Raw genomic sequence first — 136,117 nt, forward strand, 5'->3', positions numbered from 1 at the left:
GAATTAAAAACATTTATTCCTATAAAATATAATGACTTTTGTGAAGCATAAGTCAAGATATGTGGTGTTCTTGTTTCAACCGCGTTTATAGTATTATATCTATGAAAGTCACTTCTTTTTTCAATTCGATTACACAAATATCGAAGCAGCAAATTGGTAACTACTTTAAAAATGAACACCATAGTCAATGATACAATTCTTTGCTTCACCGACAACCATTGTAAGGCGTTTAGCATCAAAGTTGAGGAAGTGAATCTAATGCATCTTAAAATCAAACGCATTATTTTACTCGCACTGTAATCTCAATATTTGCGTTGCATTGACCAAAAATAAAATGGAAGGGAAAAAGTCCAGATGAGGAGAGATGATTGATTTGTATAGCTGTATTTTACTGGCAATAGTTAAATCGTTTTTCAATCGACATAGAATACCATACTTCTTGGCAATTTTCTTGATGACATTGTCAATGTGAGAGTTGAACTTAAATTTGTCATCAATAATCACGCCAAGATATTTAATCTTCCCAAAGCGATCAATAGTATCATCATCAATTACAACAAAGATGTTCTCATTTACTCGATTCCGCGAAATTACCATAAATTTAGTTTTACTTATATATAATCTCAATTGCTTATACTTCAACCATCTACATAAATAATGCATATCATCATTCAAGTGTGAAACGGCATCATCTAAATCCTTAGTTGCAATGAATAACACAGTATCATATGCAAAAAGATTAATGTCGCAAAATCGTAAAACACGTAGCAAATCATTAATATACATAAAAATTAAAAGGGGCCCTAATACGCTTCCCTGGGGTACTCCAAGGTTATTCCCCACGGGACTGGAAATGGAATCATCAAAAATAATCGTTTTAGTTCAATCACACAAATAGCTTTCGATCCATTCACATGCAGTACTTGTATCTAAAACGCGGTTTTACAAGAATGACCTTCCCGATATCCCGATTTTTCTGGTTTCAATATATTACTATTTAAATACTCCAAGAGTTGGCCTTAAACAACAAGTTCTAAAATTTTCCAGCAACTTATTGAATAGGAACCACTAAGGATTCCTTCCACATTTGTGGCACGTGTCCAGTTTGCAATGATTCATTAATAAGGTCCAGCAAGATGTGACCAATGACATGAAAGCAGTCTTGAATAACTCTAGAATTAACATTATCTACTCGAGCCGATTTTCCTAATGAAAAACAAATAACTCTAAGTTCATCTAATGTAATTGGGTGAAAAACAAATCTACAATTACTATTAACTGGCTGTTTTATTTCGTCAGATTTTGATTAATGATCAATGAATCGATTAAGCAATGCATATAAGTTTACATTATATATCATGTAAAGTTCTGAGACATTTCATGCGATGTAGCAAATATTGTATACAAAAGCCCATTGTTGTAAACAACATTGTTTACAAGTTGCTCGGTTGCGTGAAATGAAATACAAGGTTACGTGAATGAATGTTTACATCACTATTAAAATTGAGAATTTTTAGCTGTGAAGTTATGAACCGCGGTCTACAATTACTAGGTTCTAATACAGATTTCAATAATTTTCATAAGACTTTTCTGTTGTTTTGATGCTGATCAATCGTCCTCTGGACATATTTACAACGAGTTTTCTTTATCGCTTGTGAATTCTTATTACGCGCGATTGTGTACCTATTCTATTATTTTTTCTTTATTTGTTTTCCGTTCTGAGCACCAATGCTACCGACGCCAGGGAGGCAGCTAGCACACCTGGACCCTACCTATCGACCCATCAACTCATGAACCGGGGACCAACGGGTTTACTTCCCTTCTGAAGGAAGGCGTGATCAGAGATGTTATGCCTTAGAACATACCGGCGGCGCCGACTTGGATCGAACCCAGGCCTGCTGGGGTGAGAGGTAATCACGATTACCACTTCACCACCCATAGATGCCTGTTGATGTAGATTTCCAGCATCACCTTGTTCTAGACGACTAGTACCTTCTTCCCCCCATGGCCTCTAGGAAACGCGGAATAAAACCGGAACCACTCTGTTCCATTTTTCAGTAGACAATAAATTCGAACATTTTTCTACTGCCAGTGAAAAGCTCAGCCAATTTTATGGTGAAACAAAAAAGTTATACCCATGCAAACTTTGCTATTCGTAGTTTGTTCGTCAAAATAAAAATCGTACAAAGCGCGTAGAGGCTGTTCATTAATTACGTAGACTGGTAAAGGGGGGGGGGGGGGTTGGAAATTATCCACGGCCCATACAAAATTTAAAAAAAATATGTATGAACAATTGTCTACCCATGGGGAGGGGGGGGGGGGCTACGTAGTTAGTGAACAGCTCCTAGACCCTCACCAACAGTAAGGCAGCTGGTGTTCATTTGAAACGCTAATAACTTTTCGGGGTTAACTTGAATTCACATCTGGTCTTGAGCCAAGATGTTCCCAATACTCCAAAGGTTCTTCATTTTGTACACGATGAAAATCGACCAACTGCAACGCCACCTACAGCCGCGAATGTGAAAGTGGATAGTTCCCCCATACATTTGGTCGATTTTTCCCACACAAACTTTATGCTCTTTAAGCGAGGGGTTCCCGTGAACCAAATGACTTAACAATTTGGTAGGGAGTTTCTGACCAGGGGGACTACCAGAAGCGTTTGAAATCCCAGGATTGACCTATTTTGAAACACTGTAGTGTGCACCCAAGTGCAAGAAAATTGTTGAGTCTTGTGGCGGACAAGTAATTACGATTCATCGTAGGCTACTATTGCAGAAAATCGTAACTGATAGATCTTAAGAGGAATGGATCAATCTTACAGCACCGTAAATCGATCATAGTTTTACCGGTGTGCTACGTTTGTGTTGTACGATTTCGGAGGGTTGTTGACAAAAGTTTATTATTGTTTCTGAAGCTATTATTCTAAACAGTGTGACTACAGTGGAAGTTCGGATTGTTACGTATATTCTGCTGATAAGTTTGCGATCAATCGGTTTTAGAGGGTAGAGGAGCGAACTTTTTCGGATTGCTATTTATAATGTATTGTGATTCAAAAAGTTCGCTGGAGGTTTTATGATGGTGGCATTTGCATAAGGGAGTGTGCCATGTTCCCTATTTTGTGCTTTTATGTGGTTGTGTGTAGTTTTCCTTTTCTTTTACAAAATTTGTTTAAGGTTGTGTTGATGCTGACATGGTAATTGTATATGATGAGCTTGTTCCAGTTAAAAACAATCCGTTTGTTTCCTGGCAGGATGATCTCGATCGCGCGTGATCTGTTTACGGTTTAAGATAGAACATAAGATAAGCGAAACTGTCGGTTAGGTATGCATCCGAGTGCAAGAACAAAGATGAGTCTTGTGGGGGAAAATACATTATGATTTATCCCTAGCCACTATTGTAGACAATTGTACCTGTTAGATCTTGGGCAGAACGCTTCGGAATGTTTAGGGAAAAAAAAACAGAGTGCATACGTGATCCATTTTGGGATATATTATTGACTGCTTTCGAGAACCTAATTTCACTTTAAAATCTTGTTTAATCATCACCTTAACAATCGTTACGTTGGCCTGTTATGATTTTTTCCTTGATTTGTTTTCTGTCGATCTTGTTTTCCGTGCTGAGCACCAATGCCACCGACACACCTGGACCCTACCTATCGACCCATCAACTCATGAACCGGGGACCAACGGATTTACGTCCCTTCCGAAGGAAGGCGTGATAAGAGATGTTATGCCTCAGCACATTCCGGCGGCGCCGACTGGGATTGAACCAAGGCCTGTTGAAGTGGGAGGCAATAACGCTTACCACTACACCACCGGTGCTGCTATAGCCTGTTATGATGTAATAGACACGATAGCCTGAACAATGCGTGAAGAGCAAATCTAAACATTGAACTTCGAGTGAAAGTGGAATTTAATGAAGGCCGAAGTGCTTTTTCGTAGCTTTTAGTTTTCTGATTTGAAAGATCGTCGTTTGCAGTGTCTTGCTTACTGAGCAGAAAAACGCGGTGCCAGGTCCTTTCATTTTGAAGATATTTAGTTGATCGATTGTTTATCGTTTATTTTGCGAAACTTGTCGTCGCCGGTGCCGGGTTTGAATGGTTACAACAACTCGAGTAAAGGGGCTTGGTGACCTTAAAGCGATCGTTTTTGCTTACTGAGCAGAACATCATGAGTCTAATCTCGGGCCCATCAACATTCAAGATTCGTCAATCGCTTTATTTGTTAACATGACTACATGGTAATAACAACAATTCGACGATTAAAAAGCTAGTGCTAGTGCCACCAGGCAAAATTTTTTGCTTACTGGATTCAATCCCAAGCTCCTTTGCGTTATATGATCGGTAGGACATCAATTCAGCTTATCGTTAACCAAAACGAACCCTGCTGCAATCCCAACCCACTTACCCAATATCCCAGTGATTCTTCGTTCTCGGTTTCCATCAAAGCCAGTGTCACGTCAACACATTCCTACCAATTCCTTGCTTGACATGCGGTCGGATGCGGCTGGCACAGGTATTGCCTAGTTTGAAATCATTAGTTTTTACACATTGAGACCCAATCATCGTCTATTGGTTCTCTTTGTAATTACAGCTGATCGGGCAATAACAGAGTAGCAACGTGGGTGGTCAATCATGCTCATGCTCTGAGATGGATCCTTCCCTGCCTATAGCATTACCATCGAATGACACGCTTAATAGGGACCTCGCAAAAGGGTCTTAGCATATGGGGTTTGGGTAAATTGGTTTACTGTATAGAAAGGTACTGGCTTGTGAAAAGTTGTTCAGTAAGTCAAGGTCTTTTGATTGTTAGACGTAAGTTCAGGAAATTCATATGCATACTAGCTTCATGTAGTTAGAGAATTTTTAAACTAATCTGTCCACCATTTAGAAGGCCCAGCTCATTTGAACAACTTCTCTTAAGACGGAAACTTCCTGAACGGTCAAGATTACAAGATATAATATTCAGGAGCCCTTTTTCGAAGAGATTTAACGTAAGAAATTCGAATAAGCTTTAACAGTCAACAATCCTTATATTTTAGTGATAACTGGTTTTCCAAAAACTCTCTATAGTTAAAGAAATTAAACATAGCTCCAATATTGCGACATCTGCGTCAAAATTGTTCACAAAAAATTTCATATAAAGTTAGTTTGTTAATCATTGATAGCTTTAAAATTATCATCCCCTTCAATATTTGTTGCTTAAAATACATTTTTTAGCTTAGAAAACTGCCGTTGAAACCAGTTATTCTTCTGCGTCCTATCATCAATTAGAGCAGGAGCTTCTGTGATTTCCTTCACCTGCAAATAAAAATCGATGAAGAGGTATGTGTTATTTACTTTATTGTTATAACTATTCGATGCGGATTATTGAATAGAGTGGAATGGAGCATGATTATATATATATATAAGACTGCCAGCGAAAATGGTAATTTTTAATTTCGCTAACAAACCATATACAAAATGTTTATTGCCTCGAAAAATGACCTTATGCTAAATTTGAGCTCAATCGGACATGATTTAGGGGTGGCGCAAACGCGTCAAAGTTTGACTTTTTTCACTCTCGAAAATCTCCCAAGGGGGAGGTACATGAAATTTCGGAAATCAAAAAATTTTGTTTGATGCCAAATGTCTGAAAAATGCATTGATCGTCGAGATTTGGTGTTATCTCGAAAAAAAATTTTTTTTTTCAAAAATCGACTTTCTGGGACTTACAATTTTTTCATGAGTTCTATATGGAAGATTGGTGAGTCGGCTTCTAAAACTGTTCACAATTGTCTCCAACCTGCTTATATGTCGAATTAAACCACCATTTAGGATCTAATACGAAATAATTCACTAGGGTGGTCCAATTATTCTTCATTAGGGTGGTCCAAAAATCAAAATAGGTATATAAAAACCATTACTTTTTACCAAACGCATGTATCTGAAAATATCATCATGTTGTGTTTTGGAATTTTTAAGAATCCAAACTTCAAAACATTTGTTACTTTTTAGTATCTGAGACCACGTAAAATAGAAGCATAGACAGACATAAATCGTAGAATAATTCCGAAAATTGTGCAGGACAACCGTTAGTGCTGTTTAGTTTACAGTACAATCTGACGAAAGTACAATGACTTTTTAAGATATCCACCTAATACGGGACAACCCTTTATATGTGTTTCATTTAAATTTCTACCCTATAGAGGTGCCAAAAAAGTACCCGCATAAAGCATATTGTTTATCTGGCTTCTTTTTGGGTATTAATTGAAAAACACACACTAACAGTGTTCTCCTACAGGCAAGCAACGGTCTCAAGTACTTATTTCTACGTAAACTTTTCTACCTTAGCTTTTTCTACCTATGCTTTAGTTTAAAAAAGGATGCGATCTGAGAATGTATGATCAATCAGTAGTGCGTTTGAAGAAGACAAAAAGCAGAGAACTGATAGAGAACAGTACGACAGTTTGTTAAAAATGGTTGACATTTGGCTATTTGGAGAATATCTGCCGTCGTTCGGCCATTCTGTTAACTTGCCGACGTGAAGTTTTTCGTAAATATATGTTTCATTTGCGTGCTGAAAAAAAAGTTGTAAGCTTAGTGCCTTCCTAACAATAAAGGAATTAAAGGATACTTGGAAGAAAAAAAAACTCAACACATTTGGTAAATGACATAAGCATAAAGAAAAATTTGTTGCTATTTTTCAATACCTGGAAAGCCTTATTAAAATGCAAACTTAGAATGGCTAAGAAAGACGTCGAAAAAAGGAACACATTTCATGGATGATTGCGGAGTTTGTTTGATATCGGGAAGAATTTTAAGGCAAAAACCCGTGAAGAAAAGCAGGCGATGCAATATTTGCAAAAACAACGGGAACAAGCTCATCTTGAAGAAGAAACTGAGGTTCTCCCTACCAATGAAACCATTTCGTGTAGCGATTTTGAGGAAGAAGGGTCAAGCCAAAGACCGGATCAAATTTGTAGTGCAACCTCAATTGAAACATCATCACAAAACGACAGCCAGGCTGGGTCAGTGTACTCGCCTAGTACATCCGAAAGAGCTTCTCCAAAAACAGGTACGTTGTGATGTTTTACTAATGTTTTTTTTTTCTTTTAGATTATACACCTATTACCATCCATATTAATATATTTTGAACGTTCTAGGTTCTCTAAAACCAGCTTTGACACATAAATCGCAACTGATACGATTTGTTACAGTTGAGGTAGCTGCTGCATTGGACCGCTGTAAAGTGAGTGATCGAAATGCTGTGTTTCTAATATCATCGATCGCTAAAGCTTTAGGGCACGATGTTTCATCATTATTGTTGAACAAGGAATCTGTCAGAATCGCCAGAGCAGGAATTCGCTTACAAATGCAATATGATTTAAAAGCGTCGTTTAAGCCAGATATAAATTTAACAGTACATTGGGATTCTAAGCTGCTACCTAACATATTACCATCCAAAGCTCTACCAAAAACCGAGCGCTTGGCCATAGTTGTATCAGGCGAAGGCATTAGCAAATTATTGGCTGTTCCACCCATCGAAAACTCTACGGGGGCACAACAAGCAGAAGCGGTGTACAATGCAGTCGTCGAATGGGGGCTTGCGGACAGGTATGATCTTAAATCTTGTATGAATTCTGACTATTTTATCGTTTGTTTACAGAATTATGTTTACATCTTTTGATGCTACTGCATCAAACACCGGTAGAAAAAAAGGTGCGTGTCAGTACCTGGACAAATTATTAAAGAGGCAGCTTATAGGCCTCCCTTGTAGACACCACATACATGAACTGCTACTTGGCAAAGCTTTTAAAATTCTGAAATTTGAAACGTCAAAGTCTCCAAATGTTGAGATTTTTAAGGAATTCCAATCAAAATGGCACATTTTGGAAAAGACTTCATACCACTCAGGTATGGATGATGATTTTTTTAAAATAGCTATTTCGGAAATAAAAAGATTGGCGTTATTGGAGTTTTATGAACAACAAATTAGAGAGCAACACCACCGTGGTGATTACCGAGTGGTTCTACAACTTGCCATTTTATATTTGGGTGGAAAAATTACAAATAAGAGCTTCTGGTGCGTTCCACAATGCAAGGTGGATGGCCAAAATCATTTATTCTTTGAAAATGTTTATTCTTCGGCATGAATTTGCTTTTCCAGATAAAACTAAAAATCAACTAGCTCAATTTTTTGTGTTCATTGTAAAAATTTATTTGAACAGTTGATTTCTTTCTCCGTGTGCTGCGATGGCACCCAACAACGATCTGAACCTATTAAAAATATTGAAGGAATATGAAACTGTTGATGAAGACGTTGCGAAAGCAGTACATAAAGGAATTTTAACTCATTTGCAATATTTGGACAACAGCCTTATCGGACTATGTCTGTTCGACCAAAATGTAGACCTCCCGGTTAAGAAAAAGGTCATCGAAGCCTTACTTATATCAGGTAAATGCTTTAATTGATACATTTGCATTTAATTTTCTAATGATTTTTTTTACAGATACTCATAAAAACATTACAGCCAGATCCATTGTTGAATGCAACGATATTTAAACGATTGAACTACACTCGTTTGTACAAGGCAGCAGTGGTATTGAAAACTTATTCAATGCTCTCCAAATTTCGAAGTCGTTGCTGAATGTCGATATGGAGCGGTGGAGTAGTTCCATCGAGTTTAAAAATGCCAAAAGACGGGTTCAATGTTTGGAAGTAGTTAATGATAATGCAGAGCGTGGTATATGCCATCCTGAGCATTTTACGAATTTATGGAGCATTCAAAAATTAAACAAAAACTAATATGTGGTGGTAAACTTTAACGAACCAAGTTTGGTGCACAGGTAAACAAATGAGGCACGCGACGCCTCAACCCCTATTAAGTTGTACATTGGTCTAATTTTTATTTAATTTTAGTAAAATTAGAATCCAATTTCATGCAACCATTTCCATCACAGTCGTAAATATATAATTGATAAATCGATTTAGGTTAGCGACTGAAAGTCAATTTTTATTTGTTATATGCGACAGTTAGAAGATACTGAGAGGTTAGCACATATCATCGGCAAGAGACGTGCGTGTGAGAAAATTTGCGAAAAAATCCAAGGGCACCGGTGGGATTCGAACCCACAATTCCCATTCAGTACACTGTCGCATATAACAAATAAAAATTGACTTTCAGTCGCTAACCTAAATCGAAAATTAATTTGATGATATATCATCACTATGGCCCGGTGGTCGGAGGTGAGGCCAGCAGCTCATTGCTCTATTCATACTGCATTGGACATCCCGTATCCAACATGTGTGATGTAGAACAGAGACGAGTTGTGTTTTGTTCACATCGACCGATACTGAGTGGTTGCGGTACAAGCACATATCGTCGGTAATAGACGATTGTTGTGTATTGAGAACGCTTGCGCAAAAAGACAAAGGGAGGGAAACGGATTCGAAACTCATATGTCATTAGCCAAATACATCCGTAGACCATAGGTCCACCGTTGTATAATTGGCAATGCACCCGTGTACTGAATGGGAATTGTGGGTTCGAATCCCACCGGTGCCCTTGGATTTTTTCGCAAATTTTCTCACACGCACGTCTCTTGCCGATGATATGTGCTAACCTCTCAGTATCTTCTAACTGTCGCATATAATTGATAAATATATTCACATGCTTACAATTATTTTCCTTGCTAAAATGTAAATGTTGTCAGAAAAAAAAGCATTTTTTTTTTTGATTTTTTGGCCCTATCTTTTGAATTTTACTAAAAATTCCAGGGTTTGTCCGCAAAAATCTATAGATTTTTTTTTTTGTAATTTGTTATAACCCATTAAATGCTTCCAAGTCTCAGACTATGATTCTGTCTTATAACTTATCATCTAGATAGTATTTGACCTAGTGACCTTGATCTCTGTTACTCATAAAATTCTAGGGCTTTGAAATCATAAGATGTATCGAGCTAAAAACAGTGATAGAAATTGATTTTTCAAAGTATCTTGAAAGATCAATGATTTGTTTTGAATACATTATGTGACTCATAGAGTTGAATTTCCCAAGTAACCAACAAGCTCGCTAATTCGGCTTTTTGCAATATAAGGCTGATGCACGGCTAACACAGGGCATGCTAAGCTTTATATTAGCCGCATATTAGCCTTATATTGCAAAAAGGCGAATTAGCGGGCATGTTGGTTACTTGGGATACACTTTCAGCTTTAAAAAACATTTTCTCTAATTTTACTTCTATTTTTCCCACAAATAACTCCCAAAAATTTACGTTGGTCGCCTTTTTAAAACTGTGTCCAAATTCGTTTTTTGTTTAATATTAACAACCGGAAATTTTTTAAGATTTGAACCGGGAAAACCAGGAATTTAAAATGATAATTCATTGGCCACTTTGAACTAGCAACTTGCAAGAAATGCATATAATAATCTGATTTTTTTCATTATATGTCTCATGTATTTACACGACTTAAATTGTAAATTTGTATGATATATGACGCTCATTTATGAGCATCATAGTAACATAAATTTACGATACTTTTTCGAACTGTGTATGATTTCAAAGGCGAGGCCTCCCTTAGCTCAGTCGGTAAAGGCGCAGCTACAAAGCAAGACCATGCTGGAGGTGGCTGGGTTCAATTCCCGGTCCGGTCTAGGAATTTTTCGGGTTGGAAAATTTCTCGACTTCCCTGGGCATGTATGATTGGACTTGCCACACAATTATACAAATGCCAAAATGGTACCGGCATCGAAAGCTCTCAATTAATAACTGTGGAAGTGCACCTAGAACACTAAGTTGAGAGCACGCAATAAGCAAATATGCGATATGCAATAAGCTTGAAATGCGAAGAAGAAGAAGAAGATGATTTCAAAGGGATAATCATTTTTTTTTCCATCGCTGGCCAAATTTATACAGAAAATGTGTAAAAAAGGGCAAATTACATTTTTTTTTAAGTCCGAGTGACGCTTATCATTATGGCTGACTAAGTACCAAGTATCGTAAGTGGGGGTGACAATGGGAAATCAAATTTTAATAAATCGTTCCCTACCTCCCAACATTCACATTTTAGCAAGAAAAACAATTGAAACCGTGTTTTTGCTACTATTTAAAATCCTTAACTTTACAGCACTATTTATGTAAAACAACTGGTTAATGTTATCTACACATTACTCCAAGAGTTCAAGGAACATATTCCAGTTATCATTTTCTGTATATTCAAGATATTTGCATTAACATTTTTCAATATTGGCTCAATGTCACCCCTAAGCCCAAAGTCACCCCGTCTTACGGTACGTACGATCTCTTATTGACTTACATGAGCTGGCATATCATTATTCTGGCCCAGCACAGCAACATAATGCTTATCCGGATTTCGATATGATTGTTCAGGAGGTAACTGTTTTTCGTACCTCTGTCCTCCCATGTTATGTTCACCTCCAATGTATCGTTGCTGGAGATCTTCATATTGCTGCATATGATGGGATATTTGCAACTCAGAATTTTCCAGAATGATGTCATCGTATTCATTAAACACTGCAATATATCGCGTAAATCTTTTGCTCTATGGGATTATATCATACAGATTTTTACCTTGACTTGTATCCTCTACGACAAAGTGGCTACCATTCGGGTGATCTATAACTTGCAGCTCCTGATTTATATCGGAAAGCTCAGAGTGCTCTACCTTTTATATAATATAAACAGATAAACAAAAAAAATATAATCAGAGATATAAAGAAAGTTGCTTTGTTTTGTAAACCTATATTACCTGTGATTGTGCGGTGACTTGTGGTTCCTTAAATATATCATCAGGGAAAGGAGCCAACGGTGCTGTGTAATATGGATTTGGTGATTTAATGGTCGTCGTTGTAAACAGAGCTAAAGAAGCAGTTCCGAATGGATTCTGATAGCCTCGAATTGGTTTGACAGTTGATGAAATAGGTGAAGGAGTAGAAGACGGTTCAATGGAAGTTGTTGGAACAACCAGTTCAGACTCTACATATTCTTCAGAAATATAATCATCAGTTTTGCTTGGTTGATCTCCACGAGATTCTTTATGATCTTTTCCATCTTGTATAGTCTCATATGATAGCTTTACATGGTCAATGTTACTAGTCATACCCATAAAATGTGTTTCTTCGCTTTTATTATCGGGAATCTGTTTCATTTGTCTGTTTAATTCAGCTCGAACTTTATGGTATATGTCTGTATAGTTGTAGGATGTCTTCTTGTTAGGTAACATCGACATAATGCTACTTTCTGTAGTTGGTAGATCTGTTGTAATGATGTTAGTCTGAAATGGTTCGCTAGTTGTTGATGAAATTTTAACTTTGGCTTTATTTCGAACGAGTGACATTACGTTAACCTTAGATGGCCTCGCAGTGGACGATACGCTTTCCACGAATCGCAAATCATATATCGGTTGCTGATCGTAGGTACTGCGATAAAATTCATCTTCTGTGGTTTCCAGTGGCTTGTAAGTCGATATGTCTACTCCCTTATTAAAATGTTGTTCAGATAATCTTGGCGTTTCCACTGATACTGGTGTGTTAATTTCAATGTTTGTAACTTCTTGGCTGAATTTGTTTAACATTTCGTTATTGAATCTAACAGACGAAAGACGTTGCATGTTTGCATTGCTGATCATAGCACCTGCCAGCTCTTCATGAGGAGGCACTTCTGGAGCGGCCACTGTAGTTACATATTGATATTCTCCTGTTTTTTGGTTGTACACCAGAACCTGATCTTTACCCTCGGTTTCTTGATGATGGGTAGATTCGGCAAATATTTGATGCTGTTGTTGTTGCTGAGCGTTAATAGTATCAAATTGATGCTGTTGATAAGTATCTCCAAAGCTATTGGCAACTTGCTCGTCGTTGGTTTCGAACTCATTTTGTACTTGATGAACTCTATTCAATTCACTTGCTGCTTGGGCTACAAAAAAATTCGGATTCATCAGATCCTGAGGCGATACTCGACCTTTTTCTAGATCCTGGATTAATTGTCGAGACATTTGCTCGGTTTGGTCATGAACGTATTGCTGTTGTTTCCCAAAGTAATTTTTCCACATAACTTCATCGGGGACATGGTATAGTTCATAAGCAACTGAAAATTGAAACTTTAATGGGGCCAAAGAAACCTATATTATTCAAACTATACCTGGCATGAACGGATTTATCAATGAATGATGGTGCATTTGCATCATTCTATTGTACTGATTTATCATTTGATTATATTTCTGACGGAACATTTCGGCAAATGCATTCACTTCATTTTGATGTTGCTGTGACCAAAGAATAGGTTTATGTTGTACTGGAACTGGAGCAACCTGAAGCCTCCCATTTTCCGGGAAACTGCAATATGTTTTATTAGCTTCGAAAATGCCTAAGAGCAAAGGCCCACTTACCTTGCAATTTTATCATGTGATGAACTTGTATGAAATTCTTGAAATTCGTATCTTTGCTGTTTCAGTTGATCGGGATGTGCCAAACAAATCGTTGCTATCAGAATAATTATAAAAATTTGTTCCTTCATTTTGAGTTTCTGAAAATAATTTGAAATCCCTTAATGAACTAATCCAACTGCGACGATCTTGTACACTGTGGCTGCATTCACACTTTAATGATGTGATGTTTGTGCTCGTATAAATGAGAGTAAATAATATAGGTCATAGAGGCTATCTATTCCACGAGGCTTCACCATTGATAGTGATTTATTTGATGGTGAGTTGTATGCATCGTCATTTGCTTTTAAAGTTTAGACAAAGACGTAAAACGTTTATATTGACCGATTTTTTTTTTCATATTAAGATATGGAGTGTTAGTGGAATGTTCATATGAGCAATTCATTTTCATTTTATTTTATTGGAACATAAGTGGTTACAAATTACCATGGATATGGAGATTGACCTTACTGAAGTAAAGGGTTATTTTTAGTCTCTTAATATTTGCAACTATGATGATTTTCCATAGTGAAACATATCACCTTCATAAATCTTCAGTATGCCACAAACGATTAATTCTTGGTTGTTAATCAAACTTCTGTGATGAAATCGGCTGCTTCATGCTGACTGTGCAGTTCTGATCATAGTATCAGATTTGTTCTGTAAACAGAGCCCTTCATTATTAGAAACATCTCAGCAATAAAATAATGATTTTCTAGTAAATTTTGCATAACATTTTGTTATAAATTTATTTTATTTAAATATATTATGTTTGTAACAAAAGGCAAACGATACAAGAGATTCGCGTATTTTGTTTTGTTTTCATTTATTATCTTTCAGTTTATTTTACTTGTTAAGTTGTTGTTTTTTTTTATCTGATGGATTTCCCAGATTGGTAAGATGTTTCTAAGCTAACGCATGTCCACTAGGGTGGCCCAAAATAACACTTTGTCTGGAAACCTACACTGATAAAATTTCAAAGATTGTTTTTATGTGTCCCACACATGATTTTTTTGCAATGTAATCAACAAATGAAATTTATGTGTTGGACACATACTTAATATGTGTACACATAAAAGCCATGTGTAACCACACATACTATTCATTTGACTCATAAATTTCATGTGTGCTTCTGGGTGGATTCTGTTTATGTGTGGTCACATGCAAATCATGTGGAATTTAACATGGAAATTCGTCAATAAAATGTGTGGAATTTTATTAGTGTAGGGCTCACCCTCCAAACATTAAATAATTAAACTTGTATGGAAGCTCTGAAAAACGCGATTTAGCCCCCTATGAGAATTAAAAAAAAAATCGATTATTCATAGTCATAGCTGAACAAATATTTCTAAAGCATCAAAATTTAGTTCAACCCAACCTTTTTATATTGTTTACACATTCCTTGGGATCCCTACTAAAAGAGTAAAATTTGTCACAGCCTGCTAGATTAGATGCTCAATTTTTCATGACATTTTTTCAATTAATCATTTTGCTCGACCATTTTCCACAGAGATGGTGCTGTTCCGCTAGTAGGAAGTGATAAAAATTCTCATATAGAAATTAAAAGAAGTGCGAATAATTCGCTTCTGGTTCATGTTCAGGTCAAACAAAGTGAACGACAACCTAAAGAAATTAGTTAGGGGCTTTGTCGTTCAGTTTTCCCGGAAATTAATGCTAAACAAGCTACAATTAAATAAAAATGATTTTTCCCCATACAATTTTACCTGCTTTACTACCAGTCCCCAGAGAGCCAAAAAAAATCAAATTTGAGAGAGAAATTCTCTCTCACGAGCTCAATCTCTCAACATGCCATGTATTTTGTTGACACTCGATTTGTGATTTCCCTTTCACAGATTACAAAATAGAGTACCTGACACTACAAAACATGTCTGGTACCTCTATATATGCATTTGCTTTAAGATTTGAAGTCCTTCCTTTTTTACACATTTTTCGCAAAAGATACTTTATGCCCCGCCCCATACATAAAATTTGGCGGGAAATTCTGTGAGGGGTAAGCTATTTTGTGTGCAGAATGTGTAAAAAGGAGGGACTTCGAATAATAATCTAAATGCATATATAGAGGTACCAGACATGTTTTGTACTGCAGTGAACAATTATAGGAAAACAGATTGTGTGTAGTTTCCGATAGATGTCACCGCAAACAACAGCTGTGACATCTGATGGAACATGAATGCAGAAGCTTGACAAAATGATCAATTCTCAGAAATCACGGTTATATATCAAAAGTGGTTATTAAAGTAAGACCTGTAGTTGATTTAATACAACTGGATTAGAAAGTTTATGGCAAGCAACTTTGCCGAAGAGAGTGTATGCCTATTGTTGATCATTATTTAGTTATTCATGAAAGGAAAGTCATATTTTACATACTTTTATTAAAATCTTTGCAATGGAATAGAGTACGGTGGGGCTAAAGTTCAACTTTAGTTGAACAAATTAAAATTTCTCAATACTCGAAGCATTTGGAATTACACTAACGCCATTCAAAGATGAGATCTTTCTCTTACAGATTGTTTATGAGTTTTCAGTCCATGTGTAGCTAGAACGTTTTTTTTTAGTAGTTTTCAAAACGAACTTTTGCCCCAACGGTTTTGAAATTTATTTCAAAGTATGTATACATTTTTCTTCAAATTGAATGTATGATTTGTTTGGTATAAAAGTGGCTACACAATTAGAAATACCTAATCTCACACGTGACGGAATCCATCTTTGACATAAAGGATGATACGTAAACAAATATGTCATGTAAAATTAAGTGCTCCGAGGCTGAAAAGTTCGAACGTACGTTTGATTGAGCTGAATTTCGTGTCTATTATGACTCAAGTTTATGTCAAAATAGACGCTCGTATATGTCAGTCTCAGAGCACCTTAATTTACATCAATTTTTCTAAGTGTGTATAAATAAATTGATTCAGAATGCATTTTTTTTATATGGTCGGTTTCTTGCAATACTATCACAAGTAGAAACTTTTAATTTTTGGGATTTTGATGGAAAATGACAGCAAATAGTGTGAAGTAGCATACCACAAAAACCCATCTTGATCTTCCTAAAAAATCGAAGGTTATAAGTAGATATGCCTTTGCTATTTTTTCAAAAATCCAAAAATAAAGTAGCATTGATGGCACATTTTGAGCTGTGCATGTGTTGCCCATATAAGTATGCAATTTTGTTGTTAGCATGTTGTTTGTTTTCATGCAATATGGTCACAGCTCAAAAAGATAAACCAATGTTTGCATGACAAAAGCGCACACCTTAAATAAAAAGGAGTAAAAATCGATGGACTTTTATGTTTACTTTTGATCAAATATTTGATAGAATAACTGAAACACATTCGATTTAGCCCAATAGAAATAAAAACGTTAAACTAAAACGTAAAACTAAAACGTAAAACTAAAACGTAACACAGAAATGCAGAAGGTTTTTTGTACCTAAATTTTCAAACGTTGATTAAGTAAATTCACAGATTTTAAGTTGTGTCAGTATAGCACGAAACCGACGATATGCAATCTTTCTCGAAAGAAAAGAGGACATCGAATAATTAATTTAATCAAAACTATAACTACAACTCACACACTAGGAGGGCGGTTGCATTGATTGGAAAATAATTACTAACATTTGGGATACATAATAAATCAATATCCAGGACTATTATTCTGAATTTTCATAGTTGTCTTATTTTAAAATTACAATGCTATTCATGACCAACAGAATGAACAAATAAATAACACCGGTATGAGAAATTACTTTTATCTCTCCACAGTAGGCTTTTGACTAAATAGTTCGTCTTTATTATCTTTAAGAGATCGAGAATTCCAATATTTTAATTTAATGATTTAAAATCCATTGCTGAATTTCAAAGTCATGACAATATGGTTCTCAAATTTTACTCCAGTTTGAATAGCATCAAACGTTGAGTTAGATTTAAGCATATCAGTAATCATTTCAATTAATGATTTCTGTAAAAATTTCATTTTAGGAGCAGTAATGCTTCCTAAGCCAAAATTTTCAAAATTAGTATTAGTATTTTGAATTGTACCCGTTGCAATAGCAGCATAGGTAGCTCGATTTACTCGCTGAACATTGTTAGCAGCGAAGGGAGTAGGTATAGATGAAGAATTTGAAGCAGCGGTGATATTTGTACCTACGGGTACGAATGTAGAATTTGTACCTCGCTGACCGTTGTTTACAGCAGAGTAATCATTCCGTATCCGAGCGCTGAGCCAGTTAACAGCGTCCTGGTTTCTTCATACTACACTCGTTTTTTTACCGCGTTTCCATCGCTCTCGTTGTTAAAAAAAAGTGTTCAGGTGAATCGCGCACGGTTTTCGGAAGCAGCTATCGTAAGCTGAGTCTTACGTATAGACTGTCCATCTTTAACCCAGTGATCGATCATCATCATCGCACCATCTCCGTCAATAGCAGCAGCTAACGGAATACCTTGACTGATAGGTTGTTTACACAACCGGCATAAGTATTAGACAATATATTTTGCAAGTCCATTGCTTCCCTATTGTAGTTTTGTTTTGCCTCGTGGTGCGTGGCTCTGTCTCTCACCCCTGGTAAGGGAGTATGGTTCATAGTGAGACAACTTGTTGAAACTAGATATAAGTTTTTTTTTCTTGATTTTTTTTTCTCTTTAATTTGCTTGTACGCCGTGCAAAAAATTTAATGAATAGTAACTAAAATTAATCAATTGGAGAAGGTTTTTATTTTTTTCCTTGTGCACCACTTTTGCGAAACACTTATGGCATCTTCTGATGCCAACGTTGTGCAAACCAGGTAAACCACTTTCGAAAGGACCATGGGTTGTCTTTTTTCGGCCTAAAAATAAACCTTTGAAAACTCTCGACATTTCGAGAGACTTGCTGCGTAAGTATCCGGGAATCTTGGTACATAAGGAGAGATTCAACAAACTGCGCGTAGAAGCACCGAATTATGATGTTGCAAAAAAAATTGCTGATCACGAGTTTTTTAGTGTTGAGTACAACATCTACATCCCTTCTCGAGATGTGGAGATAGAAGGCGTGGTCTCCGACGCGAGTCTGTCTTTCGAGGACTTGAAACGTGCCTCGGGTTGTTTCAAAAACAGAAAAGTCACAAGCGAGCTTGTAAAGATACTGGATGGTAGGCAACTGCATTCAGTGTCTTTACAAGATGGCAAGAGAGTATATCAGCATTCAGACTCGTTTCGGGTGACTTCCGCTGGTTCAGTTCTCCCAAACTTTGTCAAAGTTGATGGTGCTTTTTTCCGGTGTGGTTGTTTGTACAGAGGGTTTATAATTGTACTAACTGCAAAAGGCTGGGACACTCGGCCAGCCATTGCGGCAACAAAACTCGTTGTGGCAAATGTGGTGAAAACCACAAAGAGGATTCTTGCCACAAAGAATCATTAAAATGCGCTTACTGTGGCGAGAATCCTCACCCCTTGCAAGAGTGCCCGATTTATAAGCAGCACTCCGATAAAGTGCAGCGTTCAATCTCAGGACGCTGCAAGTAGACATATGCTCAAATGGTGAAGGCTGCATCAGCCGTCCAAGATGCAAACCAATTTTCGATTTTGTCAGCTGAAGAATCGGACTCTGACTCATCCGATGAAGGTGATTCTACGGTGGTACACGCATCTTCAAAAATGGATGGATCCACAAAAAGAAAATGCCCCTCCCCGAAAGTGCGCCGTAAAAAAACTAAAGTCACCTCCAGAAGATTGGCAAATTCCCAGGGTAATGGGGATGAAAAGTGGGCTTCGTGGTCGTGCGGTTAGCGGCGTCACCTGTCGTTCAGGCGTATTGTGAGTGCCACGAAGTGAAGGTTCGATTCCCGCTCCAGCCGGTGGAACTTTTCGCAACCCGGAAATTTCCCTGCTGGTCTACTGGGTGTTGTGTGTTGTCCATTGTCTAGTGTTAAGTATTCAGTCTGTACAACCTCTGGTTGAAGACGGTGTCAATTGTCTTTTGTCTTTAAAAAAACGAAACCGAAGGCTCCAGCTTAACCAATCCCTGGATGCAGCAGAAATTTTCCACCATTGCCCAACAAAGACAAGAAAAATAATAAAGCTGCTCCTCAAACTTCTCAAAAGAAATCCAAGTCCGAACGAGGTTTGCTAGCTTTTTCTGACATTGTGGAATTTATATTAAATATGTTCAACATACAAGACCCTCTTAGAAGCTTAGTTTCTGCCTTGCTTCCAACAATATAATCATATCTTAAGCAATTGACTGTTTTTTGGCCCCTCCTTGCATCAATCATATATTTCGATGGATAATTCGTCGAACGAGGTTGAAGATATGATCACGGTGCTACAGTGGAACTGCCGTAGTCTAGTGCCTAAACTAGACTCGTTCAATTTTTTACTTCACAATTCTGATTGTGATATATTTGCTCTCTTTGAAACATGGCTTTATTCCAATAAAGAACTCAACTTCCATGATTTTAACATTATACGCCTGAATAGAGACGATTCTTATGGAGGAATACTTTTAGGGATCAAGAAGTGCTACCCTTTCTACAAAATTTCCCTTCCTGCTCTATCAGGCGTCGAAATCGTCGCTTGCGAAATAAATGTGAAGAACAAAGACTTTTGCATAGCTTCAGTTTATGTTCCACCAAGAACCTCCATTAGCCGTAGTCAACTCTGGAATCTAGTTTCGATTCTTCCATCCCCAGTATTAATTCTGGGTGATATGAACTCCCATGGTACTGGGTGGGGCAATAGAGGGGCTATTTTTTACGATTTATGCGACGTTTTCAACGTGACTATTTTGAACACTGGTGAAGCGATACGTATAGTAAAACCTCCGGCACGAGAAAACTGACTCGACGTATCTTTGTGTTCAAGATCGCCATCATTGGAGTGTCTGTGGAAGGTTATCAATGATCCCCATGGTAGCGATCATTTGCCAATCATCATTTCAATTAAGTGTGCCCCTCACTCTGCAGAACCATCTCGAGTTCCATTTGATCTTGCAAGGAACATAGATTGGCAGAAATATGCAACGGCGGTGACAATCGGTACCGAATCAATAGATACGCTTCCACCATTGGAAGAATATCGATTCCTCGCCGATTTGATATACAAAAGCTCACTGGAAGCACAAAAAAGAAAAGTTCCAAGTGCGCCCTTCAAAAGGAGACCAGCCACACCTGGATGGGACGAAGAATGCACAAAATTGTATGTAGAAAAATCTGATGCTTTCAAAGTTTTTCGTAGACACAAAACTTCCACATATTTCGAGGAATATTGAAAGCTTGAGACAAAGCTAAAACAATTAGTCAAAGAAATCAAACGCGGTTATTGGCGCAATTTCGTCGAGGGACTCTCACGAGAAACCTCAATGAACACTTTGTGGAGGGTGGCTCGCAACATGCGTAACCGCTCATCTTCTAATGAGAGTGAAGAATACTCCAACCGATGGATATTCGATTTCGCAAAAAAGGTCTGTCCGGACTCTCTGGATAGACCATTCACAATGCTGGAATTTTCTATGGCTCTTCTTTCATCGAACAACTCCTCACCGGGAAGCGATATAATTAAATTCAATCTTCTGAAAAATCTCCCAGATATCGCTAAAAGACGCTTGCTAGACTTATTCAATTCCTTACTAGAAAACAACATTGTACCGCCTGAATGGAGACAGGTCAAAGTAATAGCCATTCGAAAACTTGGCAAACCAGCATCTGACCATAACTCATACCGTCCGATTGCTATGCTTTCGTGCATTAGGAAATTGTTGGAGAATATGATCCTTCGGAGACTCGATCAGTGGGTCGATGCAAATAACTTGCTATCAAATACACAGTTTGGGTTCCGCAAGAGCAAAGGAACAAACGATTGTCTAGCGCTGCTTTCCACAGATATTCAACTGGCCTTTGCGCACAAGGAGCAATTGGCATCAGTATTCTTGGACATTAAGGGGGCTTTTGATTCAGTTTCCATTGAAATTCTGTCAGACAATCTGCACAGATGTAGACTTTCCGGAATTTTAAATAATTTCTTGTACAATTTATTGTCAGAAAAGCAAATGAACTTTTCCCTCGGACAACTGACAACTTCCAGAATAAGCTACATGGGCCTGCCCCAAGGCTCATGTCTCAGCCCTCTTCTTTATAACTTTTATGTCAAAGATATCGACAACTGTTTGGCAGAACAATGCACGCTAAGACAACTTGCAGATGACGGTATGGTTTCCGTAAGAGGTCCACATGCCGTGGACTTGCAAGGACCATCGCAAAGTTCCTTAGATAACTTGTCTTCTTGGGCTAGGAAAACTGAACTGGTATTATTTACTCGAAAGCGGTACCCAGCCCAAATGCAGCTTAATCTTTTGGGCAGAAACATTACTCAATCATTGTCTTTCAAGTACCTTGGGGTCTAGTTTGATTCAAAGTGCACTTGGAATACCCATATTACGTATTTGAAGCAAAAATGTCAGCAGAGGATCAACTTTCTCCGTTCAATTTGCGGTACATGGTGGGGTGCTCATCCGGGAGACCTCATAACGCTTTATAAAACAACAATTCTCTCTGTTCTAGAGTACGACTCTTTCTGCTTTCTCTCGGCAAGAAAATGTCACCTAATAAAATAGGAACGAATTCAATATCGTTGCCTGCGTATTGCTCTCGACTGTATGCGACAAACTCACTTATAATTGAAAATTTTGAAAAAAATTAGGATCTACCACCACTACATATTGTCAGATATGTGTCTTTCTTGTTACACTCCAGACCGTGCTCACTTCACCAATCGCAGTTCCTCAATTGAATATGATCTGACCATGAAACAAGCAACTCATGCGATTCTCGATCAACTTCGACCTATTATTATCCCGCGTATTTTTACTGAAAAGTACCAACACGTCAATTGCGTAAACAGATATTTAACAGACGGGTCTCGTCTCAGTGGATCCACTGACTTCGGTGTCTTCAATGAAAACTCTAGCGCCTTCCGCAAACTCCAGGAACCTTATTCCGTTTTCAATCAACTTCGCATTGGGGATGATTTCCAACATGCCCGCAGACCATTACTTCATCTTCTCGGATAGTCTCAGTTCGATTGAGGCTATTCGGTCGATGAAACAAGGTAGGCACTCATCTTATTTCCTTTCAAAGGTAAGGGAGCAGATGAGTGTGCTGGTCGATAGATCATATATGATAACCTTTGTATGGGTCCCCTCACATTGCTCAATCTAAGGCAATGAGAAGGCGGACTCTCTCGCAAAGGTGGGTGCACAGGAAGGCAAATTTTATGACAGGTAAATTTCACACGATGAATTTTACCATTTAGTGCGTCAGAGTACCCTTTCGAGTTGTCAAACCGATTGGGATAATGGAAATCTTGGACGGTGGTTACATTCAATTATTCCTAATGTTTCTTCGAGAGCGTGGTTTAAAGGCTTGGACTAAAGTCGTGACTTCATTGGCGTGATGAGTAGATTTATGTCCAACCACTACTCGCTAGATGCGCATATCAATAGAATAAACCTCGTAGACAGCAACGTCTGTTTTTGAAACGGCTACGATGACATCGATCACGCAGCTTGGCAATGTACGGATAACTACGCTGCCAGAGAGCGACTTTTGAATACCCTTGAGGCCCAAGGAAGACAACCCTATGTTCCTATCAGAGACGTGTTGGGAACTCGCGATATCTGCTATATGCAGTCGGTTTATGTGTTTCTTCAAATGTCTAGTATAAGAATCAATGGCACCGGTGGTGTAGTGGTAAGCGCGATTACCTCTCACCCCAGCAGGCCTGGGTTCAATCCCAGTCGGTGCCGCCGGGATGTTCTGAGGCATAACATCTCTGATCACGCCTTCCTTCGGATGGGAAGTAAAGCCGTTGGTCCCCGGTTTATGAGTTGATGGGTAGGGTCCAGTTGTGGGAGCTGCCTTCCTGGCACGTCGGTAGCATTGGTGCTCAGCACGGAAAACAAGATCGACGGAAAAAACAAACCAAAGGAAAAAAAAAAGTATAAGAATTTAATTCCTTTGTCTTTTGTATCTCTTTATTCTTATCCCCCCGTCTCAATGAGTCTCATCGTCGCCCACTGGTCACCATAGCCGGTCGAACTCCAGACGAAACTAGAACCGCACTACCGTTAATACTGGTGACATCGCTCTGGTGAGACAAAGAAACCTTACCCCCAAGCTCCTCCCCTGATCCTATCCTTCGACAATGTACCTCTCTAACCTCGAGTAAGCCGCGAGTATTCGGCCCAAATCCTACTAAATTAAGTGAATTTTGTTACAAGCAAAGAACAATGAACTATCGGCTCCGTAAAGCTAACGCGATTGAGCCTTCCAAATAAACGAACTAGTTAAAAAAAACAACAGAGTAATTTGTACCTGGTCGGAAACGTTAAGCATTTCCTACCTGTCGCAGGCCTGGATTCAATCCCAGTCGGCGCCGCCGGGATGTTCTGAGGCATAACATCTCTGATCACGCCTTCCTTCGGAAGGGAAGTAAAGCCGTTGGTCCCCGGTTCATGAGTTGATGGGTCGATAGGTAGGGTCCAGGTGTGGGAGCTGCCTTCCTGGCGTCGGTAGCATTGGTGCTCAGCACGGAAAACAAGATCGACGGAAAACAAATCCAAGGAAAACAAAAAATACCTGTCGCTTAGAACGAGATTGTAGGATCGCTTTGCGAGTCTTACATTCACATTTTTTTTTTTCGACGTAGGACTACGTCTTTGATTGCTATATGGGGGTACACTTTGTGAAAACCGTAAATGGAACATGTAACAAATTGAGAAAGATTTTGAACGTTAATAACTCAGCTGCCACTGATCCTATTTCAATAATTTTATTACCTATCGATCAGAAATATGGCTACGCATCGATAACATCGAATGTTGATTTTCAACGAGAAACTATTGAAAAACTGGTAAATGTCCAGCATTGTCCAAAAACGTGGAATTAACTAACAAATCCACCAATTACCTACATGCATATGCTGCTTCCCCAGCACAGTCGTCAGAGAGTAGTAAGTAGACGAAACAAGTCGAAGTGGAATTCGCCTCCGATCCTCGGGCGCGTGCGAATAGGGAGGATGGAATTGCGTAATATTTTGCACACTTATCGCCATACTCAGAACCACACTCTCCCAAGGTCCACACCACTGTGTGGTGGTGTTCGGTCGTCGAAATTAGTAGCAGCAGTAGCAGTGATTTCGGCGTGTGGCGTTGAAAATTGTTCTCCAGTAACAACGAAAGGCTGCCTGCAAGCAGCGAGCTGCAGAACCCACATAAGCAACCATCAAAGGAGGAAGAAGCTGCTCCGCTATGCTATGGATCGGAATCAGTAGCTCTTCGTGAGTCGCTGCGGATCGGTCATCTTTTCCAAGCGTGTCACCCTCGCTCCAAACGACATACAGCTCGACAGCCTCATCCGTGTTGAATACCCAGCTCAGAATTACTCAACCATCACTACAAAACGGTCCTTTTCAGGGCCACCAAAAATTTGTTAAAGAGTATTATTTGGACATTGGTCAAGGTCATCCGTTCCCGCAAGCAGCTAGCTTTCAAGGCTCAACGTGTCTATAGAAGGTGTGGAATTGTAGGCCTGAATATATTGATGCAATTAGTTTTTCCTCGGCTTTCATTCCGCACGATTCGTTTCTTTCGGTTGATCAATCACCCTTGTAGTGACGTCGAAAAGATTGTTTCAATCGGCGCTTACATATGAAATTTAATTTGGATTATAGAATTGTATGTTACCAAAATTTATAAATGGTTTGCCACTTAATGTTGAGATAATTTATTGATTATTGAATTATCACACTGTATACCATGAAAAAGCAGCCTGTTTGTGAGTTTTTGCCTGTTCTCAAGTAAGGAGTTATCATAAAAAAAAAACACAAATCGCCAGCTGGTATTCCCGGCGAATTTACAAATAAATAAAATAAAAAAAAATCATCATGCAGAACTAGCTAGGATCTGTTTTACTTCATATTTCACAAAATTGCTTTCGAGTGTTAAGACTTCGCCTCCTGCAAAGTTTACATTTTTCCCTTTACCAAAACATACATCAGGGCTAGATAGATCTCCACAGGATCTATATATTCCACGCAATTTCAAAAAAACAAAATGCACAGCATTACGTAAAGAGGTCAGGTTTCGACCAATAGCAGATAGATTTTAATTCTGCAGAGCTGCAGAGCTCATATGAGCAACCATAGAGAAAGAGGAAGAAGTCCCACCGCTAGGCTAGGGTCGGAATCAGTTGCTCGTCGTGCTCAGCTCAGCATTACTCAACCATCACTACAAAACGGTCCTTTTCAGGACCACCATAAATTTGTTAAGAGTATTATCTGGACATTTGTCAAGGTCATCAGCTCCCACAAGAAGCTAGCTATCAAGGCTCAACCTGGTCTCTATAGAAGGTGTGGAATTGTAGGCCCGAATGTATTGGTGAGATTTAATCATCGTCCTACCATTTTCCAGAACATGCTGTTAGGAAGTGTAAAAAATCCATATAGAATTTGAGAGAAGTGGGAATAATTCGCTTTGGGTGTATATTCAGTCCCCAGAAAATCAATAAAATTAAATTTGTGAGAAAATAAGGTCTCACGAGTTCAATTTCTCGAAGTCCCTCCTTTTTTACACATTCTGCACAAACGATACTTTTCGCCGCGCCCCATTCATATAATTAGGAAGGAAATCCTGTGAGGGGTGAATTGAATGCACTTTAATACCAATATGCACAAAACTTAAAAATTCATATATAACAAAAAATTCAAAATACACCTTTTAAAGTCGGGTAGATGAATCGAAAATACTCGAGTTGGATTCTCTTCATCAACTTTCTCTTTGAAATAAATACTACACATTTGTTACGCTTACAAATAAAAAAACGGAAAGAGTTAAGATAATTGATGTTTGATCAATTAAAAGAACTAAATGTTCACATTTGTTCCGTCCACTAGCGGTCCTACGTCAAGCTTCCGTTCGTGCCCCTAGGCACAGACCCTTCTACTTTTTTTAACTCTTTATTTGTTCCAAATTCAAAATAAACTACATTTCATTTTAACCTAGGTGCTCCAGTTACTTGTAACGTGTCAGTGCGGTGTTATTCCCAGCACTGATGAGACCCCCGTCTCCAAGCCTCAAAGTCGGCACACGCTCGTGATTATTCCGCGAACCAAGAAAACACTCAAAGTTCACTTAAGACAAACTCCCACTTTATTCGTTTTGACAACACTCACTTCACGGACGGTCTCCCACTTCCATAGATGTCTACTCCTACCTTGTGCTAGCACTACTCTTCTTTTGTCTTCGGGGCCCCTTCACCTGCCACTGCCGTCGTCGTCGTTCCTCTCCTTCCTCTGGTACCGCATCACCTTCTTGGGCCAGGGGTGGACGCCTCTACCTGTCCCGTACGCCCCTCGAGTATGGTGACGGACTCGAGGTTTCAACGAACCACAAGGGTAAGTTGACTTGCCTGGATTGGTGGCGCACACTGTAACTGAGGGATCAGATTCTCGAACTGCGATTCGGACACACTGGCGTGGTCGACTCCGGAAAAATACGTTGTATTCACAAATGTAATGGTAAAACCGCGAGGTCCTGGCTGTCCAATGGTATGTGGCAACTTCCTCTACAACTTCTTCAAACTTCCAACTTAGCTCACTTTAGCACTTTAGCTTTAGTTTTCACCTTCAAACTATTAATTTTTAGCTTTGACTTTCGCTATGTGACCGTAGTCTATAATGATCACCAGGCTTATGACTGTGCCTCTTGGTGGACGATGACCCCGAACCGTGACCGTTAAACCGTCGTACGTGCCACGAATTCTCCACGCAATGGCCCGATTACGCCACCCCTATGGACGTCCATTCATGACTGCACACAGCGTGCTCTGGTTGTGGCTAGTGGCATTGTTCTACAGTTTATAGGGAAGTGTCTCCTACTGGCTGCGTTCGTGAGGATTCTGGGACGTTTTACCTTTTACGAACATTTAAACTTTTTCTTGGAATTTAATAACTAAATATACGAAAACTATACGCGATTAATCTCACCAATCTTGGACGCAACGCTTACACTTGTTACATACTACAGTAACTTACCAGCCTTAATTGTTATGATATATATCTAAGTGTTTTTACATTATTCCTGCCTTGGCAATTCAGTATTTTAAACAGGTTTTTTAAACCTGCATGTCAGTATAACAATTGAAATCTTAAAACCAAAAACTTAAACTAAATCTTATCTAAGTATAAAGGGAAGTAATCGTTGCAATTGAGGATTGCAACGATTTTTGCCTGAAATTATTAATTATTTTGTTGGACATTTGTTCTAAAGTCTCTACATTCGAAATTCTATGTACTTCGGTAGTACTGTACCAGGGAGGCAACTTCAAAATCATCTTCCGAACTTTGTTCTGAATCCTTTGAAGTGCTATTTTCCTGGTAGTGCAACAACAAGACCATATTGGCACAGCGTAAAGCATGGCCGGTCTAAAAACTTGTTTAAATATTAGAAGTTTATTCATCAGGCAAAGTTTGGATTTCCTGTTTATAAGAGGATACAAACATTGTATAAATGTGTTACATTTAGCTTGAATGCCCTCAATGTGATCTTTAAAATTTAATTTTTGGTCAAGTATTAATCCAAGATAATTCACTTGGTTTGACCAGGAAATTGGAACTCCGTTCATAGCGACTATGTGACTAATACTAGGTTTCAAAAAGGAAGCTCTAGGCTTGTGTGGAAACATTATAAGTTGAGTTTTGGAAGCGTTGGGAAAAATCTTCCATTTTTGTAAATAAGAAGAGAAAATATCTAAACTTTCCGGCAGTCTGCTGCAAATAACACGAAGACTTCTTCCTTTAACGGAACTGCCTGTGTCATCAGCGAACAAAGATTTGTGGCAACCCTGAGGCAAATCAGGGAGGTACGAAGTGAAAATGTTATACAATATCGGCCCAAGAATGCTATACTGAGGAACTCATGCTCTAACAGGTAGTCGTTCAGATTTGGAATTTTGATAATTTACCTGCAGAGTTCTGTCAGTTAAATAATTTTGAACTAATTTCATAATGTAAAGTGGAAAATTAAACTTTTTCAATTTAGCAATCAAACCTTCATGCCAAACACTGTCGAATGCTTTTTCTATGTTTAGAAGAGCAACTCCAGTTGAGTGGCCTTCAGATTTGTTTGAACGAATTAAATTGGTAACTCTTAAGAGTTGATGAGTAGTTGAATGCCCATGGCGAAATCCAAACTGCTCATCTGCAAAAATTGAGTTTGTATTGATGTGAAGCATCATTCTATTTAAAATAACTTTTTCAAAAAGTTTACTTATTGAAGAAAGCTAACTAATTGGACGGTAGCTAGAAGCTTCAGCTGGATTTTTATCCGGCTTCAAAATTGGAACAACTTTTGCATTTTTTCATTTATCAGGAAAGTATGCCAAATGGAAACATCGGTTAAATAATTTTACCAAGAAAGACAAGGTACTCTCTGGGAGTTTTTTGATGAGGATATAGAAAATTCCATAATCACCTGGAGCTTTCGTATTTTCAAACTTTTTAGATATAGTTTAGTTTTAGTTTAATTTCATCCAAATCAGTCCCCCAGGAATCATCAAAAATATTTTCCTGAGAGAAAATATTCAGAAAATCCCGAGCAACCTGATTCTCAATAGAACTAGTAAGACCCAAACTGAAATTATGGGAACTCTCGAATTGCTTAGCAAGTTTCTGAGCTTTTTCCAAATTTGTGATCAAAATTTTACCACCTTCTGCTGGAATAGGCTTTTGAGGGTTTTTTTTTTTTTCAAAATTTTTGTGAGTTTCCAAAAGGGTTTGGAACTCGGGTCTAATTTAGAAACATTATTTTCAAAAGTTTTGTTCCTCAGGCAAATAATCGCTTTTTAATTTGTTTTTGCAAATCCCGCCAGATAACTTTCATGGCAGGATCGCGTGTTCTTTGATATTATCTCCTACGGACATTTTTAAGACGGATCAAGAGCTGAAGATCGTCGTCTATTATAATTGAATCGAATTTAACCTCGCATTTTGATACTGAGGCAGCTCTTGATTCAACTATAAAAGTAGTCAGAGATTCAAGAGCATAATTAATTTCATCTTTGGTTTGCAAAGGAATGTTTGGATCGAAGTTATATTCCTTAAATGTTTGATATTGCTCCTGTAGCATACCGAATTATCATTAAAACAAACATGTTAACTTATTAAAATAAACCCGTAAAAAAAACCAATCAAGTTCTAATTTCACAGTTGACAAATCCAAATCGTGAGACAGGATACAAATTAACTTTCCCATGCAGTACAAGTTTTAATTAAACTGAGACCATAGAAAATGCACTTAATTGCGAAACCCTAGTTTGTTCACATACCACAAGTGTTTGAACACTTGAATGCATTCCATTCATACCGACTCATCATTTCCCACAGCTTAATTAAACTTCCAATCCAAACTAGTGATTTCCCTCAGGTCATTAACATTTATCGATGTAAACAAACTAAACTCACAAACTCACAAAAAACCCAAAGCAGTAAAAACAAAGATTCAAATTACATCGCCGGACAACAACCGCGCGACCTATATTTTGATTGTCATTCGCTTACGCTATGTACTTACCGACCTACGACAATATGTTTCTCTCTGTTCTACGCGCATACGCGATGCACGAGAACAGCGCATTACGATTGGTTGCAACAATGTATTTGACTACTGAAGCTCCTCCTAAGTTTAAGTAGATGTAAGTGTGAAAAGTTTATTCAGTAAATAATCAAGTTATGTAAAATTAGACTTAAGCTTTCGTGTTTGAATATCGAAAAATAAATATTATTCTATCTTAAAACTTCAAACTGTTAACGTGTTTTACTCCCAAACAGCTCTATGGTAATTAAAAGTAGAGCTGTTGGGATTACAAATTATTTCTTGGGATATTTCAAAGGTTCCTGGAAGGTGATCAGAACCGAAGTCAGCATGAGTAACCAATTGGCTACAAAGTCGACATGAATCAGTTAAGACCAAATCAATAGTGGAGGGATTTATTGCAGAAGAAAAGCATGTTGGGCTGTTTGGATATTGAATAGTGTAATAACCTGCAGAACAATCATCAAGCAGAATATTACCATTGGAATTGCTTTGAGCATTATTCCATGAGCGGTGTTTTGCATTAAAATAACCAATAATAAAGAATTTAGACCTATTATGGGTAAGTTTCTGAAGGTCACCCTTGAGAAAATTCTTTTGCTGGCCTACGCATTGGAATGGCAAATAGGCAGCTATAAACTTTTTGTTTCAACAGAAACTCCCAAAGTTTCAAAAACTTTGGTTTCAAATGAAGAAATAATTTTATGTTATGATATCTATGAACAATAATGGCAACACAACAGGTTCCATCAAGACGATCATTTCTATAAATTAAATAATTTTAGTCCTTCGTACCTTATGGTCAGGTTTAAGGAAAGTTTCAGTTATAACGACAATATGCACGTTATGAAGTCTCAATAAGTTAAATAGCACGTCTGCATTATCTTTAAGAGATCGAGCATTCCAATTTATAATATTTAATGCTTTAAAATCGATTACTGAATTCTAAAGTCATGACAATATGGTTTGCAAATTTTACTCCAGTTTGAATAGCATCAAACAGGCATATCAGAAATCATGTCAATTAATGATTTCTGTAAAAATTCCATATTAGGGGCAGTAATTCTTCCTAAGTTAAAATTTTCAAAATTTCCGTTAGAATTATGTTGGTTAATATTTTGATTTCTTACCCGTTGCAATATCAGCATAGGTAGCTCCATTTACTTGCTGAACAGTGTTAGCAGCGAGGGGAGTAGGTATAGATGAACAATTTGAAGCAGGGGTGCTATTTGTACCTACGGGTACAAATGTAGAATTTGTTCCTCGCTGACCGTTGTTTGTACCTGACCGAAAACGTGGAGCGTTTCCTACCTGTCGATTGGAACGAGATTGTAGGATCGCTTTGCGAGTCTTACATTCCCAAAAATTGAATTTGTGGTTTTCACCACAATTTGAACATTTAAATTTCTTAGGATCTTCCTTCACAATACAGTCGTCCTTTGCGTGTGAGGAATCACCACAATTCATGCATTTAGCTGGAATGTAGCAATTTTTAGTTCCGTGACCCCATCTCTGGCACTTACGGCACTGGGTGAGGTTTTGGAGATTTCCTCCAGTCTTCCTGAAGTGTTCCCATTTCACTCGGACATGCAGCATAAGGCTAGCTTTTTCTAAGACCTTAAGGTTGTTTAGTTCAATAGACTTAAAGTGAACTAAATAAAAATCATTAGAAATCCCGTTGCGCGAATCACCAGGACGGGATTTCATTTTCATTTTGATTACTTGGAGTGGCACAAGTAATTTTGCCAGTTCATCTTTGATCTGATCCAGGGATTCACCACTGGGCAGTCCTTTCATGACAACCTTGAACACATGTTCAGTTTTGGTGTCGTAATTATGCTGCTTCTCAGTAATATGCTTGAAAAGTCCGTCCGAGAATTCCGTGTATTGGCATTCACCCCGAAGTCCAATTTGTAGTGAAAACTTAAATTTCACGAAGTTCAAAAGTTCCATGCGAAGAGCATGGAAATCGGAAGTGGTTAGCACAATAGGGGGAATCTTTTTCTTCTTGGCAATAAGCCAGGAAAGTTTATTAGAATTTTTCCTGGATGATGGATCATTCTCAGCGTCTGTGAGGAGATCAAATTGATTGCTCGAATTAATTTCATCAGAAGAGGGATCAAGGATTGCGCTTTTCTTTTGCGCTTAGGCACCATGGCGGCAGTAATTTTTTTTATCCAAAACGACTTCCATGCAGATTACTATAAGAATCTGAAGGATCGAAGAGAAATTTTCCAAATCGATATCTAAGAAGGATTACCTCGGGTCTAGGCGAGTAAGAGAGGTGACAAAGTCGGAAGAAGTGTTAGTTTGTTTACTAAAATGAACCGCCCATTTTTCTATGGCAAGTTTTGCTATAAGAAATACTCCTCGTGTTTATTAGAGAAATTCACATCAAAGATTGATTAATTGCGCTGGAAATCAGTTTGGAACGGCATTTGTGACCAGCATACACCTTCCGGTCGTATGAAACAGGTCAAAAACTGTCCAAATCCACAGATAAAAATTTTTGTTTTAAATTTCTGTATGGCAAAATAGTGAACTTTTCGAGAAACATTAACGGCAAAGAACTCACCAACACTGGGAGACCGTGAGTTCCTCCCCACCTGTCTTAAAAACATCTCGCACCAGAATCTATATGGATAGATGTAAAGGTGGTCAAGAACTCACGGTCTGCTAGTGTTGGTGAGTTAATTACCGTTTATGTTCATGAAAAGTTCACTATTTTGCCATAAACAGTGTCAAAAAAATAAAATACAGTTGGATTTAGACAGATGTGGACCTGTCTCATACGACCGGAAGGTGTATGCTGGTCACAAATGGCTTCCCAAATTGATGTCCTATGCAAGTGATCAATCTTTGATGTGAATTTCGCTAATAAACACGAGGAGCATTTCTTATAGCGAAACTTGCCATAACAAAATGTGCGGTTCATTTTAGTAAACAAACTAACACTTCTTCCGACTGTGTCACCTCTCTTACTCGCCTAGCCCCAGAACCACCCACACGTAGGCGAGTAAGAGAGGTGACACAGTCAGAAGAAGTGTTAGTTTGTTTACTAAAATGAATCACCCATTTTGTTATGGCAAGTTTTGCTATAAGAAATGCTCCTCGTGTTTATTAGCGAAATTCACATCAAAGATTGATTAATTGCGTTGGAAATCAGTTTGGCACGGCATTTGTGACCAGCATACACCTTACGGTCGTATGAAACAGGTCAAAAACTGTCCAAATCCGCAGATAAAAATTTTTGTTTTGAATTTCTGTATGGCAAAATAGTGAACTTTTCGTGAACATTAATTGCAAAGAAATCACCAACACTGGGAGACCGTGAGTTCCTGCCCACCTGTCTTAAAAACATCTCCCACCCACACAGCCTGTTATTCACACAGTAACCACAGTGTGTTATTCTACTCTTGCGTACATGTGTTCGGAATCACATGTTCGCAGAGTGCAACCTGTGAATATGGTGAGTGGAAAGAAAATGCTCTCCCGTTTGTTTTGACCGGAAAGCGCATGTCCTTTCGGAGAGAATAAATCCTTGCTGGATCCGTTTTTGTCGCTCCAATTTGTATCAGTCTTCTTTGAGATCTCAATCGCTGTGGATGTGTAAATTGCTATCGTGGCACTTTGTTCAATTGGCCAGCAAGTGTTTTTCTTCTGAAACCTGCCTTTATTGGCAAAGGTGTGGGAAGATGGGATTTTCACCCAGCAAGTGGCTGTTTGAGAGCATTCGGAAAGGAATTTGATTTGTGATAGGCGTTGTTGGTAACTTGCAGTAAGGGAAATTTGTAGTGTAACGGCGGAAATTCGTTTCGAAAGCGCACCTAGTGAAAGATGCTATTTTTATTTCATTCATTGAAGTATCCTAACAGTGCAGTGAACAAGACGTAAACTATTTCAACACGGACGGGGCTCGCCGCTGCAGTGACACAAGTAAGATTACTTTACTATGTGCAAGTATTTGAGTGAAAACATGCGTACAAATGCGAAGATGTGTGTGAGTCGTGCTGTTTTCCCGGTGGTTACATAAAACCTTCTCAATTTGAGCTCCTCCAAAAGTATCATTGTACCCGAAAGCGGTAAATGATTCTGTGATACAAATTTTTAAGTTCTCATAGTGAAATGTTTTTTTTCTGTTTTCCATCAGGAAGATCGATGATATTTAGAACAAACTCTAGGTAGGTTAATGGTTATTGAGTGCACGTTGCCACTTATGCTGGAGATTTTAATCGATATGGTTTTATGTTGTTTTTTTTTCCTTTTAAGCCATTCTCGTATTTTCATGTATGATAGAGCAAGGGCATTAAAGTACGCCGCATCCTCGTTACAGGCACTTGTACATGTCCGTTGTTAAAAAATTTCCTAGCATGCCAGGTACTTTTCATGGAATATAATTTTCATCCGTTACATAGTACCCTTCTACTGCAGTGGTGCCAGCAATGCAATAGATCTTACTATTGCTTATAATAATGTGAAAAATAAAAAAGTGTTTGGGAAAAAAAACTCAGCTTAGGTTTCTTTGAGCACTTCCCTTTAAGATTTATCGTACACTGAGTCAACAGCACGTAAGAACTCCATAAGAAACACTTATGAATGTTAGCAACAAGAAATCGGTATAAATATATCGGTAGCCACAAGAAATTGGTGACTAAACATCAACAGGCGTTATTGGCCCCAATGATGTAACATAAACTAAACATGAAAAGTACAAAAACTAAACATCAATAAGTACGTAGATTAGATAGTCATCTCGTAAAAAAAGGAACATTACTGATCTAGAGAAAACGAATTAAACATCCAGCGAAGCAGCTGGCGAGTCAGGTCAAAGTCAAACAGTGTTGAGACTCTATTGAAGAGTCTCTGTAAACCACCGATTGCGCTGAACATGCTATGATTAGTTCGCTGTATGGGAAGGCACAGCATTGAATTATTCCGTAGGGCTCAGGGTTGAAAATTGATATCAACTTGCTCAAGGAAAACAGGGAAAACGGTACGTCCTGGCAAAATATCCGCAATTAGCAATGCCCTTGCTGTATCTCTTCGGACTGACAGGGGCTCCAGATGGATCAGTCGCAAACGAATTTCGTAGCTAGGCAATCGGAAGGGATCCGTCCACGGCAGTTTACGTACGGCATATCTCAGGAACCGTCGCTGAACAGACTCAACTCTTTCGATACCGTTGTTGTAGTGAGAAGTCCAGACAACCGAGCAATATTCTAATATGGAGCGAGACAAAGAGCAGTACAACGATTTAAGGCAGTAGATGGTGTAGTAAAAGTTTATTGAAACTAAATATTAAAAAATGTAATCTTATAACGTACAGTAGAAAACTAAACAAATAAAATCTTTGTATTACATTAGGTAATGAAAACGTTCAAAACTGTGAAAATGTAAGAGATTTAGGTGCTATTCTAGATTCTAAATTGACATTTGTGGACCAATAATACATAGAGCAGGCAATATGCTTAATTTTATAAAACGTTTTGGTATCCACTTTAAAGATCCTTATACAATTAAATCAATTTGCGTTGCTTATGTGAGGTCAATTTTAGAATATTGTAGCGTTGTTGAAAAAGCATGAAGAAAGAATAGAGTCAATCCAAAAGCAATTTTTATTATATGTACTACGTAAGTTAGGTTGGACGGCTTTTCCTCTCCCGTCATATGAAGCACGTTGCTTGCTGATCAGCATTCAAACATTGAAAGAACGTCGGGATTACGCAAAGATTTCTTTATTAAACAATATCATTTCGCAACGCATTGACTCAGCTGATCTATTGTCAAGGCTAAATTTGTATGCACCTTCCCGACAATTACGCAATCGACAGTTGTTCGCAGTAGATCGCCATCGGACCAATTACGCTAAATTTGGACCTGTAAATCAGATGATGACTGTTTACAATCATCATTGTGAAATGATTGACCTAAATATAAACAGAATTAAAAATATATTTCAGAACTCTGCGAAGTCATAGAACATAAGTCCTAATGTTAATATGTAGTCAACGATTTGATTGATTGACGAATACATAAATAAATAAATATCCGTTGGCAATCCTGAAGATAAACCATAGTATTCTTGAAGATTTGTTGACGGCATCCGAGATGTGCTGTTTGAAAGAAAGTTGTGTATCCAGAATTATACCTAGGTTCTTAATTTGGCTGACGCACTCAATTTCAGTGCATATCAAAACATACTTGAACATAATAGCCTCTTTCTAGCGCGAAAAAGAAATAACCGAGCATTTGGACGGGTGAACCCCCATTTGATTAGAATACACCAATCAGCAAAAGCATTCAGCTACGTTCAAGGAAGCAACAGTCTTCAATTGAGTGAATTCGAAGGAAGAGTTTAAGGTCATCTGCGTAAGATAATCGTGGTCCCTCAATTACCAGATTCACGTCGTTAAAGTAAATCAGAAAAATCAGCGGTCCCAGGTGACTATCCTAGGGTATGCCGGACGTGGCAGCGAGTAACGGGACTGGTGATCAATGACAGTAAGATAGCGATCAGTGAGGTACGACTGAAATCATTGCAAAAGACAGACGTGGATACCAAGCTTGTCCAGTTTTGCGATTGATATGCGGTGGTTCAACTTATCGAAGGCAGCAGATAAGTCAGTATACATGACATCCATCTGAGCACGATCCGATATACTGTTAGAGTAAGAGAAGGCACTGCAAGTTATTGGCAGTGGAGCGACCAGCCATGAAACCATGTTGGTCGATACTAATATACGGCTTACAGTAAGCGAGTAACGGTTCCATAACAACGAGTTCGAACAATTTAGCAACAGCGCTAAGTGATGCCACGGTAGTTGCCAACGTCCTATTTGTTGCCCTTCTTGTGTACTGGAAACATGTGCGCTAGCTTTCAACAGGATGGGAAAACGATGAAAAACGTGCAGCAGTGGAGACAACAAACTCCAAGTGCGTTTTGGAGAACGTCGATGGAATTCCGTCAAGCTTATGAAATTCATATGTGTTGTTCATAAGTCGAGCCTTATGAAATTCTTAAGTCTATTTGCCTCAGTGTACGCTTTGCTTGTTTCATTAATAACGCTACTTTCACCCATTAACGAGTAAAATGTGTCCCATTTTCAATAAAAGTGGCTTAACTCGTTAATGGGTAAAAATTATACCCATTTAATGAGTATTTATCAATAAATTATCAATACTATGTAACAGTTACTCATGAATTGGTAAAACAATTAACATTAATGAGTTAAGTAAGTTTTGAAGTAAAGTCGGTGAAATTTAACTCAATGGTTAATTTCAAGTTGGCGTGTATACCATTTATATAGACTCATACCACGTTCACACTACAGCGTATAAAATGTGTAATAGACTACCTTCAAACGTCATTGATATTATTACTAGTTAAAATTGATTTATCACACAGAGAAAGTATTTTAAATTCAACAACAATATTGTTGACTAACGACGTACATATATGTCCTTTGTTCGGGTCATAATCACTGCAACTAATACATTGATCTTTTGTGATATGTCCGTGTCCTTTAGTGCATGTCGTAGTACCTCATTACTATGAAAAAGTAATGAGGTATTCGTTTTCGATACAGTTAAATCATACATACTTGCTCTTCTCACAAGAAGCATCATTCAATTGTGATGTTCCGCATCATTCGAAGCGTTCTGGAACTTTTCCGATGACGTGTCCAGTCTAAGCAACCAAAATAGGTCTTACGTGAATATTCATTCAATTGTGATGTTCCGTATCATTTGAACAGTTCTGGTATCTATCCAAAGACGCGCCCTCTCATCTATCAACATAGGTCTTACATGTATGTTCATTCAATTGTGATGTTCAGTATAATTTGAAAAATTCTGGAACCTCTCCAAATACGCGCCTTCTCTACAAACAAAATAGGCCTTCTTAGCGACACAAACAAGCATGATACTGATAGTTGACCATGCAGCAGAACCATGACCCGATCTTTTTCTTGTTTTAAATCTCGAATCCGAGGCTCATAGTCGTCAACTAGATTTAGTTTAGGGCCAGATTTTGATGTGGTAGATCTTATAATAGCAACGTACCACGAAAAGGTGATCTACCACCTTCGATACCTACAATAAATATAGTTGAATCATGAAAAGTGTAGTAAAATCACGTAGACTCAACAAACGTTTTGTTGATGGAAGTATATTTATTGTGTATAGCATTATTCAACATTTTTGATACAATATTAAGTATAGGCTGCAGTGTTAACGGGGTATTTTACAACACTTTCTCAACTACTATAGGGTGGTCTAAAATTATAAACACGGTTTGATGTTGAAATAAACCCCGTAACGTGGGTAGATCACCTTTTCGTGGCACGTTATGGGATGTTAGATCTACCACCGATTCCTAGTCTTGACTACTTCAAACTAGGGGAACAGGATTTTTCAGTAATCAAAGGAACACATCTTAGTCCTTGTTACTTTTTATGCCTTGATTCCTAATCTTCTATTCATTCTTCCCTAGTTTGAAGTGGTTAAGACTAGGGTTCTGATGCATGGTCATTATCGGTGTCATAGCTTGTTTTTGTTGCTAAGGAATCCAAATTTGACTGACAAAGGGGCGCACCTTTGGAGGGTGTTCCAACTCCGAAGGGTATAAACAGCGTGACCTTTCAATTATAATCGATTCCTTGCGATGAAGGCAAGAATGACAACTGTTTAAAACCGAATACTTCATCATTTCTTAATAGTGATGGAATAATACGACATGCACTAAACTAATACTAAACTAATACACATACTAATACACTAAAAACTAATACACATGGTTTGTTCAATTAATGAATCTAAATAACGACCAAGTTACCATCAAGCCTGTTAAGGGGTTACGCCTACCTGCAAACTTTAAAAAAATCTATTTTTTTTTACTGACCTAATCGAAAGTATATAAAGTCAAGAATATTTCCTCAAAAGATCAAGTTGATCCGATGAAAATTGTGAAAGTTATGCGACGTACAAAAATATTCACTTATAGTGGACTAAACCCAACTTGAAACTTTAAACGCGATTATCTCAGAATCATATTTTCAAAACCGGTGCCAAAAATTTCTCGAAATGTATACATTTCAATATGTTGCGTCGTTTTCGAAAAAAAAAAATAAAACTTTCGCTTTTTTTTTGGTCTTGCAGGTAGGCGTAACCCCTTAATGCAAAAAATTCAATGGAATGCTGATATAAAGCAAATTCAAAAACTGAAAGCCGTATATCAGTCTTATATTGCAAAAAGGGCCATTATCGGGCTATTCGGACCTCCCTGGCGTCGGTACCATTAGTGCTCAGCACGTAAAACAAGATCGATGGAAAACATATCAAAAAACAAAAATTAATGTTAACTGTTCAAAAGATAGTTGTAACGTTTGAAATGCATTGTCTCTTAAATTCTGTTAGTGTTGTTTCACGTTTACCAAGTCTAGGCATCGAATTGAAAACATTTATTCCTTTAAAATACAATGATTTCTGTGAAGCACAAGTCAAGAAATATGGTGTTCATATTTCATTTAGTATTAATCTATGAGAATCACTTCCTCTTTCAATTCCATCACACACATATTGAGGCTGCAAACCGTTAACTACTTTAAAAATTAAAAATATACAAAGACCGACAACCTACGTACCATTAAATCTATTACATCTCAAAATCAAACGCATTATTTTACTCGCGCTGTAATCTCAATATTTGGCCAGAAATAAAATGGAATGGCAAAAGTCTAGATGAGGAGAGATGATTGATTTGTATAGCTGTATTTTACAGACAATAGTTAAATCGTTTTTCAGTTGACATAGAATTCTATACTTCTTGGCAATTTTCTTGATTAAATTGTCAATGTGAGAGTTGAACTTAAGGTTGTCATCAATAATCACGCCAAGATATTTAATCTCCCGAACGCGATCAATAGTCTCATCATCAATTACAACAGAGACGTTCTCATTTAATCGATTCCGCGAAATTACCATAAATTTAGTTTTCCTTGTGTTCAATTTCATCTGCTTATACTTCAACCAGAGAACGCAAATCTTCATTCAAGTGTAAAACGGCACCATCTAAATCCATAGCTGCAATGAATAACACAGTATCATCAGCAAAAAGATTAATGTTGCAAAATCGTGGAACAAGCCGCAAGTCGTTAATATGCTTAATAAATAAAAGAGGCCCTTATACACTTCCTTTGGTCACTCCAAGGATATTTTCCACGGGACTGTAAATATAATCATTAAAAAAAAGTCCGTTGAGTTTTGTCAGATAAATAGCTTTCAAACCATTTATATGCATTACTCGCAATACCAAAGGGCTTGATCGTACTTAACAATAAGGGGCTAGAAATTGTTTCAAAAGCGCGTTTCAGATTTAAAAAAAACAGCAACAGCATTACTATTTAAATACTACAACAGCTGGACTTCAACAACAAGTTCTAATTTTTTCCAATGTGTGCAACATGTTGGAACGAAATTCTTCGGCTTTAATCGTTCTATCAACTTTTTGAATAGGAACCACTAAGGATTCCTTCTAAATTTGTGGCACATGTCCAGTTTGCAATGATTCATTAATAAGGTCCAGCAAGATGTGGTCAATTTCATGAAAGCAATCTTGAATAACTCCAGCAGATTTTCCTTATTGAAAAATAATTCTAAGATCATCTAATGTAATTGGGAGAAACCTTCAAATCTGCAACTACTATTAACTGGCTGCAGTATTTCGTCAGGTTCATCGACCAATTCAATGGGTTGATTAATAAACGAAACACTGTCGATAAAATAATCATTAAATTTAGATGCAATTACTTGCTTTGACTGTTCTAATGTGACATTCAAAGTAGTGCACTGCGGTTTGCAATTACTAGGTTTTAAGAAGATTTCAAAATTTTCCATAACTTTTTGTTATTGTTTTAATGCTGATTAAACTTCCTCTGGAAATATTCACAACGAGTTTTTTTTTATCGATTGTGCATATTTATTAAGCGCGATTAAGTCATCGTTATTATTGTTCTATCTAAAATATTAATCACTCATGATGAGGATTGGTTATTTTCAAATCAGTATCCGTATTTGAACAAATAAAATTAATATTGGAATAAACGTGATTAATCAACGCCTGTGCTTGGAAATACGCGTATATTCATCTACCGTTTGTTTTAAGTTGAAAAAAAAACGCTAACCGCGTCAAATGATTCGAATTATAGTTTTCACGCCAATTTATATTGAAATCACCAGCTAATATATTTAATTTACTAGAATCAAGGAATGTCTCGAGCCAGTTCCCTAAAACTTCAATAAAACTCTGGTCACTAGAACTAGGAGAATGATACAAAACATCAAAATTACAAAGGTTGAACTGAATTGATTCTTTGTCATAAATAGCAACACCGCCCTTGTGTCTAGAATGTGATAAACAAACAGTAACAAATATATCTTGGAAAACTATATTGATCAAAAGCTTCAGCTAATAAAAATAAAAGTGGACGTTTTACCTCAACAATCTACGCTACGCTCTATGCTACAAAAAATCGAATTGATTTACATTCCTGGAACTTGACTGCAATTTCATAAAACGCAAGCTGCTTTTCTTCTGTTCAAAAATTCTTTAATAGAGCAAACATTCTGAGCTATAAGCGGCATATTTGACGTCCAAGTTCATTTTAAATTCTTTATTCATTTTAAAACAATTAACACATTTCAATACAGTTGACGTACACTCTGACGACGACTTGTATGTTGTTGGCTGCACCTAGAACATCTATCAAATTTTTATAATCGATACTCTAGGGTCCAAATTCTCCACATTTGAAGCATCTCAACACATTAATCCCGGGAACTCTCGAGCACCGATCAAACCCAACATTTACTTTTTCCGCACATATTAAACATTTATACGTGGGGGCGACCCCGGCGTAGTGGTTAACATCCATTCCTCTCACGCCAAAGTCACGAGTTCAAATCTCACCCCCGGACAAGTCACGAATGACCCAAGAGTGTTAAAGTGACTATAAAAAAAAAAAAAAAAAACATTTATACGTATCGACATTGGCTTCAATCACAACACAAAACTTGTTGAAAGTGAAGCATGAATTTTCAATTATCTGTTTGATAATCAAAGATTTCACAGTCACTGCCCGCATAATTAAATACCATTTCGATAACCGGTACGACTTTATCCCAACGGTTCGAATTGAGGTTACCATATTGATTATGGTTTCTGTATACTTGATTCATTACAGTAATAATGTAATTCAACTGTACAAGATAAAGTTACCATATACAAAACCTTTATTAAATTGTTGCGTATACTCCTTAACCATAAGAAACTTTAACATTCCTGTTTTTTCAATGTGAACATTAAATGGAACTGTATGATAATGTTTTTCTATGGTTATAGACGAAATTGACCTGTTTCAGTGTAGTCCAATTTGGGTAAAGTAAACCTACATTTGAGTTATTTGTTCTTAGTGTGCAGCACTGCTTCCGCAGTTTTGATTCAGAATCAGAAAAGTTAGCCATTTTTGCGCAGTATTCAATTTGAAAAAAAAAACCATGTCGCCGAAGAAGAAAGCTGCTCGCGAGCATTATAAATCACGCAGCATTAAGCGTAGGTATTTTAAACTATTAACAATACATTTTTAATAATGAAATGTACATATTTTCCCACAGAACCAAGAAATGCACCCACGCTGGTCAATCGAAAATTAAACCTGCTGGAGGAGCGTGCAAATTCTCAAAATGGAGGGGAAATTAACGACGAAGTAAGTTTAAATAATTATAAGATAATTATGTCAAGTGTAACACCTTAATATGCTCGTTCTAGCTGCAGAAACTGCTAGCTGCGCATAATAAGCAAATCAGCAGTACCGGATACGTCTTCGTTGCAGTGAAGCAGACGGAGACTCAGGGCCCCCCACAGAGGGTTGACGATCCATTAGAACCAAATCCGAAAACCATGTTCCCTGATGCTCAAACGGTGGACGAAGATCATAGTTCTCCCTGCTCGGCAACTTGCAAAGGGTTGATACGAAAATGGACTCATCAGAGGAAGATTTCTCAAGCTCGACACAAACATCAGGTAAGCTTAGAATTGTTTACTAAAAATATAGGTAAAAGATCGGATCCTCGCATGCAATGTGCGACACCGCAATGCCAGAAAGAAATACGTGTTTCGACCAAAGTGATTCTAATTTTCAACCTTTTTCTGTATTCACAGTGGTTAACGTGCCAACTCATCGATCCGAACCAATTCAACAAGTCAGGAATAATGAACTAGTAAATGCAGTTAATCTCTCAATCAATGCTGTGCCAAATGTAACACGTCCAGAATTACACGATCAGCATGACATGACTCTGGTTCAGATGTCATCAGAAGAAATACAACATTTACAAAACAGAATTCTGCTTCAGGAAATCCCGGTTACAAGACAGGCTACTAGTAACACCTGTTCACAGATAGTATTCAACATTCCAATGGTGCAGATCCCATCACAGCAAACCGAAGAAAATCCAACTTTCCCAAACCATTATCGCCCCAGCAGTTCGATACACCGCTGGCCACCGAGCTGGCCACAACAACCAATGGCGAGAAAGAAGAAACATCTCCCAGGGATATTGATAACGATTTGGAATGTCCTAAATGTTACTATTTCCGCAGTCTCAATGCTCGGAGAACAGCTGAATTGAAAAAACTGAGAAACAAAATTGCAGACTTGGAAAGGGAGAAAGCGCAAACCGCGGACCACAGTCTTTCACTCTCCCGCGAATTGCAAGATTTGAAGGACAACCGAAAGATACCGTCGGTAAGCTTATTTGAATTACTATTTGTCAGTTGAAACTCTTCAGCGAATTTTATTCTGTACTGCCGGAAACATTGTGGATGTTGTTTAATGTAGGATATCTTCATTTTATTTTTATAGGTTAACTTTACCACAGATGACTCAATAGACATATCTCTAGAGGAAATCAAGAGAATTGATTATGAGTCGCAGTCAGACAGTCTTTTTGTCTGCAATCTTGCTATTCATTTCTTTGGGACGGAGAGATTAATGAATATGAGCGTTACCGGAAAGCAAACACCAAGATTTAAAAATCTTCAGCGAGAAGATGGGACCCCCTTATATCCAGCACGAGAACAGATCACTCCAAGCATTTTCCAATTTATTTGCGGTAAGTTCATGAGTTAAATCTTACCGTGTTCTCTTCTGATGCATTTTTTATTTACAGAAAAGCTTGTAGAACGTGTGGCCATGAAGCTGGGCCCATCCAAAGTAAAGGAAATAATGTATTTCGCCAACGAGAAGAATGTGCGCAAATACCTTGCGCAAAAAATAAGCAACCTAAATAAGGCGGCTGCTCGACGCACCTAGAAAAAGGCCTTTACAGGATACAGCTGGTGCCTACTAAATATAAAGACGAATATTTTGTTATTTTTTTTTATTTGAAACGATTTTCTCCATTCATAATGTTTTTATGCTCAATCCAACCATTTGCTTGGTACAATAAATAAAACTCATTTAATCCATTAAAAAGGTATTTAATTTGTTATGACAATATTATAGATCACATTGTATATGGTACGTATAGAGTGGGAATGCATTAAAATTTCAGCAGTAATGGTTAAATTACACTACGAAAGCCATAAAGCGGGGATATTATTTATGGTTATAACGAACGATTTTACAATACCACGACTGTTGTGAATAATGTTTTCTACATATTGGAGAACCATAAACGATGAAGTTTCAATACACTTGTTGTGTTGAAAGTACATGAGGATTTGTGATTTTTCGTACGGTAAACGTTCTTAACAGCCCATTGATGTTATGGTCAGGTCTGTAAAAACATTAACCAATATGGTCAAAACAATAACCAGCTATGGTTCGATTATGTTCAATGGAACCATATCCATTATGGTCTCGGAAGGAAGATAAACCATTATTGTTAAGGTCATAATGTGGTTAACGTTTATGCGGGTGGGCATTTCATAATCATGTATTGACAGAGAATATTCGATTGCTGTGTCAATAAAAAGCTTATGTAACAATTTTGCTGATTTTTCACATGATTTATTTGATGAAGTCCTAAATTTCAAATTTGGTCAAACATGAAATGCAGTGTTTCATTTTCCCTAATGACAGGAGTAAGATGTTTTCATTGTCCATGTCTGAAATGAAGTCAAATATATATGTACTTTAACTTCAGGGGTTAAGCTTGACATAATTTCTTCGGCTATAGTAAAGAACTTATCATATATGTCTTTGTGGGCATTGTTTGACGGAAAGTACACTTAAACAAAGATATGTGCTTCACCTGCAACTTGCACTTTCGCTTACACATGCTCAAATTGTACGAATTTTGTGATCATGATGATTTTAGAATTGAGTCGCGTTGAAACAGCAACTAGAACTCCACAGCCTACCTTTTTGTCAGACCATTGATAATTCTATAAACATTGTAATTGCTTGCAAAACCTCTTCACTTGTTACACCTTCACCCCAGCTAGGTTCATTGGCTAGAATTATGGTATTAGAACAACTGACTCGCGTTAGTCATAGCAGCGCTTCTCATTCGATTAAAGTCTTGAAAATATACCGAGATTTCATTCGTCGTATGAGGGTTAAATGAAGAGCTTGAGGGACTTTTACTAACGTAACATTAGAGTTATTTCTATTAAAAATATTTCCCATTCCTGTATACTGTCTGGCATTCGTAAAACGTTTCGTGATCCTCGAGCTCAGTTTTGTCGTCATATTCTTCCTCTAAGAAGTGCGTCCATTTAACTGAAAACTAATGTTGAGCATAGCATAGTTTCATGTGGGACATCCACATAGAAACAAATCTTAATTTTACTGGTCATGTAAACATCCATGCGCGTAAACTTTCTTTTCACGTAAACCAGCAACTTGCAAGAAATGCAGCTTACAAAGATTGACGGTTGCATACAATATATGACGCATTTCGCGCCAAATCGTATTCGGAGCTGGCAGCACCCTCTCAGATTTCAATGAAACTTTCTGGATGTGTGGACCTTGACTAAATATGCCACTGCGTACTTAGTTGTTCCAAAATTTATCTAGACTAACATTTGAGAAGGGCCAAACTTTTTCTGCCGATTTTTTTCAAAAAAATATTATGGAAAAATGACAACTCCTACAAAAATGTGTTGAATGGATGACTTTTAGGAAATTGTCCAAGTTATCGAAACAAAAAATTCTGTAAAAAATTTCATTTGAGACCTACACTGAAAAAAATCGATTTTAAAAATTTAAAGTCGATTTAAAAAAATGGCCATGTTTGATTTTGATGAAACTTTGCCTCAAGATAGGTAATTATGTTTACTACCAACCGTCCATACATCGCGAGATGGGCACTTTTAAGGGAAAAAAGTTTTCTTACAAAAACTTTTTCATGTCTGAACTGATTTTTTTTATGTGCCATTTTCACACAAAACTAAACCAGTGAAGCTCAAAATCATCTCAGAATCCAATGAAGCTCAATTTGCGATTCAATTTTGTCTAATCATTTTCATTTTTCGAATATCTGTGAAAATTTACAGGAAATCTGTAAAAAATCACCGAACTGTTTACCGAACGTTCAGCTGTTGAGATTTCTGTAAAAATTCACAGATTTCGGTAAAATAATCTAAGTGTGTACGGACCACTAATTCCGAGTAATTAATGGACCAGCGATTCACAGCTGACGATGGCAATGCAAGAAAATTTGTTTTCGTGGAAGGAAGTATCACAACACAGGTGATTGATATTAGATATATTTGCAGACAATGACAGATGGTGGACATAAAAATCCAGTGGAGGTGCTGGGGAAAGGTGTTATATCCTAGACAAATGGTAAGTTCCTACACAGATAAAAGTTCTGAATTTTAATAGTGATGTAAACATTCATTCACGTAAACTTGTATTTCATTTCACGCAACCGAGCAACTTGTAAACAATGTTGTTTACAAAAATGGGCTTTTGTATACAATATATGCTACATTGCATGAAATGTCTCAGAACTTTACATGATATATAATGTAAACTTACTCCATTTATGAGCATCATACTAAACAGAAATTTACACTACTTTTTTGAACTGTGTAGTTCCATGTTCGGAAAACCAAACCAAGGCGAAAAATAGATCGTTGTTCCCAAGTAACCAAAGGCACGTTATTTCGCCTTTTTGGCTATGTATAGCTGACCAACGGCTATACCAGTGTTTGCAAGTTCTGATGAGGCCCGTATACACTGAAACCTCCGTTTACGAAGTCTTTTTTTACGCAGTATTCAATGTACGTCCCTCTTTTTACGAAGTAAATCCCAAAGAACGAGGTTTTTTTTTACGAAGTAAATCCCAAATAAGGAGTTTTCTTTTTACGAAGTAAATTCCAAATAACTAGTTTTTTTTTTTGTGATTTTGGGAAACTGGGATATACTGGGATATACTGTGAAATACCCCACAATATGGGTATTGTTGGAATCGGAGTGACGTGTAGGGACCGGAAATCGATGTCTATCGCCACTTTGAAATCCAAGATGGCGGCTTCCGGTTACATAAAAACTTGGACATTCTGCCAAATACCCCACAATATGAGTATTTTTGGAATCGGAGTGACGTGTAGGGACCGGAAATCAATGTCTGACACCATTTGAATAGCCAAAAAGCCAAAATAACGTGCCTATGGTAACTTAGGTTGTCATCGACGTAGTCACCGTTGGCAGTACCATTTGTATGTTTAAAATTAACCATCAACCGCAGAAAATGTATGCTGTTCATTACATACCAAGCGGAAACTTAATCATATTTTGTCGTGAAGTGTTGTGGTTTAGAGATGATCGATTACCCTGGAGGGATCGTTTTTGCTTACTGAGCAGAAAATCAAGGGTAGTATTTTATTTTTATATTCTACATATTTTCATATTAACTGATTGAAGCGATTTGGATGGCGTGAGTGGAATTAACATTTCGTGAATTGAAGGTGAGCTCTTCTCCCCACTCATTTGGCATGCCCTTGTATTGGCTTGTTCTGTATCGGGTTGGATCATTTTTATCATTCGAAGGAGATTCTTCTTGCCCCCGTGGATCACGCGTCAGTGTCTCTGCTTACGGATCCACCCTTCGTTTTTGGCCTTTCATACAATGGTGAATTGAATACAACCAGGTATCGTACTTGATCAAGTCATACGACGAGGACAGTCCACTGTATAATGGCTGTGCCCTGCAACAATGAGTGGTATCATACATACATACACACTTAGAAATTTTTAATTTTACACGTGACGGAATCCATCTTTGACATAAAAGATGAGACGTAAACAAACATGTCATGCAATATTAAGTTCTCCGAGACTGAAAAGTTCGTTGCTCGACGAAAAGTACGTTTGATTGAGCTATTTTTCGCGTCTGTTATGACTCAAATTTATGTCAAAATTGACGCTCGTATATGTCACTCTCAGAGCACCTAAATTTACATGAATTTTTCTAAGTGTGTACATATATGTTCCATTCAACCTAATGGCATTCGGCCCCATGTATGTTTTTTTTTTTAAATTTGATTATAGAGATATAGAGAGTCTCATGGCCCTACGCCCTAATTATTAAATTTTTACTCACGTGTAACACAACAATTGCGCATCAACTGTACCAAACGGCAACACTGGCTACCTTCCATTGCATGACAAAAAGTACCAGGATAGTTCCATTGTGAAAAGTAGGAGATACCATTTCCATGTGTGTCGAGAATCCATTTTTGGGTGCTTTCGCTCTCGCACTTGTCTGTGCATTTCTCCTGCTTCTTAAGATCTTCATAATTCAGGCGTAACATTTTAAACCGGCGCAAAAACTTTTGTAAACAAAAGTTCTAAGACCCTTTAAGCGCGAACCGTAGTACGCCCACACAAACGAACAACATCATCGGTTATATGAAATTCTCCCCTTTCCAACAGTAGTATTGTTTTTAAAAGCTTTTGTACCGTTTTCAAATGTTACGCCTGAATTGTCCTCTACAGAGCATACCGTGGTATACCTAATAACGGCGTCGGCGATGATTGTTTTGAACCTTGTTCCACCGTTGCACCACGTCATCGTGGTTGTGTGGTTCATGCATTTTCTTTTCCGAATCATCCATTGTTGTCCTGTGAATACTGCTGACTGTAGTAGATCGCTGCAAACTGCTGGTGATGGGGTGGACTGACTGGCTGGCGCTTGGCCATATCTTTTTTTTTATTGTATGGGTGAGTGTCAGGGATAGATAGGTAGTTTCATGAATTATTTGCTCTCTTTAAAACTGTGCTCTTTCCTAGCCCGGCTGGTTCGTCCGGCCGTTTTCATGCAACCTTTACACTTAGACTTGAGGGGATCTGTGCAGGCGAGCAAGTTCAATGCTGTGGAAAACAGTTCGGCGTAGGTTTTGATGATGATGATGATGGTGGTGCTGGTGGGTGGGTTATTGTCGTAGGATAGGTAGCACTATTACGAGCAATGCTGGCTCTCCTCGTTTGTCGAGGGCACTTGACGCTAAGCTTCACGCCGGGTAAAGAAATCAAAGTGGCAAAGTGAGTGGCCACGACTGAAAGGACGTGGGCGAATAGCGGCATGGTCGGAAAGCAACGAATCATCAAATTTTCGTACGATAGTGTGTATGAAATCGTTGTTTACTTATGACCTCCCTTTGCTTGCTGCTGGTGATGATGGTGGTGAGAGTGATGGTTTGCATAAATGTCTCGCGTTGAAATAAGGTTAGTTAGCTACCCTTAAGTAACCCATTTGATGTTAATTTTCCGCTGTTTTTTCTCTTGGTTATCGCTGTCACCGTTTTGTTCCACATTGCTATACATCGTGAATTCTAGTCGAGTTATTTTCTGCGGAGTACCGATGGGGTTTATAAAAATATTTTTTTCAATTACTGGCATACTTCACTGAGACATTTTTTTTAACTCTTTATTTGTTCCAAATTCAAAATAAATTACATTTCATTTTGACCTAGGTGTTCCAGTTACTACAGTAACTTACCAGTCTTAATTGTTATGATATATATCTATGTGTTTTTACATTGTTCCTGCCTTGGCAATTCAGTATTTTAAACAAGTTTTTTAAAGCTGCATGCCACTATAACAATTGAAATATTAAACTAAAAACTAAAACTAAATCTTACCTAAGGGAATTAATCGTTGCAATTGAGGATTGCAACGATATTTGCCTGAAATTATTAATTATCTTGTTGTAATTTTTTTTCTAAATTCTCATCATTAGAAATTCTATGTACTTCGGTAGTACTGTACCAAGAAGGCAACTTCAAAATCATCTTTAGAACTTTGTTCTGAATCCTTTGAAGTGCTTTTTTACTGGTAGTGCAACAACTAGACCATATTGGTACAGCGTAAAGCATGCCCGGTCTAAAAACTTGTTTAAATATTAGTAGTTTATTCGTCAGGCAAAGGTTGGATTTCCTGTTTATAAGAGGATACAAACATTTTATAAATTTGTTACATTTGGCTTGAATGCCCTCAATGTGATCCTTTAAATTTAATATTTGGTCAAGTATTAATCCAAGTTATTTTACTTGGTTTGACCAGGAAATTGGAACCCCGTTCATACTACTTTGTGGAAAAATTGTAATTTGAGTTTTGAAAGCGTTGGGAGAAATCTTCCATTTTTGTAAATAAGAAGAGAAAATATCCAAACTTTTCTGCAGTCTGCTGCAAGCAACACGAAGACTTCTTCCTTTAGCGGAAATGCCTGTGTCATCAGTGAACAAAGATTTGTGGCAACCCTGAGGCAAATCAGGGAGGTCCGAAGCGAGAATGTTATACAATATAGGGCCAAGAATGATACACTGAGTCGATTAGATTTGGAATTTTAATAATTTACTTGCAGAGTTCTGTCAGTTAAATAATTTTGAACTAATTTCATAATATAAAGTGGAAAATTAAACTTTTTCAATTTAGCAATCAAACCTGAATGCCAAACACTGTCGAATGCTTATTCTATGTCTAGAAGAGCAACTCCAGTTGAGTGGCCTTCAAATTTGATTGAACGAATTAAATTGGTAACTCTTAAGAGTTGACGAGTAGTTGAATGCCCATGGCGAAATCCAAACTGCTCATCTGCAAAAATTGAGTTCATATTGATGTGAAGCATCATTCTATTTAAAATTATCTTTTCAAAAAGTTTACTTATTGACGAAAGCTAACTTATTGGACGGTAGCTAGATGCTTCAGCTGGATTTTTATCCGGCTTCAAAATTGGAACAACTTTTGCATTTTTCCATTTATCATGAAAGTATGCCAAATGGAAACATCAAATAATTTTACCAAGAAAGACAAAGTACTCTCTGGGAGTTTTTTGATGACGATATAGAAAATTCCATCATCACCTGGAGAAAGGGTCCATCAAGACGATCATTTCTATAAATGAAATAATTTGCGTCCTTCTTAACCTTATGGTCAGGTTTAAGGAACGTTTCAGTTATAACGGCAATATGCACGTTATGAACTCTCAAAAAGTTAAATAGCTCGTCTTCATTATCTCTAAGAGATCGAGCATTCCAATTTAAAATATTTAATGCTTTAAAATTCATTAGTGAATTTTAAAGTCATGACAATATTGTTTGCAAATTTTACTTCAGTTTGAATAGTATCAAACATGGAGTTAGATTTAAGCATATCAGAAATCATGTCAATTAATGATTTCTGTAAAAATTCCATTTTAGAGGCAGTAGGGTAGAGAACTACTTCGACCTAATCGCTCATTTTGGGCCTATCGAGCAGAAAACTTCAAATAAATCCATGATTTCAGAGTTAACAAGTCAATTATGCGTTTGGCACGATACTTTAGTTAATAAGCTACCGAACGAAATCAATGAGAACGCGTGATATGAAGGTTTGCACCCATAATTCCCAAAAACAAAAGAAGCGCTCCGACCGAATCAATTGTTCAATTCATCCGATAGGCCAAAGAGAATTCATTGGCGTTTCAATGGCGTTTCAATGCGTTAGGCCGAGTTTAGAATCCGTAGGCCGAGTTTGGCGTCAAGAAGCAATATTAGATCTTTGACAATATCTCAATGATTGGTTCCTCTTTATGAAATCTTACGGTAGGTACGGAAAGGTACATAAAATTGGAAGCCATCAGTAATAATAATATTCCGTTTGGTGCTAAGCTGCGCTAGATTAAGGAACACTAAGTGCGGTTTGTGCTTAATAGGCTGGAAATAGGGTATTTAACCCTAATGCTGGAGCGTTTCCTACCTGTCGATTGGAACGAGATTGTAGGATCGCTTTGCGAGTCTTACATTCCCAAAAATTGGATTTGTGGTTTTCACCACAATTTAAACATTTAAATTTCTTTCTTCCTTCACAGGACAGTCGTCCTTTGCGTGAGAGGAATCACCACAATTCATGCATTTAGCTGGCATGTGGCAATTTTTAGTTCCGTGACCCCATCCCTGGCACTTACGGCACTGGGTGAGGTTTTGGAAATTTCCTCCAGTATTCCTGAAGTGTTCCCACTTCACTCGGACATGGAGCATAAGACTAGCTTTTTCTAAGGCCTTAAGGTTGTTTAGTTCACTAGACTTGAAGTGAACTAAATAAAAATCATTATAAATTCCGTTGCGCGAATCACCAGGACGGGATTTAATTTTTATTTTGATTACTTGGAGTGGCACAAGTAATTTTGCCAGTTCATCTTTGATCTGATCCAGGGATTCACCACTGGGCAGTCCTTTCATGACAACCTTGAACACATGTTCAGTTTTGGTGTCGTAAGTAAACAAATTGTGCTACTTCTCAGTAAAATACTTGAGAAGACATTTAAATCCGTCCAAGGTTTCAGCCAATACACGGCATTCACCCCGACGTCCAGTTTGTAGTGAAAACTTAACTTTCTCGAAGTTCAAAAGTTTCATGCGAAGAGCATGGAAATCGGAAGTGGTTATCACAATAGGGGGAATCTTTTCCTTTTTGGAATTAAGCCGGGAAAGATCGATCATTCTCATCATCCGTGAGCAAATCAAATTGATTATTCAAACTTATTTCATCAGGAGGGGGATCAAGAGTTTGCCCCTTTATTTTGCGTTTAGGCGCCATGACGGCAGTAAATTTTTATCCAAATCGACTTCCAAGCAGATTACTATAAGAATCTGAAGGATCGAAGAGGACTTTTTCAAATCGATATCCAAGAAGGATTACCTCGGGTAGGGTCCAAACAAGGATCGAAGAGGAATAAGAGTTGGACAAGGTAGAAATTTTACAGGTTGAGCACTGAAAAGTGCTGTTTAAATTTGTTGTAGCTTTAGGTAGCTTTGTAATACTTCCTTCAGCAAAAAGCAAATTGATCCGCACGGCAAGAGAGCACGATGCGGACTGACTGAGAAAGTTTTTTTTCTTCATATTCGCTCTTTGGTTTAGTTGTTAATTCCTTTGGTACATCAAATTTACTGTATTTAATGCATCGGTGAACTGATAAGACGTTCTAAATAGTCGTAAGTGAATAGCGGAGTTGTTTTAAAGCACTCATTTCGGGGCAGCAGATTAGTGTCGCAGTCTAGTTAGGGATTTTCCGGGCCTATAGTGGGCTTGATTTGAATAAAGAATTATATTGATTTGCACACAGTATGCATGTTAAAGGACCCGTCAAATGCATAAATTCTAGTAGAAACATAATGAAAACTTAAAAAAAAAACAATGCATCAGATCGGTCTGAACGTTTCATTGTTTCCAGACTAAGTTCCTCGGAAACTCTCAAAACCGAGGCCCATATTTGTCAAAAAGAGCTTAGGGCTAGAGTTCCATGTGGTGGATCTCAAACCCAGTAGCGCATCACGAATAGGTGTTCTATACCGCGAAACGGGTACACATAACGGTTACTTCTTTATACAAAACTGAAACATACATTCTCCAGTTAGGTGTTGGGATAACCAAAATTGTTGACGGCAAATGCTCCGAATACCTGGTTTCTTTCGTGGAACGAAGCATGACGCAGGTTGATGACCCGTGATACAGGAAAAGATCCGGCATGACTGCGAAATCGCTGGATGCTCACGAAACTACTACCGCGCCCATGAAAACATACCTCACACCTCTTTATAGGGTAAAATTTTCCTAAACTGATAGGATACCTTTTTAGTTTAACTTTAGGAATCCTTATATTGTCTCTCACAGTATTGTTTAACGTGCATATTCTAATATTCATTAATTAAATGCTGTGATTATAAGTTTTATATTTTACTCCATACATAGTTGCTGCTTACAGCGGCGCCGGTGGTGTAGTGGTTAGCGTGATTAGTCCTGAAGTCCTGGGTTTAATCTCAGTCGGCGCCGCCGGGATGTTCTAAGGCATAAGTAAAGCCGTTGGTCGCCGGTTCATGATTTGTTGCGTCGATAGCTAGGGTCCAGGTGTGGGAGCTACCTCCCTGGCGTCGGTAGCATTGGTGCTCAGCACGGGAAACAAGATCGACAAAAAACAAAGCAAAGTAAAAAAATGTGCTGCATTGCTTTTGAACTCCCTTACGGGGCCTAGTGCTTTTAAAACAACTCTATAACGTCACGATAACACCCCGCTCAATCATTTACTCATGTTTATTTATTCCTCTCGTTTCATACAAGCAACTTGATCGAGAACATTTGCCCCGCGGTAAAAGAATAGCTTACCGCCTCGAGTCACCCAAGTAAGCTTGAGATTCCTTAAGGAAACGGGAAAGAGTATAAAATACGAGAAGTTACATCGCACTAACAATGAACAGCACGGCAAGTGTAGTAATGTTTCCATTTTTACTTTAAGTCATGCTTCGTTCCACGAAAGAAACCAGGTATTCGGAGCATTTTCCTACAGCACAAGTCATCCTGTATACGTTCGTTCTATAAATAAATGTTTGAGCTACGAGATTGAACTGAATATCCTGCCAATCGATTGTTAACGATGCTCGTTTGCCTTCTGGTAGACAAAGACATTATCCCTAACGAGCTCCAAATAAGGAGGTGAACTTTGCATCCACGACATCCTTTTCTTGGTGAACGGTTTTTCGAGACCCTCTCTTTTTTTTCCTGGGCTCATAGAGCCTATCAACATACTTCGATGCGCCCGCCGGGGGGCGTTCGGAAATCTTTTTCCGTGTTTCGATAGATCGTTACCGAATATAATACCAATTATCGTGATGGTGCGCACAAATGTGGTAATAACCACTGATGATAGGAATTTTTCGTTTGCGGTTCTAATGTATGGATGCGGTGGCAAAATGCGATTAAAACTCATTTGATGTTGAAGAAATAAGAGACCTTCATATAATTAGATTATATCCGTAAAGGAAATGAGAATTGTTGCCGTTTGCAGTTAGATAGCTGTTCTGGATAAGAACGGTTGTAAATTGTAGGAATCACATAAGTGGATTAAAGGGATTTTACAAAGCGATTAATTGGACCATTGAAGTACATAACAAAGGTGGAACTCACGACTCGAAAGTTGAAAACATTTTATGATTTTTTATGGCATAGCTCCGTGAACATCTATATTTCAAAAAGATTATTTCAGATTCAACGTATCTGGATCGGGGTTTGGGTTTTGTTTTCTAAATTTCTTCGTCATGTTGATTCATGAACATTTACTTATTGAATAAAAGCGGTATCATAAAAAAAATCGCATTTCTGTGAGCCTTGATAAAAAATAACAATTGCAGACTCGGTTTAATACCCAAGCCTGATCGTAGACGTGCCAAACTAAAAGTCACATGAAAAATTGAAAATTTGTGACGTTTTTATTTTTGTATGTTCAAAGGCTGTCTTCATTTGGTGAATTATCTCTTGAATTTGACAGATGAAAAAATTAGCTTGAGCATTGACGACCATACATTTCGTAGTTGCTACTCCATCGCTACAGATCCAGCGGAATTGGCAAAAAGAACCACACAGCAAAAAATTAATGTTGACATCACATTAAAGTGGATGCACTTCAATAGTGTCAAAAATATGGTGTAATGTTACTTGCCAGAAAGGACAACATTATCATTAATACAGTGCATCAACAAACATTACGCTGTTTTTACTGCATTTGTTTATTTTTGTGGCAATACAAATTACATGAGATTTTTGACATGATTGAAGTGATGGAATATTAAAATTTATTTTTGCTTTTCATGTGAGGATGGGCTTAGGATAATCATTCCGTTGTCAGTGTGCAAAATCCGGTGAATCGATATTTTCAAGGTCAAAAACGGTGCTGGCCACGTCCTTACGGTCATTTGCGAGGTAAAACATTACTAGAGACCGAGTAGGGTAACTGATGATGGTTGGACCTATTTAGGCCGGTTTCACACGACGTCAACATTCATGTCGTATTTTTTTTTATGAATTCAACATATAATTATAAAAATAGCGTGATTAGGGGAAAGATCTACCTTTCTTGTTTCTAATAATAGCATAAAAAGTTAAATATTATGAAAAAATGATTTTATAAAACGTTTTTATTCAGCAAAGAATTATGATGATGGACCTATACTGATCTTGGTTGGACCTAAAAAATGATGATGGTTGGACCTATTTTTGCAAATGCTAGTTTAGCCCATATTTGTTCAAAAACTTTGTTGAGAGCTTATTGGTATCATAAAAAAACCCTTTTTATACAGTTTTTATGAATTAACTATTAAAAAAAAATATCAAGAAATTTGAGTTTAACTTCGTTTTTAAAAAAGTTCACTTTCCACGCATTGGCTATTCATCATGGCTCATTTTCTCGGAAATCATTGACCCGATTTGGAAATTTTTTAACGTCAAACTATAGGTATTGTGGTCCTATTGAAAGCTATTGAATATTTTTGGAATCGGTCAACTGGTTCTGGAGATATGGCCGGAACAAGTTCCAGGGTATATAGAACATGGACCTAATTTTGACATGGCAGGAATAAAACCTATCATGCGACACTTCACATTACTTCCAAATTCGATAACAATATCAATAACAAAATTGAGTGCCTTGGACCACACTGGCCACTTCCGGGCATGTTCTGGGTGCCCTCGGGGAATTTAGGGGCTTAAAATGACCGAATATCAGAACTTAATTCCGGTTTTATAGTTCTTTTTCTCCTAGGAGTTTTTTTTTTCGTAAATAAGTTGCAGTTAACAATTTTTAGTTTGTTAACATTTTATTTCAAGTTAATTCACACACAGAAGGTGTATGAGAAGTGCTTAATGTAAATTCATATTAACAGATTCTTTCGGCGCTTTCGTGGTAGTTCGGAAATCGGTGGTTACCCTTTCAGCCAACCTGACGATGGAATTCCTCCTTTAAATTTACGCCCAACTAGTGACGCAAGGTCTTTAGCAGCTTCCAAGATCTTTTTGGTCGTCTTGGGACTGCCAGAAGCAGCGCACATACAAACCCAGTCCCCTAGCTGGTTCTCCAAATCAACACTCAACACTATTTCCCTTCCATATTTCTTGCCGTGGCTTCCCTTAATTTTTGCGTGAAGTGTCGTTTTCGGAATATTGTACCTTTTCTGTGCCTGGTACGCGGTAAGTGATTTATTTCTTACTTAAAGAACAGCCTCTTGAAGATTTTCGACCGTATAACTCTTTTCTTCAGCCATTTTTTCAATCGAAGAAACTGATCACTCGGCCAAAACGAAATCGAATTTCAAATCAGCTGCGCGTGAAGGATGTAGACAAACCGAAGCGCACCTAGCGGCCGTCTTAGGAAACACATAGGTCCAACCATTATCATGCGTAGGTCCAACCATTATCATGCGTAGGTCCAACCATGATCATATTTATCTATTCGAATTTTGTCACGGAGACGAGCCAGCCAACGGCTGAAAGTCTCCTTAATAAAGATATAAAAAAAAAAAAAAAAGAATTTCGTCAATTATTCAAACATTTTAGTGAAACCAATAGATGAATGGCGTACTAACGTGTTGTTTACACCTTAAAGCAGTATTTTACTGCATGAAAATAAAAATAAATGTAAAAAATATTCCTTTTTTGTATGTTTGAAAGTAAGGCATGATGACGAGCTAATGCGTGGAAAGCGAACTGTTTTGAAAACACATTGAAACTCAATTGTTTTGAAGTTTTTTTTTTTTTTTCAATAAAACACCCATGCAAATTTAAGAAAATGAGTTTTTTATGATAGTAAAGTGATCTTTTTAAAAAAAAAAGCGAAGATTGACTAAACTAGCGATTGAAAAAATAGGTCCAACCATCATCAGTTTTTGGATAGGTCCAACCAGAATCAATTACCCTATACCTCTGCATATCCACGATTGTCACGAGAAGGACGTTTTTGTTAGTATGAAGGGTAAATTAGGCTTTACTTTGGAAAGCAGACTTGTCAAAAAACCGCACGGTGTCGCGCGTCATGCTAAAATATTGCTCCCCGTTCTAAGCGAACACGCACTTGGTTTCGGTACCTTTTCCCGGCTCGCCACCGATACGAAGAAGAAACCGTACCGAAGATCCATTCTGTTTTGTTTGGTACCGTGCTAAAGTTGTGTGGTGGTCTCCGTGCGGCACCGTGCCAGGGTACCGTGCCTCTATCAATTGGCGTTGATAAGTGTGATGATTTTGTTTACGATTTTACGTGAGAAGTGAAGGAGGGAAGTATTTTTCCTTTTTTTCACACACTCGTAAATGAGAAACACCGTTGGAGTAAATATAGTGTCCAGACTCAGAGAAAGTTGTCAACACCAATAGACGCTGTATGACGGATGTTTCTCTCTAACTTATGACTTCCAAGCATTGGTGAGAAATATACTTTCATCTTATAGGGGTCATCCACAGGTTATGTGAAACGTCTCCGTCTCGGGAGAGGCGGAGTTTAGATATCTGTGATAAGTAATGAATTTGATAAAAGAACAATAAGGCAAAATATGGCGCATGGTTTTCCTGCTATTTTACGAGACGTAATGCACGTTTACGTTACTTAATGGATGCTTCTCTTGGGGTGCACGACGTATGCCTAACGTCCGTACGCCTAACGTCCGTACGCCTAACGTATTTATGCCTAATGGGGTACACTCCTTCTCTTGTGCTGTTTGCCTGTTGCTACTTTCTGTCGAGTTGAAGGCTTATCGCTGAAATTTAAGCATATTAAATTGGTGGTGTGGTGATTTGGAAGATTATTCACAACATTACATATGTCATAAAAGTTAAAGTGGAAGCAAACGTCATTTTCAACTGCTTGAATGGAAACGTTGATGGATCATATCATATCTTTTCGAACTTTTCATGGAACAATATTTTTCATTTTTTTCTTCTAGAGCTTCGAGTAAATAGGATTTATTTATGATAGGCTCAAAAAGTTCGAAATCTATTGCCTCATTTTCTTAAAAATCAGTGGTAGACGAACCCACAAAACTGCTCGACAATATAATCAATTTAGTAGAGCTTACAATAATGTAAAACTGTTTTTAATTTTTTATTCTTTGGTGACACCGAGCGGATAATCACAGGTGAGCTGGAACTCACAGTCCGCTAGTGTTCGTGAGTTATTTGCCGTTAATGTTCAAGAAAAGTTCACTATATTGCCATAAACAGTGCCAAAACAGAAAAGTTTATGGCCAGATTTGGACTTGTTTCATGCAACCGGAAGGTGTATGCTGGTCACAGATGCCTTGCCAAACTGATTTCCTAAGCAAGTGATGTAAATTTCGCGAATAAACGAAGAGTGTTGATTTTAGCAAAACTTGGCATACACAATCGTCTTAGTAAATTTTTTTAGTAAAGAAACTAACACTTCTTCCATCTCTGGCAGCTTTGATTATCCGCCTTGGACACCGATCCAGTAGCAATGATCCATATACAGCAAAACTTATCGTAGTCAGTGAAATCCTTTAAATTTCATTGGATGTGATTATGTGTCAATGATTTTCATATGACCAATGTTTAAGACACATATAAAAACAGTAGTAGCTAGGAATAAAGATACGTTTTTTTGGATTTTCCAATAGCGCAATTTTATATAAAAAAGGTTTTTACGAGTCATTTTCGTTCCGTGTATACGCACAACTGCCCATATCATATGCAATCCTTAAGCACCGTAGGACTCTTATGCATATAACAGCAGTACAATTTTTACAAATATTTAACCCGCCCAAAATTTGTTTTAATTGTGATTTTTCCTGATAAGTGATTCTGTTGTAAAATAGGATGGGGAACACATGATGGTGCTGTCAGAATGGAAATCTAAATATACTCATTCTAAGAAAACACCGTTTCAAGTTTTTAAACGCAAACATAAAATATTTGGCGACGCTGTAAAAAATAATAAATGCATACACTGGAGTCGCTTTTTACGCGGGGGATACGTGGCGCGTAAAAACAAACTTCCGAGATTTTGATTTTTCACATGCTTAAGTATTTTTTTTGAATCGGATTTTGATGCCATTCGTTATTATAGCATGCTATGGTCCATATAGACATATTTTAAAAATTTCTGTATTTACATCAAAAATTGTGTTTTTTCTAAAAGTATGCCATTCAATTACCTATACTTTGAAACGGATAATGTGATTGGAATCAACTCGATAGGTCGTATCGTTGTCGAGAAATCGTTAAAAACGTACCGCGTAAATTGCGACTCAGCGGCACTAACCGCGTAAAAAAAACCGTGTAAAAAAAACCGCGTAAAAAAAAACCGCGTAAAAAAAACTTCGTAAAAAGCGGCTCCAGTGTATTTATATTCCTTATCTAATTTTCTCATGAAAACATTCTGCAATGTTAATTGTTGCTTTATTTGTTTCGAAGATATTGATAAAAGTAAGTAGTGCTTTCTTGAAAATCATGAAAAATAAAAAATGCTCCCCTGGACCGAGGGGTGCTTCGATCGGCACAATAATTTGGATTCATAAAATATAGACCAAAATAAACAGCTCCTCCAAATTTGGTTCGAATCTGAAGAGGTCAATTTCACTTTTGTATTTTTCTCGGTCACTTGGCGCAGAAAGCCCCATATACAAAATATGCTAAGAATGCAATTAAATTCCTGGTTATTTATCAGTTTTCTGGTTGTTCTCATTTCCTAGATAATTCCCGGATCTCGCAATTTTCACGGTTCAGTGGCCACTAGGGTAGGTCATCCTAACAACTGATTTGGATTTGCGGTAGACCTTTAATGTATGGGGGGTGGAATGTATCGGAAACGGAGTGAAACTATTAATTTGCTTGTCATGAATTTAAACATCACACAATGTTTCACAAACCCTGGGACTTAGACTGGGAAAATGTTTTTTTTCCTTTATTTTAACGTCGGTCTCTGTTCCGCAATCTAGTGCCAATCACCGACGGACATCGATTGTCATCCATTGACGGCAATGGAATGTGCAGGCAGGCAGCTTCCACACCTGCGTAGGTTAGCGCAACCATTCAAACACACATGGGCCGGAACCAACGGCTTTACTTCCCTTCCGAAGGAAGACGTGACCAGAGATTTTATGCCTCAGAAAAATCCCACCGACCTCGGCTGGGATTGAACCCAGACCCATCGGGGTGTTAGAAAGCAGTCACGCTTACCACTACACCACCGGCGCCGGCGTGACTGGGAAAATGTGCAAAACAACTTTGTAGCGGATCGCAAATTGAATGGACTTCTATGCAAATACAGTCAGGAATCCTTATTGCCAGGAACGTGAATAAGGAACCGCGGCTTATGGGATTTCCACTAATGGGGGATGTGGTGGGTTATCTCATTTATTTCAATATATAAAGCTTTTCTGTCTTGGACAAAGTTGTTGTGCTGGGATAGACCTGTGCCTGTGTCATTGGATTCAGGTTTAATTGGGAACTACGCTGCTAGAGGAACTTCACTTTTATGTTACTTATGACGGGCGCTATAATATATGGATCTTAGGTCCAACATAGAATATTTTATGATCCCATATAGAAAGTTGCTGTCTTCAGCAAAGTTGTTCAGAAGACCATGACCTTTCGGATGGTGGTCATATTATTTCAGAACTCTCTCACTACGCGGCGCTAGTTTGCACATGAACTTCCTTAATATGTTATGTGTGGACAGCTTATGCACATAAGATGTTGCTGTGCAATTTGAGGACTGGAACCGGAAAAAGGATATGTGTAGGGGTCAGAAATCGATTTCGGACGCCATTTTAAAATCCAAGATGGCGACCATCGGTTCAAGAAAAACCGTCAAATACCCTACAATATGGGTATTTACGGAAAGGGGACGACGTGTAGAGGCCGGAAATTTGCCAGATGCCATTTTGGAAAACCAAGATGGTCGTCATGAGTTCAACAAAAACGCCACAATATGGGTATTTCCGGAAAGGAGACGACATGTAGAGGCGGAAAATCGATTCCAGGCGTCATTTTGAAATCCAAGATGGCGGGTATCGGTTCAAGAAAAACTGTCAAATACCCTACAATATGGGTATTTTCAGAAAGGGGATGACGTGTACAGGCCGGAAATCGATGCTAGACGTCATTTTGGAATCCAAGATGTTGGCCATTGGTTCAAGAAAAACTGTCAAATACCCTTCAATATGGGTATTTCCGGAAAAGGGACAACGTGTAGAGGCCGGAAATCAATGCCAGGCGCCATTTTGGACTCCGGTTAAAAAAACTGTCGAATGGTATACAATATAGGCAATTTCGGAAAAGGGATGACGTGTAGAGGCCGGAAATCGATTCCAGACATCATTTTGAAACCAAAGATGGCGGCCATCTGTTAAAGAAAAACTGTCAAATACCCTACAGTAGGGTATTTTTTGGAAAGGGGACGACGTGTAGAGGCTGGAAATCGATGCCAGACGTCATTTTGGAACCCAAGATGGCGGCCATCGGTTCAAGAAAGACTAAAATATATACGTACCCTAATTAACAAAGCACAAGCAATAAAAAATCTCAAATTGGCCACTAAATACTACAGGGGTGCACCAATAAACAAAAAACAAGTTGCAATAGAAATGAAGAAAAAGGCAATAAACAAATAAAAAGCGTCTTTTAATAATTTGAATGTGAGCGGTAAAAATGGCAAAAAGGGCAATAGTAAATAAAATACGCTCAATTATATAAGGATGAATCTCCACTAAATTTGGAAATTTGAGCATTAAATAACTCACTTTCGTCACCTGCAGTTGAACATATTATCCCATAAAAGTGGCAAAATGAGCAATGTCATATTGAATAACCGCAATAAATAAATCTAAAATGTCCCACACAAAGCGCACAGTTATCTCTGTTTAAATCCAATTATGCTGTAAAATCGTGATTATTTCCCCAAGAAAAAATGAAAATATCTTTTAAAAACTGAAAAAGTTCCAGGAACCAGAAGATAAATGTATGCTTGAACTTGAGGATGAGCCATCGTAAAATATGAATCGTTCTTAAAGAAAAGAAAATAATTCATGCAGGAAAGTAAAAATGAGCAATTAAAAACGAACACTGCGCAATATAAAATAAAACAAAATTCCAATGATATTCAGGAAGTATTCCTTTAAATTGAAAGTTTATGAGCCAATAACCCAGATCAATTTCCATATGGTATTTTCAAGACAGCGATAAGTAGTGATACTGTGTCTTGGCTAACAAAGTCGATGTCGATAAAGAAGATTAACGAATGTGGGTCTCATTGAAAAAGGTACCATTAAACAAAATCAAAAGAGCACTAAAAACAGCTGTTTGAGCAATACATACGTCACAAAAGAGCACTAGAAAATGCCATTTGAACAATATAAAGGTAAAAAAAGACACAAAAAGCACAATGAATGTCCCAGGGAAAATTTCAAAAACGCTCAACAAAAAATAAGAAATGAGCAAGAAACGTATTAAATTAGCACTCTGAAAAATAAATTGAGCATTTTATTGGCCATGAAGGTCACTAAGAACGAAAACAATATCTTTTGAAAACCTGCAAATCTTCATCGAACCATAGACAAACAGACATAACACTCGCATCTTGTACATCTTGTACATGTGTAAACGTCAAACGCAAGGAAATTAACTATGGGCGCTACCGGCGGAGGTGTTATCAACTAACACATATTTAAATTGACCGTTAAATGCGTGTTCGAACACGGGGCGAACACGAAATTATTGCGAGACCGAAAGTGTCATGCCAACTTTTTTATAATGTTTAGAATCAAACCAAAATTTTAGAGTAGTTTTATACATATATTTACTTCAAAAATCAAAAGAAAAGTTAATCGATGGAGCCTTGAGTGTAAAATTGAACGCATTTTCAAAGTCTTTACAGTGTCATCCGGTACCAGTTTCTCAGTTTTTTTTTCCATTTTCTTAACATGTCCTTCTCGTCTTTGACTGTCTTCTTGCTCTTCCGAAGTTCCCGCTTCATTATTGCCCAGTACTGCTCCACCGGGCGCAGCTCCGGATAGTTTGGCGGATTCTTGTCCTTTGGAACAAAATGGACAGAATTGGCCTCATGCCACTCCAGGACACTTTTAAAATAGTGGCATGATGCCAAATCTGGCCAAAATAGCGGAGCTTCGTCGTGCTGCTGCAAGAACGGCAAAAGGCGCTTCTCGAGGCACTCAGATTTGTAGATCTCGCCATTTACTGTGCCCTTTGTCACGAAAGGCTCACTCCTCAGTCCGCAAGAGCAGATGGCCTGCCAAATGAGATATTTGGAGGCGAACTTCGACATTTTCTTCTTCTTAAATTTGTCGTCCACATCGAACTTGCTCTTGCCGGTGAAAAACTCCAACCCCGGAATTTGCTTAAAATCGGCTTTTATATACGTTTCGTCGTCCATCACACAGCAGCCATATTTTGTCAGCATCTTCTCGTAGAGCTTCCGTGCCCGAGTTTTAGCCGTCGATTGTTGCCGCTCATCGCGGTTTGGGAAGTTCTGTACCTTGTATGTATGTAGTCCAGCTCTCTTCTTTGCATTCTGGACGTAGCTCTGCGACATGCCGATCATTTTAGCCAAATCACGGCTTGAGACGTTGGGATTTGCTTTAATCATCCGCTTCACCTTTCCCTCCGTCTTTTTGTTCTCCGGTCACGGTTTTCTTCCAGCTCCTTTGCCGTGGTCCAACGTCAACCGCTCCTGGGACCGCTTCAACACTCTGGAGACGGTTGAATGGTGAATGTTCAACATTTTTCCCAACTGCCGGTGCGACAGGTCAGGAAATTCCAGGTGTTTGGAAAGAATTTGTTCTCTCAACTCGCGTTGGTTCACCTCCATTTTCGTTGAATCGAAAAACACGACTTCGAGTTTGACAGCATGTACACAATACACATCAATGAGAAAGTGTGCAAAATTTGGTTGATTTTTACCCAATGGTAAAAAAGTTATGCCCTGTTGAATGTGTCGCAATAATTTCGTGTTCGCCCTTTAAATGTTTTGAATTCGATGCCTAGATATATCAAACGTTCAGCAACACTTACTGAATTTAAAAGACACTGCATTTCACACGCTTAAACTGTCTTTTGAACAGTTACCTAATGATTTATTTATATTAATTGACAAATTATGTATCTTGACGAAGATTTTAACGGATTATTTTATATGGATAGCTGTCATAAGGACTTTTTTATAATTATTGTAGCACTGAAACAACTATTTCTGTTCGCCTCGCTGGTGATGGTGGGGGTTTTATATATATGATTTAATAGTAGTAGATTTAAAAAATTAAGTAGTCTATATATGTTTGAGCCTCGCGCGCGTATTACGGATATAAAGGACTGAATTAAAAATTAGATAAAAAAAAATGCAATTTTGAAGCTTATTTGGAAGATACCTTCATTTAGTAGTAAGTTTTCTGGAAAATGTTGGGGGTTCGTGAGCATTCCTGACATTGCTGAAAATTATGATAGCATCAGATTGCGGGGTTGCTAGTGTAATAGGATACTTTGTTGATCGTTCATTCACTCTTGATTGCTTGTAATGCTTATGAATATTTTAGGTGAACAAAAAGTCGACCTAAGAGGTGGACGCCTGAGCTTTTTCACATTTATATCGCTGTGAAGCAACAGTTAACTCTAGAGGGAATTTATATCTTTGACTGTAACCAGTTCGATTTTGTTTGCTAACCTACACACTTTTCAAGTCGACCAGGACTCAAAAAGGATGGGATTGTTTCATCTTATCAAAAGCTGTAAAATTAAATGTTAATATTTAATTTTTATTTTTATTTTTTATACACAGAAAAAAAAAATCTGAATTTTAACTATCGCGGAAAATCTCCCTTCGTTTAATTTTGAGCTAAACTTGACATTGACTGCGAAGTCATTTACAAGCTTGCATACAATATTGCTAATTTATGCGATATTGCGCTTAAATTTACACGAAATATCGCGTAAATTTATGCCACATCTAGCGTTAATTTTATGTGCGCTATATCTCACAGAAAATTATGAATTTTTCGAACGGTGTAGTGTGTAATCTTGTCCTCGCAATATGACTTCTGATCAAATGCAGAATTAACTGGAAGCAGCATCATTATTATTAAATTCACCATTTTCTAATAAAGAACATGTCAAACAATTTAATTATTTTCGCTTTGCCGGGTTTACAGTAACTATTGTCGATATGTTGAACGATAACCATTTTAAATACAACATGCAAAAAACCTCAATTTTGGTTAATTGATTTATTACTTTAGTATTATATTTTAAAAACATTCTATGTTGTGTTATGTCAATCCATGGCACATAAAAAAAGTGTGTATAAGTACCAATAAAATATTATTGGTCGTAGAAAAAAAGTTGAAAAGCAATAAATTAAAATAAAGGTTATTTGTATTTCGTAATATTGAAATATTCTTTTTTCATAATGTGCATTCCCCTCTTTCATAAACATTAAATATTACATGGTCATATATTAATTTATTCTGTACATATAAAAAAATAAATACTGGGACGGGAGGGAGCACTGGAGTTGTCACTGGACAATAGAGGGGAGTGCCATCCGGAGTCTAAGATGGAATGTGGAATGTCATTTCAGATAGTTACATTTCACTCCAACAGTTGCCATTAATTTGACGCGCTCTTCTCAAACAAACCATCCCGTGGAAAGCTTAACAGGTATTGCGAATTTCGTTATTCGTTTTGTTGGATCATATTGTTGGAAGGAGATTCTCTTATTCCCGTGGATTTCGCGTAAGTGTCTCTGCTTGCGGGCCCGTCCAACCCCTTTTGGCCTTTCATACAGCAGTATGTTGAATTCATAAAAAAAAAATTGACGCTCGTATATGTCACTCTCAGAATACCTAAATTTACACAGCAAAAAAATAATTTTGATTTCACGTCAAAGTGGATGCACTACAATCATGTCGAAAATATGGTGTAATATTACTTGCTAAAAAGGACAAAATTATCATTAATACAATGCATGAACTGACATTACGCTGCTTTTACTGCATTTGTTTATTTATGTGGTCATAAAAATTACATGAAATTTTCGACATGATTGTAGTGCATCCACTTTGATGTGATATCAAAATAATTTTTTTGCTGTGTACATGAACTTTTCTAAGTGTGCAGTAGTTGACTAAAAACACAAAGAAGCATCCACAATTGGGCCTGGTAGTGCAAACATAACAGTCACGGATACTTCCAGAAAAATTGATGAATCGTTGCTAATATGCTACACGTGAAACTACTGTATGAATGTGCATAAACTCTTGGCTCATACTCCAAAACTGAACATGTAATCAATATGAGATGTCTGTTCATTCAGATTTGGCTAAATCAGCCTGCCCAGTCAGAGTAACTCAGACTTGCATGCAAGGCTTGCACGCAACCGATTTCACTTTCGCCAGAAACAAGAGAAACAATCAGAGTGTTATTATTTAAACACTCGGAAAACAGAAATTCACAGACAAAATATTGAACTTTATGTACTTAACAATTGTACAATTATCCAAGAAATCGAATACTGTGAAGTCCGCCATGTGGCTATCACTGTTAAACCCCATTTCACCCTATTTTCCCCTCAAACTTGAATAAACTCATATATCATGTGGTATTATAGATTGGCGTCATTATTATTACATTCCTAGACCAAACCAGGAATCGAACCCAGCCACCTCCAGCATGGTCTTGCTTAGTAGCAGCACCTTTACCAACTGAGCTAAGGGAGGCCCACGCACTTGCATCATACTTATGTAAAAATACCCGGAAAATCGAATGATGATGGTCCCTTCTTGGTCAGACTTCATGAAATGGTCTATTTTGCCCGATCTACCCTCGAATGAAAAAAAACCTACACAGCTAAAAAAAAGTAGTGTAAATTTCCGTTACTATGATGCACATAAATGGAGCGTCATAAATCATACAAATTTACATTATAAATCGTGTAAATTTATGAGACATGTCATGCAATATTCCTTATATTGTATGCAACTTTCCACCTTTGTTTGCAACATTTCTTGCAAGCTGCTAGTTTACGTGAAAAGGAAGTTTACATGCATGAATGTTTGCATGCATGGATGTTTACATCACCAGTAAAATTCAGATTTTTTTAGTGTGTATATAAATAAAGTGGGAATTTGAATTGGTACTATACACACTTAGAAATAACTAATTTTACACGTGACGGAGTCCATCTATGACATAAAAGATGAGACGTAAACAAACTTGTCATGTAATATTAAGTGCTCCGAGACTGAAAAGTTCGTTGCTCGACGAAAAGTACGTTTGATTGAGCTATATTTTGCGTCTGTTATGACTCAAATTTATGTCAAAACTGATGCTCGTATATATCTCTCTCAGAGCACCTAAAGTTACATGAATTTTTCTAAGTGTGTAAGGTATAAACCTATATGCACTACATTGGTGTGAGCCCCGTCTTATGGCAGCCACTATAAAACCCCATTTAACCCTAATTTAACCTCAAACTTGAACAAACTTACACAGCAAAAAAATAATTTTGATATCACATCAAAGTGGATGCACTACAATCATGTCGAAAATTTCATGTAATTTTTATGACCACATAAATAAACAAATGCAGTAAAAGCAGCGTAATGTCAGTTCATGCATTGTATTAATGATAATTTTGTCCTTTTTAGCAAGTAATATTACACCATATTTTCGACATGATTGTAGTGCATCCACTTTGACGTGATATCAAAATTATTTTTTTGCTGTGTATATATCATTCGAGAGTAGATCAGGCAAAATACACACTTAGAAATAACTAATTTTACACGTGACGGAATCCATCTTTGACATACAGGATGAGACGTAAACAAACATGTCATGTAAAATTAAGTGCTCGATACTGAAAAGTTCGAAAATACGTTTGATTGAGCTGAATTTCGCGGCTATTATAACTCAATGTTATGTCAAAATTGATGCTCGTATATGTCAGTTTCAGAGCACCTTAATTTACATGATTTTTCCTAAGTATGTATAGTATGTCCTGAAGTCTGATCAAGAAGGGACCATCGCCATTCGATTCACCGGATGTTTTTACATAAGTATGATGCAAGTGCGTGAAATATTAATGACGTCAATCTATTAAAAACACATGATATATGAGTTTGTTCAAGTTTGAGGAGGAAACAGGGTGAAACGGGGTATCAACCAAACAAACAGTGTCGCTTCTGTTTTCCAAAACATTTTTATTTCTGTCAACTTATTAAATCCAGCTAGCTTTCACTGATCTCATATGGTAGGCTGTCAATCGGTGACCAGATCTTTGAAAGCTAAGAGGATCGTTGGATCACTGTCTTTAGGCTGTCGGCCAGTGACCCGGATGATTTATCGCTCATCGTCGTGCCGTTATACCGTTCATTATGATTGTAAAACCTCGAGACCGCCCTACAGACAACTGGTGGCGGGGTTTTCAAGCTTTGGTGGGGTAGATGGCTGCGTTCTCTGGTAATCTGCTCTATTGTTGTCAGCCCAGTGACACGGCCTATAACAACAACAGAGTTTGGCAGTAGGCAGTTGCTTACATGATAATGACTTCATTCCATAACGAACCACCTTTGCGTTCGGACGCGCTTTAGCAGCGCTCTTGTATATACTTTTAAATATCCAAACAATTTTTTATCATATTTTAAAAACTGACCCGCGCGAACTCCGTGTTTATTTTAAACGTTTTTTTTTTATCATCCGACGCGAGTGCAATGAAGTGCGGAATAGTGAATTGCGTGCAAAAAGACAATCGCTTTCTATGGCGCTGCCATGGCACCTGCAACCGGACCTTTCACGCAGGTTGTGTTGGTGCACAGCGAAATTATGAAGACATTCTTCGGACCTTCATGCTGCCTTTGTGCCAAGACTGCCAGGATAAGTTCATAAATGAACTTAATCTGAAGGAACTGTCTACAACATTGAATGGCATCAAAGAAAACATTGGCAATACTTTGGAAGCAAATCACAAATTGCTTACTAACTTCAAAAACCTCAGTGCGACGCATGACGCAGTGCTTGAACACATTGAAGAAATGCTTGACAATATTAAGCGTAGCATGTCGACCGTCACCAGCAGCAACAAACTTATTGCGGTTGAAATGAAAAATGCAATTTCATCAATTCTGGACACACCTTCGGCGGACACCTGCACAGCTGTAAAAGCGGCAGCCAAATCAGCGGCAACAGCAGCAGTAGCGGCAATAACAACAACAACAACGCACTCAATTAACCAACTACCTGCAATAATTTCCACACTCAAGAATGAGTTAGCGGACTCCCAAAGTACTCTAGCATGTGAAATAAAATCTCACCTAGAAGAAATGGCAAAATCTCTTTCAACACCAGCCGTCATCATTTCCAAGAATTACACAATTGACGAACCAGCCCCCAGCTGGCGAATCTTGGGAAATAAAAAAGTATGGAAGCGTGACTGGACAGAATATGACGCCAAGCAACATTCCCGCCGTCTCCAGGAAAAAAACGAGGAAAAAGCCAGACTTAGGCGCAAAAAACGAGAAAAGAAACCAGGTAACAACCCCCACAACAATACCAACAAAAACAGCGGCAGTAACAACTACACTATTGGCAATTGCAACAATAACAACAACAACAACAACAACAACAACAACAACAACAACAACAACAACAACAACAACAACAACAACAACAACAACAACAACAACAACAACAACAACAACAACAACAACAACAACAACAACAACAACAACAACAACAACAACAACAACAACAACAACAACAACAACAACAACAACAACAACAACAACAACAACAACAACAACAACAACAACAACAACAACAACAACAACAACAACAACAACAACAACAACAACAACAACAACAACAACAACAACAACAACAACAACAACAACAACAACAACAACAACAACAACAACAACAACAACAACAACAACAACAACAACAACAACAACAACAACAACAACAACAACAACAACAACAACAACAACAACAACAACAACAACAACAACAACAACAACAACAACAACAACAACAACAACAACAACAACAACAACAACAACAACAACAACAACAACAACAACAACAACAACAACAACAACAACAACAACAACAACAACAACAACAACAACAACAACAACAACAACAACAACAACAACAACAACAACAACAACAACAACAACAACAACAACAACAACAACAACAACAACAACAACAACAACAACAACAACAACAACAACAACAACAACAACAACAACAACAACAACAACAACAACAACAACAACAACAACAACAACAACAACAACAACAACAACAACAACAACAACAACAACAACAACAACAACAACAACAACAACAACAACAACAACAACAACAACAACAACAACAACAACAACAACAACAACAACAACAACAACAACAACAACAACAACAACAACAACAACAACAACAACAACAACAACAACAACAACAACAACAACAACAACAACAACAACAACAACAACAACAACAACAACAACAACAACAACAACAACAACAACAACAACAACAACAACAACAACAACAACAACAACAACAACAACAACAACAACAACAACAACAACAACAACAACAACAACAACAACAACAACAACAACAACAACAACAACAACAACAACAACAACAACAACAACAACAACAACAACAACAACAACAACAACAACAACAACAACAACAACAACAACAACAACAACAACAACAACAACAACAACAACAACAACAACAACAACAACAACAACAACAACAACAACAACAACAACAACAACAACAACAACAACAACAACAACAACAACAACAACAACAACAACAACAACAACAACAACAACAACAACAACAACAACAACAACAACAACAACAACAACAACAACAACAACAACAACAACAACAACAACAACAACAACAACAACAACAACAACAACAACAACAACAACAACAACAACAACAACAACAACAACAACAACAACAACAACAACAACAACAACAACAACAACAACAACAACAACAACAACAACAACAACAACAACAACAACAACAACAACAACAACAACAACAACAACAACAACAACAACAACAACACCAACGACAACAACAACAACAGCAACAACAACAACTACAACTACAACAATAACAACAACAACAGCAATAACAACAACATCAACAACAACAGGACCCGAAGCAGCCATCTCTACAACAGCACTGCATTACCTTTGGATAAAGAACTTTTGGCTGCTGCACGAATACAATTTTCTCGGCCACCCAAAGAAAGCGGACTAAATTTCATTAATTTCGAAAAAGGGGAAACTATTAACCCTTATCGAACTGAAAAACCAACTGAGCGAGAACACCCTCCTCTTCTGGACCCCATGCGTCCGCCAATAGTGAGACTTACTGAACAGTCCGTAACTGGCGACCAACGCTTCCTGAAGGCCCGTCTAAGGGACCCGAAAATTATGGACATTGTTCGACCCTACCTCTCCTTCCTGCATGACCAGCCATCATCAACATGTATTCGCGGAATCACCAAAACCAGTGCTATTCTAATGCTAGCAGCTGAAGGACTACCAAAAGACAGAAATCTCCTGCACGAAATTTTCCTGGACGTCCATGAAGAACTTGGAATTACTCGAAACGACGCCTTGGCAGACCTGCAATCCTACCGTACATTCCTGTCCAGTGAACGCACGCAACGGCTACAATCTACTAGGGAGGCCGCCCTCAAATTTTACAATCCTGTAAATTTTCAACGCCGCTGACGCACCTTGAGGAAGACTCATTATTTCTATATAACGATGCTCGGCATGAGACTGAGGTAACTAATAATAACAATGACCATACTTTATCAACCGACGTATTTCCAACAATTTCTTCACACAGACAGAATGCGACTGAAATTTTGATTTATTGTCAAAATTTCAATCGCATGAAAAGCCCAGCTAAAATGAAGGAAATTTATCAACATTTATTATGCTCATCCTTTTCGGTCATTCTGGCAACTGAAACAAGCTGGGACGAAAGCGTAAAAAGTGAAGAAATCTTTGGAAATGCCTTTAATGTATTCAGAGACGACAGAAATTTTCATGCAACTCAGAAGAAGTCAGGCGGTGGAGTCCTTATAGCTCTTGCGACCAATTTTAACTCAGAACTCATCATTACACCAAAATTTACAGAATTTGAGCATATTTGGGTGAAATCACACATAGCCGGTGAAACGCACGTGTTCGCCTCAGTGTATTTTCCACCAGACCATGCTCATAAAAGCACTTATGAAGCCTTCTTCCAAAGTGCTGAACAAATTCTATCTGACCTTCCTCCTGAGGTTAAAGTTCACATCTATGGAGACTTTAATCAACGCCATGCTGACTTCATTCTGGACTCTGAAAATGAATGTATCTTACTCCCAGTCGTTGGGGATAATGAAACATTGCAGTTCATATTTGACAAAACTGCTAATTTAGGACTGAACCAAATTAACCACATCAAAAACCAACAAAATTGCTATTTGGACTTTTTACTAACGAATATTTATGAAGATTTCTGTGTGACCGAATCATTAAATCCACTGTGGAAAAATGAAGCGTTTCACACAGCAATCGAATATTCTTTATTTATGCATGAAAACCAAAGACCCAACGACTGCGAACACGAAGAAGTCTTTGAATACAAATTAGCAGACTACGAAAAAATAAAATTTAAATTAAACAGTGTCAATTGGCAATTAATTTTAAGGAATGTAGGAAATGTCGAAATTGGTATAGACGTGTTCTACAAAATTTTAACAGAAATAATTTCGGAAGAAATACCTTTGAAGAAAAAAAGACGTAACAGAAACACACAAAATCCAGTCTGGTTTAACAGACAAATAAAAAACTTGAAAAATCGGAAGCAAAAAGCACATAAAATTTATAAAAAACACAATAGTAGTAATAATTTATTAATTTATTTGGATCTATGCGATCAACTGAATTTAGCTATCAGTACTGCATTTGAAGAATATAATGCAAAAACTGAACGTGAAATAAAGTCCTGTCCGAAGAACTTCTTTAATTACGTAAAAACGAAATTAAAATCTGACAATTTTCCTTCAATAATGCATCTAGACGAAAATGTCGGTGATAGTTCGGAAAAAAACTGTAATCTATTCGCAAAATTTTTTCAAGAAATTTATACGACTTTTTCTGAAGAAGATCGTGACCGCGATTATTTTGCATTTTATCCAGAATTTTCAAGGGACATTGGCCTCAATCAACTTCAAGTGCAGGACATTTTGCAGGCTTTAAAAAATTTAGATGCCTCAAAAGGTCCTGGACCTGACGGAATTCCTCCAGTATTTATTAAATGTCTAGCAATGGAACTCACTGCTCCATTGTTTTGGCTTTTTAATATGTCCCTGGAATCCGGAACCTTCCCTAAAATTTGGAAAACCTCATTTCTAGTACCTATCTTTAAATCTGGTCGAAAATCTGACGTACGTAATTATCGTGGAATAGCCATTATCTCTTGCATTCCTAAGCTTTTCGAGTCAATTATCAACGAAAAATTATTTCTCCAAATCAAAAATAGAATTACTGACATGCAACACGGCTTTGAATTTATAGACTATTCATTGAATGCAATGGATAATGGAAACCACGTAGAAGCTCTCTATACAGACTTTAGCAAGGCATTTGACCGCATTGACATACCAATGTTACTCTTTAAACTGCAAAAAATTGGAATTAAGTCAGGGCTCCTGAAATGGCTTGAATCATATTTAACTAACCGCCAACAAATAATTAAATTCAACGGAAAGAAATCGAGCCCAATTCAAGTCACTTCAGGCGTCCCCCAAGGCTCTCATTTGGGACCTCTCCTTTTTATTCTATACGTAAACGACATATCTTACATTCTCAAAAAACTTAAATTGCTTATTTATGCCGACGACATGAAGCTCTTTTTGGAAATAAGAAATGAAGAAGACATCAATATATTCCGGAATGAAATACACATATTCTACATATGGTGCAAAAAAAGTCTACTAGAATTGAATGTAAAAAAATGTAACTTAATATCATTTAGTAGAAAAAGAACAACTTCAAATATTTCAATTGCATTAGGAAATCAAACTGTAGACAAATGTGAAAGAGTTAGGGATTTAAGAATTATCTTAGACTCTAAGCTAACTTTCATAGACCATTACAATACAATTATTCACAGGGCAAATAACATGCTAGGCTTTATCAAGCGCTTTTGCTATAACTTTCAGGACCCTTACACAATTAAAACACTATATATTGCCTATGTGAGGTCAATACTGGAATATTGCAGCATTGTATGGTCTCCATTTTCAATCACGCACGAAGAAAGATTAGAATCAGTACAAAAACAATTTCTATTATACGCTCTTCGTAAATTAGGTTGGACTTCATTTCCTCTTCCATCATATGAAGCACGCTGCATGCTTATAAACATACAAACATTAAAAGAGCGTCGTGAATATGCAATGGTTTCATTTGTAAATGATATCGTTTCGCAGCGAATTGACTCAACAGAACTTTTATCAAAATTAAATTTCCATGCACCCACTCGGCAACTCCGAAATCGAAATTTATTTGCCATAAAACATCATCGCACAAATTATGCAAAATATGGGCCATTAAACCGCATGATGGCCTCTTACAATAAACACTGCGAAACCATTGACTTTACAATGTCTCGGCATAAACTAAAGCAATATTTTTATTCCATAAGAAATAACAACTCATAAAAGAAAAGACAAGAAAGCTGACACTACTTTTTTATATAAATATATATTTAAGAAAACAAAACTGTATTAATTAATTGTACTAGTCTACGTTGGTTGACGAAATAAATAAATAAAATAAATAAATTTCTTCCTGTCACTGGGCTGATTGTTGCCTATCAGGGAGTTTTTGGATGTAGAAAACCTGTACATCACTTACGAACGCTACGTGCCACTAATTTTCAACAATTTTACGAAATTAACGTTAAAATCTAAAAAACACTCGACACTGATACTCGAACACTTACAGCATCTTGAAAAGTACCTAAGTGTTCAGTTAAAATGCCTCTAAGCAACTATTTTTCATGAGTTTCGGATCGATGATGATTCATCAGTATTGCTGTAATCTTTAATTTTATAATTTAATTTTACCATGCCATACCAATGGCGGTGATCTATTGACCAAGGTGCACATAACGGATAGGCAAAGGAAAAGTGAAAATTTTCCAACAGTATAAAAAATATTAATGTGAGTGTTTTTCTCTTTTTCTTTTATTCTAGATTTCATGCGTTATGGTAAACCATTAGAGTCATTGCCATCCATAGCGAAAGACGAAAAACCGATATTACGAAATGCAACAGCTATGAGAGAAATGAATCTATCCAGAGCTATCTAGGACGAGTGAAAAAGTCATGTGCTTATCCACCTGCTGAGAGGATGAATCCATCAAAGATTTATTTGTGTTAGTGAGTGACTGGAAAAAACCTCTACGCTGAGGAAGTGGATTTTTTCTGACTTTGCTCCCGAGATTGTCACTTGCGTTGGGAGTCTCCGAAAGAGAATCTGTCTCTGAGTGAATGTGACTCTGAAATCATCCCCTATTCGTTTAGTTGTATGTGTGCAAAAGTCATGGCAACGGTTCTTGCAAATGATTCATAATTGTTAGTCTTGGAGTGATGGTACAACGTGAAAGAAATCAAACCGTACTTTGCCTAGTGAACATCATGAAGATTTTTCATTTCTTTGAATAAAAAACTCCTCAATGTCTGATATTTTTCGTTGAAAGCAGTGATGGTAAAATTAGAGAATAAAAGGGTAACAAGTGTTATTTAAAATAAAAAGAAAGTTCTGTTCACCTCTCTTGGCATCTTTTTCGGAAGTGTGAAAATGTACTCGTCAGGATGGAATACACCTTCGCTTGACATGCTGTTTAAAAACTAGGAACTATATGGAAAAAATAAATACAAGGAACTACAATAGATAATGATTTATATTACGTGTTATCCTGTTGAAGTTGAATCAACTTTGTAAAGTTCATGTTGGTGTAATTACTAAATTTGTTATCGTTCGTTGCATTGACTTACGGAAACTTCGAAAGCATCGTGTTGAGACGAAGAAAACGTGCGTTAAATTGTGTTATAGCTTGGAAATTGTCATTGGTCAGCAGAGAGCAATCAAGTTCTTCTATGATGGGCTGCCTAAATAGATTTTCGTCGACTAGAGTAGCATTGAGATGTGTAAGTATTTTTGATTTTACGGAACAGGATTTTTTTCAAAAAGAAACAGAGAAATGGAAAGAATCTTTCAATTCAATGGAAATTGAACAAAGTAAAACAAACAATATCTCATCCTTTCCTAGTCACTCGAAGTGAAGAGAAAAAGTCCAATATTACCAAATGATAAAAAATATAGAAAACAGCAAATCGAAAAAAAAAAAATTAAAAGGAAACGGCTGGGTTGATGAGGGTCGCGAAAAATGTCAGTAATGATCGAGGGTCGAGAGCGCTACTCGCAATCGAAATCGAAGAGTGTCCAATGAACTGTGAAGAATCCTGTCGGCGTACGGTGCATGGTTGCTGTGGAATTGGATTCAAGCATTTTTATTTGAGACCACAGCTGTTTCACCCTGCTCCGCAATTATTCGGCAGTTTCGTGTGCTGGTTAGAATTATAATTTCTTGGGATAATGAGAGCGATTTATATTCTCCATTGATATAATTTTTATTTAATTTTAATTTTATTGTATTTGTACAGTCTACAGGTTAAAACAACCCCAATAACTAACTTAAATTATGTAACATGTAAAAATAACATCAAACAGATAGGGCTCTCACAAAGTTGTGTTTTATCATACGTCTAGACAATATAAAATCGAAACACTCGAAACAATTGTCAAAAACACGACACATACTCACATACATATATTGCCAAACGTATGCGAACGAAGAGCACTTCTGCGGATGATCACGTTCAGTTGGCTAAGAAGCTCTGGGCAATTGATATTGTATGTTAGTAAGTCACTGACGAAATAAGCTTTGACTACATCTCTCTTAACGTTGAGTGAATCAAAATGAGTCGACCTGCATAGATCAGCATAGCTGGGAAGATTTGTACGGTCATTCCATGGCAGGTGACGAAGTGCGCAACGTACGAACTTCCGTTGGATGGCTTAAATTCTATTTATTCCGTTTTCATAATACGACGCCCACAAAACACACACGCACTTAAGCACAATATAATGCCTTCAAGCAATACACATCCTTGAAATGTTTGCTGAATCGGAAAATGAATCCCAATTGTGATTAGGCTTTTGAAACGACGAATGACACTCGATCTTTGAACGTCAGTGAAGAGTCAAGAAGTACTCCAAGACCTTTCACAGTGCTCTCACATTTTAGAGAAGTACCACTAAAAACGTAGTCGTGGAGGCAGTGATGGATCGCTCTTTTGGGATTTTTTCGATAATTTTTAAAATAGGATGCTAACGTAAAATCTAGCTGAACCTTCAGTTAACAGTTAATCTCCATATCAAAATGCAAAAGTTTTGCACGATTCCTGAGTAATATGGATCGTAGTGAGCTGTGCTCGAAGAGAGACTTAGAAAATTTTCAGCCGTCAATTTTTGCTCCGTTTTTTCTAGACTTTTGTGCTTCAACTATTTGCCACCCCAGAGTTCTTAAACCACTGATCATCTCGGAACCTAGCACCATTGGTTGTTCTTTGTGGCTCTTTGTGTTCCTTACAAGTGGGTCAGATTCTCCGATTAGCAGCCTGAATCCATTCAGCCACAATTGTGCTTTCATCATCTGACTAATCAACTGATTGGCCATACAGGATTTTTGGTTCGCTTGTCCGATACTAAGAATAGGAAAACCTATTTTCGAGCCCAGTCAACCAACCCTTGAGTATGGAGATCACTGTAACAAGACATCGTTCATGGATCAATTTGGTGAGTCCGTTGCAATTTATTCTGGTGCTAATAATTGGCAGGATCCAATATTGGACAGTTTGATGTTTATAAAGTACTATCAGTTAAAACTGTGTTTTTGAGATTTGTCTATATATATTCTTTGGTGCTTCCTACATCGGTTGCAGGACAGTGTTACCGATTTATATTGGATAATCCAAAGCTATGTTGATCATTATAACATTAAATTTTGAATAACAACCCTAATAAACAAATACCATAAACGAACTGTATCTCGGATAGGTAAACCATCCCACATAGGGTTTGGATGATACCCCGAACACGTCGTTAAGCTCTCTTTTATGGTTATTTTTATTAGGGAAATGATAAGACAATCTTATTCAAATGTCGTAATAATACCTCTGACCAAGGAAGAATGATTTATATAGTTTTCATAAAAGTTGACGATACAAATACTAATGAGGAAAGGAATTCCGCATTTCCTTTTCCCAAGTCCTTTTCCTCTCCTTCCCTTCCCTTCTTCTCTTTTCAGAAAGCGAGTAATGGCGCTATAACCATATGCCATATAGGGCTAGGACAAGAGTTAGTGCTCAGGTCCCAACCGCTAGAAGAAAATGGTAGCGAGCAAGGGCGCTATAACCTAGGCGAATACAGCATTCCCTCCGTATAGGTTACGTCCGCACACCGCTCTCTGTTGTCCTTCGACTGAGGTCGGCTGGATCGATTGAGGGATGGCAGTGGGTTGGCGGTGCCGTCCACGCTTGTACGGAGGGAGGACTGTACGCTCGAACACAAGGGGTAAATACCTGTGTTCCATCCCAGGAGATCGGACAATCAAGGAGTGTACATTAACTTTCTTAGCTCTGTCACTCCCAACGATTTATATAGCCTATTTTCAAATCCTGCATACGGAGCGGTTGGTACGGTATGTCCCCGCTCTTTGATTACCTGTGGATTAAATGTTAACCACTGTCTATACTTATTAAGTAGACATGGTAAACATTCACTTCCACAAAAATTAACTTAACGCTACACAGTAGGCCTGGCCGCTTTATTGTTTGTTTCACATCCTTGATGTGCAGCAGGCATTAATAATGACAAGAAAAATGATAGATGTATCATTTTCCAGGATTCTTTCAAGTACTGGCTGTGTATGTGTAGACTAGACTAGACTAGACTATATCAAAATGCAAAAGTTTTGCACCGTTCACATTTAGAGATGAAATAGCCTTCGGCTTAAAATCTCTATAATAAAGATTAAAAAAAAATTTATTTCCCTGAAATTGCACTCGAGAGCACTCTCAAGTGTACCTTCAGAGAAAACACACACACATAGAGTTTAGATTACCGAAGTCGATAAAAATTTTACTGGGTTTTCAAACAGCTGAGTTTTCAGCAATCAACCCAGTAGTTTTTAATTTAACTGAAAACTCCGTAAATCGCAGAATCTCTAAACTTTCAAAAATTACTGTCTAAGTCAGTAAAGAAATTGCTGTATATATCAGTTATTTAGTTGTTTACATTTGCTTTTTCTGAGTTTTTCATCAAAAAAGTTTATTTACTGGTAGTGATGATTATTTTTTGGGTTTACGATACGATACGATGGGTAGGATTAAAATGTTTCTAATTTTTTACGATTTTTATTTGGGGACTGAGATTAACATGTTTAGCGCTTCCTGGTGGTTCGGCCGGTTGGTGGCTCTCTTCGTGTGCTGGATTGCGTGTCTATGTCTGGAGCTTAACAACAGGCAATGTTGTTGAATTGTTCTGCTTCAAAATCAGTGAAACATCTGGAAGTCGATGCAGGAGTGCATAAACTGTCCGATTCCGTGTCAGTTTCTGCATTTTTGCGTTGGCTTCCAGATTTTTCACTTATTTTCACAGAGATTTTTTTTTATCACACAGAGATTTCCAAACAAGTTCGAGGTCAAGTGCTCTATGTGAAACTGGGGGAGGATGACGCAAGCAAGTTGACTTACGGGTGTGATCAGCAATCATGGAATTTTGTTCGATGATTGTTTAGTAAAACATAATGGATACTGTAAACTCGGTACGCTATTTTACTGAGTTTTAGTCATTCGCCGTAAAGCTGTACTTGCTATTACAGAATTCAGTAATTTGCGACAAGCTACTGAACATCAGTAGTTTTAATGAAAGTTGCTCGTTCTCTCTCTCTTAGATCTATCGGTTACTCGGAGAGGATTAAAAACTGCACGTTTTAGTCAGCCGTTCCTTATTGTTTGACAAAAAAATGATGATCGTAGGAAGCAGCACAAAAAACTTAAAATGGGTACAAAACGGATTCGTACAACCAACGTTGAGATTAACAGGCTTGTGACTTTACCGCAGGTATATCAACGCTTTGGAGAGAAGAAAGGCTAAAGGAAAAAAGAAGTGCTCATAGTGTGGTTACTAGTCTGCTCACATGCACGTTCGACGGTATTTTCTTTTTTTGTCCATGCATGATACAAAAAAGAAAAGTGAAGGTAAAATATGCGATAGGATTTGTTCAAAGGGATTACTGTCGGCTTCTCTTCATCAAAGACAAAGGATGTATGGAAATGATGGTTTTTGTACCGCGATAATTTATTTTTGGCTTTCGTCAAACGTCATTGACCAAACTGACCAAATCATCATCATTAGTATACACATACATTCACACACAAGCCATCCGAAAATTTAAAGCAAGTATTTTATGATTTTACATCGTATATTTTCTTGGTAAAACACCATCACTGCATAAAGCTACTTGTGTTCTTCGTGGCATTCTACAATTTCACGTAATCGAATATACACAATTATAAAAAAAAATAAAAAATATTAAACTTTTGTTTAGATCAAAAAACTAACATTTTATAAGGATTATTATGGAAAATTATGGTGTGTGTTGTTTCACCTTGCCCCATATATTTGGGTAGGCTGAAATACATATATTACATCAGTCTTACGATGAAAATTCTCATATTTTATCTCCTAAAACATGTAGATGCATGTATAGAATAACCGTTCGTGAACTTTATCAACCTCTGATTGGAATATTAGTATCTCCGATGAACACGGTCAGTCCATGCAGAAATATAACATAGTAGTGTAAATTTCCGTTACTATGATGCACATAAATGGAGCGTCATAAATCATACAAATTTACATTATAAATCGTGTAAATTTGTGAGACATGTCATGCAATATTCCATATATTGTATGCAACTTTCCACCTTTGTTTGCAACATTTCTTGCAAGCTGCTGGTTTACGTGAAAAGGAAGTTTACATGCATGAATGTTTGCATGCATGGATGTTTACATCACCAGTAAAATTCAGATTTTTTTTTAGTGTGCATGAAATGATAATGAAATAACCAAAGATTATATTGTTGACAGTTAACCCTATTACAAACAAATTTAATTAGCCAAGTGATCATAGGATTACCTCAACTGGTTTATCACATACATCTGTGGGTTTAAAATACATTTATTTATAATCGTAACACTATGAAGGTATTAAAAACATCGTACACAGCCTCTAAGCAATTATTTTTAGCTGCAGAATATTACTGTTTACAGCTTAATGCGCTTTCAAACAGCTAATTCAATCGGTAGACTTAGTTTGACGTTGAAAAATTGATTTTAAATACTTAAGATAACTCGACCTCCCTTATTTTTTTCCTTGATTTGTTTTCCATCGATCTTGTTTTTCGTGCTGAGCACCAATGCTACCGACGCCAGGGAGGTAGCTCTCACACCTGGACACTACCTCTCGACCCATCAACTCATGAACCGGGATCAACGGCTTTACTTCCCTTCCCGTGATCAGAGATGTTATGCCTCTGAACTTCCCGGCGACGCCGACTGAGATTGAACCCAGGCCTGGTAGGGTGAGGGGTAATCACGCTTACCACTACACCACCGGTGCCGCTAGCTCGACCTCCCTTTTTATGGTAAAAATAATAGTTTTATTTATATTTAAACACTGTACTTTTTTAAAGGCTCCCATTGCTGTTTCTTGACTTTCCTTTAACACATTGAAGTGATTTCATGAACTGAAAATGGGATATCCACCATTTCTACTGTGTCAGCTTTGTGCGTGGCTTTATCATTGTCTACGCTGTGAGTTTATTTACGTTGTTTGAATTCTGAAACTGGTCAACTATGTTTCCTTAAATTTCGAATAACATTTATGGAACATGAAGTGCATTGCCGTGTTTTGCCCTGATCGTCGTGAAAGTGCAACGAAGCATTACAATGTGAGAATTTTCCGGTTTCCGAAAAACGCTGAACTTTGAAAAATGGCTGGAGTTTTGCGGACAACCGTCGGATTTTCCCTCGTTGATTCTATGCGTTTGTGCAGTGTATCCCGAGCAACGTCCAGCATCAAAATGACAGAAAATTGAAATGAAGTTTTGATATCAACATCAAACTGAAATCCAAATTTGATTTAAGTTTATGGAATTGAAAAATTTGATACCAAATTTTGTTTTCATTTTGATGTACATTTGCTCTTCAAAAATATGTTGTTGCGGGTTTGTTTTCATTGCCTAAGTTTAACATCAAATTGTATACTTGTTTTGTTATCAACTGGAAAAATTGATATCAAATTGAGTTTTCAGTTTGCTCTCACTGATAGCAGAAATAGTTTTATATGTGATGTCACAGCATGATTTTTGTTATTCTCAATTTTGATATTTTAACCATTAAAACGACCAAAACGACAGCAACCTGTGTAGTCATTATCAGTGAAATCACAACATAAAATTAAGATTTCAATTTGATCTCAGACTTTACTCGGGATGTTACAATGATTATTATTTGGTGGTATCTAGTGTGTACTGCTTCGAGCACACGCAATTGTATTTTGTAGTTTTTAGGCTGCCTGGAGCGATTCCGGTTCATGTTGTGCGAAAACTATTCCGTGATTTGACAGCGCAGTGCTTTTGACCAACAATATCAAAAAGTATTTTATGTTAACATACGAATTTTACTATATAGGGGAAATAGATGTAATGTAATCCCTTAGCTCAGTCGGTAAAGGCGCAGCTACAAAGCAAGACCATGCTGGAGGTGGCTGGGTTCGATTTCCGGTCCGGTCTAGGAGTGTTTCGGGTTGAAAAAATTCTCGACTTCCCTGGGCATAGAAGTATGATTGGACTTGCCACACAATTACAGGCATCGAAAGCTCTACATTAATAACTGTGGAAGTGCATCTAGAACGCTAAGTTGAGAGCACGCAATAAGCTTATATGCAATATACAATAAGCTTGAAATACGAAGAAGAAGAAGAATAATAATAAGAAGAAGAGGAAGGATGTAATGTCAGCCTAAATGCCCCTAATTTGGGCCCATGCATAAATTCAGCAATCGACTAAATTTTCGAAAGCGACCAAAAATAACTATTAGTACCATCCCAATGACGCGTTCATTTAGATAAAATTTATAAATAGTAGATTTTTAGTGATGGGCCCAAAGTTAGACATTAGAGCCATTTCCCCTAGTTTTAATTTTTTATTTTCTGTTTCAAATTATTTCACTCCGATTACAATACTTTTCAACTGAAGAATTCAGGCAAACGATAAACATGCTCGTTTGGCTCACATTTTGGCGGTTCTCGCTGCTCGATTGGTTCAAAATGGCCGCTTCCGCGAATCTCTATATATACACACTTAGAAATAACTAATTTTACACGTGACAGAATCCTTCTTTGACATAAAAGATGAGACGTAAACAAACATGTCATGTAATATTAATGCTCCGAGACTGAAAAATTCGTTGCTCGACGAAAAGTACGTTTGATTGAGCTATGTTTCGAGTCTCAAATTTTTGTCGAAATTGACGCTCGTATATGTCACTCTCAGAGCACCTAAATTTACATGAACTTTTTTAAGTGTGTAGGATTACTACGCTGTACCTTATTTCATGCAGTTTTGCCCTGGAAGCAGCTGATTGATCATATCAGAAACACAGCTAAAAAAATTAGTGTAAATTTCCGTTACTATGATGCACATAAATGGAGCATCATATATCATACAAGTTTAGATTATAGATCGTGTAAATTTATAAGACATGTCATGCAATATTCCATATATTGTATGCAACTGTCCACTTTTGGATGTTTACATCGCCAGTAACATTCAGAATTTTTTGGTGTGAAGTTATCAGCATCGAAATCAAGTAATAAATAATTACCTTGAAATGTATAAACCTATGTTATTAAATCGTTTTGACAAGGTGAAACACCTTTAACCGTTATGCAAAGATTGCAATGGCAAAAATCTACACAGTTCGAAAAAGTAGTGTAAATTTCTGTTACTATGATGCACATAAATGGAGCGTCACATATCATACAAATTCACATTACAGATCGTGTAAATTTATGAGTCATTTAATGAAATATTCTAAATATTGTATGCAACCATCCATCTTTGTAAGCAATATTTCTAGCAGGTTGCTAGTTTACGTTAAAAGGAAGTTTACATGCTTCAATTTTAGCATGCATGGATATTTACATCACTATTAAAATTCATAATTTTTTGATGTGTATGTGGTTTGCTTATTACATTAAGTTTTTCTTTACGTGGCACAAAGCCATTAATAAGTTTTGATAAAAGAACGAACAGTTTTTAAAAGTAGGAGAATAATATTATAAAATTGTTGTAATATCAGTTTTCTTAAGCTTTTAATAGAAAAGTTCGTTCGGATATATTGTGGTCCCTTGAGTATTTAAATGTATGAAGTTGTTTAGCCAATGCCAGATATTGGCCACTTCCCTGGGCTTTTTAGTCATACCACTGAACTCACCATCATTAAGTCAGATCTCCCAGCTTGGCCTTAAAGCTCAAGGCATGCCGTGAATATAATCCACCTAAATAAAGTTCAAAACTTGAGTTGCATTGTGTCGAATTAAATGAAACGTAACCACCCATGCATATGAAACTATGTAACGTGCTAAAGTTTAGTGTGTTTGGTAAAAGTCTTCCCAAAGTGTGTGAATTTATAAATGCGCGATGTAGGGCAAGCGTATTTTAAACAGCTCTTGGATTATCGTTTCATTATTTCCATGTTTTGTTGTTTTTTGGCAAATGCTTTGTTGATCGTTAAATGAAGATGAAACAACAAAGGGAAAGTGGCAGGGATAATATCCAGCAAGATTGAAAAGATTTCCTTTCCATCCATCATTCTATCAAGGCCAAGACACTGATGGTGCTACATTGGTCGATATTGGCCCACGTGCCTCGTCCTTCATTACCTGTGCGTGATATTTCGTCGATTTTCGTGCTTGGTGCAGCGTTATTCAATCTATTGTTGATTTTCCTCTCGGAAAAAGAAATCAAACTATGAATACGTGTTAGATGAGATTAGATGTGCTAGTGACCGGATGCGAAAGTAAGGGATCTTTTCAGTAAGTACTATTTATGTTATCTAAATGTTTTCATTTTTTTGCACCCAAATACAATGGCTGGCGATCGAAAAAAAAAACACAGTAGGCTCTGCCCGCGAACGGTTGGTTTTGTTTTCGCTGGCTCTGAGTTTATCTATTTCCGCATATTTTTTAATTGTACCAAGTCAAAAAAAACATTAGTTTTCACGTGTGGATAAGTGTAAATTAAGATCTATCACGTTTTAAGAAGCTGTTTAGTGATATTGTAATTAACGTGAAAACTCTGGGATAAAAATTTGTTTTGAATAGCTTTGTTGCTGTGGTGTCGCGTTGGTCGTTTTTCTTTTCGCCTGTTTTTAGTGCTTTGCCTCCCTCCCAAGAAGAGTTTTTCCGGGTATATTTCTTTTCTTTTCTTGGTGCTGGCGTTCTGCCTTCGGGAAGATGCAAGCAAATGAGGTGCTAGGCAAAAATTCGGGGCAAATGAAAAAATTCGCATGTGATTCAAAATGTTGTGTTCGGTTGTAAAAACAACGCGGATTACCACGACTGAACAAACCGGTACTTTTTCGGAGGCAGTATTTGGTGAGATCCATCTGATTATAAATCAATCATAAATGCATATTTCCATGTATTACTAAATACGCGCCAGATTTCGAAACATCACATTTTGAAATTTGGGAGTGTGTTTGCAGTACCATTATTCATATGATAAAGGTAGTGTTAACATGCGGGTATATGAAAGTAACCTCGGAATGGACGTGAATTACCAGGCATTCTGAAATGGGTTGCTGAATCCGCAGTAGAGGTATCGCTTTCTAACTCCCGAAGTTGCTGTAAATTGTTACCTACATCAAGGATTGTTGTATGCAAATTTCTTCCATAAAACAATGCCGGCCACACACACACACATACACACACACACACACACAGACACATACACAGACACACACACACACACACACACACACACACACACACACACACACACACACACACACACACACACACACACACACACACACACACACACACACACAAACACACGCACACAGACACACACACACGCACACACACACACACACACACACACACACACACACGCACACACACACACACACACACACACACACACATACACACACACACACACACACACACACACACACACACACACACACACACACACACACACACACACACACACACACACACACACACACACACACACACATACACAACACACACACACACAAATACAATGGCTGGCGATCGCTGACTTGTTGGATACACAGATTGACGTATAATAAAAATCGAACGAATTGCATTTAATAAAAAATATAAACAACAATTTATATTGTGCATGATTTTTTAACGGACCAGTCCCCTATATTTTACTGTTTTCAGTACGAACTATCAAAAGAACTGTAATTTTTGACAGCTGACGACGATTCTTTTTTACCGAATTTTTTTTGCATATTTTACCAAACTTCGGTATTGAGTGATGAGCTAGTCGGTATTTTTTGACAGTTGAGTATACATTGCAAGTTTACTGATTGTTCAGTGAACCAAACCTTTACCGAACTGATAACCGAATGTTCAGCTGTTTGAATGTCAGTAAAATGTTTACCGACAGCTGTAAAAACAACTTGGTGTGTAACTCCCGGTAAATTTATCAAAAAGTGAGTGTTTTTTTTTCTGAGAAGAAAGTGTGTTTTCGGTATCATCGGAAGGAAAATTGTTTTTACATTTGGCAATTCGCCAACCATTTTGCGCACCATCGGTGCGTGGTCACGCATACCTGCACACTGATCATCGTCATCGAGTGTCAACATCTGCCTCGGCATTTACACCGCTCATCATCATCGTGTGTTCAGCTGAGTGCCAAGCCTCATACAAACCCACACCAACGAAGACCGCCCGCACAAGCGGATCGAAGATCATCCACGCTGCGCGTCACTCTGCTTCTGCTCTGTAAACGCTCGGTGGTAGTAGCACAGACAAACAGACAAAACACATTGAATATTTCTCACTGTGAAACGTCGTCGCTAAAACATTACCGCCATCTGTTGAGTACACTGTGGTGGGCACTACACTGAACAGATGGCGGTAGTGTGTAAACGTCAAATGCAAGGGAATTGACTATGCGCGCCGCAGAATTCGGTACTACCAACTAGGATACTTTTAAATTTTCCGTTAAATGCTTGTTCGATGAAAAACTTGCGAGAGTTACGTCTGTTTGTCTTTGGTAGTAGTATAGGATTATCAGATAAGTTTTTTTTCTTGTTTCTTTCTCTCACCCATCAGTTAAATTTAATTTTGTGTTTCTGTGTTTTAAGTGTTGTCTGTATATTGTGTCTGTGTGGTTTCTATTTTCGTTTCAGTGGTAGAGCGTTTTGCGCTCCCACTAGTACGGCAAAATGGACATTTTGTCGCAAGACGACATGAAATTTTTGTCGGAAGACAATTCCAGTTTGTCACCCGATGACAAGAAGGGTCGCAAACGTCTGTCATTCCAGAAATCAGATGATGCCATCCCTGGTTCATCATCACAGTCTGGACAGGGACAGAAAAGCCCCCGATCGCGAGCCTACGCATAAGACTCAACTGGCCCATGGGTTTTCTACTTTCAGCCCAAAAAGAAACTTTTGAATGTAATGCAAATTACTAATAATCTAACGAAGCGGTTCTTGGCCGTGACCAAATTCTCGAAATTTAGGTACAATAACTTCGTGTTGTCGTCCCTAACCTGAAGCAAGCTAACGAGATTGTTGTCTCCCAGCTCTTTACACTCGAGTATAGAGTGTATATTCCAGCTCGTAATGTGGAGATTGTAGGTGTGGTCACCCAAGTGAGTCTGACCCCCGAAATCTTGACGAAGCAAGCGGTTGGCCGTTTTAAGAACCCCACGGAAGTCTAGAAACTGGGCTCAGTATTTTTCAGCGAGGGTGAAAACCACCACAGACTCGTTTAGGCTGACCTTTTCTGGATCAGCCCTTTCTCACTACATCGAGTTGGGAAAACTTCGGCTACCTGTAAGCTTGTTTGCTCCTCGGGTCATGAACTGCCAAAATTGCAAACAGTGCAAACGTGTACTGTAAGGGAACTCCTCATGGTCTCTCGTCGTGCCCGGCGTACAAACAACGTGGGGAGGAACTAGAACGCTCTCTTAAGGAACGTTCTAGGCAATCTTTTGCAGAAATGTTATATGACTATACCCAGGATTTTCCACCTCTGCCGGGGACATCCAAAGCCCCTGATGTCCCATTTTTAAGAACAGAAGCCCCTTCTTCATCTGGGTTGTTTTCATTTGATAAAATTGCGGATGATATCCTCGAGTGCCTCAATATTTCTCTTCTCAAAAGCATTGTTTTGGCAATGCTTCCTACTGTGAAGATCCTCTTGAAGCAATTGACATGGAAGTGGCCCCTCCTTGCAGCAATAATTTCCTTCGATGGGTAATTTTCCAAACGAGGTCGGGGATTTGATCACTATTCTACAGTGGAATTGTCGAAGTCTTATTCCTAAGTTAGACTCTTATAAGTTTTTAGTTCACAATTATGATTGTGATGCATTTGTTCTTTGTGAAACTTGGAGGAGGGTTACTTTTGGGGATAAAAAAGTGCCATTCCTTCTATAGAGTAAATCTTCCACAATTTCCAGGTATTGAAATTGTCGCATGTCAGGCTATTTTTAAAGGTAAGAGCCTTTGTGTTGCTTTTGTTTATATTCCTCCTAGAGCCGTTATTAATCGAAAACAACTTTCAGATATTTGTTCGGTACTTTCTGCTCCACGGTTGATTATGAGAGATTTTAATTCCCATGGTACAGGCCGGGGGTAACTGTCTGATGACAACCGTTCTACTTTGATACATGACCTCTGCGACAGCTTCAATATGACAATTCTTAACAATGCAGAAGTAACACGTTTGGTTGGCCAACCTTCTAAAGGAAATAGATTAGACCTCACCCTTTGCTCTAATTCATTATCGTTGGATTGCACGTGGAATGTGATCCAAGATCCCCACGGTAGTGATCACTTGCCGATCAAAGTTTTAGTAGTTAGTGGGTTCAATCCGTCGGAAAGCGTTAACTTCGCGTACGATTTTTCCCGTAATATCGATTGGACAAAGTTCAAGACTGTGATATATGAAGCACTAACGTAGGTAGAAGAGCTTCCCCCATTGGAGGAATAAAACTTCCTCTTCAATCTGATCTTGGACAGCGCGCTTCAAGCTCAAAACTGGCCGTTTCCTGGAATTTCTTTCCGTAGGAAACCTCCTTCCTCTTGGTGTGACCAGCAATGAACTGAGGATTATCATAAAAAATTAAAGGGTTGTGTCCTAGACACGACCGCAGTATGACGTAGAACCACACAAAATTGATGTTTTTCATGCGTTTTTAACTATTATACTTTATCTTAAAATTTTCAAATATTTCAATGTTTCGGTTATGGTTGCAAGCAATGCAATGGTTGCAATGGTTTCAAAACAATTTACACATTTTTCTTGACAAATATCCATGTGAAATTCCACATGATTTTTATTTAACCACACATAAACAGAATCCACTCAGAAGTACATATGAAATTTATACGCAATTGAATAGTATGTGTGGTCACGCATGGTTTTTATATGTACATATATTAAGTATGTGGCCGACACATAGATATTGATTTGTTGATCACGTTGCAACAACTCATGTGTGGGATTTGAAGGGGGGGGGGGGGGTGTTAGGATAGGTTGTTGATAAGTGGGGGGGGGGGTTAGGAAAGGTTGTTGATGAGTGGGGGGGTGGGGGGGTTAGGAGAGGTTGTTGGGGGGGGGGAGATATTGTTGTGAAGGGGGGGGGGGGGAGAGGTTGTTGTGAAAGGGGGAGGGGGTATACATCCATTACTTTTCCTCATTGTGGTCACGCCGTGATCCACCTTTAGTCGCTGATTTGGTCCTGCTTACTGCAGCACCAAGTGCCACGCCGTCCGAAGCGACAATGAGCAAAAGCATGACAGCAGCGCTGTTTTATATCTTTTCAGGTTCAGAAACTGATAGGATTTCCCGCCGTTTTTTTATGAATGGGGCGGAGTAAAAAGTTTCTTTTGTGCAGAATATGTAAAGCAGGATAGACTTTGGATGTTAATATAATTGCATATATGGAGGTACCAGATATGCTTTACAGTCAGTTGTTGGTAATTCATCGAGTGTATGTCTCCTATTAAGCAATATTTTTTTTTGAAAATGTTGGCTCTGCATGTAAAAAATTAATTGTTCATACACACTAACTTTAGATTACTGGAGTCAGTAAAATTTTACTGGGTTTTTGAATTGCGGATCGCCCAGTTGTCATCACAGAAATAATTTGCATTACCGAACTGTCCGTAAAGTCAATCTGTCAAAAATAACTGTTCATTCAGTAATTGGTTCGAGTTGCGTATACTGGAAAACCCAGTAGTTTCTTTTTGTTTATTTAACTGAAAAGACAGTTATTTGGTTCATTATTATACCGTGTTACCCAGTTATATTAAAAGTAGTGAATTTGCAGTCATAAAAGCATGAATCCTGGTGCAATGCACCGTTTATAATATGCCAATTAATATGACGACTTAATCCCTTGACGTACCCCGGAATAGCGCGTCGACAGTGAAAGCAAACAATGCAAACATATTTTGTTAATCAAAATTTGTTAGAGATCAAGGAACTGCAAAAAGAGTAAATAATAATTGTTGGTACTAACGAAATAGTACTTCAATTTCGCTGTCGAGCATTCTCAGTTCCGTCATGATATAATTCAAGTTTTAACAAAACCGCGCGATTAAACCCTTGCTCCCGGATTTGACTGAAGCTACTGGCGGCGGGAATAAAATTGACAGTTTAGAGTTTTACAATTCGTGGTCGGTAAAACAAGGTGGCTATTTTGCTGACCAGTCGGTAAAAAAATAAAGACTACTTTGGGTACAGTAATTATTTTTGCTGACTTTTCGTGCAATCATGAAAATTTTTAATTAACGACTTTCTCAGTAAATAAATATTCTGTGTTCAGTATTTTGCATCAAACGATACCGAAGTTCAGTTTGTGTTTTGCAGAACGTCGGTTATTCACCTGATTTAAACTGAATGTTCAGTAAATCTTTCGTTTTACCGTGTAAGCCCAGTACAAAAAAAAAACCGAACAACTAAATGCTGAATACATTATTAGGGTTTGCTTAAAATTTATTTCCCGAAAAAAAAAAATGATCGTCAAAGTCCATGTCTTTCTCGGATTATTGTTAAGGGGGAGGGGGAGGGGGTTTTACATGCACGTTTTTTCAAGTCTCATTCCTTTACATGCACGTTTTTTCAAGTCTCATTCCTCATTGTGGTGGACACGCCGTGATCCACCTTTAGTCGCTGACCTAGTCCTGCTTGATGCAGGACCTAGTGCCACGCCGTCCGAAGCGGTAATGAGCAGAGGCATGAGAGCAGTCCTCATTTATATCTTTTCAGGTTCAAGCAGAATGATGTGCAACCAAGTGGTATTCGTTTATGATGACTGGGTTTGGGAAAAAGGCTTATTTCATGAAATCAGTGATAAAATTATCATTTGTACATTTTCAAAAGTTTAATTACAGACAAATTGGAAAAATATTTATTTCAACAGGTTCGTAATGTAATATCCTATCGATTGGCGTATTTGGATTTTAATTTCATCTATAAATGACAAAGTTACAAGCGTTCAAAACCTAACACTCCTTCACCACACATATTTTTTGATTTGCACCCCAGTATAGTCGACAAAGACGTAGTTCTACGTCAAAAAGTCCGACGCGTTCAAGCTTTTCCGGAATTGTGGAACACCCGTACATTTCGAAGCTTACTCGGCTCTTGAACGCGAGCTCAAGAGCCTCATCAAAGCTAAGAAACGCGGATACTGGCGGCAATTCAAGGACGTATTATCGCGCGAAACGTCGATGAATACGCTATGAAATGCGGCGCGAAGGATGCGCAACCGGTCTTCAAACAACCAGACCGAGGAGTACTCAGATATTTGAATTCTCAAGTTCGCGCGAAAAGTATGTCCTGATTCTGAGCCGGCACAGATGATTCCTCGCGAAACGACGAATTCGGTAGCCGAGATCAGCCAGCCTTTTTTAATACTGGAGCTCTCAGTCGCGCTCCTTTTGTGTGGCAATTCGGCTCCGGGGGATGATAGAATCAAGTTCAACTTGTTGAAAAACCTCCCAGACGTCGTTAAAAGGCGCATGTTGAACTTGTTTTGTCAGTTCCTGGAGCTCAATATTGTTCAGGATGATTGGAGGCGGATGAGAGTTATAGCCATTAAAAAACATGGAAAACCCGCGTCAGATCATAACTCGTATGTTATCGTGCATTCGAAAATTGTTGGGGAAAATGATCCTTATCGGAAAAATGGGTTGAGATGAACCACCTACTCTCAGATACCCAATTTGGTTTCCGTAGGGACAAGGAAACGAACGACTGTCTTGCGATGCTTCCACAGAAATTCAGTTGGCTTTTGCTGAAAAAAAAAGAGCAAATGGCTTCTGTGTTCTTGGATATCAAGGAGACTTTTGATTCAGTATCGGTTGAAGTCCTTTCAGGCAAACTCCATGCTTGTGGCCTTTCTCAATTAATTAATAACTTTTTGTACAATTTGCTGTCAGAGAGCTTTTTTCATGGAAACTCTACAGCTTCTCGATTTAGTTACATGAGCCTCCCCCAGGACTCATGTGTAAGCCCGGTTTTGTATAATTTCTACGTCAGAGAAATTGACAATTGTCTAAGAAACAACTGCACGTTGAGACAACTTGCAGATGATGGCGTAGTGTCTATCACAGGGCCCAAAGGGGTCGACCTGCAAGGACCCTTACAGGACACCTTAGACAGTTTGTCTACTTGGGATATTCAGCTAGGTATCGAATTCTCCACGGAAAAAAACTGAGTTGGTCGTTTTTTCAAGGAAGCATAGCCCAGCACAACCGAAGCTTCAACTTTTGGGTAAGCCGTTCACTCATTTCATCTCTTTCAAATATCTAGGAGTCTGGTTCGATTCCATATGCACCTGGAGATCCCACATTGAGTATCTAAGACGAAAATTCCAACAACAGATCAATTTTTTTCCGAATAATTATCGGAACGCGGTGAGGAGCTCATCTGCAAGATTTTTTAATGTTGTACCGGACAACAATTTTATCGGTTTTTAAGTGCGGTAGTTTTTGTTTCCAGTCAGCTGCTAAAACTCACATCATCAAACTGGAACGTATCCAGTATCTCTGTCTTCGTATCGCGTTAGGATGCATGCAACTCTTACGATGAGTCGTGAAGTGTTGGCGGGCATGTTGCCACTCTCTGATCGGTTTTCAGAGTTATCTCTGAGGCTCCTCACCCGTTGTGAAGTTATGATGAACCCACTGGTAATGCAAAACTATGACAAGCTTCTTGAGCTAAACCCTCAAACTCGTGTTATGTTATTGTACCACGTGTACATAACACAGGATTTTAGCCATTCACAGCATAATCCTCATCGTTTAGTCTTCTCCGACTTCGGCATTTCAGTTAGTTTTGATTTATCTATGACGCAAAAGATTCGCAGAATCCCAGAACATCATCGTTCCATAATAGTTCCGTCAATTTTTGCTGCAAAGTTTGGTCAAATTGATTCCGCAAGATCGTTCTTCACAGATGGATCACTAATAGAGTCGTCCGCTGGTTTTGGTATTTTTAAAGAATTTCATAGCGCCTCTCGAATGCTTCAAGCTCCTTGTTCCATTTATGTTGCTGAGCTGGCGGCAATACATTATACGCTAGAAACTATCGCGTCACTTTCACCAGATCACTACATTATTTTTACGGATAGTCTCAGTTCTGTCGAGGCTATTCGCTCCATGAGGCCGGTAAAGCACTCCTCGTATTTTCTCATGAAATTTATCGTTAGAAAAAGTGAATTTTTTTTAATCATAATCATATTCCAAATCTCTTTCTTCCTCTCCCGATCCATACAATCAACTAACCTCGAGAAGACCACGAGTAATCGGTTCAGATGCTTTAATTTTAGATTTAAGACATTAATAATTTATAACGAAATTGATAATTGGGCTCTGTAAAGTTTATTCGATTGAACCTGTACAAATAAAGTAATTCTTAAAAAAAAAAAAAAAAAATTATAACTAAAACGATAATGATTTTCGAATAATGTTAAAAAATTTTGTGTAGCGGCGCCGGTGGTGTAGTGGTAAGCGTGATTACCTCTCACTCCAGCAGGCCTGGGTTCAATGCAAGTCGGTGTCACCGGGATGGTCTGAGGCATATCAACTCTGATCAAGGGAAGTAAAGCCGTTGGTCCCCGGTTCATGAGTTGATGGGTTGATAGGTAGGGACCAGGTATGGGAGCTGCCTCCCTGGCGACGGTAGCATTGCACACTGGGCCAGGAATGCAATCTAGTGGAGCAAAATTAATAACTCCGAAACGAAGCATTTCCACGGCTTGGTGTCTTGGGAAAAGTTTCTCATCATAAATAAATAGTTCAAAACTCTTCCGTGAAGATGGCGCCACAATCTAACTTCTTTCTCTGACGTTCTGGAGACTTGACTTGACTTGAAAAAATGTCGAAAATATGGTTTTTTCTTTCTGTTTCGGTTTTTTGCCTGAAACTATATAATGCTATATTTTTCTATTTTCTATTTACTTTATATAAATAACTTTTGAGAAGAAACATAATGGTTTGGTTTAAGCTTCAATTTATAAAGATATTGTTGGAAAAAACGAAAATAACAGCAATTTTGTAACTTTACTATCTCCTAAAGCGCAAAAAATCGCAAACTGACATTTTCAGCAAAAAATAAGCAATGAACAAAATATCAAAATTTGAGAAAGGTATATTTTGGTGTTTTTGAGATTTCTTCATTTTAGTGGAACACGTTTTTTTCCTATACATTTTTTCATGCATTGAAATGGTGTTTTAAAGACTTGACAAATGTGGCAAACTTTATTTTTTTCATTCGTTTATTTGTACAGGCGCAGTCGAATATACTTTACAGAGCCGACATATTCTTTTTCTTCTACAATAAGAATCTTAAAACTAGAGTTAAGGGGGTTTAACCGATTACTCGCGGTCGTCTCGAGGTTAAGGAGTTTTACAATTTAAGGATAAGGGGAAAGGTTGAGAGGATTATGAATTTCATTTGTTTTATAATGGTAACTATTTCTAAAACACTTACTTAAATCTAAAGAACTGATGATTTCAGCATGAGATGAACATGAATACTACAAAAGGAATGTATACACACACACACTCTTTCTCGCAAACACATTCATCCTGACAAACATACCAAATTTATAAAGAAAACAAATTATCTACAACCTAAGGTTAATGAATTTCAAAAATTCATATATGAGTGTCATATATTCCAAATCGCGCCCAGCTAAGATATCTCGAACTGGAACATTGGGTTGTCTACCTCGAGCACGAACCCTAGCAGCATGCTTGTCACATATTGGTTCTAGAAACTTCTTTACGACTTATTTCAGTCATAAACAAGTTGCTGCAACTTTTCTTAACGGAAGTGTGCTACTCGGGAAGGGAATCACATAAATGTGTTCTGACTCCACGATACTCCGAACAAGACCAAAGGATGTGATCTGCGTCCTGGTAACCTTGTCCACATTCACAGAGATTGCTGTTTCCCAACCCCACACGGAACAAGTGAGTGTTTAGACAATAGTGATTGGACATGAGACGAGACATCACGCGTATGAAGTCTCGACCCAAGTCCAACCCTTTGAACCATGTAAACTTCGACACCTTAGGGATAATTAAATGTAGCCATCGTCCCAAACTCCCTTCACTCCATTGATGTTGCCAGCTAACGAGCGACTGCTGACGATAAATAGAGAAAAATTCACTATAGGCGATTTGTCGATCATAAATGTCGCCTTCCATAGCGCCCACCTTCGCAGGTGAATCCGCCTTATCATTGCCCAAAATTGAGCAATGCGAAGGGATCCACGCGAAGGTGATGATGAAAGAGCGCACGGATAAAGCACTAAGCAGATCTCGTATTTTCAAGAGAAAATACGAGAAGTGCCTTACCGGCCTAATGGAACGGATAGCCTCGACAGAACTGAGACTATCCGAAAAAATAAAGTAGTGATCTGGAAGAAATGAAGCAATAGTTTCCAAAGTGTAGTGAATTGCTGCCAGTTCAGCCACATACACAGAACAAGGAGCTTCAAGTTTTCGAGAGGCGCTATGAAATTCATTAAATTCACCAAAACCAGCGGACTCCTCTATTAGAGATCCATCTGTGAAAAACGTTCTTGCAGAATCAACATGGCCAAACTTTGCAGCGTATAATGACGGAGCAATCATAGGACGATGATGCTCTGGAATTCCGCGGATTTCCTGCGTCATAGATAAATCAAAATTCACTGATTTGCCGAAATCGCAGAAGACTACACGATTGGGAATATTTCTTGAAGGGCTGGCGTTGTGGCTGGGCGAAGGGCTGGCGTTGTGAAGTTATGATGAACCCACTGGTAATGCAAAACTATGACAAGCTTCTTGAGCTAAACCCTCAAACTCGTGTTATGTTATTGTACCACGTGTACATAACACAGGATTTTAGCCATTCACAGCATAATCCTCATCGTTTAGTCTTCTCCGACTTCGGCATTTCAGTTAGTTTTGATTTATCTATGACGCAAAAGATTCGCAGAATCCCAGAACATCATCGTTCCATAATAGTTCCGTCAATTTTTGCTGCAAAGTTTGGTCAAATTGATTCCGCAAGATCGTTCTTCACAGATGGATCACTAATAGAGTCGTCCGCTGGTTTTGGTATTTTTAACGAATTTCATAGCGCCTCTCGAATGCTTCAAGCTCCTTGTTCCATTTATGTTGCTGAGCTGGCGGCAATACATTATACGCTAGAAACTATCGCGTCACTTTCACCAGATCACTACATTATTTTTACGGATAGTCTCAGTTCTGTCGAGGCTATTCGCTCCATGAGGCCGGTAAAGCACTCCTCGTATTTTCTCATGAAATTTATCGTTAGAAAAAGTGAATTTTTTTTAATCATAATCATATTCCAAATCTCTTTCTTCCTCTCCCGATCCATACAATCAACTAACCTCGAGAAGACCACGAGTAATCGGTTCAGATGCTTTAATTTTAGATTTAAGACATTAATAATTTATAACGAAATTGATAATTGGGCTCTGTAAAGTTTATTCGATTGAACCTGTACAAATAAAGTAATTCTTAAAAAAAAAAAAAAAAAATTATAACTAAAACGATAATGATTTTCGAATAATGTTAAAAAATTTTGTGTAGCGGCGCCGGTGGTGTAGTGGTAAGCGTGATTACCTCTCACTCCAGCAGGCCTGGGTTCAATGCAAGTCGGTGTCACCGGGATGGTCTGAGGCATATCAACTCTGATCAAGGGAAGTAAAGCCGTTGGTCCCCGGTTCATGAGTTGATGGGTTGATAGGTAGGGACCAGGTATGGGAGCTGCCTCCCTGGCGACGGTAGCATTGCACACTGGGCCAGGAATGCAATCTAGTGGAGCAAAATTAATAACTCCGAAACGAAGCATTTCCACGGCTTGGTGTCTTGGGAAAAGTTTCTCATCATAAATAAATAGTTCAAAACTCTTCCGTGAAGATGGCGCCACAATCTAACTTCTTTCTCTGACGTTCTGGAGACTTGACTTGACTTGAAAAAAATGTCGAAAATATGGTTTTTTCTTTCTGTTTCGGTTTTTTGCCTGAAACTATATAATGCTATATTTTTCTATTTTCTATTTACTTTATATAAATAACTTTTGAGAAGAAACATAATGGTTTGGTTTAAGCTTCAATTTATAAAGATATTGTTGGAAAAAACGAAAATAACAGCAATTTTGTAACTTTACTATCTCCTAAAGCGCAAAAAATCGCAAACTGACATTTTCAGCAAAAAATAAGCAATGAACAAAATATCAAAATTTGAGAAAGGTATATTTTGGTGTTTTTGAGATTTCTTCATTTTAGTGGAACACGTTTTTTTCCTATACATTTTTTCATGCATTGAAATGGTGTTTTAAAGACTTGACAAATGTGGCAAACTTTATTTTTTTCATTCGTTTATTTGTACAGGCGCAGTCGAATATACTTTACAGAGCCGACATATTCTTTTTCTTCTACAATAAGAATCTTAAAACTAGAGTTAAGGGGGTTTAACCGATTACTCGCGGTCGTCTCGAGGTTAAGGAGTTTTACAATTTAAGGATAAGGGGAAAGGTTGAGAGGATTATGAATTTCATTTGTTTTATAATGGTAACTATTTCTAAAACACTTACTTAAATCTAAAGAACTGATGATTTCAGCATGAGATGAACATGAATACTACAAAAGGAATGTATACACACACACACTCTTTCTCGCAAACACATTCATCCTGACAAACATACCAAATTTATAAAGAAAACAAATTATCTACAACCTAAGGTTAATGAATTTCAAAAATTCATATATGAGTGTCATATATTCCAAATCGCGCCCAGCTAAGATATCTCGAACTGGAACATTGGGTTGTCTACCTCGAGCACGAACCCTAGCAGCATGCTTGTCACATATTGGTTCTAGAAACTTCTTTACGACTTATTTCAGTCATAAACAAGTTGCTGCAACTTTTCTTAACGGAAGTGTGCTACTCGGGAAGGGAATCACATAAATGTGTTCTGACTCCACGATACTCCGAACAAGACCAAAGGATGTGATCTGCGTCCTGGTAACCTTGTCCACATTCACAGAGATTGCTGTTTCCCAACCCCACACGGAACAAGTGAGTGTTTAGACAATAGTGATTGGACATGAGACGAGACATCACGCGTATGAAGTCTCGACCCAAGTCCAACCCTTTGAACCATGTAAACTTCGACACCTTAGGGATAATTAAATGTAGCCATCGTCCCAAACTCCCTTCACTCCATTGATGTTGCCAGCTAACGAGCGACTGCTGACGATAAATAGAGAAAAATTCACTATAGGCGATTTGTCGATCATAAATGTCGCCTTCCATAGCGCCCACCTTCGCAGGTGAATCCGCCTTATCATTGCCCAAAATTGAGCAATGCGAAGGGATCCACGCGAAGGTGATGATGAAAGAGCGCACGGATAAAGCACTAAGCAGATCTCGTATTTTCAAGAGAAAATACGAGAAGTGCCTTACCGGCCTAATGGAACGGATAGCCTCGACAGAACTGAGACTATCCGAAAAAATAAAGTAGTGATCTGGAAGAAATGAAGCAATAGTTTCCAAAGTGTAGTGAATTGCTGCCAGTTCAGCCACATACACAGAACAAGGAGCTTCAAGTTTTCGAGAGGCGCTATGAAATTCATTAAATTCACCAAAACCAGCGGACTCCTCTATTAGAGATCCATCTGTGAAAAACGTTCTTGCAGAATCAACATGGCCAAACTTTGCAGCGTATAATGACGGAGCAATCATAGGACGATGATGCTCTGGAATTCCGCGGATTTCCTGCGTCATAGATAAATCAAAATTCACTGATTTGCCGAAATCGCAGAAGACTACACGATTGGGAATATTTCTTGAAGGGCTGGCGTTGTGGCTGGGCGAAGGGCTGGCGTTGTGAAGTTATGATGAACCCACTGGTAATGCAAAACTATGACAAGCTTCTTGAGCTAAACCCTCAAACTCGTGTTATGTTATTGTACCACGTGTACATAACACAGGATTTTAGCCATTCACAGCATAATCCTCATCGTTTAGTCTTCTCCGACTTCGGCATTTCAGTTAGTTTTGATTTATCTATGACGCAAAAGATTCGCAGAATCCCAGAACATCCTGTGTTAAATATAGGTAAAACAAAGTCATAAAACATGTTTGAGGATTTAGCTCCAGAAGCTTCTCAAAGTTTTCGATCACCAGTGGGTTAATTACTTCGCAACGGGTGAGGAGCCTCAGAGATAACTGTGAAAAACGAACGGATAGTGGCAACATGCCCGCCAGCACTTCGAGACTCATAGTATGAGTCGAGTGCATGCATCCTAACGCGATACGAAGACAACGATACTGGATCCGTTCCAGCTTGATGATGTGCGTTTTGGCTGCCGACTGGAAACAAAAACTAACCGATAAAATCGTTGTCCGGTACAACGTCAGAAGATCTTGTGGATGGGTGTGGCAAACTTGTTTATCTTGATAAAATAAACAACCCTTCTGAAGACGTCAAAACTCCACAACCTACTGTTTTCGAGTTATATGGAATTACAGAAAAAAATATGTACTTTAACTATTTTGTTTGTATTACTTCTGCCTGAAGTTAACGATTTACATGGTTGAAGATGCTAATTTCAAATAACAGACTAAAGTGCTCATTTTTATACGATACACTAATAGAATTCCACACATTTTTTATTAACGAATTTCCATGTAAAATTCCACATGATTTCCATGTAACCACACATAAACAGAATCCACTCAGAAGCACACATGAAATTTATGAGGCAAATGAATAGTAAATATGTGTGGTTACACATGGCTTTTATGTGTACACATATTTAGTATGTGTCCGAAACATAGATATCATTTGTTGATCACATTGCAAAAATTCATGTGTGAGACACATAAAAACAATCTTTGAAATTTGATCAGTGTAGATGAGGAGATGAAAGTATATAGTTGATAGTTCCGTTAGAGTACGGCAGTGTGAAAATTGTACATAGAGAGTAGAAAGCGAACAAGGACAACTTTGAGGAAGGTACAAATCGGGTTGATCATCACACTCCTTTGTTGGAGAGGGATGGAGAGGGGTATGTCTGTGGGAAAATTCCCTGGGAAAAGACGATGACTTTCAGCTTGTTGGGGCACATTTCAACCGGCATCGTTGGCCTCTGATCTTCGCCATCGCGACTCGGTATGCGTTGCCTCAGGGGTTGGCATCGGCATCTCGGCACAGCTCCTTGAAACTGTTTGACTTGCTCAGCTTTATCTTTCGTTTTTGTGCAGTCCTGGCCACTCGGAACATCAACCTGCGATCTTTTCTGTCTGCTTCTGTTATTTCTCTCTGAACGCTTCTTCTGGCTAGAAGACAACTAGCACGAAGGGTTTCAATTTCCTCGTTATACCAGCAACCTGGACGGCACCTGTTCGTTGGCTCCAGTTTTCTCGGCAAAGTTGTGTCACATTCCCTTGCTAATGATTCGGTCAACTCGTTCACGCTTAGGCCTGGGACGCTGCTGTCTACTCTTAGAGCTTCGATGAAGAGATCCTTATTGAATGCCTTCGTATTCCACTTCCGCTCGCTTACTTTCGTCCTCCGCATTTCCACCAGTGTCCGTTTGCCGATACTATACCGGATCGCCTGATGGTCTCAATGGGTGTACTCTTCGCACACTCTTGCCAAAGGTGACGTAATGCAGAAAGTGACGTCGATAATGGATTCTCTACCATCTTTGCGGAAGGTGCTGATGGTTCCTAAGTTGGCCAGACTGACGTTCAACTTTGCCAGAGCTTCCAGCAGGCTATATCCTCTTGCGTTGGATCCACTGCCGAAGCATTGAAATCTCCTGCCATGACGACTGGACTCCGTCCAATGAGCTCTCCGGTGAGCCCATCTAGCATCTGGTGGAACTGCTTAATTGTCCATCTCGCTACATACAAAGATTCCATTAATTTTGGCGATCACGAAACCTTCGTATGAGCCCGCCACCACTTGTTGAATGGGATACCTACTTGTATGGCCGCCATTCCTGCTCTATCCGCCACCCAGTTACCATTATCGAGAGAGACTCGATATGCCTCTGCAATGATTGCAACGTCGCACTTTGTTTCCGTTGTCGACTGGCACGACAATTGTTGTGCTGTGTTGCAATGATTGAGATTTATTTGGGTTACCTCCATTATCGCTGGCCAACCATCGCCTTCTTGAGCTCTGGGCACCTGTAACTTACCATCACATTGTCGTTTCCGTCCTCCTTTTTGCAGAGCATGCACCTCGGTTGCTTTATACAGTCTTTTGCAACGTGCCCCGAAGCCCATGCACTTGTAGCATCTCTCCATTTTCTTAGACACTCGAGGAATAGCTTTCAACGGACACACTGACCACCCAACCTTGACTCGGCCTGTCTTCAGCAGCTCGTTAGCTGCGTCCGAAGAAAGTCGTATCGACGCCGTCTGCGTGCCACCATACGCCTTCTTCAACCGAATTGCCATCGGTACGTCTCCCAGGTTGCATTGCACCCATTGCAACATTTCAGCGCACTTTTCAACTCGTCTTCCGTAGTGATCTCGTCCAGATCCCTGCACTCGACCACTGACTCCTGGGATAAGGCTCTTACGTTCACCGTCCCGCCAAGAGATTTTTAAACGAGTTCCTTAAAAGCTGCACTGTTAACCGAAGGGTCCCTTTTTAGCTCATTACATTAGATGAACTTAGAGCCCAATTACATTAGATAAACTAAGAGTTATTTGTTTTTCATTACTAAAATCGGCTGGAGTATATAATGTTAATACTAGAGTTATTCAAGATTGCTTTCATGTCATTGGCCACATCTTGCTGGACCTTATTAATGAATCATTGCAAACTGGACATGTGCCACAAATTTGGAAGGAATCCTTAGTGGTTCCTATTCAAAAAGTTGCTGGAAGGACTAAAACCGAAGAGTTTCGTCTCATCAACATGTTGCACACATTAGAGAAAATTTTAGAACTTGTTGTTAAAGGCCAGCTGTTGGAGTATTGAAATAGTAATAGTTTGTTGATACCAGAACAATCGGGATATCGGGAAGGTCATTCTTGTGAAACCGCATTAAATTTGGTATTAGCGAATTGGAAAAATAACTTGGAGTGTAAATATACGATTGTTGCTGTTTTTTTGGATATAAAACGCGCTTTTGAAACAATTTCTAGAGCTTTGGAATTACGAGTACTGCATATGAATGGTTTGAAAGCTATTTGTCTGACAGACTGTCAACGGACTGTTTATAATGATTATGTTTCATGTGCCGTGATGAATAACCTTGGAGTGCCCCAGGGAAGTGGATTAGGGCCCTTGTTATTTATTATGTATATTAATGACTTGCCACGTGTTTTACGATTTTGCGACATTAATCTTTTTGCAGATGATACTGTGTCATTCATTGCAGCTAAGGATTAAGATGATGCCGTTTTACACTTGAATGAAGATTTGCGTTCTCTAAGTAGATGGTGTAAATATAAGCAGTTGAAATTGAATACAAATAAAATTAAATTTGTTGTAATTTCGTGGAATCGAGTAAATGAGAACATCTCTGTTGTAATTGATGATGAGACTATTGATTGCGTTGGGGAGATTAAATATCTTGGCTTGATTATTGATGACAAACTTAAGTTCAACTCTCACATTGACAATGTCATCAAGAAAATTGCCTGGAAGTATGGAATTCTATGTCGATTGAAAAAGGATTTAACTATTGCCAGTAAAATACAGCTATACAAATCAATCTTCGCTCCTCATCTGGACTTTTCACTTCCATTTTATTTTTGGGCAATGCAACGCAAATATTGAGATTACAGCGCGAGTAAAATAATGCGCTTGATTTTGGGATGTAATAGATTCACTTCCAAGAATTGTATATTTGACTATGGTGTTCATTTTTAAAGTAATTAACGGTTTGCTGCCTCGATATTTGTGTGATCGAATTGAAAGAGGAAGTGACTTTCATAGATATAAAACTAGAAACGCGGTTGAAATAAGAACACCACATTTCTTGACTTGTGCTTCACAAAATTCATTATATTATAAAGGAATAAATGTTTTCAATTCGATGCCTAGACATATCAAACGTTCAGCAACACTGAATTTCACACGTTAAAACTGTCTTTTGAACAGTTATGCAGTGTTTTTTTTATGAAATGATAAATTATATATCTTGACGAAGTTCTTTCTAACGGATTATTTTATATGAATAGCTGTCATAATGACTTTTTAATAATTATTGTAGCACTGCAATCACTATTTTGTTCGCCACGACGATGATGATGGATTTTTAATATTTGATTTAATAGTAGTAGATTTATTTAAAAAAAAAGTAGTCTACAATGGCTTAAGACTCGCGCGCGTATTAAGGATTTAACATTTGATAAAAAAAAAAATGCAATTTTGAAGCTTATTTGGAAGATACCTTGAGTTAGTAATAAGTTTTCTGGCAAATGTTGGGGGTTGAGTATTCCTGACATTGCTTAAAATTATGATAGCATCAGATTGCGGTGTTGCAAGTGTAATAGGATGCTTTGTTGATTGTTCATTAACTCTTGATCGCTTGAAATACTTATGAATATTTTAGGTGGACAAAAAGGCGACCTAAGAGGTGGACGCCTAAGATTATCTTGAAGATAAATCGTCCAGCTCAAACCTTTGTAAGAATGGGTAAGAGGTGCGACCATCATCATCGTGTGTGTCCAGTCTTGAAAATATGTTTAACAAAAAGTTCAATACATTTCCTTAAATGCACCTTTTCCATACGGCCATGATTCATGATTTATTATTTCATAGCTCGTGTGTCTGATTTATAAACTGTAATCTACTAACTATATGGAAATTTATTAAGCTGTTGTTTAAAATATTTTCAAGAAGACACACGAATAATATCCCAAAAGAGCAAAAATTGCCCAAATTATACAATAAGAAAATTTTAACCGTCGAATATCTCGAAAATAACAACGCCCTGCAGGACCTTCTTTCTTATATTTTTTTTAATGTTTACATTATTTTACAGATAATTGATCACTGCAGGTAGTATTTTGAAATATCCTACTAAAACACATTGTCGGTAGGTCACACTTTATCTATACCACAAAATTTGCAAGTTGTGTAAATAATTTTTTGTTTTGATTTTCATTTTTTTTATAAAACAATTTTTTTTTTGCAGCGCATATTTTTTTTAAAGGCCCAATATTTTCCCAAAACTTCACCCAAAGCACCATTTTGTTTAAACAAACTATTCTCTAGATATGTATTTTATAATTGATGCGTATAATTTTTTCCATAAGCCCTTTTCAGAAGTTAGTTGCTTTCAAAACTAATGAACCAAATGCGTAAAAAGGCATGTTGGGCAACAACAAAAAACCGGGCAAAGTTTGAACTGGATCTTTAAAGGTTGATAAAAAAATTAAAAAATTAATCGTCATTTGAAATGGAATCGCTCAGTTGCAAAGTGAGTGGAAAAAATTATGCTCAATTATTTTCGCTAGTTTTGTGTCGAAACATTACACTAAGGCTCGCCCGGAAGTTTACGAGTTGAAACTCTTTGATGAAATTGGATTGATTGTGTACCGGTAGATAACGAAAAACGAAGCAATCTTTTATTGAATTCAGGTCTTCGTGAGCTTTTGGTTAGGTATTACGGCACCTTTGGGAAGAATATCTTAAGCAAAACCGAAGGGATGTGTCGTCCCTATTGTTGCTATGCTTTTTCGATGTTATATTTTGAATCCATTTTATTCTCTACTTCAAATCCCAACAACAAATTCCTACACGATGCCTTCAACCGGTGAGTTTGTGACAGCAGCAGCAAACCAACCATATTAGTATCGGAAAACATACTTTTCCATATACAAACTTATAAAAAAAATCTGAAATGCCCCTTAAAAAAACACCAAAATCATTCTTAACACCACGGTGGAATTCCCTTGAAAAAGTGTGAATGATCCATATAAAATATCAATATGATCCATATTTCATGTAAAATTAATCAACATTGAAATTTTACGAACTACCCATAAACATATTGCAAATGACCCATAACAAGTTCAACACTGAACCTTAAACTAACGAAATTAATGCATAGTAAATCATGTTTTCGTACCAAAAATATTAGTGTAATCCATAAATGACATAGAGGGTTAATGCTTCTAATGTATACATAAATTTCTAAGAAAAGCATTATTTGCAAATATTTCACTAACAACCAAAAATAACGTATTGTTCCAATGACGCATTATTCTACAAAAAATTCAAGAAATTTTCAGATTATCATCTTCATTATAGTTTAAGGTTCATTGTTGAACGTGTTATGGATCATTTGCAATATTTTTATGGGCAATTCGTTTAATATAAATCCTCATTCTTGAGAATTAAGCGGTACATTTTTATAATTGTGTTGCCAGTTTTTTTTTAAATATTGATCATATTGATATATTTCATGGATCATTCACTCCTTTTTATGGATTTTCACTGAGAGTTGAAGATTAGATCTCATTGCCGATAGACTTTTGTTCGATCGCTGCGTTGTTTTTTTTTTCGGTTGCTTTTGATAGCTATACAGTACGGTGAAATGTTGAGTGTAGTAGCCGTCACGAATACCATTGCTTTCATATTTCCGAATAATGCTGACCAGCCAACTCTAAAATAACAAGAGACACAGGAGCAGGTGTCGAAAAAAAAGAAGACGGGAAAAACACATTCGCTGCCGTTCTCGCAGGAACGAGTTCATCAGACAATGTCGAGAAGCAGGCAATAGATTTGGAAATAGAGATGCTAGAGGAGGAGGAAGAAGAAGAAGAAATCGGTACAACACTGGAAGCTGAATTGGATCTCGGAAAACAGCAGAACAATCAACACAACCAGCAGCAGCAGAAGCAACCGGTATTACACTACCAACCGCAAAAGCAGCAAAAGATTGGAAACTGGACTGAGCACGTTCAACTGCATACAAAGCTGCTGAAGCAACAGCAGAAACAACAGAAGTATGCCAATGATAGTTCACCGCCCAGGAAGACCTTACGTCCCAGCTCTTCACGTTCGGGCACCGGATCAGATTAGTTTTAATAATTCAAATGAATTGTAATTATTCATTCTCTTGACTCTTGGCTCCGTAGAGTTTTAATTAACAGTTGAGCCTTACATATAAATTAAATGGATAAAAAAAAATGGATTTTCACTGGGGTTGTATGGCTCATTTAGGTATTTTAAGCAGGGTTTTTCAATTTGCTATGGATCGTTTTATCAATTCAAAAGGTACATGCTTAGGGCTGCCGTCAGTATCCATGAGATTTTTTCATCCCACCTTAATGCTCTGATGTCTCCTGTCATATTTATATTTCCCTGATGAAGGCTTTGCTCACGTATTGACGTAATGATGGATGGGTTATGAGAGTAGCATCTTCTTTATACCAACAGTATCGTTGACTGTAACAAACACGTTTCTCGAATCTTCTGCTCATCCTGCTCCGCCTTGATGTTATCGTTGTCCTTGTTCTTAGGGTGCTTCATTTTGAAAAATTTATGAATTTTATAATAGGCCACCAAAAACTCAAAAATACGGGCCTGAGCAAAAATAGTAAAGATTGATAAGAGGTCGTGCCAATGATTTGAAGTTTGTATAGAGATTTCGGTGAATTAATATGGGAAATTATTGATTACCACTAACAATGCTCTAACTTTCATAGTTAAAACGTTAAAAAAATGCGATGAAATTGGTGTTATTTTCTCGTACACATCCGTCCATCAATGTACTCTATTTTGTATTTTTTTTTTTTGCATTTCTATCTTAAATAGCACTAATCGTAACACTAATAGGCGTAACACTAATAGGTCATTGCAATATAAACAACATAATTATTGTTTACAACATTTGGACAAGTAGAAGCAAAGTTAAAGCTATATGAGTGAATTTTGAAATTTTTCCATAGTAATTCCCTTTCAAATTTCAAATCTTTGGTGCGACCTGTAAACCTTCATCAATATTTACCATTTTCTGCACAGGTTCATATTTTGGGGTTATTGATCGAAATGGAAGGTGGCCTATCATAAATTCATCACTTTTTATTTTCAAAATGAAACACCCTACTCTACATCTGTCTTCGTCACTGTACATAATTTAGGATCTCGTAAAAATGAATACATAAGGCTTATCCACTCGAGAAGCAGCTCACATTTATTGCCATTCGTTGACGCCCTTATAGATAGAGTAAAGCAAAGTATAGTCAATGGTTCTTTTGACGCTTTACTGGTTCGGCATGGATCAGCATGATTAGTACCGTGCGGGACCGAAATCCGTACACCTAAGCACGAGAGAATCATTAACGGTCAATACTTAATAATGCTATCACATTATGCTCTGTATCACATCTTTTTCCTTTACATTTATCTTTATTTTTCCAATATTTGCAAACACCAGGTCTTAAAATTACTTTTAATTATTAGAAAAAAGGATTTAAATTGCACATATCTTGAATCAAAATCCGTACAGCGTTTTACGATTGAATCAAAATCCGTACAGTTTTGAATCGAAATCCGTACACTGTGTTGAGGATGAATCAAAATCCGTACAGTCATGAATCAAAATCCGTACATGAATGTAAATCGATCCAAATCAATGAAAAAAAAAACGTGTTGCTATCTTGAATAAAGATTTTTTTTTGTAGTTGCTTGGCTAAGAGTCCAAAACAGCTATATTCGTTTAAATACACTAGTTTACAGCATATTTGAACTTTGTACGCTGATGGTCATTTCCCATGTAAAATCGTGCGCTGAATCCAAAAATGTAGTCCAAAAAAATCTCGGTAGGATAGTTTTGGAGATATAGGGGTAAGAGAGGCATAGTGAACAGGTGGGGCATAGTGAGCATCGCGCGTGCTCCAGCTTGGACTTCCGGCCGTTCAGAACAAATTTGTTGGCTGTAGGATCAATATCTTAATGATATTGATCCTACTACCAGTTGATTTGTTTCATGCAGTTGGAGATCCAGAGCCAAAGTACGGGATGCTCACTATGCCCCGCCTGTTCACTATGCCCCTCCTTCCCTTGCTAAAAAATGAAATCTCACGTTAAAAAAAAACTAAAACACAAATATCTCTGGCTGCAATGAAGTGATATTAATTATTTTAACGCCAAATTAAACGTGATAAAATTTTAACACACTATTTTTCCGTGAGAGTAATGGTAGAACCACCATAAACATTTTAATTTACATTGCTTAAAAACTTAGCAGAAATTCAATTTTTCTTAGGAAAACTTTAAAAAACAAACTATTAACTAACAACAATACCATCAATCTCACTGACAATTGATGTTCAATTGATCGAACGAAAAAATTTCTTACCTCTAATTTAGCGTTAAAATAATTGATATAATCTCATTACAACCGGAGATATTTGTATTATAGTAATCAAACTTGTTTAAAGTGAATTTTCTTTTTTAGCTATATCTCAAAAACTATCCTACTGACATTTTTTTCGACTACATTGTTGAATTCAGTGCACAATTTTACATAAGAATCATTCGTCAAAAGTTCAAGTTCATTTATTTTACTTTTACTTTTTTAACTAATGATATCAGCGTTAGATTAATTGATGCTCCAATCGATTCAAAGGAGAGGTAACTGAATTCTTTTTATTTAAGAAGGTAACTGTTCTGGATTTTTATGCTAACTAATATCATGTTTAAGGATTAATTTCTTCCAAATTTTATTCTATACCAGTGCTTTGGGTTAAATATTCTTACTGGAGTTTTCCTCCGATCACAACTTCGAGGTTTTTGAAATTTACATGTGATAACGTGCAAGATGCGCCATACTTTTAAACTCCACCAACCCACTGGCATCAAGCGATAAATTAACCGGTTCCTAAGATGGTAGCCCTATAATGGCGGATAAGTAAAAGAAAAATACAACCATCTTAGAAACCAACAAAAAAAGACAATGAACTGACATCAAGGATTAGTTTTTCGTTTTGTGCATGAAAATTAAAATTGGTAAAATAACGACTTTAACTTAATTTAATTTAATACGTCAAGAGAGTAATAATCATAAAAATACAGATCCTTCATTGCTTCTTTTCCACAGCTTTCTTCTGCTTCTTCTCCATTGTTACCATTGCCTTTTCAAGTTATAATGCTTTCTTGCTTCCAACCCTAATAAAAATAACCATAATAGAGAGCTTAACGACATGTTCGGGGTATCATCCAAACCATTTGTGGGAAAGTTTACCCATCCGGGATAAAGTTCGTTCATGGTATATGTTTATTAGGGAACTTTCTTTGCTCTTCTTCCTTTTCTTCCTCCTCTTCCTCTCTCGCTCAACCTTTTTCTTTTGTCGTTCCTCAATCCTTTGTTTCTTTGCGTTCTCTTTATCAATTTTCGCTCGCACTACTTTCATGTATATTTCCGGTCATTCCTCGCTGGTACCTACTGCTGGGAATGCTCTCTGTCCCATTTCTGTCTGCTCTCTGTAAGGGAGCATCCAAAAATGACGTAGCATATTTTTGATCAATTTTATTCTACCCCCCCCCCCACCCCCCCCCCCATACCGTATTTGGCTATATCCAATACATGGCCGGTCACAAATTCTGAAACCCTCACCTCCCCCCTCAAATGCTACGTCATTTATGCTTTGTCCCTAATTTGTATATGCGTGTTGGTGATATCCTGTAGGGGAGCTGCGTTGTTTTACTTTTTGGCTGGTTCTTGACGCTCTTCATTAAAAGATATTAATAATATAACGTTTACAATACGAATAAAATAAGAGAGTAGCGATTCAATACGGCATCTCTTATGGTGGTGAATTGAACGGCAAAATCCCTGGATGCTTCTTGGTAAGGTTTCTCCGCACGCATCATTGCCATAGTCTTCTCTAAATCCTCCGGCGTGTATTTAGTTTCCATGATCTGCTGAAAAACATTGGATAAAGTAGAATCGTCATTAGTGATGCACAAGTGTACGGATTTAGAATCAGCTGTTATATATGGATCGAAATCCGTACAGTACTAATTTTGATAAATAAATACCATATGAACGATCCATTGCTTAGAATTGAGATATAAAACGATAAACACTAACCTTTTCGATCGACCTTCAGGAAACTACTTGCAAACATCACTGAAATACGCTTAACAAACTGAAGTAAATCCGAGAGATTTTCTTAGAAAATCGTTAAGAACGCAACCGATTGACAGAAATGCCCGACACGTGTTAAGGTTTTTATTTTTCTTATTTTAATTGCATGACATTCTGCTTAATTGTTGACGTAATCATTAAGCTAATGCATGAATGAACATGAATATGTATTCATGTATAATATTTACATTGTTATGATGCATATAAATAAACCAATTCAACAGGGTGTACGGATTTCGGTGCTGTACGGATTTCGGTCCCGCACGGTATAGGTTTACGGAGCCATCTATAAACTACGTATGCAGATAGCATTTGCCATTCTTCCTCCTTTAAAGAGGCGACGTGGTTTACTAATAGCGTCTATTTTATCCTACATAAGCAATTAAATCGCTGTCATGAAGGGATTCCGTTAGTCAATAAAGGAAAAACCGATTGATACAACTGTAAGTTCATCCTTTTATTTTCCTTCGTTAGCTTATACTGGAACTTTGCGAATACCATAGCGATTTTTCATCTTCGGCAAAGTTGATCAACTTTGGAAGACCTAGGGAAGATGTACTAGTAATGGCTATACGTTCCTATTGAGCTATGTTTTTATTTTGGCCTATTACATTCCCATATGCCATAATTCGAACACACCATTATAAGAACGGATACCATGCCTGGGATATCACGCTACTTTGAGAATAATATGAAAGAAGTTCAGTGGAATTATTTTTAAGCTGTTGATTTCTTAGACTATGTTATACCTGATTTTACGCTGAATAAAGTTGCTAATGATCACAAAACCTTCAGAGCTATTTATTATAGGAAACATACATGCACATTTTAGGGAAAAGCGCCTGCCCCCCCCCCCCCCCCCCCTTCATCACGTTTTTCCATAAACATTGATTGTAACATATTTAGGGATCCCACTCCCCCTAACCCTTTGAGAGATGACGTACTTAATGGAATGCCCCAAAGAGTTTTTGTTGATTTTGTTAACACTACAAAATAACAGCAACCAGCATGAAAACTTGATCCATAAAGTTTTTACTTAAACAGCAACTCCATAAGAAAAAAGTACCACAAAAAAATTGCTCGGATTTCACACAAACCTTGAATAATTGTCTCTTATCGAAACTTTTTTTACCCGTATTTTTTTTTATATTTCAACCTAAGGGTGCACATTCCTGAGTTAGGGTGGTCAACAATATCGACATGTTTACCTCGATACCCAACTTTGAAAATGTATAACTTTTTCAGAAATTGACCGATTTTTGATATTTTTATCAGAAAATATTTGAAAGGGCTATCTAAACATATGAAATTGATGGTAAAGTGAGTTCAAATCTACTAAAACATATGTTTTTTTTGCCTTATGGATTTTACAGTCCCGTTTTTTTACAGTTTTTTCCTGATGAATGTGGGCGTCTTAGTGGAATACCTGTATAATGAGAGAGAGAAGGATTAGTATTTTCCATTTAATTCCACTACTTTATTTGCTTATCCTTGACAGATACGCGTATTTCGTCTACAATGTGCAGACTTCTTCAGTGTCTTGTACTAATACTCGACTCGAGTATTAGTACAAGACACTGAAGAAGTCTGCACATTGTAGACGAAATACGCGTATCTGTCAAGGATAAGCAAATAAAGTAGTGGAATTAAATGGAAAATACTAATCCTTCTCTCTCTCATTATACAGTTTTTTTTTATATTTTTTTTAACCTACTTTTTCACTCAACATATCAACAATTCAGGAAAGTGTTTATTTTAATTTTTTAAATATAGTTTTTGAAAATACTGAGTCTAATGTTTTTGCCTCAAGACTACCATGCGTCTTTTTTATGGTAAGGTTTGGAAAAACTTTAAGAGCCTATTGAAGTACTGAAGTCAGCACGGTGTGGTATCCACTATTTGCCAAGAACAGCTCCACAAAAACCCTTTCCTTACTCTTGTTAAGGGGTTACGCCTACCTCCAAGACCGAAAAAAGCGAAAGTTTGGATTTTTTTTTTCTCGAAAACGACGCAACATATTGAAAATCGGTTTTCTGCCGTTTATTGAACACACATTAAATGGTACATTTATCAGTCGATGCTGTAAAAACGAGATCCTGGTGCCCCGCACGGCTGCTCCCCGTGGACGATGTTCTAAAAAACGCTTTTTGCGGTGCCAACTGCGGTTTGTGATGTAATCATCTGAAATAAAAAAAAAAGACCATGACAAATCGTTAAGCATGTGTTAAACTAGTCCTTGATCGTTCGGTTTTTTTTTTAATTTTTTTTTTTGTCAAAATGGCGGCCTTGCAAAGTTGAAGTGCCGATTTTTGATCCTTAAAATTTGTCTTTGATTGGCTGTAAAAAATCGAAATTAAATCATAGACGAAATCCGAACGATCGTGGACTGCACAAAATAGTACTGAACAGAAATCAAAACGAATCGGACGAATCGAATGTATACATTTCGAGAAATGTTTGGCACCGGTTTTGAAAATATGATTCCGAGATAATCGTGTTTAATGTTTCAAGTTGGGTTTAGTCCACTATAAGTGAATATTTTTGTACGTCGCATAACTTTCACAATTTTCATCGGATCAACTTGATCTTTTGAGGAAATATTCTTGACTTTATATACTTTCGATTAGGACAGTAAAAAAAATAGGACAGGAGCACATATCGTGGTAGGGGTAAACAATAGTTGCAATTTCCAAACCTACGACTGGATGCCTTCCTTCAAATAACAACTGAAGTGCGGTAAAAAATCGGTAGAACTGTTTCAAACACACAGTTGGTACATGAGCGGGTCGGTCTTCATCTCTTTTTGCCAGTGGTGGCGGGGGGGGCACCCCTCACCATCCCTCTCCAAAGGGGGAGTTTGGTAAAGAGAGATGAAAAAACCGATTTGTGCCTTCTTTAAAAGTTGTCCTAGCTCGCTTGTCTAATATCTATATACAATCTTCACACTGCCGTACTCTAACGGAACTATCAACTCTATGCTTTCATCTACTCCATCTATCGTATAAAAATTACCACTACAGTCTGTTATTTGAAATTAGCATCTTCAACTATAAAAAAAATAGATTTTTTGAAAGTTTGCAGGTAGGCGTAACCCCTTAAGTGTCTACTTTGGATTTTAGATCGATTCGTACAAGTGTACAAGTGTTAGTTTTTTTCGTTCATAGATAAAAAAAAATGCCAATTTGTAATCTGGAAGCCTGTTCACAGCATCGACTTGCATTTTTCATCCATAGTATTTTGACTTTGAAATCACATTATTCTACATAGAACTACATATAATTAAAAAAATGTCTGAAACTTTTCTCTGAATGACGATTTGACCAATTTATTCGGAAATTGAATAAGTAAAAAGGATCAGATCTCTCCATAGGCTTCTTTTGGAAGCTCATTCTAGACGCTTGCCCGTCGCTTCGCTTCTCTGACTAAAATTAAAGAACGGGCAGTAAATCTGAGAAGCTACGCAGTACAAGAGCAATTGTTTTTGCAAGTCATAAGGAGCATTTCATCGTTTTAATATTACGTTTCCATAGCTGTCCTTTACAACTAGTAGCATAGCTTAACAATTCTGGAAAACTTAAGACACGAAAACAGAAATACTCTCAAATAAACGTCAACCATATAATGAACAAACTATGTAGCTGATACTTATGTAGTGGCATCATGTTACTTAAAAATAATCGTGCCACAAGTTACGACATGGCGTATTTCCATTACCACACAATTTTCCCAACATGCAACACCTATATGGGCATGAACGGTTTCCTACTAAACCTTTGATGATTTTAACGTATCTGTCCCGTCGTAGGCAGGCGAGCAGTGTCGTTCATATCCCTGAGCCATATCGGTCGTAAAATTGTGTGTTTCCCCCATCAGGAAAGAGAAAGAGAAAATTCTGAGTGGATTGCTCATAGCGTGCCTGATGCTTTCGAACTGATATCGTGATGATGGGTTGTTGGTCAGGTATGTTTGCTGTATTAATATCGCATATGGGGTCTTCAGTTCAGAATACAACCAAGTTTGTGGTTTGGACCTTCCTGCCCTACGCTGATGAAATATGAATTGAAAACGAATCACAGAGCAAAATGAATTAAAATACGTGATCTAGCAAGTATGTGAATCGAATAGTAATCAATTTGGACAATCTTGGCTTTTTGCTATAGTGAAGTAACCTATTACAGCTGGGGCAAAGTTGGACTAGGGTTACAGGATGTAAACTAGCGGTGTAATGGTAAGCGTGATTACCTGTAACCCCAGCAGGCATGGGTTCAATCCCAGTTGGCGCCGCCGGGATGTTTTGAGGTATAACATCTCTGATCACGCCTTACGGGAAGTAAAGCCGCTGGTCCCCGGTTCATGAGTTGATGCGTCGATAGGTAGGGTCCAGGTGTGGGAGCTGCTTCCCTGGCGTCGGTAGCATTGGTGTTCAGCACGGAAAACAAGATCGACGGAAAACAAATCAAGGAAAAAAAAAGGATGTAAACTAGGCCTAGCCACTTAACTCGGCCTATCATGTAAATAACTCATTTTTTAGCAATAAATTTTAATTATAATGATATAAAAAGTTAATTACTCATTTAAAATGGTGATCCGCAAATCAATTACTTAGTAATCAGACGAATTGAGCACACAATTTGTGGTTCGTCTAGTTTTAGCCTGCGCTTCCCTCGCTGTTCTGCGCAACATTGTTTTTTGAAATTTCTGCTAAAATAATGTAAAAAGATTCTGGCTCGTTTTGATTTTGTTTTTTAAATTATTTAAATTTGTATTGTTTTGAAAAAAATAAACATACAAATATTTTTTTCTATCTCATCAAGAAAAAAAGTTAGGTTTTAAACAAAATTGAAAGGGCTATTTTTATGGTCTTTCGATTCCAACTTTTTGTCATTATAACATAAAAAATAGGTTTTACGCATATTTTTTTTGTTTTTGGAAAATTATACAAAAACTGATTTATTTTGTTTTGTTTTTGACATATTTTTCGATTTTTTTTTTTATTTCGGGTGATAAGCTTCCCGTTAATTAATAATTGGGTTGTGTATAACAGTGACTCAAAGTAAGTTGACCAAAACAACCAGCAATCTTATTTCAAAGAATATTTTCGAGGTGCCGAAGCTACATCCATTGAGACAGTAGGCCGATAATTAATCCATGTTCGTGAAAGGTTTTCATGTGACGATGGTTAGTTTAGTAGCTATCATGCTCAATTGTTACGGAAATGAGTAGCTACGTATGATGACAGTGCAGTCTGTAGCATAATTATTTGTTAAGATGTAATTAAAACAATAATTGATGGCTGGTCATAAGACCCAGGTTAGGAACATGTACCCTATGCGTCCAGAATACTACTTATGGCACTTTATCACCGCTTATGGTAAGAAGAGGCATGGAGCCTACATTCAGTAGTGGTAGAGCGTTGAAATCCTCTGTGTTCCGTCTGAGACTAAATGCTATGTGTAATCATCGTTTCAAGCAAGAGTTACAAACGTGTTGTTGCATTGCACTGTGGTCCAAAATAGCAAAAAGTGGAACTTTATTCCTAGCACGTAAGCTTTTCATTTCAGCCATAAAGTGTCTTGAGAAGAATTGTTTGTATGCACATCCTTCACAATTTGAACGCAACAAAATTTAGTTATGCCGTACTATGATAAAACAAGAAAACTATTATTTTTTTCTTTGAAGATATAGAGGAACACTCACTGCGCTATAAAAAATGTTTTTCGGAATTATGGAATCATTTGGATGCTATTATGATAGTTTGTACCGTAAAACTGGGTATCTTTGATAATGCGGGTAACTTTGATAGTATAATGTAAAGATTAAATTTACTCGTTGCGCTTTTTCCAAATAAGAAACATTGGTTCCATATTGTTGCTTAGGGTATTTCCGTTGATATTGTATATAGCCTTTATATAGTATGTGTTACATATTTTACAAACATATTAAAAAACAATTTTCGTGTTTTTTGTCTGTTTGAAAAAGCACTCAAACCATCACTTATGAAATGTATTTCCGATATAGCCATCACAAATTCAATGTAGTATTCTTATTGCTTATGATGTTTTCTGATTATATACTCATTCAAAGTTTCATATTCAAAGAACTAAATTGTTTGAGCTTCAACCATATTTTTCTACATTCATCGAGCATTATCAAAGGAACCCCAAATCATAAAACTGAAGTTCGGTCACACAACTAAAAAAATAGTACGAATGCTTTAATTTAATTTAAACATATTACTGATGAACTGACTCTTGGATCATCAGTGCTTGTTTTAAAAATATAAAATTTGAAAAACATTCATTGCTGTTAAAAATATTTATAATATATACTTTAAAAAAACTATCAATGTTACCCCGTTTTACGGTACTTGTCAGATACAAGAAGGGGTTGGAATGTATGTATTAGACACATAAAACCTGCCAATTTCGTTTTCAGTGCGTCACAATAAGCGAAATTATGACTCGTGAGCGCTCACTCTGAATCGTAAAATCGCTGATTGTGACGCACTCAAAGCAAAAATGACAGGTTTTATGTTCCAAACACCTAGTTTGCAACCTTTTCTTGTAACTTACAAGTACTAATTATCATTATAATACCTAATGATTTCATAATTCCGAAAAACAATTTTTGTCGCAAGTGGAAGTGTGGAAGCAACCCTGTAGAGGAATTATGCCCTCATAGTGATGGAGCATTTTTTATGGCAACTCCCATAAATATAGTTTTTCGATCATGACTTTTAGTAAATATTTTTTCAGGACACAACGTTCTAGACATATATTATACTACAAAAACACACGTTTTTGTTAAAGACTCTAACTGCTTCATAACACTGCAAATACTGGACTTAGAATGTTGACTACTGCAGTCAAGTTGCTTATTTTTATTTTTTCTACAACTTTCCTGAAGACTTAATTTCTCTATATGTTCATAGAAAAATGTTACTTTTTTTATCATAATCAGACATGACTTATATTTGTTACGTTCAAATGGAGGAGAATATTCATACAAACAAATTTTATCAAGACACGTTATGGCTAAATTGAAAAGGTCAGGCTCTAGGAATAAAGTTCCACTTTTTGTCATTTTTTACCACAGTGCATTGCTATGGTAGTAAAAGAAAATACACATGAGAAAAGTGATGATAATTACATTTGTGGACATATTATCACTTTGCCATAATTGATTATTCCGCAAACGCTTGACAGAGTCACTCTTTCTCTTTTCTTTTGCAGGATATGTTGTTGCGTCCCCTGGTGAATGTGTCCATTCTAGTGTTGGTGTTAAATATCAATGTAGTGAGTGGATATAATCAGTTACATATCGGTGGAATTTTTCCAATTAACGGCAAAGGAGGCTGGCAAGGTGGTCAGGCCTGTATGCCAGCTGCTAAGCTAGCTCTTCAGGATGTTAACGAGAAGGAGGATCTCTTACCGGGATTTAACTTGACACTTCATAGCAACGATAGTGAGGTAAGTCTATTCAAAGCATCCCAATGCAAGAAAATCCTGTGATTCATATATAAACTAAAGTAATCTGAAGACCAATCAAAAACTTTTTGCTCAAAAATGTTGCAAAAGTTACTATTCCGACGGAACTATTTTCTACTAATTAGTTACACCAAGCATAACCAAATTGCGGTTATTGTTTATATCCTTTGAAAAATCAACTCGTTGGAACATTATACAATACCGGACGACAAAACTCCTTTTTCACCCCGGAAACTTTTGGGACAAAACCGCATAAATTTGCAAGTTTAATTGCTGTTCGTAAAATTTCTAACCGATCTGGCATGTATTGAATAATATCTCTCCAAAGGAAAAGGTATCCAATGTAAGGTTAAAACTAAAGACATCCAGTTTCTGAGAGAAAATGAAAGCCTTCCCTAAAAGATCCTAGCCGCCGGTTTTACACATTTGAAATCACCAACCCCCTAGGAATCAGGGCACACAATAAATATTTTATTTTCGAGTTGCCGGTGCCACTTTGCTTCAGTTTTTCGGCCCTTTTAGCCGTTTCTAAGTGCGATTCAAATCGTGCTCCGGAACGATGCCCCTTGCATTTGTTTACTTTGTCCGTCCTTTGCTTCCCTTTTTCACATTATTTCCCCTAAATTCATACATTTTTCATTCATTTAAGTAATTTGTCTCAGGAAAATCAGCTTTTGAGATTGGGATGCGTAGTTTTATTTTTAGCCTGAAAACTTATTGTGATTTTTTTTTGTTCAAGTGTCACCATCACCGAAATAGCGGATTTGTCAGCTTTCATGTATATCGGATTTTTCTTCACCAAAAGTTAGTTTGTTTTTTTGTGCATTTTTACAAAGGAAAGTTTTGTCTTTTCAGAAGCCGTACTGTGTATGAGAAAATCGAATAGGGCAAATGAAGGTTTCGGTAATACCTTTACCCATTATCATCAGTGGGTAAACATAGTTATTTAGCGCTCAATTTTGGCCCATCGATGAAACATGATGTATGTCATGCAAACAGCGTTCATTCGCCCTGGAGATGATTGATTTATTTTGTCGAAACCGTCATATAGATAATTTAAGGCCAACCAATCTGGGAATTAATTAATCCGCTACTTTGGACAGACAGTATCAACCTCATTTGCAGCAATTTTTATTTTTCTTCTTCTAACTGTTCTTGGCAAAAATGTTTCATTTGAAAATTAAGATCAAGAGGAGACTACGCTCAAGGAATACAGATTTTCAATGAGGAACTCGAAGCAGTTGCAAAAGGATTAAAAGTGAAGAAAGCCTTGGTCCAGATGGTAACCCCAACGTGGCTATGAAAACGGCTATCCAAGCGTTCCCAGTCATGTTTAGGATGGTGTTGCAAAAATGTCTAAATAGACCAGAGAGACCAGATTTTTTTTTTCAGAAGTCTGCGAAAAATGTCTGTAATTGGGCTGCATAAAATTAGCAAAAGTTTTGCGTGTGACGGGGTGTGGTCATGAAATAGATGCGAAATTTGAAATGTCATTAAAAGTCATGTTCGAGCAGAACAGACCTCACACTAATTGGAGTTAGGAATGCATCCATTTACGCCGTATACGTTAAAAGCAATTAATAAAAAGATAAATTACGATTACACGACAAAAGCGGTGCCAGTGATGTAGTGGTAAACGTGATTACCTCTCACCCCAGCAGGCCTGGGTTCAATCCCAGTCGGCGCCGCCGGGATGTTCTGAGACATAACATCTCTGATGATGCTTTCAAGTAAAGCCGTTGCTCCCTGGTTCATGAGTTGATGGGTCGATAGGTAGGGTCCAGGTGTGGGAGCTGCCTCCCTGGCATCGATAGCATTGAAAATCAAGATCGACGGAAAACAAATCAAGGAAAAAAATTACACGACAAATTTGGTCGACTCAAAGTTGAGATTAGTTTACTCATATTCTTGAAAACGTAGGTAAGACTGAGTAAAACTTTCCGAGGTTTTACAGGAATTTGTTTTCTAATATGAGCAACATCAAGATTTACATTTTAAATTAGTACACGGGAATGGATTCCCAATGTCATAATATTTTTTCAATAACAAAACCGATGATATCTATCTCAATTTCACATAATATTCATGTGATCACATGAATTCTATATGATATATCACTTAAATTTTATTTGACACATAAGGTTCATGTAATTTTGTTGTGCAGTTTCCAATTATGATATCACATGAAAGTTATGTGAAATTCTAATGAATATTTACAATTGGATATGTGATTTATTCTTTGAGTGTATATTACTAGAATGAGTAAATTTTCCGTCGATGTTTGTCATATCCGAAAAGATTTATGAGGAGCGGAAAATTTTACTTAGTCTACAAGTAAACTACGTTTTCTAGAGTTTTCATAAAACCGCCAATAAAATTAATAGCTCCAGCACAACCTTTTGATAACCGCTATAAGATCGTCATACAGCTTAGTGGACCACTCTTGATAAGGTTTATAAAGCATGTTTGAGAATCACAATAAAGCTGTCTTAAAACCTTTTGTCAGGAAGCCTCATACTCTACAAAAGGTTCTCATAGCCTCTATAAGAGTAATATTGTATCCAAGCAGTTTTATTACGCTTTGGTGAAAATCAGTTATAAAGCCAATTTAATTTTTATTGGCATCAAAGCAACCGCCATAAATTAGCTTGTTGTTGTTCTGTTCTGCCGAAACTTTTTTTTCCAAATGGAAATCTTTAGCGGTAAAAATATGTTTGAGTGTTGGTGTCAAGATCACCATGCCATCAATTTTGTTTCATGGCGACATTAGTGAAAATTTTAAAGAAAATATATGACTTTTTAGAAGTTCCAAAACATATGCGCTTGAAATGTTATCGTGTATATTGAGATAATATGAGCGTTAAATAAATGCGCCTCCAAAATAATTCAAGTTAACAAAAAAGATTGTTTCAGAAATCAAATGAATTTGATGGAATTACCTTACAGAAAATTGATCTCAATACATAAACTCATACCAATGCACACTGGAAATCATTTCGGATCTCTTATTTAGCCATTATTTTATTGAAATTTCTTGGATTTTATTCCAAGGCTAATGGCATTTTCATAATGACAATATGGCGACAGAGGACAACAGGCAAGAAAAACACCAAGCGCAATTTCTTAAAATGTCTAATGCTTACATTGCACACTGGGTCAGGAATGCAACCTAGCGGATCAACATTAATAACTCCGAAACGAAGCATTTCCGTGACTTGGTGTCTTCGGCAAAATTTCTCGTCATAATAAGGACCATCTTTTGACATAAACAAATAGTTCAAAACTCTTCCGCAAAGATGGTGCCACAATCTAACTTCTTTCTCTGACGTTTTGGAGACTTGATGTCTTGAGCAAAGTTGTTTATCTTGACAAAATAAACAGCTATTTCAAAGACGTTAAATTTCCACTGTCTACTGGTTCCAAGTTATATGGAGTTAAAGAAAAAATGTTGAAAATATGGTTTTTTTTTCTGTTTCGGTTTTTTTTGCTTACAGCTTTATAATGTTTTATTATTCTCTTATGCAAATACATTAAATAAATAGATTTTGTGAAGAAACATACTGGATTAAACTTCGAATTTCAAAGATATTGTTGAAAAAACGAGAAAAAAAAAACACAATTTTTGAACATTAATATCTCCCAAAGCGCAAAAAATCGCAACCTGTCGACTTTCTCTTTCGTTGATAACTTATTCACAGAACCGTTTCTTGATGTGTTTGTCGTATTGGATGCTAGATAAAAGCTTCTTTTATCGATTTATGTGCTGAAAATACCTGGGAATGTCTTTACATGACCGTGAGGATGCAAAGAGAAAGTTGACGAAGCGAATCTGTCAATATTACTTAGAACCTAATGCAATGTTCAGCTTGAATTCATTTTTTTTATTTGAGGGCAAATGTATATTCCTATTCTACGGATGCAACCGATGAATTTTACAAACATTTAGAAAAGTTTTGAATGGTACATTAACCTTTATGAAAAGTTATGCGTGATTTCAACCTTTTTGCCCTAGGACTGTCACCATTTCGACCAAGATTCGACCGTGTCACCCCATGTATATGCGAGCGAGACGTATACACGAAATGTTTTCATGCTCATGCTAACAATTTTGTTGATTTTCTTTGCGCTTCGCTTGGAAGTACCGGAAAGTTTTGATTCTTTTCTATGTTGTAAAAATAAACCACCTATTTACATTTCTGACAAGTCGCAACTGAATGCTTATAATTGTTTTAAAATAACTGTTTCATGGCCAACTAGTTTTATTGCGCTTATTTATAAAGCAACGAAAGGATTATTTTTTTGGTTTTATAAGGGCAATTTATATTACTTTTTTGTATACTTCAAAGCAATCATAAAACCTTTCATAAGTGAAAATAGCATAAGCATCAGTTGGTTTTTTAATTAGCTTTATAGGGGTTTTGTAGATAGCTTTAAGAATGTTTCATGACTTGCATTGTATATGACCGTCATAAAGCTGTAGGTAATGGTTGCAGCTGCAATAAAACCTTTATAAATTTGGAATATAGCCAAGCAGCTCTAGATTTGTTACTTGGGACTGCTCCTTTTGCAGACCAGCAGCAGGGGAATGAGCACATCTTAGTCAGAGATTCAACTTTCCTAAATATGGAGAAATCACCAGATCATTATTTTATTTTTACGGATAGTCTCAGGTCGAGGCTATTCGCTCTATGCGGCCGGTAAAGCACTCCTCGTATTTTCTTATGAAAATACGAGAGCTTCTAAGTGCTTTATCTTTAAGATCTTTAGTTATCACCTTTGCTGGGTCCCATCTCATTGCTCGATTCCGGGCTCACTTGCTAAGGTGGGCGCTATAGAAGGCGATATTTACGATCGACAAATCGCCTACGATGAATTTTTCTTCATTTACCGTCAACAGTCACTCGTCAGCTGGCAGAATAAATGGAGTGAAGGGTGTTTGGGACGATGGCTATATTCGATCATCCCTAAGGTGTCGAAGTGTCCTTGGTTCAAAGGTTTGGAGGTGGGTCGAGACTTCATTCGTGTGATGTCTCGCCTCATGTCCAATCACTATTCGCTAAGCGCTCACTTGTTCCGTGTTGGGCTGGGGTACAGTAATCTCTGTGAATGTGGACAAGGTTACGAGGACGCAGATCACATTATTTGGTCTTGTGCTGAGCATCGTGGAGTCAGATCCGAGTTGTACGATTCCCTTCGGGCTCGAGGTAGACAGCCTAATGTTCCAGTTCGGGATATTTTGGGTAGACGCGATCTGGAGTTTATGCAACTCATTTATGTTTTCTTTAAGAATATTAACCATAGATTGTAAGTTTGGTTAACCTTGTGTTTAGCTTGTGTTTTGTGTGCGTGTGTTTTTTTTTTTGTTGTATGTTTGTTTAATTACAGAGTTGATATAACGTCGATAGGATTAAGTATATGTTTTAGAAATAGTGAAATTTTTGAATCATAAATTATATTCCAAATCTCCCTTTTCCTCTCCCGATCCAAACAATCGTCATCCACCAACCTCGAGAAGACCGCGAGTAATCGGTCAAATCCTTTAATTTTAGATTTAAGACATTTATAATGTATAAAGATAATGATAACTTGGCTCTGTAAAGTTTATTCGATTGAGCCTGTGCAAATAAAGTAATTAACAAAAAAAAAATGGAGAAATCGACAACCAAAAGAGCAATTTATAAGCTTATTAATAAGATTCTAAACACTTCGTACTCAAAAAGTGTTGATGAATCAGGATCAGATTTGCTGAAACGATTCAAATAGGAAGGAATATCGAAATAAAGAACATCGAGAAATGGAGAGTATTGTACAATGAAGCCAAGTACGATTAATTGGCGCTAAACACTAACACTGTAGTAACGATTTAACAAATAGATAAGATATATCAAGCAACGTATTCATTACATTTTGCAAAATAATTACACACCTGGGGGAGAAAAACCTCGGCTATATATAAAACAATTTGCTGATACCAACCTTTTTGCCTTTCTCGTACACCAAGGTGTTCCGAAAGGCTATGAAATCACTTGAAAAACACAATTTCGTTCCAAGACCCGAAAAGACGAATGGCATATATCAATTGACTTAGACACATACACAATACACATACCAATAGACTTAGACACATCTCAGCGGGCAACCTTTCTCGCCTCTACCCAAGTAGCATTTCTTGTTTTATTGCACTCTATTAGTGGTTTTTGAGATCAATTTTATAAAACCGTCAATAAAATTAATAGCTCCAGCACAACCTTTTGATAACCGCTATAAGATCGTCTTCCAGCATAGTGGACTACTCTTGATAAGGTTTATAAGGCATGTTTGAGAATCACAATAAAACTGTCTTAAAACATTTTGTAAGAAAGCCCCATACTCTACAAAAGGTTCTCATGGCCTCTTCAAGAGTAATATTGTGTTCAAGCAGTTTTTTACGCTTTGGTGAAAATCAGTTATAAATCCAATTTAATTTTCATTGCTTCAAAGAAACCGCCATAAATTAGCTTGTTGTTGTTCTGGTCTGCTGAAACTTTTTTTTTTTCATATGGAAATCTTTAGCGGAAAAAATAGGTTTGAGTGTTGGTGTCAAGATCACCATGCCATGAATGCACCATGCCGGCATCTCCACTCGCACTGCCTCAAATCTTGGGCAGTCGAAAACCACGGCATTTCGTCCACGTTGCCACACTCCGGACAGAGGGGTGACGTTGCGTGTCCGAAGCGATGCAGGTACTTCCTGAAGCAGCCATGACCAGACAGGAACTGCGTCAAGTGGAAGTTGACTTCTCCATGCTTCCTGTTCACCCAGGTCGAAAGAACCGGTATTAGCCTGTGTGTCCATCTACCGTTATCCACTGCGTCCCACTCCTGCTGCCACGTAGCCATCGACTCCGTTCTCACCAATGTCCGTACTCCTATGGTTTCTCTTCACATATAGCACTCGGTGTCCTCCGCCAAGGTGATGATGACGATGGGTATCATACCGGCGATAACGCATACTGCTTCCGTCGAAATTGTTCTGAACGCACTCACGCAATTTTCTTTAGTTCTTCTTCGTTTTCAGCGCTGCATCGCAGGCTGGACCTCCGTACCTCAGTATCGACGACGCTACACTAGCCAGAAGACGCCTCTTGCTGCTGCTTGGTCCAGAGTTGTTCGGCATCATTCTAGCCATCGCATTGATGGCCTTCGCCGCCTTCACACATGCCTAGTCGACCTGGCTATAGAAGTTTATCCGGTCATCGAGTATCACTCCAAGATACTTCAGCACGCGCTTTGATGCTATGGCGTTCTCCCCGACGGTAATTTCTGCCCGCTGAACAGCTTTACAGTTACTGACCAATAGCACTTCCGTTTTGTGGTGGGCTATCTGCAGCTTCGCTCCTTGCATCTAGTTGGAAACCGTGTCGAGCGCCTCGGTTGCCAGCATTTCTACCTCTTCTAGCGTCTCGCCTACTACCGCCAACACGACGTCGTCCGCAAATCCTACGATCTCAACTCCTTTGGGCAACTTCAGCGTTAGCACGCCGTTGTACATCACGTTCCAGAGCGTTGGGCCAAGGATGGAGCCTTGTGGCACACCCGCCGTGATCCGGATTGATTTCTCTCCCATGTCCGTCTCGTAGACTAGAACCCGGTTCTGGAAGTAACTCCTTATAATGCTACACAGGGAATCAGGAACCCTGATTCCATGCAGTGCTTCGGCGATGGCGTCCCAGCTGGCGCTGTTCTTCACGTCAATCGTTATCACGGCGCAATATCGATCTCCTCTTCGCTTCTGTTTGGACGCTTTCTCGCATTCTCGAACACTGTCCGAATTGCATCCACCGTTGATCTCCCTTTCCGGAATCCAAACTGCCTCAACGACAATCCGTGCTCACTCTCCGTGCTTTTCGTTAGCCTGTTGAGGATGATCTTCTCCAATAGCTTTTCGACTGTATCCAGCAAGCATTTAAGCCTATACGATGCTGGATCCCCCGGCGGTTTTCCGGGCTTCGGCAGCAGCACTAGCTTCTGTATCTTCCATCGGTCCAGGAAGTGACCTTCATTCAGACACTTCTGCAGCACTATCCTGAAAATGTCCGGGAACGCCTGTATCGCCGCCTTCAACGCCACGTTGGGGATTCCATCCGGACCGGGAGCTTTCTTCGTCTTCAGCATTTTCGCCACTGCTACGAGTTCCTCGTTGGAGACTTGTCTACCTTCGGTGTTGTCTACCTCTGCTTCGCCGTGCTGAGCACCAATGCTACCGACGTGCCAGGAAGGCAGCTCCCACACCTGGACCCTACCTATCGACCCATCAACTCATGAACCGGGGACCAACGGCTTTACTTCCCATCCGAAGGAAGGCGTGATCAGAGATGTTATGCCTCAGAACATTCCGGCGGCGCCGACTGGTATTGAAGCCAGGCCTGCTGGGGTGAGAGGTAATCACGCTTACCACTACACCACCGGCGCCGTTAAATTCACTTTTTTGATTGATATCTTTCGTTACGAATAAATGTTTTGAATCTATTGTATTATTTTGAGTTTAATTTTGACTTTACCAGACCGTGGTAGTCAAATGCTGAACATTGTCGAAGTTGTTTGTTTTTTTTTAAGCTGATACACTTTTCTACAATTAAGTTTTGGAGTTCGTTTGCCTTTGGATTACCGTGCCTTTACAATAGTTTGGTTAGTTTGCTCGTGTAGGTTTTGTTCTAGTGAAACATCAGTTCTGAGATAACTGTTTGGACTGCCCTCAAGTGGTAGTCTCATGCCGGGTATTTGAACTGAGTTAACGCCCTACAAACAATTTGAGTTGATCAAAAGCTGAATAAGCCATTTTTTAGCTGAAGAAGCTTATTTTTGCCTGAATAAGCTCTTATTCAACATGCAATGTTTGTTGGGCGGTCCTTCTTTTGGGAAGGTGGCGCTTAAGCCGTTTGCTTTAAGGAACAGAACGGAACGTTACAAACAAAAGGATCAAGTTGCACCATCTTCTATACACATTTTATAACGGTTCCCGTTTTGGGCAAAGTTGTTCAGATGAACAAGATCTTTTTTATTGTAAAGAGTTTAGCTTGTTATTAATTGGATGTGCTACTGTGACAATAATTTTGAGCTGTTTGCCCAAACTTAAAATTTGGACTAGATAGAAGGTTCCCGTCTTCGGCCAAGCTCTTCATATTGACAAGACTTACCCGTAGTTAGTTCAAAATTCACTCACAAGGCAGCGTTAGGGTGACTTTAATTTTAATTTGTTTGTTCTATCTTAGTTTATAGATTAGATCGAAGGTTCCCGTCTTAAGTAAAGTTGTTCAGATGGTCAAGATCTATTTTCAAGTAAAAGTTCAGTTCAGAATTCACTCACCAGTCTACCCTAGCGTGACATTTATTTTGAATTATTTTACCTCAGATGGACTAGGTTTCCGTCTTGAGTAAAGTTGTTCAGATGGACAAGACCTATTTTGTGATAAAAGTTGAGCACAGAATTCACTCACCAGCTGGCGCTCGTATAACATTAATTTTGAATTATTTGGCATAACTTAACATCTTAATTAGATAAAAGACTCCCGTCATCGGCAAAGTTGTTCAAATAGACTTGACCTATTGTACGGTAAACAGTTTAGCTGAGAATTTACTCATCAGTTCACACTGTTGCTTCACGTTGTTTCCAGCTTTTTGGTTTCACTTGGTTCGCAGTTTTTAAGATGAACTAAAACAATTATATGGTAATCATCATAGTTAAAAATTCACTCGACAGAGATCGATGGAGCTTAACTTAAGTTTATATTTTTTGCATTTATTTGAAATTTTAACTAATAGGAAAATCGCTTTTTTCAGCAATCTTGGTCAGCCCATTAGCTGCCAACTCTGTTTAGAAGATTTATGTCATCAACATTTAGAAAGAAAAACGCAATTCAATTCAAGCTGGCGTTTATTTCAAAATGTTTTCTTAAAAATAATATACGGTTCATATCAGTCAATTTTGATCATCAATAGTCTAGGATAGGTCTTGTTCATTTGAACAATTTTGCCCAAGACGGAAACCTTCGGTCTAATCTATAAGCTAAGTTAGAACAAACAAATTAAAATGAATGTCACCCTAACGCTGCCTTGTGAGTGAATTTTGAACTAACTACGGATAAGTCTTGTCAATATGAAGAGCTTGGCCGAAGACGGGAACCTTCTATCTAGTCAAGGTGCTAAGCTATTGCAAACAATTAAAAATTAAAATTCCGCTAGCGCAGCCTGCTGAGTGAATTTTGAACCAAACTATTTACCTTAGGTATGTCTTTTCCATTTTAACAACTTTACCGAAGACGGAAATTTTATATTTAGTCCATTTGTTAATTTACGACAAACAACGAAAGATTAATGTCACACTAGCGCCACCTGGTGAGTGATTTCTGAACTAGACTTTAGGATAGGTCTTGTACTTATGAACAACTTTACCCAAGACGGAAACCATCTATCTAGTTCATATGTTAAGTTAGGGCAAATAATTCAAAATTAATGTAACACTAGCGCTGCCGGGTGGCCTTTGATCTAGTCCATGTGTTAAGTTACACACTTAGAAAAGTTCATGTAAATTAAGGTGCTCTGAGAGTGACCTATACTAGCGTCAATTTGACATAAATTGGAGTAATAACAGACGCGAAATATAGCTCAATCAAACGTACTTTTCGTCGAGCAACGAACTTTTCAGTCTCAGAGCACTTATATTCTACATGTTTATGTACGTCTCATCTTTCATGTCAAAGACGAATTCTGTCGCGTGTAAAATTAATTATTTCTAGGTGTGTAGGGCAATCAATGAAAAAATAATATCACAGTAGCATAGCGCCTGATGAGCTAATTTTGAGCTGAACTTTTTACCATATTATGGGTCTTGTCCATCTGAACATTTTCTCCGAAGACGTGAGCCTTCTATGTAGTCAAGATATTTAGTCACACACTTAGAAAAAATTATATAAATTTAGGTGCTCTGTGACTGACATATAGGAGCGTAAATTTTGATATAAAATGGAGTCATAATAGATGCGAAATTCAGCTCAATCAAAAGTACTTTCGAATTTTTCAATCTCGGAGCACTTAATTTTACATGACATGTTTGTAAAATCTTCTTCTTTATGTCAAAGATGGATTCCATCACGTGTAAGATTAGGTATTTCTAAGTGATTATTCAAGATATTAAGTTAGGGCAAACAATTCAAAATTAATGTCGGACCAGCACCGCCTGCTGAGTGAATTCTGACCTAATCTCTTCCTTAAGACAGGTCTTGTCCATCTGAACAACTTTGCTGAAGACGGGAACCATCGATATGAGCAGGATTTGTAAATAGCGTTATATAATGTGTTTATAAGATGGCGCAACTTGATCATTTCATTTGGGATCTCGTGATATAAATATCTCTAACATCAAAATATGCCACTTCATGTGTATATTTTTACAATGACCCCTCCCTATGAAAGATCCGCTTTCTTAAATAAACTTTGATAATTTAAACTGAAAGTATATTAAACTTACTTTACAAAACATTTGAGATTTCAAAAATCCGTTATACCTTCACTGAGATATGACAATTTGATGTTGGATGCAAAAAATGTATGTTTTTTTTTTGGCACCGACGATGGGTTAAATACCTGCTTTGTAAAAACGGCAGAAAAACACAATGTTTGGTGTAAACTATTTTATATGCTGAACATACGTGGACAATATGGGTTTTTACACTTAAAAAAAAAACAATGAAATTTGTAACAATCTCGATTGGTTGGAATTTAGGAAAATTATGGAATTAACGCTAAATTCGGAATTTGCTTGTTTTTTTACGCGGAATTCGGAGTTTACGCGGATTTCATAACTCATATAATTTTATCTACAAACTACAATATGCATCTCATATATCTTCAAAGGGTACATTTTTTAGAGCGCTCTGGAAATTAAGTCCGCCGCTTCCAGATAGGCTATTGTCTAAGGCCCCAAAAGTTTGAACGGATCTTCCTGCGGAACATCTGGTGACCACTCGGAGCCGATGAGCAGCTAATATATCGAAAATCACCGTTTTACTACATTACGTATAGTTGCAAAGAAAAATCAAGGCCTACTTTGAACAAATTTACACAGCAATCAATTTTACAGATGTTCCTTATCTTTCGGTGGGCAATCTGATGACCACTCGAAGCCAATGACCAGCAAGTTTTTTCTACATCTCGAAAGTAGCAGAGAAAAATCATTGCCTAGTTTGATCAAATTTACGCAGCAATCAATCTTACGGATGTTCCAAATCTTCCGGTGGGTCGTCCGGGGACCACTTGGAATCAATGACGAGCTACATCGGTTGATGAAAATAAATAAACAAAGTGCAATAATGATATATTAGCTCATCATCATTTAAGTACATTTCATATAGTTGCAGATAAAAAGCAAGACCTGCTTTGATCAAATTCACATATCAATCACTTTTACGGATGTTTCGAATTTGGTTAACATTTAGAACCAATGGCCAGCTAATATATCAAAAATCACAAGTTTACTACATTCCATATACACACTTAGAAATTCCTGATTTTACACGTGACGAAATCCATCTTTGACATAAAGGATGACACATAAACAAACATGTCATGTAAAATTAAGTGCTCCGAAACTGAAAAGTTCGCTGCTCGACGAAAAGTACGTTTGATTGAGCTGATTTTCGCGTCTATTATGACTAAATTTTATGTCGAAATTGACGCTCGTATATGTCAGTCTCAAAACACCTAAATTTACATGAACTTTTCTAAGTGTGTAGTATCTGAATTAGACCTGTGCGCTGGTCCATTAATCGGCAGCGGCGTACTTCGGCGTATCACTATGGTGGCTGTCAAAATGTCACATATCAAATAATTTTCTAATTGAATCGAAAATTTTGTATTTCTGTATATGACTTTTCACTATCATTTTCTTTATCCTACCGATTCGATTGTGGTGGTGTGAATTCTACTCCAACAGTTTCAGTGAGATTGACGCGCCTTTCTTAACAAACCATCCTGTAGGAAGCTTAATAAGTATTGCGAATTGCGTTAATCGATTTGTTGGATCATATCGTTGGAAGGAGATTCTTAAATTTCCGTGAATTTCGCGTAAGTGTCACTACTTACGGGTCCGCCCCTCCGTTTTTGGCCCTTCATACAGCGATATTGTGAATTCAGGTCAGTAGCTCAAATTGATCTTGCTATTAAGTGGAGCTGCATACAAGACAAGATCTTTGAAGGGATGGTGGCTACCTTACATACATATACACATACATACATGACTTTTTGGCGTTTAAATACCTTCTATACCTATTTTCCGGGGATCTTTTAAGAAACATTGCTAGTTCAATGTCTGAACTAGCAACGCTGCATGATAAATCTATAAACATTGATTGAAGATGTATTCAAAATTAGCACAAATTCATCTGGCCCCGGGGTGCATCTTAGCCCATCTTACCCTACATTTGTACACGGCAAACGAATCTGACTCATATTTGCGTCCCGTTCACTCAAATTCGCTAAACCATAGGTCACCATAGAATGAATAATTTTTTTCTCGAATGTGAGTAAATATCACTCATATTTGAGTGATATTCTCTAATATAAATGACATTTTTTTTCCTCTGTTCGGAACCTAACACCACTGCGACCAGTAATTTGATCTATTGTACACGCAAACCAAAAATCTATAACAATGAATGTTAGTTCCGTTTCCTATCATCCTCTGTTCATGAACATCGCAACGAATGTTAGAAATTGACCATGCAGGCGATGTAATGGTTTTTTGTCTTTTTATTTCGTGTTCTTTCTACGCTTTCGACTATACCAGTAAGCTTGTAGAACGACGCACATTATAGAACATTGTAGAACGACGCACACACTTGCCTCGAATATCTCCAGCAGAAAAAGCATACGAAGTCGAGTATGCGAGAAAATGAGCGCTTCATATTTGCTTTTAGGCTATCCATATACAGAAGCATGGAGAGAGCAGTCGAAAAAGCACAGGTTTGATAATCGCAACGTTCGTGGTTCGAGTCCAGTCGGCAACCTTTTTCCTATTTTTTTCGACATAACTAATTTGCCTCACTAATACACTCTACATTTTCGGTCTCCAATTTTCTTGCATTGGACCGCAGCTAGGTATATCGCATCCTCGGTTCATGCGGTCTCCACTAACATCCTCTGATGATGAATCCCACATAATTGTAAGCGAATCTTACATCCCCCGGTTGGGTGTAGTATATCCCGTGTCCTTAGTTTAGTGCATGCCGTATTACTTCATCACATTTGAGAAATATACAGTTCAAAGGCGCAGCATATACAGGGTGCGTGACGAATTTTTGCAGTAAATGGCATATTTGAGAAAAAATACACCAGTTAGTTATTCTAGCAATGAATTTTGTGCGATTTATTGTCTTTCGTAACATATGGAAGTTGTAAGTAAATTTATTTAAAAAAAATGCCTTCCCTTTCGACGACTGTAGTTAGACGCTTCCGGAAACTGCAGTATGCACATTTTAAAATGTTTCGATCCATAGATGTCATCACTGCCTTGATTTTAGCTTTTAGCGACTTAAGTGTGGTGTGAGGGGTTCTATTGGTATCCCGTTGGACGACGCCCTATACAAAATAATCCAACGGATTGATATCGGGACTGCTTGGGGGCCAAATTTTTTCCTCCCAAATTTACGAAATATTTTCCGTAAGCCATTTCTGTGCTTTATTAGCAGTATGAGCAGGTGCTCCGTCTTATCACTTTCCCAAGCCTTTTTTAATATTATACACTGTTCTTTCAGGCACATTTACCGACCGAATTATTTCTTTCATGCATACTCCGGCGCGCAACAAAGCGACAACGGCTGACAGATTGCTCTCTTGTTTCGACATCTTTACGTTTACTCAACATTGTTTGTTTAAATCTTACACCTAACAGTATAAAAGTACAGTCCAAAGGCGCACCCCTTTGTCAGTCAAAATTGGATTCCTTAGCAACAAAAATAAGCAATGAAACCGATAATAACCATGCATCAGAACCCTAGCACTTCAAACTATAGAACAACGAATAGAAGATTAGGAATCACATAGATGAAGACTAACTAACTTATTTCTTCCTTGTTTCACGATCATCCTCGGTCCAGGCAACCCGAGGACTTATTACTATCAACAAGGCATAAAAAGTAACAAGGGCTAAGATGTGTTCCTTTGATTACTGAAAAATCCTGTTCTCCTAGTTTGAAGAAATCAAGACTAGGAATCGGTGGTACATCTTACATCCCGTACCACGAAAAGGTGATCTACCCACGTTACGGAGCAAATGACAGTTACTCACTAGGGGCATACCACTTTAAACTTTGTATTTCTCTTGACATACATCTTTAAAAATACTTAAGAAATACTAATGTTTGGATTATTATAAACTTTATATGATATTAACATTTTTTCAATAACCAGTATTATTTGAACTTCACACACCCCTCACCATTCCTTTCCAACTGGTAAGGAGAGATGATCAACTCGATTCGTACCTTCCTCAAAGTTGTCCTTGCTCGCTTTGTACTCTCTATATACAATTTTCACACTGCCGTACTCTAACGGAACTATCAACTCTAAATTTTCATCTCCTCATCTATCGCATAAAATAACAACTTTAAGTCTGTTATTTGACGCTCAGCATCTTCAACTATGTAAATCGTTAAGTGAGGTTAACGATTTACATAGTTGAAGATGCTAAGCGTAACATAAACATAAATAGTTAAAGTAAATTTATCTTACTGATTTGAAATGTTCTCGACATTCATTAGCATAGAGTGAATGTGCTTAAAGAACACTGAGTAGAGAGTAGGCAAAACTCTCGCGTAAGAAGTGACAAAGCCAGTAAGAATAATAAGGAACATTATGACTCTATTCATGTTATTTGCATAAATGCTCAATGTTTGTGATGATATTGTCAGTCCGGCTACACTAAACACTAGTCAAGATTACGACATGAACTAGCCAATGAGCTAAAAATCTATCTAATAAACCTTTGAAAAAAAAAACCAACTCTCAATAC

The 136,117-nt window shown here is 37.7% G+C and overlaps 1 protein-coding gene and 1 long non-coding RNA gene across 3 annotated transcripts; one reads left to right on the plus strand and one right to left on the minus strand.

The window, feature by feature from the left end:
* Positions 1–3,481: 3,481 nt before the first annotated feature.
* On the minus strand, positions 3,482–13,571 carry LOC135714715 (uncharacterized). Of its 2 annotated transcripts, XM_065238109.1 has the most exons (6): positions 13,389–13,571; positions 13,142–13,335; positions 11,751–13,087; positions 11,573–11,666; positions 11,298–11,515; positions 3,482–5,299 (listed from the first exon to the last, which is right to left on the minus strand). In XM_065238109.1, exons 1-6 carry the CDS (start codon positions 13,514–13,516, stop codon positions 5,201–5,203), a joined length of 2,070 nt encoding a protein of 689 aa, XP_065094181.1. In that variant the 5' UTR covers positions 13,517–13,571; the 3' UTR covers positions 3,482–5,200. The 2 variants fall into 2 exon arrangements, with proteins under 2 accessions (XP_065094181.1, XP_065094182.1); XM_065238110.1 differs by lacking the exon at positions 11,298–11,515 and having other exon boundaries at positions 3,484–5,299.
* Positions 13,572–33,656: 20,085 nt separating this feature from the next.
* LOC135714716 (uncharacterized) lies at positions 33,657–120,214 on the plus strand. The gene is made up of 3 exons (XR_010518870.1): positions 33,657–33,995; positions 76,701–77,657; positions 119,818–120,214. It is a non-coding gene; the product is annotated as an uncharacterized LOC135714716 (long non-coding RNA).
* Positions 120,215–136,117: the final 15,903 nt, after the last annotated feature.

Source organism: Ochlerotatus camptorhynchus, unplaced genomic scaffold (assembly GCF_037179485.1).
Source record: "Ochlerotatus camptorhynchus isolate MF236.1 unplaced genomic scaffold, CSIRO-AGI_Acam_v1.1 ptg000700l, whole genome shotgun sequence".
Lineage (NCBI taxonomy): Eukaryota > Metazoa > Arthropoda > Insecta > Diptera > Culicidae > Ochlerotatus > Ochlerotatus camptorhynchus.

Bases quoted from the DNA above. Each gene is read 5' to 3' on its own strand.
- LOC135714715 (XM_065238109.1), bottom strand. From the start codon at position 13,516: ATGAAGGAACAAATTTTTATAATTATTCTGATAGCAACGATTTGTTTG. The intron at 13,088-13,141 runs GTATAGTTTGAA...TTCAATTTTCAG, and splicing joins GATAAATCCGTTCATGCCAG to TTGCTTATGAACTATACCAT. The intron at 11,516-11,572 runs GTAAAAATCTGT...GATATATTGCAG, and splicing joins CGTAGAGGATACAAGTCAAG to TGTTTAATGAATACGATGAC.